This window comes from Cololabis saira, chromosome 9, assembly GCF_033807715.1.
Source record: "Cololabis saira isolate AMF1-May2022 chromosome 9, fColSai1.1, whole genome shotgun sequence".
Lineage (NCBI taxonomy): Eukaryota > Metazoa > Chordata > Actinopteri > Beloniformes > Belonidae > Cololabis > Cololabis saira.
The window spans coordinates 20,504,000-20,622,264 of NC_084595.1; the positions used below are offsets into that span (position 1 = coordinate 20,504,000).

The window sequence follows — 118,265 nt, forward strand, 5'->3', positions numbered from 1 at the left end:
GAAGGAAGGGAAAAAAGAAGGAAGGAAGGAAGGGAAAAAAGAAGGAAGTTAAAAAGATGGAGTTGAATTGGTATTTTTTTTTAATCGTCATTTTTTATCGTTATCGGGATAAATGCCAGAAATGATCGTGATACATTTTTTAGTCCATACCGCCCATCCCTAGTGTCTCCCAACTTAAAGCTCGGACCAACATCTTTTCAGTTTTAGGAGTGTGGCGTCAGGGATGCGTCATCGGTTTACAACACCATGAACTTCTGCGAGTCTCTTGTGTCCCGTGGTGAGTTTTTGGGGGTGGGGGTTCTTCCTCCTCCTCCTCCTCCTCCTCCTGCATGTGTCAAAATTTTACGTATTTTTAAATCCCAAACTTGACAGGTATGCCGTGGAGCAGTCCTCGGAGTTTGTTCCAGCTTTCCCCTCAGCTGTGGCTGTGCAGAGTCGTGGCCGACGGTCGTGGCGTCACACGTCTCCACAAACGTCCAAAGGCCTTCAGGAACAGGGACCCTTGTTCAGGTGGACGTGATGATAAACACGTTTCTGAGATTCTACCAGAATTGAAACTTCAGGCACAATTAATTGATCGGTGTGTTTTACAAAGTAGAAGAAGACCAAAAAAATGAGCCAGGAAACGGGTGTGTGTTGAAAACCTGTGATGTTTATTGGCCCTGGGCTATGAGATCCAACCACAAAGACACTGTGCAAAGAAAGCTTCGATAAGTCACACTTACGGAGTTGGCGAGCACGTTACACAAACAAAAGTGATGTTTGCATGTGAACGGTATACAGTCGTTAAAAGAGTTCATGCTAAAAACACGTAAACCTTTAAAAGAGGGTTCCAACTAACTCACACTGAACACAAACACTTGAATCCAAATGAACAAATCAATACACTGTTGATCAAACTGTGTAATCTGGTTCTTAGTCTCCGAACAGTTTCCTTTGTGCCAACTGTCTTCAATACTTCCTCAATACTTCCTCAATACTGCTGCTGGTTCCACTCTGCTGTCTGGACAGAGAGCTCAGAGACGGCGCTCTAAAGGACAGAGACGAGACTCTGAAGGACAGAGACGAGGCTCTGAAGGTCAGAGACGAGACTCTGAAGGTCAGAGACGAGGCTCTGAAGGACAGAGACGAGACTCTGAAGGACAGAGACGAGACTCTGAAGGTCAGAGACGAGGCTCTGAAGGACAGAGACGAGGCTCTGAAGGTCAGAGACGAGGCTCTGAAGGACAGAGACGAGACTCTGAAGGACAGAGACGAGACTCTGAAGGTCAGAGACGAGGCTCTGAAGGACAGAGACGAGGCTCTGAAGGTCAGAGACGAGACTCTGAAGGACAGATTATTAAAATAACAAATATTATAAGAAATCTCAGATAAACAACTTGTCAAAGTCTCAGAAGAAAGAAAACGTGATGATACGAGGCGTCACCTGGTTACCGTACGATAAGAGTTTTAGTAATAAAAGAAGTTAAAAACAAGCGTTCGGCCTGAAGAATTCATTTGTTAGTGACAAACGTACAAAAGTCAGAAATGTTCATGTTCATAATTGCTGGTGAACTGGACCCGGCAGAGTCTGGCAGATATTTCATATCTGGAGCTAAGAACTGGGAATTTCATGGCCGTGCTTCTTCCCGAGCAGCAACGCTCCAACTCTCCCCAGATCGGGTCTCTTACAGATCCCAGCGAGCTGACGGGACTACAGGAGGAGCGGCGCCTCGCGGTTCCTCGGCCTGCTAACACAGCAGGGGGCGGTTCCACTTCTGACCACACGGGGCGCCCGGTCCCGCCTCGTGAAGGCTCTTGGGATGTGCTGCCCCCTGGTGGCCAGAAGTGGTTCTGCTACGTAGAAACGGGCATCGCAGCTGCAGAGAAGAAATGATTATCTGAAGCAATGCATGCTGGATCTTCACCTGGCCGCTTAAAAACCAAGGAAGCAGCAGTGACCCGCCGGCTGAAGGTCACACGAGGGGTTAAACCTTTTTTTAGGGGTATTTTTCTTTTTTCATTTGGCACGACACAACGTTAAATAATAAAATCTAAGATTAAAAAGCTGATTGCCTCAAATTTACCTTCAGTGCTCTTCTGTTATTGTCGGGAACTTTCAGTCAGATTTGTTGGAGGGTCCAAGAAAGCAGGACCACGCCCAGAAAAGCGCGTGACAGCTGGGTTTTAAAAAAGAGCTTTTTTTTTGTGCCTCGTTCAAGCACATATTTAAAAAATATACTAGAAAACTGTCCTTAATACAGGAATATAAGCTGATTGGTATTGCTATGTGTTCATCAGTCATCACTCGTCTCAGAGCCGGCGGGAGAGACGACCCAGAGACGCTGATGAAGAAGAAGAAATGCAAAAACAGAAAATGGACCTGAACAGCAACAGAAGATATCGTCCTTTTGTAAGTGCAGTAAACAATATCTTCATCTTTGTTCTCGCCGCCACTCGCTGTCACTCGTCGTCACTCTTGCTCTTGTCCGACTGATCCTGCAAGGAAACACAAACAGACACAGCATTAAAGTCTGGCGGTGCAGCAACGTTGCCGGTGACCGGGGGGGGCAGCAGATCGGAGGGAGACCTGCTGGACCTGCTCCGCCCGTCACACCGGCGCCGCCAGCGGCTCCTTTCTCACCGCTGCAGATCAACACCAGGTGCTCGGAGGTGGTTCTCTCGCTTCATTGATGATTAAAGTACCGTATTTTCCGCACTATAAGGCGCACTTTCAATGAATGATGCATTTAAAAACTTTTTCCATATATAAGGCGCACTGCATTATAAGGCGCTACAGTACAGGCTGGGGTTACGTTATGCATCCATTAGACCAGGGGTCGGCAACCCAAAATGTTGAAAGAGCCGTATTGGACCAAAAACGCAAAAAACAAATGTGTCTGGAGCCACAAAAAATAAAAAGTCTTGTATCAGCCTTAGAATGAAGGCAACACATGCTGCATGTTTCTATATTAGTTAGAACTGGGGGGAGATTTTTTTTTTCATTATGCACTTCGAGAAAAAAGTCAAAATGTCGAGAAAAAAGTCGAAATGTCGAGAAAAAGTTGAAATGTTGAGAAAAAAGTCGAAATGTTGAGAAAAAAGTTGAAATGTTGAGAAAAAAGTTGAGAAAAAAGTCAAAATTTTGAGGAAAAAAAAATCAAAATTTCGAGAAAAAAGTCGAAATGTTGAGAAAAAAGTCAAAATTTCGAGAAAAAAGTTGAAATGTCGCGATTAAAAAGGAAAGGGAAAAAGGAAGAAAAAAAGGGAAAAAAGAAGAAAAAAAAAGGTCAAACATTTTTGAAAAAGCTCTAGGAGCCACTAGGGTGGCTCTAGAGCCGCGGGTTGCCGACCCCTGCATTAGACCAAGGGTCGGCAACCCGCGGCTCCGGAGCCGCATGCGGCTCTTTCATCCTTATACTGCGGCTCCGAGTGGCTTGGGAAAATAAATTACAAAAAAAAAACTAAGTATTTAATTGAATTGTATTTTATTTGTGTTAGTTCTTTAATATTTTAGTTCTAAATTGGAAGATTATTGTGATCTTGACATATTAGAATAAATATATTTAGTTTTTCGTTGCTCAAAATAAACGTCATACTCGCGAAAGCCGGTATACCCGCCAAAACGCCATCCATTCGTCGTGACTTTCAACTCCAGCAAAGCAAAGTATGGAGAAATGTAAGAAAAGAAAAATATTGACCGGATTATAAGGCGCATGGTCAGCTTTTGAAAAAATGTAAGGTTTTTAGGTGCGCCTTATAGTGCGGAAAATACGGTACTATTAAAACTTCCTCGCCGTTAACTTTTCATTATACAAAATGATCAAGTCATTTTTCCATTCAAACCACTGTGGAGGAGACGGCGGAGCGGAGGAGACTCTCCTCTGCCTCCTCCACTGAGTTAAAATCCTCGTTTTGATTTAGCTCAGCAGACGTTTAACTCCACGTCCAGCCTCCCTGGGAACCTGGAATCAGGAGCACGACTTCTCCACAACCATTGGTTCCCCGCTATACGAGGGGCGGGGCTTGCTGAATGGTCCATCATGATTTGTTTAGGTGGAATTGGTCCTCTAGGATTATAAATGAGCAAACATCATCATCAAAATGGGATTTAATGAGCTCCCAGGGGCCTTTGCTGGGAGGATGTTCATAAACACCAGTTTACGGCTCCTCGGAGGGATCAGAGTTGAACTTTCAGTCTCTCACATCGTCGTGTTGCAGCCAGATCTGCATTCCTGATGCAGCAATAGTTTCAAAAAGTCGTAGTTTCAAAGCCACTACATCTTCCACCTCTTTCTTCCTGTGAATCGTGAACTTTTGTTTTTGACTCTTGAAAGACGACGAGTGCAGGAACGCTCCGGTGCGGCTCCAGCGCCAGGGCTCTGGCGGTCTACGGAGATTTCCCCGAACCGCATCTGTATTTTTGTATTTACTTTATTTCGCCGGCGGGGATTACTGACGGAGGATGAAGAGGAGTCCTGCTGAGTCTCCAGAAACTCCCGGAGAGCATCTGCAGTTGTTTGGAGCAACTCTGCAGTGATGAGAGACGTCGTTTCTATAACAACGGAGCTGATTTCAACTTCTGACACCTCAACCCTGTAAAAACAACTCCATAAAAACAACTCCATCAACAGTCCAAAGACCACATCTCTCATAGAAAGCTTCAATTCAACAGATTACTAATTTAAATTAACTTGTTCTGCCAGAGACAGATAAATAACACTGTTTTACATTCACCTCAACACACTCTAGTATTGAGTGAGTGAGTGAGTGAGTGAGTGAGTGAGTGAGTGAGTGAGTGAGTGAGTGCATCTTGGAGAGCCGTTCAATTTTCGTTGTATCGTCTTCAGTTCATTCATTCATTCATTTACAAACCACAGCAACTGTCTTTGCTCCTTCAATGCTGATCTCATCATTTTAATTTGGTTTTATATCTTTATATTATTAAAGTCTTTTTTAGTTATCAGCAGCTGGAAAACAGTGACAGTGAACTCTCTCCAAAGCTGAAGTCCAGGGATGGACAGAGAAACCCTGCTGGGTACATACTGTCCTTTTGTTGTCGGGGCGTTCAAAGTTTCTACTTTTTCAGATTTGAAGTTGCAAGAAAAGAAAAGCTGAAAAAATATCAAATTGGAGTTGGACTAAATAATTCAAGAGAAGAAGAAAGTCCATCGGCCAGGTGGAGCTGGCGGCAGGAACAAAGCTCGCTCAAAGCCGTCCACAAGTCCAAGCGCTTCTGTTGAGTGTGTACAGGAGCAGCCCACGTGCACGGCTCTGGTAAAACCCACCTCCTCTACTTCACTGATTCAGACCCGACCACTGTTCACCCACCGGGCCTGTGCACATTAGCCGCCACATCGTGCAAACTGGAATTGCAAATAGAAAATGTGGCTAATGGAAATGTCACTTTCACACACATATACATATATTTATCACAGAACGAATGTTTTTATGTTTGAATGAGGTTTTTCTGGTGATTTAAAAAAGAAACCAGACTGTGTAATAAGAACTGGACAACCTATCTGTAATGTCACCCATAGTTCCCTCTTTGTCCTCGTCCACGTCCCAAATTATTATTATTTTTTTTTTAAACATTTTTTTGTGGCTCTAGTGGCCTTTTATTCAAGTTGCAGATAGGAAAGTGGTAGAGAGAGAGAATGGGGATGACATGCAGCAAAGGTGCGCAGGCCGGGATTCAAACCTGCAACCACTGCAGGATAGATGATTTCATTTTCTTCTCATCAAGCACCTTCTGCACCCTTATTTAGCTAATTTAAATTATTATCAATTTTTTCCATTAATAAGTTTCAAACATGCCTGTTTATGTTTAAGTTCATTAATTTCAAACAAGACATTCCAGGCACTTTTCATAATTTTTTTCTGTTATCATCAGATATTCATTCTTATTCAGTTAGAGGAGGGAAGAACTTTCATTTACCTCTTTGTCGTACCTGCAGTCACCAATCCTTTATCAAATTCCATGGCCCTCAACTCTGGAACTGTTTAGATAGATCTCTTAAGTTAGTGTCATCCTTAAAAATGTTTAGGACCAACTTAATGGGGTATCTTTTATATAGACAAAATTAACAGGCTATTCGTACTAAAATGAAATTGCCATTTCATGGATATTTTTGTTTGGGTGTTTATTGTATTTTTCTTTGTTTCTTTTACCTTTTCTTTTCCTTTCTATTCTTTTGCTATTGACTGATTTGTTTTGGTGATTTTGTAATGAGGGGAGGATTTTTTATAAGCCCTTCGGGCTTCTTTTCCTCTCCTGCACAAATTATTTGTCCTTGTATGATAAAAAAAACTTTACTGTTGTCATTGTGCAAATAAATAAATAAATAAATAAATAAAATAGATAGATAGATGATAGATTTATTATAGTACCCTTGGGTAAATTTGGTTCACAGTGAGTGCCTCCTCATACAATCTAAAACCATAAACTCAACAACACAGGATAACATAAAGTGACAACAGTGCTTTGGCTAAAAGAACAAAGAACAAGAAGGACGGCCCCAAGATAGGAATCAAAATAAGTTAAAACATCAGTAGATAAAAACACTAAAATATTAAAACCAAGCAAAAGGATAAAAGGATAAAAAATGTGCCTTTTCATAAAAACAAGATAAAGGAAACAATACAAAACATAAAGGAGGAGGACTGTAGCCTCAGTTTATAAGCCGCTTGCTTAACCCACTGCGCCACAGAGCGGCCCAAACACGTCCCGTAATTTTTACCCAAAAAGGTACAAAGAAGATTCCCTCGCCCACTTTTCATGGATGTGAAATCCAACTTTGGAGTCTTTCTTCAGTTCAGCGTCCACTGGTCCTTGAAGACACCCTGGAACATCCTCCCAGAAATCCCTGCTCTATAAGGGACTCGCCTCACGACAGTTTGTTGAAATAAATAACTCTGCAGGTTTATACTTGTGTTAAACATGTTTAAATGTGCTCAGTCTCATCTGGACGCGGCAGCAGACCTACGAGGATCATGTTCAGAGCTCAGACTTCGAGGCTGAAGGGCTTGGTCTCGGTGGGTGGAGGAGCACCACCGGGGGACGTATTCTCATTTCAGACTTCCAGGACGGATCAGAGTCCTGTCATCCCCGGTCTCGCTGGTGGAACGGAGGCTGGCCGCAGAGGACCAGAGGACAGCTTTGTGACGTGTTGCTAGAAGCTATTTTTACATCCGAGTAGACGGAGAAGCACCGGCTGTGAGCAGAACGAACAGTCCGACCACATTCCCCTCAGCTCCTGACACCCTTCCTCAGATTTAATAAGGTCCACTTCCTGTCAGACAAGTAAAGTGCCCTGAAGGTCGACTCGTTGGCCTCCCAGGTGTTAATGAGCTGCAGGACCGAGACCAGCACACGGCAGTCTCCACGTCTCTGTGAGTCCACTCGTTTGGTTTTATTCTTCAGGAGGATTTTTGGCATTAAGGGAACATGTGGATTGTTTTTGGAGAAAAAGGAAGAACATTTCAACCACAGAAGCATTTTACCTCAACTAAAATATATTATGATTAAATCCAGGTGTTGAATCCAGGTGTTTTGTTTGTGAACCCTGTAAGACCAAAATATAAAACTTCTTAGGTGAAATTAATATCCTTAAATTGATTTTTTTGCACTAGCGCCACCGTGTGGAGCACCTGCTGAGCTGCAGCTGTGTGTAAAAGGTCATATCTCAGGAACGGCTGGATGCATCTGGATGATTGACACCTCTACTGAATCTTTGCAGCCGATAAAAATCAACAGACTGTTTAAAATTAAAGCCCCAACATTCTCACTTCCTGGAATCAGGACAGGTTGCAGTTCCTCTACCGACCACCAGGGTCCGGATCCAGACCTGCAGTTCCTCTACCGACCACATAGTGTATTGGGGAGATACAGGAGCACATAGTTACCCGTTACGTGTCATGGGTGGAACTTGCATCGCTGTCAAGCTGCTGTTTGAACAACCAGATATTTTCACTCTGCCGCCGTCTTTCTTACTCCTGACACACATCACAGAGTTCAGGCTGACGTCCGACAGCGACCTGAGGAGATCGGGGACCTACGTTATCATCCTGGTCGTCGTCGTCGTCACTGTCGTCGTCGCTGACCACCGGCTTGGCCTTCCCCCGGCTCTGCCTCTTCTTTCCTTTGTCGTGACCGCGCGACTCTCTGCCCAGCTTGATCTTCACCCGCACCGACTTGGCTGAAGGAGACAGGACGTAAAAGATGAGCATGTTGTTGAACTTAAAAGAAAATAAAAACACTGATCTTGTTTCCCTGCACCAGGAACAATCCTGGTCCGTCTTAACCTGAACGTTCAGACCCCGATGATCCATCAGACCAACAAATACCATCTTGACTTAACTGTTTCTGCCTGTGTGTGTTTTGTTTTTGATTCCCCGTCTTGTACCCGACCGTCTCCATCACCTGCCTCGCGTCACCCCGCCCGCGCGGGAAGCTCCTGCTGCGTCTTGGGCCAATGATGTCTTAATATTTATGACTTGTATAGCGTTTGCATTTTTTATATGATATAAAAATGTGTTGTAATATTCATTTTCAAGGTGCAATAATTGTTCTAACCAGCCCGACCGAACTGACCCATCATGCATATTTTCCCAGTCATTTTATGCTTCTTCCTGCATTCATTTTTGAGATTCTTAACTTTCTAAAGCCGTCTTCAGGGCTGGTTCTGTGGACTGTCTGAATGATTTTACTTCTAATTCAGTTGCACTTTCTTATCCTTTAACTACGGATTACTGCGATTTGCTGTGACAACAGGAATATCGTTTACAAGAGGAGGGCTGAACTCTGTAATGATCCACTAACGTCTGGAAAAAGGCTCAAAGTCTAAGAGAAGAGGTGGATGGAAAGAGGAAATGGAGGTCCAGAAGGAACACGTTGACGTTTCCCGCGTTAATCACTGCTGGGAGTGAGATTATTACGATATTTATGACTTCACTGTCAGTTGATATTAAAACTTGTTTTGCATCCCTGAGTAGCTCGAGATGACCAAGATAACACAGCAACGCCCCCATCGACACGCCACCTGTACGAGCTTGTTCAGATTCTGTGATGAGCGCCCCCTAGTGGCCCGTTAGATAAAAGCACCGCCAGGGACCGGCACTCTGAACTAGAGTGGGAATGGGACACAAATCTCGCAGGAGCGGGTGGCTAAAAAAAAACACTGCGGGATCGGGATGTACTCTAGCGACAAGATGGAAATCAATGACGTGGAAAAGAACCTCAAACAAGGTCTTTACAAAACAAAGACAAAGCAAGTCAGATATCTGGAGAAATTTGGTTTAGTGTCTGTGGCACATCTTGGAAGAGACGCAGGGATTGGGAACGCAGTCTGTCAGCAACATTCTCTTCCTCCACAGCAATGTAATGGCCAAGTGATTCATTTGTTAAATTAATTTGTTTAATTCGTTAACTTTGTTTATTTTATGTTATTTATTAGTGTTATTTGAGCCACTACTCTCGTTGCTATAACCTCAATCACATAATTGATGCGGCGCAAAGGCGAAATAGCTTGTGCGATGATGACAATGATGGATTTGCATCTAACTTTCGGTCAGGTGGCCTATGAACTGTCAATCATCCATCAAGCTCCACAATGATCATGTTAACATTAAATCAGATTGATTTGTCTCGGACATTTCTCTTGTGGGACGGAAGAAGACACAAAATCAATGCATCTCTATTATTGTGCAGGCATGAATTCAGCGGGAACGGGATGAAGAAAACAGTTCTACTCTGAAGCTCCACAAAAACAGCCGGAAGTTAGTCACGGTTGATTCTGCCTCCCAGATCCTCGCAGTTTGATCCCCCACGTGAACTTCACTCCCCGAGCAGCACCGGCCGGGTTTTAATGACACGAGGCAAGGTTGATGGTGTGTGTGTGTGTGTGTGTGTGTGTGTGTGTGTGTGTGTGTGTGTGTGTGTGTGTGTGTGTGTGTGTGTGTGTGTGTGTGTGTGTGTGTGTGTGTGTGTCTCACCCTCAGCCTCTGACTCGTAGTCATCATCATCGTCCTCCTCGCTGTCATCCTCACTCTCTTCTTCCTTGGCAATCTTCTGTCTGGCGCTCTTGAACACCGACTGGAGGACGATGGAGTCCTCGTATATCTGTGGGTTCACAGATAAAGATCAGGGCGGTAAAAACAGGTTGTGTCCTGCCCCCCCAGGTCAGCGCGGTTTGGAGTAAGAACATGAGAGAGGGCTGAGATTCGCGAGCAGATTAAGCCGGCAGGTGAAGGCTGTAAACGATGTCCAACACGAAACACTAGACTTCGAACTTCGATCTTTTCCAATTGTAAATAGTAGTCGACACTGTGGTAAATTATTTTAATATTGTGTTTTTTTCCGTGTTACTACCATGTATAATTCTATACTTTATTGTTATTCTGTATGTTTGTATTATGTATATAATTGTGTCCTGTGTGAGGACCCCAGGAAGAATGGCCATTACTCCCACAGCGGAGTGATGGCTAATGGAGATCCTAATAAATAAACAAATAAGCTTCATTGCAGACGGTCAGACTTTAGTCTCCAGGTCGGAAAAATCTGCTTCAGGATGAACCTTTAAAATTAACCTTGAGGTCGTCGCTGCTCTTCTTCATCTCAGCCAAATGACAGGGGGCTGAGGACACGCAGGTTTCTACAACCAAAACCGCTAAACTGTGACAGCGTGAGCAGCAGGAGCCGAGGGGACGAGAGGCAGCGGGTCCCGGGATCTAGAGAGACGCGCTGCGTTGAAACAGCTGCATCTACCCAGGAGCAGTTACACGAGAAGAGGACGTTTCAACAGGTGGAAAAGTGAAAACCTGCAGCCTTCTGACTGGAGCTCAGACACAGAAGCAGGTTCAAGGATCAATTACAGGGAGCAACCCGAGCAGGTCGAGGTTTCTGACCTGAGAGCCCTCCAGGTTGAAGGTCTGTGCGTTTTGACAGAGCAGCATCACGTCCTTCTCCAGGTCCCCCACGTTCCTGTATTTGTGGCTTCTGACACGTTCCTGTTAACACAAACACATCCTCACGTGAGCTGAACATTTCTCTGGAGTGATCAATCACTTTCACTGAGCTGTTAGCTTGAGGAGCGGATCAATGAGCCTGACCAGTCAACCTGATCACTTCCTCTTCAGTCCAGAGAACCGGTGCGGTTCCTCTGGACTGGACTGTTCTCCCTCACGTCCCTCATTCACCACCGTTTCTGGAGGCATCTTGGCCAACAAACCTTGATCTTCTTGAAATCCACGGGTTTCCTGATCAGCTCATAATACTCCGGGAGTTCTTTCCTGGACGGGAGCTGGACGAAGACTTCACTCAGCTGTCTCGCTGACCTGCAAAGACAAGAGCGGGTCATGATAACCACATTCAGTCCGTGTCTGCGCTGCTCTCACATCTGATGGTGAACCGCCCTGCCGTTCTGGACTGGATCTACCACCAGAGATTTTTTAGTGCGTCCAAAACATTACAACGTACTCAATAGTAGCTCTATCCATACTCATTCCGGGGAAATTTATTAGTGTGGATTGATGGATACTAGCCGAGCAGAAACTTCCCACAATACAATGCAGCGGTGTTTGGTTGCTAAGTGATACGTATAAGTGTGATATCAAGTATAACAATATTATTATATAATATTATTATTATAATATACGTATATAATATTATATAATGTCATCTTGTTTCGGCCCATATAAATGGGAAATAGCGAAGCGCTGCTGCTGCTGTGACACATCACTTCCTCCCAACGGCAGGAAGTGACGTGTGCGCTCTTAATAGTACGTCCAAATGAATGCACACTACTGATATTTACTCAAAAGTGTGCCGAACTTAAGTATACTTTTTAGTACATACTGTTTAGCATGGCATTTTGGACGCACCGTGGATCTAAAACCAGCCCTGGACTGGATCTAGAACCTGAACTGGATCTAGAACAAGCCCTGAACCAGTTTCAAGTTGGTAGAAAAGTGTTAAATAAGGAGTCATGTGACCTGTAGATGTGAATATATATATATATATATATATATATTTTTATATATATATATATATATATATATATATATATATATATATATATATATATATATATATATATATATATATATGTGATATTTGGGAGTTTTACTGTGAAACTCACGTCCTTCTGTTTTGCTAGCTGCAATTATAATTTGCATAATTTGAGGTGATTAGAAACTAATGTTTGGGGAATCATTAAAGATCTTCATGAATGAACTGCATCTACAGTATATAAATGCATATTTATAAGATGCATTACTTATCACATTTACATCGGTCCTGAAATTCATCCTTGCTCCATGCAGGCCATAAAATTCACTTTTCCTGTAACTCTGAGAAGTGTTGGTGTGGTTCTGAAGTGCAGCGCGTCATGAGGAGATGGTCCTGTTAGCCAGGCCTCATGAATATATGTGGGATGAAAATAAATAGTTCATATTGTCATAATCGGTGCATATAGACACGGACGGTTACAAACGCGTAAGACTGTCAGCTCTGAATAATGCGGCAGCAGGGACGTGGAGAATTGAGATGCCGTTTTGTCAGATTAGTGGGAATTTATCAGCATTCGCAGGTGGAAAGACGGGCCGTTCACAGTGAACGATGCAGCTGAATTAATAATAGTGTTAACACCGAGGACGGTTGGCCGTTCTAAGATTAAGTAGGCGGAGAATAAGCAGTTTAACGCATAAAAAGAGCTTAAAAATGCAAACAGTCATCATTCAGAAATGAAAATAAAGACGAGATCGAGGATGAATCATGGGAGGAAGTATTAACTAACATTAAATCTTGCTCGATTAATGCTAGGCTCCAACTGATCCAGTACAAGATAGTCCACAGATTACATTATTCTAAAACCAGATTAAACACACTTTTCCCCAATCTCTCTCCACTGTGTAATAGATGTAATGCAGCAGAAGGTTCTCTTGCACATCTTTTCTGGATCTGCCCGAAATTACACAACTTTTGGTCTCTCATTTTCCAATGGTTTTCCTCTGCCTTTAACATAATTGTAACACCTGACCCTGAAGCTGCTTTGTTAGGACACTCCAATACTCTGAAAAACCTGGATTGTAACATACGTACTGCTTTGACTCATGGTATGATGATTGCTAAGAGATGTATCCTGAAACTGTGGAAGTCCAAGTTTGAGACTTGGCAGAGGGAACTCATAAGCATTCTGCATGTGGAAAGACTGAGATACGAACTCTCTGGTAATCCCCTGAAGTTCTCCAAGATATGGAGTCCAGCGCTAGAGCATATGAAAGACCACTGATGCTCTCTTTACCCACTTACCTTGCTTATGCGCCTCCCTGGTAGGTTCTCTTATTTGATGTAATGTAATCTGAACATTTCCATAAATAAAGTGTTAAAAAAAAAAGAAGAAAGAAATGAAAATAAAGCCCAGATGAGTAAGATGCAGAATATAAAGCTCCAAACTGGTCTTTCAACAAGACCCTGGACCAGTCCCTGGACCAGACCCTTGATGAGACCCAGGAAAGACCCAGGACATTTGTAGTTCCAGTACTGACCACCGGGGGAAATGTCCCATGATTCATGAGGACTGATGGAGGGTTTACACCAGGTGTTAAGAGTCAGGCTTTGAGGGGGAACCAAAGATCAGACTGTGGTTGAGTTTTTATTCTCTGACCTCAGAAGAACATGTGGACAGTTTGGTGGTGTGGAATCTGCATTTCTAAATTTCTAGATTTCTAGAATAGCTACTTCTGCTTCCTATTTGGCCCCATCTGCCCCTTTGTTTAAAAAATTACATTTATTATCCATCTATGATATCAACATACTCCAATCATGTGCTTTCATTTACAAATGCACTTATCTTGCAAATATGCTTCCAAGTACTTTCAAAGATTTTTTTAAGATCAATTCACAAATTCATAACTATAATACTAGACAATTTGCGGATCTCCATTCTTCATTCAGTCGTACCAATAGCAGTCAGTTCTCCATCAAAGACAGAGGTTCCTCACTCTGGAATTCTCATATACTTATTGCTAAATCTTCACTGTCTATTAGTAGTTTTAAACAGAGATTGAAGACCAGCCTTATGTGCATGCTCACACGCAAGCACACACACTCATCCAACCGAGAAATTGTTTGGAAATATCCATCTTATTTGAACGCTGTTTTTGTACTTGCTGATTTTATAATGTAATGTATTTTCTTGGTGAGAACTTTGAATAAGCCCATTCTCACCTGCACATATTTTCATGCTTTTATATTCATTCTAACTTTTGTACCGTTTTCATGTTGTGCAAATAAACAAATCAAATCAAATTAAATGTTTGTTTATTTACCTCATGAACAAATGTACTGGTCCTGCTGAATTAAATATTACTTTACTGACTAGTTAAAAAGCGACACTTTCTAAAAATCAGCTGAAATGTTCGGATAATCCAACCATAAATGCTTTCAGTCAAATGAGAAACAGCACAATGCTTTGGCTCGTTATCAGATGCTACACGACGACAACGAAGCTAAACCTTTTGGTTTGTGGTTTCTACAAACATGAAAACAAAAGCTATTTCCATGAGAAGCGGCACCAGCTTGGACACAATTAGCTGCAAATGAGGAAAAAGCTCATCAACAAAGAGGTAAAACAATGATTGCTAACGGACACGCCACTGGTTCTCGGGCTGTTTCACAGTAAAAGTGGTTGGAACAGCGTTTGTTGTGGATAAATACAGCTGCTTTTGGGTCAGACGTTGGAAAACGAAGAGCACAGGTCCGTGTCCTCTCTGATACGATTGACGAGCCGCCGTGGGGTCTCCAGATAAACTGAAAGCATTTCTGTCGTTGTTTAGCACCTGAGACAGGAACGCTCGCAGAACCAGGTGCTTTTCCAGCCTTTAACGGACCTGCCAGGTCTTTTACTGGGATACAAGGAGCTAACACACCGAGCAGCTTCTCCTCCTCCTTTCTACCGTCTGCTCCAACTTCCAGGAGTCTTCCCCGCTAGCCATTGGCTGTGCTGGCTGTCAATCAAAAAACCACACCCCCAACTATACATTATTTTAGTGCTTTATATCATTTTACCCGCTACAGAACAAGAACATACCCCCGTATAGGTGTCGTGTGAAACCGGACCACAGAGACCCAAACTGGTGTTTTTGTACCAGACTGGAAACATGTTTGTGTTTGATATCAAGCTGGACCTGGATCCAGACCCTAGTATGGGAACAGCAGGTCTGATCCAGACCCTAGTAGAGGAACCGCAGGTCTGGATCCAGACCCTAGTACGGGAACCGCAGGTCTGATCCAGACCCTAGTAGAGGAACCGCAGGTCTGGATCCAGACCCTAGTATACCCTTTTTTCCAGCAAACCGGTTGCAGAGCTGGTTCGGAGCCGGTGCTAGTTCACAACTCGTTCAACTTGCGAACCAGCGAAGAACAGGTTTGTTTTCCACAGCTCGGGTGCTAAGGGGAGCCACGTCATAACGTCACTGCAAACGGCAGTTACTTTGCTGCGATTGCGTTGGAAAGTTGAAGCAACAACAAGGTATTTGCTCTAACAGGACTTGGTCCATGTAGCTCCTCCGTGGACACATCTCTAAAAGACAGGTCCTCTCCTCCTCAGATCCATGATGCTTTGCTGCATCCAGATTTATTCTTATTTGAAAATGTCTCCGTCTCCCAGTCTTGCTATTGCCGTTGGTCTTATAACTCCGCCCCCTCCGCTTACGTAAGCGGTTCTTTCCTCTAGACCAGCAAAGAGGTACTGCTACCTTGGAACCGGTCTTTGTGGCCCAGAGCCAGTTCTTTGTCAGTGGAAACAAAAAGGCCAGTTCCAAACTCAGCACTGGCCAAGAACCAGAACCAGCCTGGAACCGGTTTGGTGGAAAAGGGATAGTAGAGGAACCGCAGATCTGGATCAAGACCTTAGTTCTTGGTAGAAAAACTGCTATTTTTCACATTTTCTAGCTGGCCTCAACCAGGAAGTCAGAACGTCACTAGCGACTGTGATTAAGTAACTTAAGGTAATGTTAGCGTTGTTAGCCCAGTTGCTTTGAAATAACTAATAAATGTAAAAAAACTAATAAATGTAAACATCCTTGTTGATCATCCATATGTAAAAAGTGTCTAGTTTAATACGAAGCAGACATTCACCCTTGTTTTCTGCATAAACACCATAACAGATGAGAATTCAGGATCCTGATAAGCAAAGGGGGGGTTCATGTCATGGACTGTGACAACGGTGAATGTAAAAGCCCCTTGTGTCCATGTGACATAACTCAGCCGGAGACGACAGAGCTCTGTTGTCATGAGAACATCACGGACGGACCCGAAATGTGCTGAACATAGGAAATTAAACCTACACCGTTTCCTGGATGCACTGAGGAGATAAGAGGTTATTAAGTTTCAAGAAGCTCAAGCATATATTTGAGATTAAAGTCCAGTTGCTGCACACAGTGTGAAGGTGTAGTTTGATTTATGGAGCTACTGCACTGCATGCTGGGATTCAGAAGTCCTGGAGTGGAAACTTCAAGATCTCCTCCAGTTCGATTAGTTTGCCAGAAGGATGATTGAGATGCTCTGGGAAGAACAACCAGCGAGTGAGAGAGAGGAAAGAATCTGGACTTCTGGAAAGCCCGTTTTCCTGGAGAGGTCCAGCACAATAATCAGCCATTGCACATTCGCAGAGGAATGCACGTGTTGTTCCGTGCATGTCGCAAAGAGACGCATACTTGAGCCTTCACAAAAAAACAAAGAGCCCAGACAGAACGGAGGAGACCACACACTTCTGCTAGCTGCAGCGTTGGGCTGCCGTTCATCAGACATGACTTCATGTCTGTTCACTTCTACACTGCTGACCTTGGACGAGTCCCGTCTTTCCACTGCATAAGCAAGGCGTGGCCTATTTGCACATTTAAAAACATATTTCACCATCATCCTGACAAGGACAGAGCCTCGTGAAGGCAGATGTATCCTGCAGATTTCATCTCCTATGTTTGAAACTAAGAAACTCCAGCTGGACTCCGACTCGCTGCAGAGATCTCCATCTCTGTCTTGCGAGTCTCACAATATAACAAAAAAGTTAATAAATAAGACTCTCATCCTCGCTGCATCACACTCAGCTGCAAATTACTCCAACAAATCAGACTTACCGTATTTTCCGCACTACAAGGCGCACCCAAAAGCCTTTAATTTTCTCAAAAACCGGCAGTGCACCTTATAATGCAGTCCGCCTTATATAGGATCATTATGGTCATTTCTGTTACTGTAGTCTGGGAGATTGTGGGTACTGTAGTTGGTGTCGCCAAAGTAACGGCGCTAAAACCGGCAGGAATCTCCACAGACGTTCAAGACAACAGCAGCGGCGCTGACTCGCATAATGGCGACTGTGAGGAGACGGAGCCGGGACCGTTGGATGCTGCACTCGCCCAGCTGTTCTATTCCAACACGGAAGAAGAAGATTTCAGAAGTTTTCAGAAAGCTGGTTTTTATTTTGTTAATAAAGTTTGACTTACAGTTCTTCTTGTTTTTTTTTTTGCATTTGCTGTAGCATTTCCTGTAGCGTAGCTCCATCAGGTAGATGCGTAACTCAACCGCAGCCACTATAGTACGTTATCTTACCGTATACTCTGTGCACCTTATACATGAAGAGGGTTTTAAAATAGACCGTTTATTGAAGGTGCGCCTTATAATACAATGCGCCTTATGGTGTGGAAAATACGGTACTAACGAGGACCAAACTCTCACTCCATCAGTGAAGGAACTGAATCGCCCCTAGCAACCAGGACTCAAAGCTGCCCGACCACCCGCCCTGAAGGAGCGCTGGACCCAGTTTGACACAAGAGGTAGAGAAGTCTTACCCGTCTCTGTAGTTGATCACCGTGTCTATGATGGTGTTCATCTGCTTGGTGAGCTTGGGGGGGTTGGGGGACAGCTTCTCCACCGGCGGTCGTCCGCGTCTCTTCCGGGCCTTGCTGCTGCTGCTCTCGTCTCGGCTCGATGAGTCTTTGTCGTGACGTCTCTTGCGTTTGCGCTTCTTCAGCCGGATCTCCTCCTCCATCTCCTCCAGATTCCCATCCTCAATGGCCTGCCGATGCAGAGAGAACCGGAGCAAAGACCAGTTTAAAGCTCCACTTCCAGAATGAAGCCGAGTCGTCGGTTCATTGCCGGTTCCTGAGCAATAGTGTCACTTTTGTCATCAGATTAACATTTCTGGGGCTTCTCTACATATGTTCCTCATTATTTTTTAGTCCGAATCACATTTGAACACAAAATGAGTTGTTTTTCTCTTTAAAGTGGGCGATTGTTTATAAATTTCCTGCACAAGCTGCACTTACTGTAAAATACTGCCATTCATTTCGTGGCTGTTGATATTCACGCTTCAAACCGTTAAACCAGAGAAGTTAATTGCTCCCCGACAGCCAAATTTCATGTTCAGTGTGCAAGTAGCCTTCTCATGGTGCCGTTCCTCCCCCGACAGTCCGTTAACACGCCTCCGCACATCATCCTCCATTAATGAGCTCATCTGAAGCGCAGCCAACACCCGTGGTTTCAACATACTGTCACCTTGGCCTCAAAACCTCTTTGTTCTATTTTTGATTCCCCTCCAACCTTTGAGCCACTCAATAAAATGGATCTGTCAGGCTTAAAATGTCTCAGAGGGGCGTATGTCAAGTCTACTTGGCGTGGGTGACCGAATGCCACCGGCGCCACACCGACTAACTCGGGCTTCCAATTATATTCAAGACTTGATAAGTGGACGGTGGATCATAAATGTTTGCAGCAATCAAATAGTCTTGTTAACAAGTCACAAGACTCAGAGGATGCACCACTGCCCGTCCTCCAAGCAAACATGGAACCTACATGGGGTCGCCATGACGACTACATGAGGTCTATGTGAGGACCACGTGAGGTCCACCCCAGGTCTACATGAGACTACAGTCTCTGCAAATGGTGCACCTGTTTAACTAAGTGACCTTTTCAGTGCCCCTTCAGTCCTCGTTTTAGATGTTTCCACAGAAACATCTGAAATGAGGATGAATGGAAGATGCTAACATTAGTTAACACATTAGGAACTGAAGAAAAGTTGGGGTGTTCCAATCGATTTCCAGACTTCTGTAACTATTCAGAAGTCTTTTGGTGATGTCATGGAACGTTTGTTCAGTTCTTTTTACACAGTCTGTACAGTATCTGCTCACATTTGCTTACGTTATCAAAAAAGGATCAATATTAATGGCGTCAGTCTTTACCCGTAGCCACTGTTTCTCGGTCAGGGCGTCGCTGTAGTCCACGTCGCGACGGCAGCGGGATCCTCTACCAAACATCTTCTCCTCTTCCTCCTCGTAGGTGAGCCTCTCCACCTCGGCGTCATCTTTGATGATCCAGGAGGGAAGCTCGTCCTCCTCCATCAGACGAGGCTTTCGCTTCGGGTTCCTGGCGTCTTCTCTGCGGCGGTCCATGTCCATGCGCTACACGACCAGGGGGAGGAAACAGCACATCGCATCAGGAAGTGGCTAAGGACGAAAATGGTTCAAAGATTTTCAACAATTTTTAACTAAAGTAACTGTGTATCTCGTTACCATGGCAGCAGTTTCCATTACTTTGTAAAATAAGACTTCTGTCAACTGTCAGAACAAATGATGACCTTTTTTCCAGAGGAACGTGATGTGTAAAACAGCTACCAGCCTCTTCTTTTATAAATAAAACTAATATTTTTACACATTTATGGAAATATGACAAAAGAATCTGGGTGCTTTTCTTACCATGAAGAGTTCAAACTCATCCTCGTTGCGGGCTATCATCTGGTTGAGGGTTTCGTCATCAGGTACCTCATCTTCCTCCTGAAAGTTGGACACGGTTAAACGGTCAACACATTTACGACGTAAACAATCCGTTCACTCCAAGTTCTTTAGTCAGAGTAAAGTACATCCAGAAATCCGCAAGGAAACTTATCGTTTGTTCGGACAACACTTTCTTAAAATGTAAAAAATATTTTCAACAGACGAGCAGAGATGCGCCTAGTTCATCCATACGTTGGCACAACTGTCCGCTCCAGACGTTGTTTCCATGACTACCCCACAATCCTCTGTGTGCCATTTACGTTCTTATGGTTGCTAAGCAACCGGCATCAGCTGACACCAGGGAGCAGAGACCAGTCAACCACCGATATCAAATAATATGCAGGAGATTTATTTACAGTAGAAAAGTAGGAAAAAACGCTGAGCTTAAAACTGTTAAAACTGTTTTAACTTAAAGGTGTTAAAAGGAACCCTGGTTATTAAGACTTGTAGTCCCTAATTAGCCACAATTGTTCTCTTATACTAAAATATGTTGTTAGAAACACATAAAATAATCTAATTGCTTTAAAAATCTACAATGTTTATCACATATTTTGACCTGCGGGAGGCGCCATGTTTTACCTGCGAAATGCATTCTGAGGGCGATGACGTAGTCCGGTGGCTCTGGGAAGATAAGCCACGTTAGTTTAACTGGGACAGGTATCTAAAACATAGATGAGCAGCACTCTCCCGGCCGTGGAGGCTGACGAGGGAGCCCATAAGAGCCTACGCCGTAGACGGCGTAGCCGTGGCTCTAAAGCCTGCAGCGCACCGCCATCCTCTCTCGCCGCCGCCGGGATGGAGACGCCGGTGGGCAGGATGCAGGTTTGGGTGGGCATAGCCCACCCCTGCCCCCCCTAAAACCGGCCTCGGTGCTGGTTTACCGTTTGATGACAGACCAGAGGCTGAGGGGACTGGCCCGGGACTTTGACGAAACGGGATGCGCAGACTTCGCGTCAAATAGGCAAGAACATCTTTATTTAATTTAATGAAGCCAGATCTGGCTGGGGTTTTTATTGTAGCATCGGCTATCTGCTAGTTGAAACGTGTGGTCTGTTAGTCTATCTGAGTTTTATGGTGTTTTTATAGTTCATGCTTTATGGTGCGGTACTTTTTTTTTTTTTTTTTTTACTTTTTTGTAGGTGCGCCGTCACCTTTATGTTTAGCTGTGTTTTGATCTGTGTTTCTGGTGCGCCGTCACCTGTTTAGCTGTGTTTTCATCTGTTTCTGGGTGTCAAAACAGTGTACGGGGGCTAGCAGGAGCCACCGTCTGACGTCATTACCCAGAATGTATTGCGGTGTAAACAACAATGGCGACCTACGAGTTAAATTATATTTTCAAATTTTATAAAAACGAAGACATCAATAAGGTTTTTTATATCACATTGTTATAATTGATACCAACATTTATCTTTTAAGACCTACATGTCTTAATAGCCAGGGTTCCTTTTAAAAGAATAAACCTAAAATCAGTTAAAATGTGTTTAAGGGAGGATTTGAAATCAGGATTCAACGAGTCCTGAGTTGTTCTGGAAGTTGGAAAAAAAAATAAAAAATAAAAAAAAAATCTGAATATGGGACCTTAAAGTATTGCACACTTTGACCGGAGACGAGCGAACTCTTCAGACGCCCTGGATTACCTCATTGTACAGACTAAAGTTCCCAACGTGCAGCTCGGCTGCAACGCTGGCAGGACACACAACCATGAAGGATAAGCCGCATAAGTACCTGGAAGCTGAGCCAGATATGTGGTGTCTGGACCGTTGGTTCGGTTCAGTTACAAAGAACTCAGCCCAGAATCTCAGCAGAGGACACGCGGCTCGTTCTCTCCAGAACCTCAGTCACTAACGGGACCTTTTAATCCTTCACGGCTGACTGAACCGTTGTTCTGTGATGTTTGCTTTTGCTTTAATAGAAGATCTGGAAGCTCTGACGTGCAAATAACAACCTGAAGTAACAACTACTGACTTAACAAGTGAAGGACAAATAACTTCCTGATCAATCAACCATCTTCACGCGACGCTTTGGCTCAAGGTCAAAAACATCAATTCAGTAAATTCTTCCCATTAAAAAGCTACAAAGGCTCAGAGAGCTCGTCTTTCTCTTCAGACACTTGAACTTGAAAGACGGATCATAAAACCAGTCACGTTAAACGGCAGCCCTTCCTCCACGTGCAGCTTCCCTGTAAATACCATTCGGCACACAACGCTCAAACCAGGAGCAACGGGTGGCGTGTTAACGACTTAGAGAAAGGGAGGGCTGCGTACCTTTGCGCATTTGAGTATCGGTAATGAATAAAATAAAATAAAACTATCATCTACCCCAATCAGACTTTATTTGTTACGTCCGAGGCAGACGTCGTCTTCAGGAGTGTTTCTGGATTCCCGACTGAGCAGAGGGAACATTTCAGGACCAGATTCCAAAGGTTTTGTCCAGAGTTACCGGAGGATGGAGGTCTGTCCAGCATTCACACTTCCTTCATCAATTCCAGAAATAAATTGATTCAGTGTTAAGTTAAACGTCATCTTGCTACGAAGTAAATACACAACCAGACTGGATCTGAGCCACATTCGGCTCCGTCCCCTCTCATCCACAGCAGGGTATATAGATATGATTGGTACGTCTGCAGATAAATAACTCCGTTTCATCCCCCGTTTCACTCGTCGGCTCAAAGAAGTGATTTCCATCCCTCACAGGAAAAAGATGCGCATGAATAGAGGCGCGTCAGGGGCCGTTTTTGACTGACAGGAGACGTTTAGATGTTTACATCAACTCCACACGTCCTGGACTGAACGTTGTCCACACATTCTTAATTTTACGTGTGTCTCTTTGATGTTGTAGCATGTGAAGCATGTCACAAACCTCGTTCTGCTCCTCGTGCTCCAGGATGGCCTGAAGGAAGGCCCGGCGCTCGTGGCTGGAGGACTTCTGGTCAAACATCCCTGCCTGGATGACCTTCTGGTCCACGTTCAGCTTGTACTTGGCGGCTGCTAGGATCTTCTCTTCCACGCTGTTGACGCTGCAGAGACGAAGCACGCGCACCTCGTTCTGCTGGCCGATGCGGTGAGCTCGGTCCTGGGCCTGGAGATCCTGGAGGCAGCAGAGGGGGGAAGACGCCCGTCACGCATCAGTGCGACGGAGGACACGCGTGCGTTTAACTAAATCTGGTACCAAAACAAACGTAACACACAAGGTATTCTAGCGTGAAATAAAACATGAGCAGAACCAAGTCAGATCTGTTTGGATTCATGTGTTTGAAACATGAACATCCAGTCAGGAACATCTCACCATCTACTGGTTCTGCAGTCACGGACCAGAGAGGAACGTTTAGACCAGGGGTCACCAATCCTGGTCCTCGGGGGCCGGTGTCCTGCGTGTTTTAGATGTTTCTCTGCTTTAACACACCTGATTCTAATTAGTCAATGTCATCAGCTTGTCATCAAGGCCTGCTGTTAACAACACAGTCACTTATATCATGGTTAAATGAAGCAGGGAAACATCTAAAACCTGTAGGACACCGGCCCTCAAGGACCAGGGTTGCCCACTCCTGGTTTAGACGGACCTTTGGTACGTGTAGTCACACCTGTTAAACTACAAAAATGTGTTTAGTTGACATGAAAGTCACACAATGTGTTGATTCCTGTCAAATGGAACTGTTCAGGCTTCGTTTAAGACCGTATCTCAGGATGAACGATCATTCTCATCGATTATCCAATCAGAACGATCGATTCCTTCACCTGGCTGTTGATGCATCTGGACCAGAACTCTACACTGGATGGAGTTTAGACCAAAGATCATTTTAAAACAATGGATAGTTGAGCCGCGAACACCGAGGAGCGGCAGCCGCTGACGGCTCTTGTGGTGATGCTCCAACCATCCGCATCCTGGAAATACTCTTAAAAGCCAGATTTGTGAAGCTTGAATGCTTTACCCCAGTGGTTCTAAGCGCTAACTTGAACTTTGCAAATTAATGAGCGTTCCCCCAACAGCTTCCTGAAAATATTTCACAATAAAAGCATTTCAAAGAAATGAATGGTGTATGCCCACTGAAACGCTTGGGGGTTCATAATTTAAAGGAGATTGAGTCAGGATTTATGAAAAAAATCAGTATATGTTTTAAGTTTTCTAGTAATAATGTCAGATGAAGCGTTCCAAACCAAAAAGAATGAGCCCTCTAGCGTATCTCTTCTTTGCCTTGAACAGGCTGTGTGCTGCAAAATGTGCTGCAATTCGGACTCCGAATTTCCCGCGCTGTCCTGCGGATGTGACGTCACATGACGCTGCATGCGCGTTCTCCCCGTTCTCCCGTGCCGGCTTCGCTGTTGGCTGCAGTACCCCCGACGGCCGTCGTGGCGAAGGGTGGCGCTAGAGAGTCTCATTTCTTAAAAGGAGCCTCATGCTCCTTTAAAAAGGATGCAGATTATGTTACGTTTGTATCAAAAGTGTCATGAAGTAACTTCAACAATCCAAACGAGGGCAAGATTTCTTATTAAAATAAAAACGAATTACACTTGTAAAGAGTAAAGAAGGTCATGTTACCCTCTGTAGTTTAGGTAGAATGGTCTCGGTCACATTTGAGTAAAATCATCTATTTCTATAAATGTCACAGGAATATTTTTTAAAAAATATATATTTTATTATCACGGACCCCTTTCAATTACTACTACTACTGTCATTTAGCAGACGCTTTTACCCAAAGCGACTTACATCTGAGATGTACACACACCATGGAGCAATTATGGTTAAAGGTCTGTGATCGTATTCAAAAACATGTATTGTTATACTGGGTGAAATGGTCCATCCATCCTGAGAGTAGCCAGTGAATAATGTGTTCAGAAAAAGGAAAGAAAAAAATCCGACCTCTCTGACAGCTTTAATCCTGTAAAAACTCTGACCAATCTGTTATTTGCGCTCCGAATGCCACGGATTGGTCAGAGGACCAGAGGATTGGCAGGGGGGAAAGAACCAATCAGATGCCTTCATTTTAAGTCCCGCCCACGCCCCCCTCCGTCCCATGCGCACACTCGTCACATCTCTCTACCTCCAGCCCCCGTGTCCGCTGCCCACGGGTCCTCCTCGGCTCAGAGTGTCCCAGTGTAAACCCCCACAACTTTTGCGGTATGCGTTCATTGTTGTATCTAAAAATGATGCGCAGTGCCCACCCAATCAGAAACGTACGGAAGAGTATTAGGGCCACTTAAAAAAAATAAAAAGAATTCTGAGAAAAAAGTCAGAATTCTACGCCACTAAAAAAAAAATAATAATTCTGAGAAAAAAGTCAGAATTCTGAGAAAAAAGTCAGAATTCTGACTTTTTTCTCAGAATTCTTTTTATTTTTTTTAAGTGGCCCTAATACTCGGTATAGATATTCTGTGATATTTTTTTATATTTATAAAAAAATAAAATTATAAAAAAATAAAGGATCCCCATAACTTTGATTGGGTGGGCAGGACTCACAGCCCACCCCTGCCCCCCCCTAAAACCGGCCTCGCTTACAGGTGAATGAGATAGAGTTTTGTTGAAAATGTGCTGTCCAAAATGTCCTGGAAAACTCGACTCCTGCAAATGCGCGTTCCCCAAAGTTTGTGGGGGCGTGGCTTTGGACGGAGCGCTGACGGGAGGGGGGGGAGGGGGTGGGGCTTAGAGGAGGTGCCACTTTCAAATCTTGCTAGCTCTCCAAAATCAAGGACTATACCTTTAAGGCCTTGCTCAGAGGCCCCAGGTGGTTCATCTTGGTTGCAGGGCTTCAACCTGGGTCCTCCAGACCCAAGCCCACCTCTGTAGCCACTAGACTACCACCCCCCCAATTACACCACGGACCGGTTGAGAATCACTGCTCTAGGCAGCAAGTTTCTGACTTCTGTGTCCTCGCCGGTTCTGGGGGCCTGGGCCGATGGATGTACCTGGTGGGGGTTCCAGTCGCTGTCGAAGATGACCACGGTGTCAGCAGCCTGCAGGTTGAGGCCGAGGCCGCCGGCTCTGGTGCTGAGGAGGAAGATGAAGTACTGAGACCCTTCCTCGTTAAACTTCTTCAACAGTGCAGCTCTGTCCTCTGACTTGGTGGTTCCTGAAACATCAGTTCTTCTCATTATTGGGAACGTACGAATCCATATGTCAAGTTACAAAACGTAACAATCAATACAGCAGTTAATGAGATGAACGTTAAAATGGACAGTGTGTGATTAGATGAAATATTCCTGCTGAAAATGACCATTACAACAACTATTATCAGATGGTTGAGAGGATAAACTTCAGTTGAAGGTCAGAACTAAATATACCGTAAAGCAAATAAAGGCCGGGTCAAACATTGTATTTCTGGTGGCCCAAAAATATTCTACCATATGCAAATACAGCCGACCTAAACACAAACAAATAACTTAAACTAATTAAAAAGTGTGACTATTTATTTAATTTCAGAGTGACCTCGCTGATGACGTGTTATGAAGTTGAGCAGCACGTGCGTCATATAAAAATGCAAAAAAAACAAAAGGAGAGAAAAAGAGGTGAGGTTGTGGCCTCTTTTTATTTTTTATTTTTATTTCACCTTCATTTAAATAGATAAAAAGACCCATTGAGGTCAAGACCTCTTTTCTAAGGGTGACCTGGCCAAGGAAGGCAGCAGCACATGTCCACACACAAATAACCGCAATCACGTAATAAACATTAAAATTAGAGTGCAAACTGTTTAGCAAATAAAGTGCAATAGTGGTGACTTCAATAATATGTAAAAAACAACAACTTCAGAAATAATTAAAAATTTAAGAACACAGGCACATGTAGTTTAAAAACACAGGCACTGCCGAAAGGATTCTCGTTGTCGGTTTTTAAGGAGTGAGCGAAAGGCTTCAAATGAAACAAGTTCAGGCATTTTCAGTTCAAGTTGGAGGTTATTCCACGCAGACGGTGCAGAGAAACTAAAAGCTTTTTTCCCCAAGTTAGTCTGAACACGAGGAACAGCCAGGTGCAAAGTGTCATTCGACCTTAAAGCATAATGGCTTTTAGTTCTCTGGAGAAATAAACATAAATAAACAGGAACCAAGCCAAGAAGAGCCTTATAAATCAGAATCATCCAGTGTGTAAATCGTCTAACACTCAGAGAAGGCAAGCCAGCTTTAGCGTACAATTCACAGTGGTGAGTGAGATGGCTGCAACCAGTTATGAACCGTAGAGCACAGTGGTAGACAGGAGTCAAGGACTGTAGACAGCTGGCTGACGCACACATGTACACAACATCGCCGTAATCAAGAGCAGGCAGAAAAGAAATCAGAAACTTTCGTGCTCTGAGGGAAAAACATGCCTTGTTTCTGTAATAAAAACCGAGTTTCACCCTTAGTTTAGAGACCAAATTTTTTATGTGTGCTTTAAAGGAGACCTATTATGGCATTTAATGTATATTTTAAACAGGCCTTGAATGTCTTAAAAACAATCTAAAGCTTGTTTTTTCTACATAAATCATAAATCCAGCCTGTGGGCCCTGTCACTAGTTTTACCGCTTCAAACCCTTTTTTCTGTGCCTCATTCTAAGGGAAGGGGGGGTATGATAATGAGGCTCTGCGCTGATTGGCTCCCTGAATGACGTGTAGCAGGGGAGGAGAATAAACCTCGCTCCGCCAGAGCAGCCCGAGCCTGTAAATAAATTACAACACTGAATTTTCACAAATGACAACTCCCTGTCGTGACGTCACGACGGGAGCAGATTCTAAACGGCAAAAAAAAAACCACGTGACACTGGGGGACTCTGTCCGGCGGGGGTCAGAGAGCTTGCAGAAATTCATGGTATTTTGTCTCCCCTGTGCTGGCAGGGTGAGGGGAGACCACTTTATATATGTTAAAACAAGAAAAAACATGTTTTTCATAATAGGTCCCCTTTAAATGTAAGCTCCCCATCAATAATTAATCCCAGGTATTTGTAGCAAGTGACCAGCTCAAGAGCTATACCATGGACAGTTTTAATTGATGGGGTATTCCCCGGGAAAACTGATGAATTTGAAAAAAACATAACTTTGGATTTTTCAGCATTTAAAACCAGTTTCAGTTTCTCCAAACGAGACTGCACTCTAGCTCTTCGCTCACCTCTTCTCCCCTCCTTTTTTTGCCTCTCTCCTTTCTCTTAGCTTGGATACTTCACAAGCGTGCCAGACACGAGCGTGAGTCGAGGAAGATTAAACGAGTGATGGGAAAAGAGTTTTATCGGACCATAGCTGTCAACGAGAAGCCGTTCGCGGCTAGCGCTGGCTAGATCGATTCCTGAAGAGGAACGGCTTCAGTGTCCGAAGACGCACAATAAGATTTGGGTTGAATGGAGACACACAATTATTAAACGCAGGTCCCTAAGAAACGGCTGTTGATTAGAGTGATTTAAGTAAATAAACACCCGGGCCTTTATTTGGTGTTTTACGGTATGTTTGAAGAAAAACGACACATCAACGTTAGCGCTTAGAGCAGCAGTCGTACACAAGCACACGTTGTCCTGCTTCCAGGGTGAAGACAACCAGGAGCTAAGAAAGCCTGCGCTCCTACGGCGACCGCTGGGGTCTGGATCCAGACCTGCAGTTCCTCTAAAGACCACTAGGGTCTGCATCCAGACCTGCAGTTCCTCTAAAGACCACTAGGGTCTGGATCCAGACCTGCAGTTCCTCTAAAGACCACTAGGGTCTGCATCCAGACCTGCAGTTCCTCTACTGTCCACTATGTCCCTGCAGGGTTCTTTCTGAACTGACTGAATCCAAAACTTTCCTCTGGGAGCCCCAAGTGGTTTTAGTGAGAACAGAACCCTGCAGTAGAGGGCTGCATTGGGATTGGGTCCCGCCGGGTCCCGCGGCCCAACGCAAATCTCCCGGGATCGGGCGGTTTGAATTTTGCTGCGGGCAGGAGCGGGCGGACAAAAAAAACCCCTGCGGGATCGGGATGTAGTCTAGCAACCAGATGGAAATAAATGACGTGAAAAAGAACCTAAAATAAGGTCTTTACAAAGCAAAGACAAAGCAAGGCCAGTCAGATATTTGGGGAAACTGCATTTAGTGTCTGTGGGCGCATGTTGGAATAGAGACGCACGGGATTGGGACCGCAGTCGGTCAGCAGCGTTCTCTTCCTCCACAGCAATGTAATGGCCAAGCGATTCATTTGTTAAATTACAGTAATTCGTTTCATTCATTAACATTGTTTATTTTATGTTATTTATTAGTCTTATTTGAGCCACTGACAACCTACTCTCATTGCTGTAACCACAATCACATAATTGATGCGTGCGCAAAAGGCGAGTTTTGCGGGAGCGGAACACACACGTTGCGGGTGCGGGCGGTAATGGTCAGAAATGCAGCGGTAGCTGGATTAAAAAAAACAGTCTCGCGCAGGGCTCTACCCTGCAGGTACCTGTGCACTTCAGCAGCGGGATGCCCAGCGGAGGTAAAGGAGACTCACCGTCCAGACGTAAATACTGAAAGTTGCGATAGCCGAAGTAATCCTCCATGATGGTCATCAGAGTGGTCATCTGGCAGAAGAGCAGCACTCTGTGGTTGGTGGCGTGCAGCTTCGGCAGGATACGATCCAGGAGCTCAAACTTCCCAGAAGCTCGATACAGATCCGGCCTGAGTGGAGATGATGACATTAGCTTCAATCATCAATCTGTGCGCAGCGTTAAAGAGCCTGAAGGAAACGCGCTTCCTCGCTTACTTTTAGGTTTATTTCAGAAAACAGAACCTTCAGAGACCAGGCTGGGACTTATTTACTCCTCTAATTTTTGTGCAAATACCCGTTCTCCATTTCATAGTAGTGATGGTAACTACGTCAGACACCAGCTGTCCGTTAAATCACATCCTTGTATGAAACGCAGTGAAAACCGGCCGGCGGGCGTAATTGAGGCTCACAGATCTGATCCACACTGACGCATCATGAAACAACGTTCAGAATGACTTTGACGTTACTCTCACCCGCTGATGATGCCGTTCGGGTAACCCAGGTGTTCAGCAAAGGATTCCTGGATCAGAGAAGATTCGTTCACGTGAAACGAGGAAAGACTGAAGTCTAAAGTTTCATCAACTGGGAACAGAAGTAACAACAGCTACATCCTCATCAACACCAACAACAATAACAACAATGTTGGGCGGTTCTGACCTCGATGTGCGAGAACATGTACGGATGGTTGCATATCTTCTTCAGCTGCATGATGGTGTTCATCAGGGTCTTGGCTCCTCCTTTACCCTGCAGGAAATGATGACAGGATAGAGGATAAAAAAAACTGATTCATAAAAAAATAGTGATTCATTTCTTACCTGGCGTCACGTTTAATACAGGTGTTACAATAAAAGTAGTTAAAGAGCCAAAACACAACCTTAAAACCTGCACATTCATCCTTCTCTGTGTCCATCACCTGTTTCCATTTTCTTCCTCAGGTTTCACTAAAGTTTATTGAATAGAATTATCCGAAACAGCGGTTCAACAAGAACTAAGCTGAAGTGCTGCATTACAGGAGCGGTGAGTCAGCTGCTCGGACCAAGCGCCAACATGCCGTCTTCTGGGTTGAAGCTAATATGCAAATTGGAAAAGTTGCAGTTGTTTGATCGACCACTCTGGTTTTGCTCCAAAAGTGAGTGGATCTCCAGACCTCCACGTTAAAATGTCCAACTTCATAGAAAAAATTAACATATTTACAGTCTCGTAATTCTGAGCAGTGAACAAAGACCCAACAGAAACTAGCTGTTAGCATAAGCTAATGGCACTTTTCCACTAGTACCTACTCGGCTCGGCTCCACTCGGTTTGGTTCGTTTAGGGGTCTAACGTGCCAAGTAGATACTTTTTCTGTATCTACTCTACCGAGGTTCTAAGCGGCTGAGTTGGGCTGTATCTGACGTCATCACACTACAGGCCACCGATTGGTCGGGGGGTTGGAGTCAGACGTCTGAGTCAGGATGTGACATCAGCGAAAGAGTGACTGACGGCGGCTTCTGTTCATTTTATTCAACAGGCAATGGCAGCGCAGTAGTCTGTTTCATGATCCAACTCTGAGGTGCAGATGTTCATAAACCTGGTGACTGAGGAGAGAATTAAAAAGGGATCTAGACGGGCGATAAGGAACGACGAGATCTACCAGCAGCTCTGTCACTTCATAGCTGCTCGCGGCTCCCAGCTGACTTTTCAGCAGCGCAAAGACAAACTAAAAAAAATTAAAAAGCGTTGCCGCTTGAAGCTTCTCTCTCTCTCTCTCATTTTTTAACTTCATTTCGAACACAAGCCACAAACCCAGCAGGACATAATCCATCTCTTCCAGGTTCTACATCTTTAGTGTCTTCTTCGTTTAGATCACACAATCAAATACGTCACAGCAGCCTCGCTCCAACCCTCCTACTTTTGCTCCAGATGCTGAATTGTTATGGAAAAGAAACCAGGCCAAGTTGAGCCGAGCTGAGATGAGTAGAGCCGAGTTGGTACTAGTGGAAAAGTGCCATAAGAGGTTTTACCCCAGATCCCCGCTAATGGAAATGCCGTAGCTTTACCAACTGAAACAACACATTTGCATAACAAGACGACAGTCTGATAAATATGTGAACACCACTGGCCACCGGGGGCAGTATTTACCTTCTTGTCTTTCTCTGATCCGTCCGTCAAGAGGATGCCTTTCTGCATGTGGCGGTACAGGACCTTCTGTATGGCAGACATATCACACTTTACGACGTACTCCACCTACGTGAATGGATATAAGAAGAAAAAGAAAGAAAAGGTTTCAGCGGACAGTCATTTATAAAAAGCAGAGATTGTTTCAGCCTTTATATCACAAAAAAAAACCAGCATTACATGAGGTTGCAACTTCAGAGTAAGATTAATCTAATTTGAAAAGAAGACTTTATAATATAAGTACCGCCCATCTGATCAAACGTTACTTAACATTAATATCTTCAGTCCAGGAAAACATTACATAGAAATCCTTTGAATAAAACTCTACTCATTTCTGTGTAGGGCTGAACGATTAATTGCATTTGCGATAATATCATGATGTGATAAAACAAGATTTTCTAACTGCAAAGGCTGCGATTTGACCAGTCACGTGGTCTGGTCACGTAATGTGCGAGTGAGCAGAGCCGGCAGGGAAAAAAAGGCAACATTTACCATGGCCTCAGTGTTAGGACTCGGCCAGGCGGGGCTTTCCTCCGCAGCTCGCGCTGGGTGCGGGCTGCAGAGGAAATATATGAGCGCGGAGTCGGCCGCGCGAGCAGCTCCTCGCGCGGTGACAAGCACAAGCCGGGCGCGGGCCGGCGGACAGCGAGTCGCGCTCTGAGCCACACCTGCAGCTCGTCAATTTATCAGGAGGAGAGGTTAAAGAGCGGGGCTGCCAGTTGTTCATTGCTGGTTCGTTTTGTTAACTCTGTGAGCTTTGTTTGTTAGTTTGCTGGTGTTTTTTTTCTCCCTGTGATTTTTGAGTTACTTGTGAAGAAGTTCTGACTTCCCTGTGAGGACGTTTTTTTTGTTCCCTGTGGGATTTTTTTGTGTGTTTTTTTTTTATTAAACTACACCTTGTTTTGGCTAAAGTTTAACCCGGTTTGGTGTCGTGCGATTGGGTTCAGAGAGAACGACCCATAACACTTGTGTGTACAGACGTGTGTAGACGTGTTAAAGAGGTAAAGCCACAGATTTGTTTTCTTTATTGTTGTAGTCTGTGCTTTAAATAAATCTGACATTGTTCATTATAAAACAGACTGATTAATTGCTTGTGTAGTTGAAAAATACATGAGAACAGGACCTTGAAAAAAATAATTGCATATTAAATCGCAATATTGAGGAAAAAAATCGCAATTAGATTGTTTTCAAAAATTGTTCAGCCCTATTTCTGTATAACAGCTGAACATCATCTTTTTGAAGTTATTATGCAACTGTGCAGCTCTGACACGGCGACCCCATCACCATTTATAAACCTCTACAGTGGCTGCAAATACTCTTTAGAACAGGTTAGCAGCATCCACGGTCAGAACACTGAAACCCTTCGAATGTGAGGCTGAGATAACTCCAAACTGACGAATGACGAATAAAAGCACTGAACTACTAATAAAAGTGAGACACTACTCTGAATTTTGTTCAAGAATCATTTAAAACAATAAACTAAGGAAACTGGTCTTTAAAAGCTAAGTTGGCTCCTCAACTTAGCTTTTCAAGACGGGTGTTCTGGTCCTCATGGACAAGCGTCTCCAGGTGTCTCAGGTCTGGAGGTTTCTTCTCCAGACTGCAGGTCCCAGATGTTTCCCCAGATGTTCACCAGGATGTAGATCAGGAGGACAACAGTCCAGTGTTCGGTTCTGAGTGGTTCTCGACTGGTTCTAGTTGTGTGTTTTGGGTGTTTATCCTGTCGGAGACCAAACTGTCTGACTCTGGACAGAACATCTGTCTCCAAAACGTCTTGATGGTCTTCAGATTTATCCGTCTAGCACTTTCCTGCTGAAGATGCTGCTCCGCTTTATGGACCTCTGATTGTAAAATTTTGCCATGACAACGGAAGCTGTTTACATGTTGGAGCAGCTGATTACCAGCTAATGACAATCCTCGTATACCAAAGCAGGACTTTATCTCATCACTGAGATGAGGACGTTTCTCCGAGGTGACTTACCAGACTCACCTCAACCTGACTTACTCAGAATGAGGCAGGTCGGATAACAGCAATCAGATGATATGTCAGTGTATAGTAACGCGACACATTTCACTGTCAGTAACGGTAACGGCGTTATAACGTTTGAAATAGTAATTAGTTAGATTACCCGTTACTGGGAAAAAATAACGGTGTTAGTAACGCCGCTATTTTTAACGCTGTTATTCCTAACACTGACGATGACAAATAAAGAATCTTGAAACTTCAACAACATTCCCACCTTCTCTGGCAGCTGAGACTCCACCTCCTTCTTCAGTCGGCGAAGCAGGAAGGGGCGGAGCACCTTGTGCAAGCGGCGGATGATCAGGATGGTCTCCTCCTCGTTGAGATCGACCTAAACAAGAGAGGAAGTTCATGAGACTGTGATCCCTTAGAGACTGGTGTTCAGAGGTGTGTAGTAATGAGTTACATTTACTCCGTTACATTTACTTGAGTAAGTTTTGGGAAATTTTGTACTTTTAGGAGTAGTTTTGAATCACTATACTTTTTACTTTTACTTGAGTAGATTTGTGAAGAAGAAACTGTTACTCTTACTCCGCTACATTAGACTACATTGAGCTCGTTACTTTTCTTTTATCCCTTTTATCCGCGTACGTGTCAATCTCATGACATCACTGAGTGATTCTTTGGGGAAAATGTTTGTTTTTGCATGTTTTGTCACATTTACACAGACTCAAACACACACAGAGTTTCTATGAGTTCATGGGCTTGTTCTAGTTCTGCCTGGTTAAAAAAGAAAAGTACAAAGGCTTGAAATTTTGTGCTACTTGTGCCTAATTAATTTTTTTATTCTGTTATTTTATTTATTGTATTATTTATTAAAGTACTTGAATTTACTTTAAGCTTATTTTAATGTAAGCAATTTTTTATTTTTTATTAATCTTATTATTTTATTGATTTAATTTGCCTGAAGATGATTATTTTGTACTTTTGTCTGTTCGAATGGTTGTGTTAAAAAAATAAATCAGACGTTACTCAACAGTTACTCAGTACTTGAGTAGTTTTTTCACCAAGTACATTTTTACTTTTACTCAAGTAATTATTTGGATGACTACTTTTTACTTCTACTTGAGTCATATTATTCTGAAGTAACAGTACTTTTACTTGAGTACAATTTTTGGCTACTCTACCCACCTCTGCTGGTGTTGATTATTGATTAAACAAACAAAGGTCGTTACCCGCTCTCCCGTCATGGCGAATGGCGCGTTAAACCACTGCTCGAAGGTGCTGCAGCTCTTGAAGATGGTTGGCAGCAGGAAGTTGAGCAGCGCCCACAGCTCGGGCAGCTTGTTCTGCAGCGGCGTGCCGGTCAGCAGGAGGCGGCGGGGGGCCACGTAGTGGGTGTTCAGCACCTGGGTCAGCTTGCAGTGGTGGTTCTTCATGCGATGGCCCTCGTCCACGATCATGTACTTCCAACGAATCTGTGGACGGATTCAAAAACTGCATCAACCCTCAGAGTCAGAGCTGGACGTCAACTATTCTGGATGACAAAAAGCTGCAAACATTGTTGTATTTGTTTTGGACCCTTCGGGTAGGAGCTAACGCGGGGCACCAATGGGAGGTCTGGGAGTCTGGAAACGGTCCCGACCAGATGTCGGAGCCACCTGAAGTGGCTCCTTTCACTGTGGAGGAGGCGCTTGAGGTGGTTCCAGCGGCTGGTCAGGCTCTTCCCAGATGTCTGAACCACCTCAAGTGGCTCCTTGTGACGTGGATGAGTTCCAGCTGTCCTCTCAGCTGTTCCTGGAGGCCGGTAGCCCCGTCCCCCGTCCCCCTGCTGGAGCCCAGAGGGACACAACCAGTATTTGTACTCCAGGGCTGGAGAGTTTTCCTGTCCGTTGTGATCTCACGAGTGCTCGGGACGGAGGACTAGACGGAAGTGGAGATTAGAGGCAATCTGTCCTCAGCAGCTATCTCGCTCTCAGATCCGCCATGTTTGTTACACAAAAACGTCATCAACGGGAATTTAGCTTTCTTTCTTTCTTTCTTTCTTTCTTTCTTTCTTTCTTTCTTTCTTTCTTTCTTTCTTTCTTTCTTTCTTTCTTTCTTTCTTTCTTTCTTTCTTTCTTTCTTTCTTTCTTTCTTTCTTTCTTTCTTTCTTTCTTTCTTTCTTTCTTTCTTTCTTTCTTTCTTATTTCCTTGTTTTCTCCCTTCCTTCTCTCCTTTCCTTGTTTTCTCCCTTCCTTCCCTCCCTCCCTCCCTCCCCTCCCTCCCTCCCTCCCTCCCTCCCTCCCTCCCTCCCTCCCTCCCTCCCTCCTCCCTCCCTCCCTCCCTCCCTCCCTTCCTTCCTTCCTTCCTTCCTTCCTTCCTTCCTTCCTTCCTTCCTTCCTTCCTTCCTTCCTTCCTTCCTTCCTTCCTTCCTTCCTTCCTTCCTTCCTTCCTTCCTTCCTTCCTTCCTTCCTTCCTTCCTTCCTTCCTTCCTTCCTTCCTTCCTTCCTTCCTTCCTTCCTTCCTTCTTCCTTCCTTCCTTCCTTCCTTCCTTCCTTCCTTCCTTCCTTCCTTCCTTCCTTCCTTCCTTCCTTCCTTCCTTCCTTCCTTCCTTCCTTCCTTCCTTCCTTCCTTCCTTTCCTTCCTTCCTTCCTTCCTTCCTTCCTTCCTTCCTTCCTTCCTTCCTTCCTTCCTTCCTTCCTTCCGTGGATTTAACACAGAACCATAAATCAGCTTCACACAAAAACGTCATCAACGGGAATTTATCGTTTTACCGCGAGATGACAAGTTCTTATTGTGAGGAATTTTTTTGACGGTATATCGTGAACGGTAAAATATCGCCCATTCCTAGTGGAAATCCTGAATTTGAACTGAATTCAAATCTCAAACTCGTACATTTACCAGTGCTATTAAATCTTAAATCTGCTGGTCACCACTAGGGTCTGGATCTGGACCTGCAGTTCCTTTACTGACCACTAGGGTCTGGATCCAACAGTGATTTCATCTCCACTGACTTCAAAGGTCCAACTTTACAGCAGAAATAAACATATTTATAGTCTGGTACAAAAACAGTTTTGGTCTCCATGGTTACCTTGTCACCCATGACACCTGGATGGGGGTGAATGTTTCTGCATCACATAAGGAGATATTATATAAAGTAATAACTGTATGTATAATTAGGGTCATCACGACTACGGATGATCATAAGTGAGAACTGGGAACACGAAGCGCTCGGGTAATTGACGGTTCTGTGTCTTAACCCTGCTGTCTTCTCCTGATGCCGGCCCGGAACAGAAGCTGCCCTATAAACCTGTCACTCCAATCTGCCCCAACCTGCGTTCAGAGACACTTAAACTAATCCACCTGGTTAGAACGCCTCCTGGACGCCGGCCCAGGGAGGCGTTCAGGAGGCGTCCAAACCAGATGTCCTCAATACCGGCTCCCGTGGAGTCACGGCAACTGGACCCCCGGGTCTGTCCTGGATGACTAAACAACCTCAACCCTGGTGTGAAAGACCAACCACCCTGTGGGACCCCATTTCAGCCGAGTGGATCCTTGACCCGGTTCTTCCAGTCCTCACCTACAGTTCCTGCAAGCCAGGAATTATGTCCATGAATGTTGTGAAGAGAACCTGTGACAGAAGGGGGTTCTGGACCCCAGAACTGAGTCTGGTCTCGTTAAAGTACAAAGTACTCTTCAAAGTTCAACTGTCTGTTTATGCTGCACATATTTTAAAGAAACTTTCGAGGTGCTCCAAGTTACTAGAAGTAGAACTGGCTCCTCAAGTCCTCTGCTTGAGACTTCCTGGCAATCAATAAATCAATTTCAGCTCGTAGCTGTCATTTGCAGCTGTCCTGAACTTGGAAAGTTCGGCGCTGGTGATTTTAATTCAATATGAACGTTTTTGTGCGCTTGAACGACACGTACTGCCATCTTGTGCTGAGTCGCGGCCAGTTGTGCAAAAGCACCTCAACATGCTCGCTGTGCTACCAAGTCGTGTCTCCTTCTGTCCCTTCACTTGTTTGGAAGCTCTTAAAACTTGTCGGGTTCATTAATCTGGTTGATCGGGTTCACCAGAGACTTCTCGGTAAGTGGACGGGTACGTAAAGGGGAAGGGCTGTTTTACTTCTAAAGAAAAGGGGCTAAACAATGACTGGACCTGGGAGGTGTGTGTGCTCTTTTGTGGAATCAAGTTCTCTCTGGGGCACGACTTTCATTACATTAACTCCTTTTATTTATTTGGGGGGGGGGGGGGGGGGGGGGGGGTACATTTTGTTATCACCAAAGTATCAACTATTTGTCCCAAACCTCACAAGAAACCCACGTTAATAGGTTTTTATTCAAGGTTTGGATGACCATGGCCATCTGCAGCAGAGTTTCACACCTCGTGTTCTCGGTTGACCCTCGGAGGTAAAAACTCAGATCAACCATGTGTGACTGAAAATGCATTTCCACCCTCCCATTTCTATGCACATTACAGGGGAGAGATGGGAGGGGAAAAAAACTAAACATTGTGGAACCATGAAGAAAAGAAAAAAAGGCTAAATGTTTGTACATGTGGAAGGAAAAAAAGAAAAACTACAAAAGAAACAATAAAACATGATGCATGACAGAGAATCTTTTCAAACAAACGCGCTCCCTGGAGGCTGTTTGAGGAGATAAAACTCAGGGATTTGCATCGTCAAGGCCGCAGCGTCCACCAGCCAGGAAAGCTCCAGTTGTGTGTGGTGTGGTGCTCCATGTTTCTGCCTAGCAGCCGATGAGCGACGTCGTGCAGAACATCAAAGCAGCCAGGGGGGTCGTGTTAAGACCGTTTGTGCAGAACTCTGGCGACTGCAGACGAGGCATCGCGGTCGTGTATCCGTCTCACAGTTGAGCATCAAAACAAGCTTCCAAACTCCTTTGTCAGAGAAATAAAAAATGCTGCACCAAACACAGACTGGAGGACAGCGTCTCCAACAAGACAGTCCTTCATCCCACCACACGACCCCACGGGCGACGGCCGACCGGCTCCCCCACCTGCATTAGTGGAATGTGTGGAATCCTACAAATATCTTGGGACTATTATTGATTTTAAACTGAACTTTCAAAAGAATTGTGAAACTGTGTGTAAAAAAGGACAAACAGCGTCTGCACTGTCTGAGAAAACTGTCTTACTGGAATGTTGACAGAACCATGATGATTTTTTTTTATCGTGCCTTTATTGAGTCTATTTATCTTTTTCTTTGGTGTCATGGTTTGGAAGCCTTTCTATTAAAAACAAGAACGCATTGAATCAAATTGTGAAATGGTCAAGTAAGCTGATAGATAGGTGAGCCACAGCTGAACCCTTCTTCCCTGTACACCAGGCAGTTACAGCGGATAGCCACGACCATTTTAAATGATAGTTTACACCCTTTGCACAGAGAATTTCAGTTTCTCCCCTCTGGACGGAGGTTGTCAGTCCCATTTTGTAAAACAAAACGTTATAAAAAACAGCTTTGTTCCAGCTGCAGTAACACTGGTGAACAAGCTGTAGTTTTCACAAAAGTTGCACAAGTCACTTTTCGGAGCACGATGTATTTTACAATGTTTTTATCTTATTGCTCTTATCCATTCCTAACTTGGAGGAAATTTTGCTCTTGGTGTTTTAATTCTTTTTTAGCCTCATGTCTTTTATTTTCTTATATTTATTTCATGAACTGCGGCACTTTCTGTCGAGCCGAAGCTGCTCTCTTGTTTTATGTGTATGTGTTCTTCTTAAATGTCTTGTTCCTGAACTGATTGTCTGTTTTCTGCTGCTTGTTTAACTCTCGACTGCAAAACCAGTTTACCCTTGGGTATCAACAAAGTAACCTGAACCTGAACCTGAACCTGCAACACCTGCAGATGAGTTACAGCCACCGGTTTGATGGACAACGTTGGACAACAAGCGCCCCCCAGTGGAGGAGCTGCTGAGCTGTGGGTGTCTCTTGCTCCTTCTCCACCAAACCAGTTCCAGGCTGGTTCTGGTTCTGGTTCTGGGCCAGTGCTGAGTTTGGAACCGGGCTTTCTGTTTCCACTGACAAAGAACTGGCTCCAGGCCAGAAGAACCGGTTCCAAGGTAGCACCAACTCTTTGCTGGACTAGAGGAAAGAACTGCTTACGTAAGCGGAGGGGGCGGAGTTATTAAGACCAACGGTTATAGCAAGACTGGGAGACGGAGACATTTTCAAATAAGCGGTGAATTCATCTGGATTAGGGATGCAAATTATCGATTATTTCATTAATTGACAGTTGATAACCTTATCGATCGATCATCGATTAGTTGATAAGCAGCGTTTTTCCCCCATCTGAGATACAAACATAATTTTTTTTGCTTATATAAAATACAAAGGACATTTTAATGTATTCCTTAATCAAATATTTATTTGATACAAAAGTAACAAAAAGACATTTTACATAAACAGATGTTTAGAGAAACCTATGTATGTACCGGGTGAAGGCTGATTTATGGTTCCGCGGTACAACAACGCAGAGCCTACGCCGTAGCCTACGGCGGCGGCTCTGCGTCGATTTAAGGCGGAACAATAATTCAGGCTTTATGGGAGCATGTCGGAGAACAACCAGAAGAATATAGAGTGGATTAAAAATAAAAGTTAAGCACTGAGCTACATGTGTCTCCCGTCTGGGCCATTGCAGACTCATTGCCTGAGCATGATATTACTAAAACCAAACATATCCGCCGTCTCTTTCTTCTAACTTTATGTGCGCGGCGCAGCGCGTTGTGTCGCATTAAATGTGGTCCGGGCATAATACACACAGAAAAGAGAAAACCACCTCACGGTCCGCACCGTGACGAAATTGTCAATTAATTGTAATCGTTAATTTTAATCGGGTAATTTCATAACGGCAATTAATGGAAAATCGATTACCGTATTGGCCCGAATATAAGACGGGGTTTTTTGCATTGAAATAAGACTGAAAAAGTGGGCGTCGTCTTACATTCGGGGTCTAGACGTTATACTCATTCACAACGCTAGATGGCGCCAGATATCTTTAAAGCGAATGCTGAACTTAACTTCCCAGGGCAAAGCAAACCCCTGTCACGAAGAAGAAAAATAAAAATAGCAGTAGCATGAAGAAGAAAAATAAAAAATAGCGGTAAGAAAGAAAAGACAAGGAAATAACAGAAGAGATAACAGAAAATGGTGAAACGTAGCGACAATCTGGAGAAAAGTGGGTCGAAGAAGTTATGATGCAAACTTCAAGATCATGATTTGAATGAGGCAAAATAACATGCTTTTTCTCTCAAATATATTGTTATAATCATTTGTTTCAGATGTTGTAATTATTTTCTGTATAAAAATTTAATTTGGTGTTAAAAAAGTCTTTTTTCAAATTTAAGTCTTGAAAAAGAGGGGGTCGTCTTACAGTCAGGGTCGTCTTATATTCGGGTCAATACGGTAATTGTTAACATCCCTAATCTGGATGCAGCAAAGCAGCAGGGGTCTAGAGGAGACAACCTGTCTTTTAGCGATGTGGTCCACGGAGGAAGTCCAGGCGAAACTGCAGGGTGCTACGCGGACCAAGCCCACATTAAATTTTCGCGCCAACGCAAACGCAGCGACGTAACTGACGTTTACAGCGACGTAATGGCGTGGCTCCCCTTAGCACCCGAGCTATGGAAAATCAAACCGGTTCTCAGCTGGTTCGCAAGTTGAACAAGTTGTGAACCAGCACCAGCACCGGCCCAGAAGCAGACCTGGAACTGGTTTGGTGGAAAAGGGGTATAGCAGAATTGAAACCAGGACTCAACACGGCACCTCAGGCATTTTCCCAAATATTATATGTTTGCTAAAGAATATTGTCAGCAGACTGACTTCTGCTGGGTTCTTCTAAAAAGGAGATGTGGGATCGCCTGACGGGAGGGGGGTTGTTTTTACTGGGACATGATTTATGATCCTGAAACCCCACAGACGAGTCGGGGAGCTCCTTTCTTTCTTCTTTCCATTTAGCGGCAGAGTGATCGTTTTCATACCGCCGTAATTGCTTTCACGTAACAAAAGACAAGTGTTTGTATCATATAGAAGCCGGCTCTTGTTTGGGTTTTCTGCTGCACGCCACATTCTTGTGTTTATTGCTGGTGGAATTTGTTTTTGTTTGGGTTGAAATGGTCTTTGTAGCATTTGTTTCTAGTGCCGCACGTCTGTACTTTATCGTATTTGTGGGATTAAAACTGGCCTCATTGATCTCCGCATCATTTCCCTCCGATTCCGGGCTGCTTGTTAGGAAGTGGTTTGAGTAAGTCTGCAGGAACTGTTGGGGATGTTCGCACTACTAGAGGGTATTATATGCAAAAAACTTGCAGAAAAGCCTAATTAAAGAGGGTATTTGTAAAGACAGAGATGTTGCAACAGGGTGCAACTAAGGCAGTGTATTACATGAAGGACAGAACTTTGATCTTCTTTACCTTCGCAAGTATGTGCTTGTCCTTAATGATGTATTCATAGGTTGTCAGCAGGACGTTGAACTTCCCACTGCGGAGCTGGGGGACGAGCCCGCGGCGCAGAGCAGGTGTGCCCTTGTTTTAGGAGGGACAAAGGATAGAAAACTCTGTCAGAAGTCAGCAAAAAAATAGCCAAATAAGACCATCTCAGATACGATGAACGTAGGAAAAACTTCAAAAGGAGGCTTTCTTACCTTGTATTGAATTTTAACCACAGAGGGCGCCCATTTGTCGAGTTCGTAGACCCAGTTCGACAAAGTTCTGGAAACAAACAAGAAATAAATCTGGAGTAAGCTTTGCAAAAGCAGGAGGTTTCATCTGAGAGAAGCGGTTTGAGGTTCCTCTCAAAGGAAATACCACTTCAGAAGCGCTGCATACTAATACACCAAGGGAAAAGGAAGCAAGCACAGGGAGGTCAAGCTCCTCACGGCCATGTCTTTTATCAGGGTGGAGACGTATCTGAGAGGAGCCCTTTTCCTCCTGAGGGGCAGCGTATTTAAAGAGAGCTTTAAGAGAAGTCCGGGACCTCCTTCAGATGTTAACATCGCGACTGGGAACGAACCCCTTTACTTACGAGATAAGGCTTTTATCTGACATGTTAGGAGTATAAACCAGAGAGGAGCCGACGGGCAACTGGAGCCCAGTCCACAAAGGGAACGTGACAGGAAAACTTTCAGCTCGCAGCTGTTGGATGTGAAGGGTTCTGACATCACAGACCCGATCAGAGCAGGATTATCAAGCTTTTCCATGTCTATCTTATCGACTCCAATGAAAAGAACTGGACAAACGCTCTGTGTGGGCGGAACAAGCGGGCCTGGGACACGCCCACCTTATGTCAATCACGGTTAGCTGTGGCTTCCAGTTTGTGTTGGTTTATGACCCAGGGGCATAATGTGCCTCCTTGAACTCGTTCAGACCTTTTCTCTTTCTAAAGAAATTAAGAATCAATCTGAGCGATTGAAACTTCCGCTTTCTTTGTGAATGACTGTGTGCACATACACACACACACACACATATATATATATACATATATATATATATATATATATGCTACGAGCCGACCGGATTAAAGATGCCCACCCCCTGCCCGAAGGTGCGTCTGACGGTGTTTGAAGGAGCAGAAAGCATTAAAGGTGTGAAAACTCTGAGCGTAATCACAATCCTGTCATTTGAATTTCAGTGAATGAATGCTTTCAAGTTGTTTTTTTTCGCTGATGGAGAATTGCTTTGCAACAGCAGAACAATTTAAACCTGGAAGCGTTTCCTTTGAGCTTCATTGTGAGAGAAAAGCTCCAGAAATCACTCCCTAAGAGAGACGCACGCTAAACCTTTGACCTTTCACGCGTAAAAACTTGCTTACAGTTCGCACGTGGTTTGAATTTTGGTTGGTTAGAAGAAAAAAAACAGTGAAATGTAAATGTGGTATCGGACAAGTGCTCGGTGTCAGCTGATACCTAAAGCGCAGGTATCGGGATCAGAACATACGACAGCCATGCCAGATGAAAGGGGGGTGAGGAATACTGACGAGAGAGGGACGATGATGAGGTAGGGTCCGTTGAGCCTCTTGAGCTCCATCAGGTAGGTGATGAGAGCGATGGTTTGGATGGTTTTGCCCAGACCCATTTCATCAGCCAGGATACCATTGAGATTGTTGTTGTACAGAGACACCATCCACTCCAGGCCCTGGATCTGCAAAACACAGAGACATAAAAGTATGATACCGGAGGAGACACCACTCTGATTCAGGTAAAACAGAAATGATAAGGTGGAGACACTCAAGGCGGGGTCATGGATTATCAAGGTCAGACTGAGGTCAGACTGAGCATCAAAGACTAATAATTTCACGTGGAAAACAATTACTTGAACTGCAAACGTGAAAATCAAAATATAAGAAAGAAACATGGAGAATATTTGAAATAAAATCACTCGTTATCTCACTGGCTAAACTCGAAAACAAAAACACAATGTTTACTGGTTTAATTGCTTCAGTCTCATCGCAGCCTCCCAGCTCCGATCTGACTTGGCCTCCTCAATTCAGGGTTCAGCACTCGCTATAAAAACATGTCTTTCGTTATAAACTGACAACACCGTGTCACTTTTCATTTCTAACATTAAAAACGATTCACAACTCAGCAGGAAATATCAGACTGTCGACTGTAAAGGTTGCTGATGGTGACACCTCAGAGCATCATCCTCCGGCGCCCTCCAACAGAGGAGAAAGTCACAGAGCTGTTGGTGCCCTCTGTTATTTTTAATCTGTCATGACAAGCATCAAGTCATAAAATGTCTTACTTTTCTTGGTTTAATAATTTGCCTCAAGCAAAGACAGAAAACCTGTCTTTCCTTGTTTCTTCTTCCAGTATCGGCCTGATACGAGTTTTCACCTTTTATAACGTTACATGTGACGATGATCTGAAGCAGGGCAAAAGAGGTTCTTTCATGCCAAGATTGGTTACACTTCGTTTTGAAGGAATAATTGATTATATTTAGGAGGTGTCCCCCCAAACACAAAAAAACTACTCAAAGTAACTTTGGACTCCCATCCCGCTACGTCCCTCGACGTCGCACACGAGCGACGATGAAACCAGCTCACGGTGCGGCTGCAGCGATTACGAAGGTCCAGAACATTGTGACGGTAGAGAAAACTAAAATGTATCCGAGGAAGAGCCTGTCCACAATTCCTCACTCGTTTCCTCTTCAAACAAAGGAGGATTCTGGTTCTGGTGGACCAGACTTCCAGGGGTTGGTACCAACGGACGTAGAAGAAACGGTCTCTGGACGCTAGGGCTGTTCGATTAATCGATTTTAAATCGTAATCGCGATTATGTAATTAGAACGATGTTAAAATGCGAAACTCGTAAAATCAATTTTTCACTTTTTTTTTTAACCATGTCTGCACACATATTAATGATTGATGGAAATACCTGCGACAAGTGCCCCATCAGAGAGGCTCTTTAGTGTAGGAGGGGGCGTTGTAACATGCCACCGGGTAGACCGGCTCGTGTTCCTTGCAAAAAATTGCAAATGTGAACAGCAAATGTAATGACTAACATTACACACCTTTACCTCCTTCATGGGTTGCATTATTATTTAGCATGCAAAGACCCAGTTTAGTTTAATTAGAAAATGTCTTGTTTTATTTAATTGGAAATATAACTTACTGTATGTTTGCAAGTGCTGATTTGCTGATTTTCTTTTTCAGAGATAAAACTTTATATTTTATTATATTTTTTAAAACTTTTTTTCAACTTATTGCACATTATTTTGCACTTTATTCATTCATTTTTGGTTTAATAAGACCAAAGTTTGCACTTAAAGCCCAATGGGGCAAATGTTCAATAAAAAAACAGCATATTTGAAATCATTTCTTTGCCTTTTGTCAATTCACAAAATAATCGTAATCGAAAATCGGATTTTGAGAGAAAAAAAAAATCGAGATTTTATTTTTGGGCAAAATCGAACAGCCCTACTGGATGCCGTAGAAACAATCAGAGATGAAGCATGTGACGTAGGCGGAACAGGAATCAGACTGGTGTCGACAAAAGACATCCAGCACCACCTCTACAGCTACACCACCTCTGCAGTTACACCACCAGTCTGTATTCTCCGTCGTACTGCAGTAAGATACGATCACAACGTATCTGCTCATCGATGCTAAAGCACGGCTACGATTGGTGACCTGGGCTCGTCTGCAGGGCTCGTCTCCACACAGTCACCGAAGTTTCGATTAAAGTCGACATTTATTAGGACGTAGCTTCGTGACTTTAAAGCAATTTAAAATTGCTCCAATTAACATTGTTTTGGTCCCGACTAAAGGTTTGCGCTCATTCTCGTGTCGTAATAGACCTGGGGACGTTTCACCTTCCTTTAAACGCTTCTCAATTAAAATCGATTGTGCGACTGCTGGGAGCTCAAATTGAAATGGAGATAACATCAGATTAATTACACAGCCCCGGGAACACGGGCTTGGGGGAAACGTTGTACCTTTATTTCCGTGGCGTCGTCTCAGGTTGTCCCCTGTGACAACCATAATTATAATAGTTTAGATATAGTTTTAGATATAACTACATGTAGACATGTTGAGATAGCAAAGGTCAAACCTTTTTGGAAAGTTTAAATTAAACGTAGCCTGGGAGTTCTTCTGAAACTGTCTACAAGGACCACAACTGACAGGAACTGTGAAACCTGAAGTATCTGAGTGAGTCGGGCTCGCCTGCGCCGTTGGATCCTACTGCCACAGGGAATAAAGTACGCTCTAAAAATCCCCGTTATGAACCAAACTTTGTAAAATAAATCCTGAAAAGCGTGGAAACGGAGGAGGACAGGAGAACAAGACAGCAGAGACGGCGAGCAATTATGAGCGGCGTGTTACTCATCGACGTGTGTGTCATCCGTCGGGGCTACTCGATCAGACAAAGCCGGGCTGCGGCCAAATTAAACTGACACGCATAAATGTGGGGCTTCGCTGATTTCTTCTTTACAATTCAAGCTCGCTCCGCAGATTGATGATGAAAGTGCGGACGAGGGATCCAATTACTGCACGGCTGAAACCTGCCTGGTGCTCCGAAGGGGGGGGGCAGGACCATGTCTCATTTAAAGTCTGGCACACGATAACTCAGGAGCTTTGCTCGGACAGCATCCCGTCTGGAGCAGGAGGAGAAAACGCCAGCAACTGTCTCTCTTATTCATACCGTCTCAGAGCATCTGCACCTGATAAAGACACGACGATGGTCTCGCTGGAACACAGAGAGGTTGTGTCATGATGGGAAGACGGCTGTATTTCAGCATGACAGACACGAGAAGCTGAGGGAGCGCCATGAGCCCTGTGATACCGAGAAACACTGAGAAATACGAAAGATCAACAAGTGTCAGAGGGTGAGAACAGCGGAGAACGCCGTCGGAGGAGGCTGGAATCAGAGGAACAAAGGGTGGAGGTGAGGAGGACCAGTGAGGTGAGACGAGCTTGATCATGAGCACGAGGTTGTGGAGGAACGTGGCGACGTGGTTGCAGGAGCGAGTTGTGGACATGCTGACGTTTACTCAGGACTGTGGACGGCGAGGCGATGAAAATGTGGGTCAGTGATGGAGACAGGGGGTGTTTTGGGGGAAAAGGGCAGCGCGGGTCGGCTGAAGGAGCCGGTGGCCACGGCAAACTTTGATTGACATCAGGTGGTTCCAGCCAGGGTCCGGGCCCGTTTGATCCGTCCAGTAACAACGTGGCACCAGCCAATCCACTTCAATCGTGTCACAAATCCAGTCAAACATCATGTCCGGGCTTCCAGATTTTAGGACTGAGGTGATTATTTGAAACAGCCGCCGGCTCTGTTCAGACGTCGTCGCCGAGACCGGAGCGAGGTTTCCTTCTGGCGTCGGACGCATGACAGCTGGACTGCAGCAGACCACCTCTGAGCTGCTGCTGGAGTTAGAGTCACTGCGCCATCTGGTGGTGACAACCCGCAACTGCATGGATGGAAGACACCCAGGAGAGGACGGGGGGGCGGCCGCCGGCTGGACACGAGCTCAGAAACGGTTAATCATATGAGAAGGCTTTCAAAGCTGCAGGACAAGAGCAATACGTCGTTGTCACCTGGGTGTGGTTTTTCTGAACATCCGTCACGCTGACTGATTACTTCAGAGCCAATTCATGAATCAAAACGTTTGTTCTTCTTTCAAAAGAGAAGAAAAAAAAATCTAACTTCAAAAAGAATAAGTGAAAGTAAGTGAAATGCAAATCAAGTCAAAGTGGGAAGTGTCTGGTCTGAAACTACAAGTGCAGCTCGGAGTTGAATCAATCGAATTTAAATTCACCTTCAACCTTTAGACAACTTTCTCATGCGTCACAAAAAGGAAATGAGAAATTTGATAAAACATATTTGGACTTGGCCAAACAACAGAACCCAAACTTGTATCCATGGCAACAATCGTTATAATCACAGGTGGCGTCCAGGAGTAGTGCTAAAGTCACGGGGGCGCTGATTTCTTAGGGTGCTTTCACACCTGTACCGTTTCAAGCAGTTGTACCGGAACAGGGAGCGTTTCCCCCTAAAGATCGGAACGTTTTGGTATATGTGAACACAGCGATCGCGCTCTGAAACGGCACAAAATAGCGATCCGAGATCGCCTAGGAGAGGTGGTCTCGGCCCGATTCCATTCGAGACCTGAAACGGTTCATTTTTTTAATTTGTAGTGAGAACATAATCCAGCAACCGATACAACGCCATTCATTGTGTATGTGCGACCGCGACGCAAGGAGAGGAGTCGGTGCAGCCTCCACCACCTTCTCTCCGAGATGTCGTCCCAGCGCGGCACGGTGAAATTAAAAAATGTTCAATTCGGGCAGGGTTTGCGCCCTCTCGCCCGCCGCTGAGCTCCGCTCTGTGCCGGTAGCACAAAAATGAATGGGTAAAGGCTGATTTATGGTTCTGCGTTAAATCGACGCAGAGTCTCTCGTACCCTACGCCGTAGGCTCTGCGTTGGTGTAACGCGGAACCATAAATCACCCTAAAGCCGCGGCTGCGGTCTGTGCTGCGCTGAAAGGGGCGTGTTGTTTATCCCGGGGTACAGAAGAGGAAACTCCTTCCGCGTTCATTTGACCAATCAGAGAGCAGCTGGTTCGCGCATGGCATTTGTTAACAGCTTTGAAACGGTACAGACGTTTGCCTTGTGAACACAAACGCCACAGACGAGAAACGGAACAACTGTATCGATTCAGCCCCTGCATCGGAACAAAACAAACGGGCCACAGGTGTGAAAGCACCCTTAAATTATGGTCACAGCAGTGAAGAACGACAGTAAACAACAACAATCGAGTGTTTCCGATACCGGTATCAAAACTGGTACCGGCTCAACTCGATGATGGTACCGGTTTGTACCTACTGGGCCGAGGGAACTGAGCAGAATCGGGCTGAAATACCGTCACCAGGCTGAAGGCCACTGATAGGCCAGAGAGTAACGTCTCACAACTCCGTCACACCCGGCATATTTAAAACCTGGCAACCTTTACTTTACAGCTAAACTTTGGTGCAAGCAAACCCACTCCGTGGTGCAACGAGGAGGTCCACACATTTCTGACGCTTCCAGACGGAGCGTGACAGGGCAACGCAGAGTGAGAACGAGGCCCCACCCACATTGAGGTGGTACTGAACTGTAATGGAAAGCGACCGCCCGCGTCTGAGCGGCTGAAAGCCTTGACAGAACCTGAAGGACCCGTAATACCTCGGGGATGTCACAGTACGGTTTTTGAAGAGTGACGGTTTCTGTGCTGCGCAGCGCCACGTTGGAAATGGAGCTCGGCTGCAAAACACTCGCCTCAGTTCAGTAGCTTATGATGATAATTAAGATGCTTTCTAATTATTTTGGACGACTGTCCGGGGACACCATCAGAAACCAGGACTAGCGTGTGTGTGTCCCCCGACCCCCCTCCCCCTCAGAGGCCGTACCTGGTAATGCTTGAGCATGCCGTTGATCAGCAGGGACGACTGCTTCTCCACCCTCTCGATGACGGCGTGAGCCACTCCGTAGTAGGACGCAGAGCTGGGCTCCCCGGTGGGAACGCTGTACTCATCGTCCACGTCCTGTTTGGCCGACCTGGACGAACACAAGCAGAGCAGGAAGCCTGACTTAACGGCACTTTAACTCAAACTGATTGTAAAGACGCTCGGCGTCCTGGCTGCTGCCGGTGCAGCACAGCTGGAGGTGGAAGTCTGGAAACCACCGGGACCTTTTTATTTCCTCTCTCAATGAAACGTCTGGGACACTGCGGGAGAATCCTCCTAACTTTGACTGTCCACCATCCTTCCATGTGCTGTAAAACCAACCGTAAAAACGAATCCCTGCCCAGTGAAGCGGTGAGATAATGAAAACAACTTTACTCGATGATGTGCTTGGCAGCCCGCTCATACACTTCGTCTCCGTTGGCGTCGAGCAGCTTCTTCTCCTCCGCTTCCGTCCTGGTCGTCTCATCTTCTTCCTGAAAAGCAACGTTGAGAAGACGGCTGAGAGAATTGTTTTCCTCCACGGTGTATAAAACGGCTTACAGGGATCTTTAAGGATGAAGACCTCTTCCTCAAACTCGGAGCCGCTTTCCTCACTGTCCGACCGCGGAGCAACTTCGTACCTGTTCAAAACAAAAGCAGCAGAGTCGCAGGAGCGTTAATATACTTTAGGATTCTGCTACAGACGCTAAATATGAAGTTGAGGGTCCATCACTTTTCTTGGAAGCCAGTTTTATGGGTTTATCCTTTTCAATGAGTCTCTTGAACCCCAATTTAAAAGCACTTTCTGCTTCCAAGAGTCAATTTTAATTAAAAACGAATATTTCTTTTTTACTTTAGTCAGTTTTTAGTTATTTCTGTGACCGCTGTGGAGGTTTGTGTCTCTTTTAGGGTAGACCTAGACACCTAACAACCATACAAAGGACGAGATCTCAGCGACTGGAAGGTGTACTTGAATAAATATGGCGTCAGCTGAGGGTCGGCAGGTTTCAGCTCGGCGTAAAGACGGCCTCCTCACCCGGGGTTCATCTCGAGCCAGGCCTCCAGCTGGCTGGACTTGGGAGCGTCCGTTCCCTGCAACACTTTTCCAGTCTCCGTCTGGATGACTTTGACTGGCAGCTCGCTCATCTGGCTGCTCTCATCCATGGGCTGCATGACACACGAAACACAGGGAGCATCATGGGAAAGGCCCAACACGTCGTCCAGGCTTCAGCACCAACAAGCTGGGAAATAATTTGACGCCACGGTCCAGTCTGATGTAGAAATATAAACTTTGAAGTTCTTAAAAAAAAAAAAAAACAGTCTTAAAAACACAGAAAGAGGGAAGAACACCTATCATCCCTTCCTTCATTTGAATTCAACATTTAAGACCATTTATGGCACTTTTTAAGATAAACGCCTGCGAGAACAAACAAAAAGGCTTCAGTTGTCTTTTCATTATCAGAACTGCCCATCAAAGCTTCTTTCCGGCAGGAGCCCGCGGCTAAGGATGCCGTTTAAAAGCACAGGAGGAACCGGTGAACTGAAACAAACACTTGTGATGTGCACTGGCTCTGCTGCATTATTTACAGGCCGCCCGCTCATCATCCAGGGTGAAGGAACTCAGACTGCTGCTTGTTTGATCTGATGTTTATATTCATTTATACCACTGGTGGAGCGCAGGTTTGACTCTGCAGGACTAAATGTTATTTTACCAAGCTCGCTTGACCGTTAAATATTCTCCTAGGACACAAAAAACAAGCAGCTTGAGATGGAGAGGCTTATTTATATCCTGACAGCCACCTGACGAACTAAATGCAGTATTTTCTGTTTTTTGTCTCAAGCCGCGACTGATATTGACCAGGAAGCAGCGGGACGGGCTGTCGAGGCCAGGAGATCTTCTTAAATGGCCGAAACGAGGGGAAAGAAAACGCTAGAAAAACAAAAACGATGACCAAAAAGAAGTCACCAAAAACAAATAAGCATTCATGAACAACAGGTTTAGAATCTACACGTGGATCTGCAGGTGAAACCGGGGCTGCGGGTGACACAGGATCGTGAGCGACGCCCCCGACAACGTTTTAGATCACCATCCAAAAATCAAATCACTCAGGTAGACGGCTGTCGGAAGACTGTTACAATCTCAAGAAAGAAAATGCAAACAGCAGCTTACCTCCCCATCGGGTCCGATGGCGCTGGTTCCTTCACCGTCTCCGTCCACCTTCTAGGAACAAAACACAGAAAGACCATCACATGACGCTTCATCCTGAAGCTACTGAAATGTATCTACGCTGTCAAAAACATCTGTGAAATGTGTCCTCTCACTCACAGCAGCCTCCTCCGGTACAGAACGTACCGAACCAACTGCAACGGGACGGGGGTTAATACTGTGACTCACAAGTCACGAATGTGAAACATTAATCCAAACAAAGTGATTTAATATTTGGCTTATTTATTTTGAGGTTTCACACTGGAAGACGTAAAGTACTTCTAAAACAAAAGAACAGCTGATTTTACATGTGCCTTTTTGTTTGACGTCAGGCAATTCTGGGCTGTCAGATGCAGGACTTTGGAACTGAAAGGGACTTTTTTTTGTTTGTTTAAATACATAAAAAGATTTGCTAGGCTCAATTTTCTGAACGGTAGTATTCTTTATTCATGATGAAGAACAGAAGTCAAGTATTTGTCTTTTTTTTCCTCCTGCATCAAATATAAACCAAACCGTGACCCTAAAACTGAGGTTGGTATGGAAGTTGAAAAAACTGAGCTAAATACAAATCTGTCCTCCGCCAGAACTAAGGAAACATGTAACAAATGAACAGCCCTGCTCGTTCCTCTTCCTACCTTCTTTTTCTTCTTCTTTCTCTTCTTTTCCTTGGCAGCCTGAGCAGCTTTGTGTTCGTACACCAGAGCAGTGAGGTTGGCCACGTATTCATCTGTCTGCTGCAGCAAGTACGCCAGCCGCTTGTCCTTCTTTTGATCGATGAGTTTTCGGTAACCCTCCTCATCTTCCGCCTGGATGAAGAACAAATCAGGTGGGAGTTGGAAGAAGAAAACAGTTCAGTGTACAGACAACCACCTTCACTTCCCACAGTTAGTACCAATCACAGAATAAAGTGATAATATTAGCCAGATTTTGCCGTTCAACACGACCGGTTGAGGCTTTGAAACCTCCCACTTCCACCTGTGGCTATCAGACACCAAAAACACCTACATAGACCTGCGCGCGTGCTGAGGAAGGCATCCGCCTTCGCAGGAGCGCCCAGCTCGAAGTACCAGTCAGCTTGACGGTGCAAAACTCTTCTTCCTACTTTATTCCTACTGCATGGTGGAGTTTAACCTAATTGGAAAGCAGCTTCAAAGTGCTCAAGTGGACGGTGAACATCTAACGGGCGACCACAGGAACGAGGTCTGAAGCACAACTTCAGAAGACAGTTTTTGTACTTTTAAGTGCACGTCTGAAGTATTTCAAAGTGCACAGTTCAAACTTACAGTTTACGGGACTTAGCGGGACTCTTAGCAAGGTGAGATGTAGTGAATTTCATTGATCGGTATTGTCGTCCCGCTATCAATCCGGATGTGGGGTGTTTTTCCCCGGAATCTTAATATTTTAATTGCAAATCTGCATCTTTGATAGCTAACGTGACCATGCTTCTGGTTGTAAACGCTCACACTAGAGCAACCGGTACCATCGGGTCCTCACCATGAGTCTCCTCATCCTCTCCTTTTCGATTCTCTCCGTCTCCTTCTTCTGCTCCCTCTCCGTGTTGGTGTGCCAGGTGGCAATGGCGCGGGTGAGTTTCTGCATTTTGCCGGACACTGAGCGGTGGTACTCCTTGAAGTCTTTCGCATGCTGAAGAATGCTGTTGAGATATTCCTGGAAAACAAGTCGGGAGTCAGCTGAAGCAGAGAAACATCTGTTACAGTTCACCACCAACATTTTAACTTCAGGGCTCAAGTTGACGGGGAAGTTGAAACAACTACCATCCCTCAGTTTGTTCAATCATTAATCATGTTGTTTGTGCTGTTAACTTCACAACCAGACCCCCGTGACTGTCTGCAGGTTGGTCTGAAGGGGTCCAAGGAGGAAGCTTAGCTAACACGAGTCTGTGGTGAGTCACCTGATGTTTCTGTCTGCGTTTCTTTTCCTGCTCGAGCTTCTGCTGCTTCTCCAGCTTCTCCGTCATGCGCGCCTCCCTCAGAGTCTGCCGTTTGCTGCGTCTGTAAGCCTTGGAGTTGAGGGCTGTCTCCAGGGTCGTGTCTCGCCTCATACACGCCACCACGTCCTGCCTCAGCTGGTCACATGATTGACAAGAGAACAACAACATATGGACCCGTGCACCACAGAGGTTTGATTGTGGAGGTCGTTCTTCCAACTATTAGGGTTTACAGTCACACATGATCATGAACAGGTCAAATAACTGTAACTGTAACTGCTCATTCCCAGCATTCATCAGGGCCCAGAGCTGGGAAGCATCTAAAACACCCAGTGGACCCTGAGGACTGGGCCTGCTCTAGACCAGGGGTTCTTAACCTTTCTGACCTTGGGGCCCAATTTTTTCAGTACAGAGTGGCCCGGGGCCCATTAAATATAAACACTGTATAGCAACTAAAACTTTAAGAGGTCCATTTAGAGATTTACTCAAGCGAAGGTCCAGAACATCATAATATATATATATATATATATATATATATATATATATATATATATATATATATATATATATATATATATATATATATGTGTGTGTGTGTGTGTGTGTGTGTGTGTGTGTGTGTGTGTATATATATTCAAGTAGCCTCATAGTTGTATCAACATCTGCATCTGACTGTTATATTAAAAAAAGTACATATTTGCCAATTAACATGTTTAACTTGAATTAAACATATTTTTTTCTCTTAAAAATAAAGTAGATTTTATTTTATTTTTCAAATGCTATCTTATTTTATTTCTCTACCAGCAGTTTGAATTTCCCCTTTTCTTTGTTAATTGTCTCAACACATTTTTATACTAAATTAATATAAACACATCTTAACAATTTAACAGTTTTGCCGTTTCTCTTTCTTCCCCTATTATAATCTAATGCCCCCACTTTCTGTTGTTCAGTGAGAGAACTGAGCTCTAACTTCTCCTGTCAGGACTTTAAATCTGGGCTGGATGGTGTCAGGTTCTCATATGCATGTAGAGGTGTTCATTGTTGAGCCTGAAACGATATTTAGTTTTAATTATGTTCATTGTGGAGAAAGCTGCTTCACAGCTGTATCTGGACCCAAACATGGGTGTTTTAAGATGGTCAGTTTATTTTTCTGTGACTTCAGTTCAGACTTGAGTGGATATGTTTGATGAAAAACTTTGTGTTTTGTTTCAGTGGCGTTTCACTTTCGCACTTTGAACGCCACGGTCTCTGAACGTATGAGACACTGGTTTTGTCCCAGTGGGAAGACTGAACAGGATGAATTTGTCCATTCCGGGTTGCATATTTAAAAATACAGCGAGGACAAAACTTAGTTTGATTTTACTTTAAGCTATTTACATTAATAAGTTGTCAGGACTCAGTGCGTCGGGTTTCATCGGAGCCTGATCAGCTGCGACGGGCACAGCCCGCACCGCAGCTCTCTGGTCGCGCTGCAGCAGTCACTTTCTGATGCTTTTTCGAAAGCCCGAACAGTCCAGTCCAGCAGACACGACAGCCCACGCATCTACATCTACCATCCTTCAGCAGTAACAACGGAGCCGCCGCCAGAGCGGCAGCCTCAGCCGTCCTCCCCGGCCGCGGGGACGCGTCGGGATAAATGATCAGGCCGCGCTCGCTCGCTCTGGGCGCAGACCCAATTAAACGATCCCTTATCCTGGCGGATCTAAACCTACTCTGTGCAAAATGAAGGATTTACTCTGTAAATACACACCATTTCTCTTACTATTACACGTACAGCTAGCTGAGTGTCTTCTTCTCTTCATTTGGTTGGGAGTTGCTATGCAGTCCCGCGGCCCTCGCGGCCCACATGTACAAAACTGAATTTTTTTTGGCGGCCCAAGTGTGGGCCGCGGCCCTATGGTTAAGAATCACTGCTCTAGACAGTGCATCTGTAGACGAAAACTTGGCAATGGCATTTACCTGCCGCTGGAAGTTGAGTAGACGCAGCGCTTTGAGCTCCACCGTAGCTTTAGTCCTCAGGTCAGGAGTCAAGGAGCCCGGCAGACTCTCCAGTTCCTGGATTCGATGAGCAATCCGAGCCTGCAATCTGACAGACGTGAAGAAGCAGCTCTGTTAAACTGTCTGAAACACTTAAAGTGAAAGGTTCAGATAAAAAACACGATGGAAGTATGGGAACCAACACTTTAGCAGCTAAAAACACAATGAAAGTATGGGAACAAACACTTTAGCAGCTAAAAACACAATGGAAGTATGGGAACAAACACTTTAGCAGCTAAAAACACAATGGAAGTGGGCAACCAACATGTTAGCAGCTAAAAACACAATGGAAGTATGGGAACCAATACGTTAAACCAACCAACAGGCGCTAAAACTCTGAGGTTCTCAATGGGACTGAGATCTGGACTCCGGGGCCCCTTTAAAATCACCTACACTCCCTAATCATAATGACAGTCAGCACAACAGTCGTTTCCTCTTTGACCCCAACTCTCCCTCAGCTGTTGGTTACCTTCCTAAACCAATCAGGAACCTTACTGGCAATCACGTTGCCATGGCAACAGAGGCAACTGGATGCTTCTTTTTAGACGACCGGCGGCAGATTTCTCCTCGTAATATCAATATAACAGTCATTTTCATGACCTCCCGCATCCATATGTTGTTCCCTGCAATAGCCCCATGGCACTATACTCCCGCCACCGTGTTTCACTGTGGAGGGCTGCGTCTTTGTCTGCGTCCCTCCCGTCCTTCACTAAACATAAGCAGCACCCATGTGTCCTAACAGCTCCAGTCTGGTTTTATCAGCCCAAAGGACAGACTTCCAGAAGTCATCGCTGTGTTTCAGGTGCTCAGACTTCCGTCTGGTTTTGATGTTTCGCTGTGTGATCGGCAGAGTTTGTCTCGTACGATGATCTCAAAGCCCTCCAGCAGGCTTCATGAAACATCGAGTTCAGTGTCAATCATCTCTGCAGACATCCAGGGATTCTTGAAATCAAACTTTCCTCGTCTACTTGTACTTTGAAACGATCCAATATCCAGCTGGTCCAGACTCACTTAAACTCTTCCCTCCTTCCTCCTGTTTGAGTTCCAGGATGATTTCTTTTCTTTCTGGCTGATGTCAGTTCTTCTCAATCAAGCGATGGAGTGGCACGAGTTCTCCCCGTCTTTAAATTAAGGTTCAAATGCAGATTTATTGATCAGGTGAGGTTTAAGGGTAAAAGTCACGTGGAAGGTAATCATTTTGATCACATCTACTTTCACTACATTTTGTAGGAAGAACATTTTTATATTTTTTGTGCATTCAGAAGTGAAAAGCTTCCTTCTTCCATGTACGGTGAGAGCAGAACTTGATGAGTGATAAATACCTGTATTCTCTCTCCTGCAAGATGCCCATTGGGTCCAAGCCCTGGGGCTTCTGGACCGGTGTAATGCGGTTCTGCTTCTGCTGCATCTGGAGCATGGGCGACACCTGCTGCCCTGGGGGCTGAGCTGCTGCCGAGCCGCCGGAGATGGGCCCGGGAGGAACCGCCGAGGTCTGAGGCGGTGCCGGAGACGGGCGGCCACTGGGGACAGACGGGAGGTGCTTCTGAGCACTGGCCTGATTCTCGCCGCTCTGACCTGCAGAAGAGAAATAGATCACGTTACATCTAGCACACACTTTTATCCAAAGCGACCTCAAAGTAGGTGCCGATTAATCAGCATTCAAATACGCGCAGCTAAGACGACATTTAAGTTCAGTTCAGGAGGTTCGGGGGGGACACAGGAGGTGTTCTTGGAAGAAGACAGTTTTCAAAACCATATGAACGTAGAGAAGGACGACTCTTCTCTCATCTCCACCGGTGACTTGTTCCATCATTGAGGAACCACCCGAGAGAAGAGTCTGGACTCCTTGTGCGACAGGAGGACAAGGCCAGTCAGTGCTCGTGTGCCAGTGCAGTGAACGTGAACACGATCGAGTTCTTACAGGCAGCTCTGGAACCTGAGATCACCTCGTAGGCAAGGCTCCGAGACTTGCAGCCACAGGTAGCCAGGTGAGACCAACGATCAGAGGTGGGATCTTCGGGGTTGATTAAAGACCAGACGTACGTTGTAGTTCGCCTGAGGCATACCTCCCCCACAAACTCCAGCACGTACGAAGCAGTGAGGAGGTTTTCCCGCCAAATATTTCACACTGACTGCGTTTACATGCAGTCAATAACCGTTTTAAAACCCGAATATTGGCAATAACCCGAATTTGCACGGCCATGTAAACACCAATAACCCCTTTGAATAACCCGAATTTGCTTATATTCGGGTTTTTAAAAACCCGAATATGACCACTGGGTTACTCCTTTTAAAACCCGAATATCCGGTCATGTAAACGCCAAACGGAATATCCCGATCAAACGGAACATGAATTTGTTTTCTGCGCATGCTCTGCAAGGAATCCTGGTCTTTTGAGTCCAGGACGTACTTCTAAACATGGAGAAACGCAAGACCACGCCACACTTTTGGAGTGAGGAGGAGACTAATCACTTCATAAATGTAATGAAGGATATGAACATTTTGGCATTTGTAAACGGTAGAAAGTACGGGGATAGCGAGATTTACAAGAAGGTGAGCAAAAAGTTGCGGGAAGCAGCATTTGTTTTGAATTTGGATACAGGAAGAAGAAGCGGAAATGACGGGAATTGCGTCATGATGTTCTCAGCGCGACGCTGGTTTGATCGAGATATCCCGAATGATTAAGGCCGCGTTCAGACTGCCAGCCAATATCCGATTTTTAGCCCATCCAGATTGAAACTGGATGACTCTTTTGAAGTCTGAACAGTCCCAAACCGCATGAGATCCGATTTTTGCAAGCCAGATCGCAAACCACCTCCGGGAGGTAGTTTCATATCGCATTCATATCGCATTTGGGCAGATGGTCAGTCTGAACAGCTCCAAACACTCAGATCGGATATGACTGTCCCAGACGCTCCAAACCACCCGCCCATTTCCAGTTGTGGAGCTACTCATCCTTTCACAGAGAGCATGTACAATCTCTGATGTCACGTCAAAAACTATTATTTGTAGTTTAAGTGTTGCAAATTCACATTACAAATCATGTTTTAATAGCAGAAAAAAAGGCTGCATTTCCACGTACGGTGCGGGTCGTGTACCCTACGCCGTAGGTCTGCGTTGGTGTAACACGGAAGCATAAATCAGCCTTCAGTCACGCTGTGAGCCTGAACCTGTAGCCCGTCAGCTCATCAGGAGGAGGTTAAAGAGCGGGGCTGCCAGTTGTTCATTGCTGGTTTGGTTTGTTAACTCTGAGCTTTGTTGGTTGGTTTGTTAGTTTGCTGGTGGTTTTGTTCTCAACACTTTTCTCTGTTTCTCATTTTGCTGGGACGCCGGGTCCCTCCGCCGAGACACAACTTTTGCGGTATGCGTTCATTGTTATGTCTAAAAATGATGCGCAGTGCCGACCCAATCAGAAACGGTACAGATATTTTGGGATTTTTTTATATATATAAAAAAATAAAATTATAAAAAAATAAAGGATCCCCATAACCTTTGATCGGGTGGGCAGGACGCACGTTTGGGCACAGCCCCAAAACCAGCCTCGAGTTCCAGTACACAGATTTAAAATATTGCACAGTGTATGCCCAGCTTTACAGGTATGGAACAGCATGTGAGCTGGCTCCATATTGTTATTGTTTTTGATGTCGCAATTACATGACTTCACACAAAACACGCGCTGGGTGACGCCTCCGCTCCGACGTTGTTGCTACGGCAACCCGTCAGATCAGTCAATGATGTGGCCCAGTCTGAACAGAGCCAGATCCGATATGGACACTTGCTAAAAACAGTGTGGACAGTCAGCCCTGAAAATCGGATATGAGAAGGAATCAGATCTGAATCAGATTTCCCTGCAGTCTGAACGCGGCCTAATTACCATGTAAACGGAATATTCCAAATGTTTCAGTAACCGGAATATTAGCAATAAGCCGAATTTTGACTTCATGTAAACGTAGTCACCGTTTCATCTTTCTGACCTTTTCACGTTAACAACCGTCTGTGGAGGATAATAGCTGGAATATTATATTACATTTGGGTGTTTTTAAAGATATGCTAATTATATTTCTAAGACCTCACTACATGTATTTAAGACTTAGCAAACCATTTCCTCCCGTTTTTAGGACTTAAACAACCTTTAAAAGTACGCTTCCTCACCACATGGGGGCACCTGCTGTGTGGTGACTTCGTCCCACTGGAGATGCTCTTTTTTTGTCTCTTAGGTCAAAGCTGGCGCCACAGAGCAACATGTGGTTTTTGGAGGAGTGAAATCCTGATTTGATTTCGGTTCAGAAGTGAGAAACGCAGTCTGCAGTACTGATCTATGACAGCTGACCATCAGTGTCAGTGGCTGTCAATCCCACAGGGACCAGAACTGGGACATCTACAGCTTTCAGCTCCCCAGAAAAACACTGCAAGATCCTGAACTCTTATCTGTTCTATGGAGTTTAAGACAAAAAGAAAAGTTTAAAATGACTAAGGTACCTTCTGAGAGGAAGGATAATGGAGTTTATTTAATCCCATTTCCTAAATTTAAACAAAACAGATTTAAATGTCTGCTTGTCTGATGAAGGTGTACATCCCTTCAATGATATGACAGTCGTGGCAGTAAACACATTTTCTGTAGGAAACCCCGAAGACTTACCTTCGGTCCACGGCCTGGGTGCTGTGCTTTGATTGTGTCCTTGCATGGCGGGGGTTGGGCAGGGGCTTGACTGGGGACCACCCATGGGTGCCATTGGCATAGCTTTGAAGAAAAGAACCCGTTAGATTTTATTAGTTCATCTGCTGAATGTGCAGCTTTAAAAATAGAAAGCAAGCATGTGACTGGATGGTAGCTCAAGTGTCTTTGTTGGTGATTATTCTTAAAAGGAAAAATGCTCCATATTTACTTTATTAAAAGTACTTAATAATATTCACTGGTGATTCAAAAGTAGAAACTGGACTCAGATGAAACGTTTCAACATGTGTTTCTGTACAATACTACTTACAACACTTCTCTAACTTCTGATAACTATTTTTTTTCATTTAACTCTAAAAATATTGATGCAAAGTTGTGCAAAAGCTTTTTTTTTTAAAAACAACCTTTTTTTATACCGTCATTATTTGCTTAAAAGTAAATCCACCTTCAGTAGCAGCCCGTTGAATGTCTCATCCCATATATCGAATTCCAAAGCCTTCTCCAGACTGATGAGAATACAGGATTGCTTCTCTAAGACCACGACTGATCTCTGTCCCTCGTGGTATTGTGTTAACACATCCCTGAAAGTTCCAGACTAACAAACTGGCAAAACATCTGCTTTTACAGAGGTCTGCACATCTGCTGATGATCAGGTCAAAAGCTCCTGGCTGCTACTTTCCCTCTTAAATCCTATACATCCTATGGAAGCATTAAGGGGGTACTTAGCATTGCCCAAGTCTTCTCTTACTTTCTTTTTGGCTTTATTTTTGTTAAATAAATAATGACACAGTGGGGTAACGGGTGGTATGTTGTCATTTGTGCAAGTTTTTATTTGTTTAATGCCAAGACCGACAATGAAAACATGTTTTTATTATGTTTTACCACTAAAACAACCATGAGAAAGGGGTAGTGGTTAGGGTTATGGGTTTAATAATATTTATGGGTTAGGATTAGGAGTAAGGGTATAGGGGTTACCAAAGGTAAATCTGCAGCTACCTACCTGAAGGCCGGTAAGGGCTTGCATTAGACACCTGCTGTTGCTGTTGTTGCGGCGGCTGTTGTTGCTGCTGTTGTTGTTGTTGTTGTTGCTGCTGCTGCTGTTGTTGCTGTTGCTGCTGTTGCATTGTGGGAAGGCTTCTCTTGCCCTGAATAGCCAGCTGGAGGTTTTCAGGCAGCGGCTGTCCGCGGGCCAGAATCTTGTAGGCAAGGATCTGAGCTCTGAGCTGCTGCAGCTGGACCGGGCTGAAGGCGGACGGCCCTCGTCCCTGCTGGCCCATGCTGGACATGTTGGCCATGCCTCCTTGAGGATCCATGGGCATCAAGGGGCCCGACTGAGAGGGAGGCATGTGGGGGGGAGTGGGTCCACCTCCACCTCCTGACATGGGACTAGACGCATGCTCGTGGACTCCCATGGGGGATGGGTGCGGAGACATGTATCCTAAAACCAAGAGGAGGGAATTCTAGTGAATTTACAAACCACATTTTCCATTTTTACTTAAGATGAAGTAGTTGACAACATTTCAGCTCGACAAAAGTGTGGAGGGATCTCATCCACACAAATGGTGCTTTTCCACTAGTACCTACTCAGCCCGGCTCGGCTCCACTCGGTTTGGTTCTTTCCCACTAGGGGTCTAACATACCGAGTAGATACTTTTTCTGTATCTACACTGTCAAGGTTCTAAGCGGCTGAGTCGGCTGTATCTGACGTCATCACACTACAGGCCCTCGATTGGTCAAGGGGTTGGGAGTCAGACGTCTGAGTCAGGATGTGACATCAGTGAAAGAGCAACTCTGACGGCAGCTTCTGGTTAATTTTACTTCAAAGGCTATGGCAGCGCAAAAGTCTGTTTGGTGATCCAACTCTGAGGTGCAGATGTTCATAAACCTGGTGGCTGAGGAGAGAATTAAAAAGGGATCTAGACGGGCGATAAGGAACGACAAGATCTACCAGGAGCTCTGTCACTTCATAGCTGCTCGCGGCTACCAACGGACTTTTCAGTAGCGCCGAGACAAACTAAAAAACATTAAAAAGCATCACCGCTTGAAGCTTCTCTCACTCTCATTTTTTAAACTTGATATCAAACACAAGCCACAGACCCAGCACCACATCTATCATCTCCTCCAGGTTCTAAATCTTTACTGTTGTCTTCTTCGTTTAGATCACACAATCAAATACGTCACAGCAGCTTCGCTCCAACCCTCCTACTTCTGCTCCATGTGCTGAATTGTTAAGGAAAACAATCCAGGCTAGGCCAAGTCAAGCCGAGCTGAGATGAGTAGAGCTGGGTAGGTACTAGTGGAAAAGCGCCAAAAATGAACAACTGCCTTGAGAGAAGAAGGAGACCAGATACCTTGGCTGTGCTGGTCCATTGGACTCTGAGGAGGTCCCATCCCACTGTGGAGGGATCTCATCCCAACACCTTTCATGTGGCCAAAATGCATGGCCTCTGCCATCGCCTTGTCGTTCATGCCCTCCATGGGCTGAAAAAAGAAAGGAAAGCAATTTATAAAACCCCATAATATAAAAGCAAGAGATTCTATTTAAGGTTATTTCGAAAGCATCATAGTTTGACAAAGCCAATCTCTTGCCATTTTGTTAAAACTGTACTAAAGATTCTTTCAACAGGAAAGCACGTAAATCTATCCCCGATCTCGTTTCAAATATTTTTATTGAACAAATAATTTTCACTTGTAACATTTTTAGACATATAATCATTTTTTGCTGTTTTTTTTTTTACACAAAAAAAAGAATAGATAGCAGTAGATGAAATAAAAATAATCGTTAAAAAAAAAAAAAAAAAAAAAAGGGGGGGAGCAAAGCACAGTTGGGCTCGATTGTGAGTAAAGGAAAAAGAAAATCTACAAATCTCCGAACCGAGCTGTGAGAGTAACTCCTGAGGAAACAAAACATGAAAAAATGAAGGGAAAAAAAAAAAAAAAAAAAAAAAAACAACAGCCAAGGCACACAAAATACCCACCCACATCCACCCACAGACTGCACAGGTCAATTTCCTTTAAGAAAAGATATTAAAGGATGCCAAATCTTTTCAAACTCTGGTAATTTGTCATTAACAGTGTATCTTATTTTTTCCAGGTGGAGTGTATCTGTCAGTTCAGTTATCCATAACTTCACTGAGGGAATATCTTTACCTTTCCAGAATTGCAGGATAAGTTTTTTTGCCGTTATCAAAGAGTATGATATAAGCCTGAGTTTTGCGGGATCTATATTTCCCATCTGATGAGGAATTCCAAATCTATCCCCGATCTCGACCATTTTGTCCTTCGTCTTGTCTGGAACGATAAAGTGCAGCATTGCTGTGTTTTCAACTTAGCGCTCAAACCAGCCAGCTGATCCTTCAGTATTTGATTCCAGTTTTGTGAAACCATAGAGACCCTGCAGGACTCGAGCTTTCCCAAGAATATCCTAAAGACAAGTGGTCCAAGTGTTTAACTTGGTCGAGCACCAAACACGCTGCCCTAAAGTGAAATGTTTGCTAATTGAAAAACAAATGAATCAAAAAGGATCGGAGTGTCTGTGAGCATTTAGTTAAGAAGTTAAATTAACCCTCGGAGACATAAACGTTCACCAGGGACCAAAACAAAAACCAAACGGTGTATAAAAGGACCACTTATTCTGGCGACGGCTGGTTGTCTGCTGGACTAACACCCTCAAACATACGCCCACCAGCCACGTTATGAGGTAACCCAGGTGAGGGTTTACTCTGTTCTACAGCACCGTCATCCTGGTCCCATATGGACTTTTAACAATCCTGTTAATCATGTTCATTTGAACTTACATCCCAGTTTTGTTCAGGGACTTCTGGCCGGTGAAGAAAAGCACTGCTCTCATCTCCACATCACAGCAGACTAAGGAGAATTTATGGCACGTGTTTAGTTCACATGTCCTTTAGCATTTTATTTCATAGTGTTTCGTGACTTTGGCTCTGCCTTCTTTTTGTTACTCACTTATTTGGGTCAGGTTTTGGTGGTTGTAGGAACACACTCATAGAGAAAATAGACTATAAAGACTTCTGATTCGCTGACGTGTCAGAACTGCCGCCACCTCAAGGTTATACAGTTCAAGTGAACACAAAATAATTATCGTGTTCATAGATATTCAAATCTTTTTTTATTTTATTTATCTCTTAAATTGGCAAATATTTTCATTCAGGAGCAAGCACATGTGGCCCTCAGCCAAGTTGACCAGCGACTGAAAAAGCTGGATATTAAGCTACTTTTGCTGCATATTTCCACATTTTCATTCACCTGGGTCGACATCAACCGTCCCCGGGCAGAGTGAGGAACGTACCTTGTGCAGAGGATACATGCCATCCTGAGAGTACTCGCTCTGTCCCGGGCCCTGCATGCCGTGAGGAGTGTTGGGTGTTCCAGGTCCCGGGCTGGGCCCCATCATGCTGTGAACGGACCCCGGTGAAGGGTCTGGACCTGGGCTGGGGCCCAAGATGGGCCCCGGAGACAGACCCGCCCCAGGAGACGGGCCAGGATGGGACATGCCTCCTGATGTGTCTGAGGGGGTGGACATCTACCGACCAACTGAGAGGACACAGGGCCACTACAGAAACACAAAACAAAACCGAAATAACCACATTAAGATTACACAGATTAGTGTGTTAACTTGTCTTAAATAGTCTCCTTCAGGAATCTGATTCATGTGAAACACTTTTTTTTTTTGGCATCTGTTTCTAAACAACAACTATTAACTCTAAAATGCTCTTTCCATGGCAGAATGATACATCATCCATTTGTCTACTTTGGTGGCGTTCGTCTTTAACTCCATATTTACGTCTCAAGCACAGAGATGAAAGATTATTTGTGGTGTTAAGTGACACATGCGTGAAAATTTTATAAATGATGTGTTTTGTAATGGATTGTAATTATATAAATGTTTACTTTATTCTTGATATTGAAATAAGTGTTGTAGCAAATATTCTTCATTTAACTTTTAATCAAAGGCTAAAAATATAATGTTTCATGGGCAGGTCCTCATGTTGACCCAGCGAACATCTTGTGAGGCATTGTAAATTTATAAGAATCTCTAGAAACCAGAAAGATCCATAATAAAGTTTCACAGCCCCTCTAGAAAGAAAAAAGGATCAATAATACATTTTCACAGCCTCTCTAGAAACCAGAAAGATCAATAATAAAGTTTCAAATCTTCTCTAGAAACCAGTAGGATCAATAATAACGTTTCAAATCCTCTCTATAAACCAGAAAGATAAAGTTTCACAACCTCTCCAAAAACCAGAAGGATCAATAATAAAGTTTCAAAGCCTCTCTTTAGAAACCAGAAAGACTAATAATAAAGTTTCACAGCCTCTATATAAACCAGAAAGATCAATAATAAAGTTTCACAGCCTCTCTATAAACCAGAAAGATCAATAATAAAGTTCCAAAACTTCTCTAGAAACCAGAAAGATCAATAATAAAGTTTCACAGCCTCTCTAGAAACCAGAAAGATCAATAATAAAGTTTCACAGCCTCTCCAAAAACCAAAAGGATCAATAATAAAGTTTGACAGCCTCTCTAGAAACCAGAAAGATCAATAATAAAGTTTCACAGCCTCTCTAGAAACCAGAAAGACTAATAATAAAGTTTCAAAGCTTCTCTAGAAACCAGAAAGATCAATAATAACGTTTCAAATCCTCTCTAAAAACCAGAATGATAAAGTTTCACAGCCTATACAAAAACCAGAAAGATCAATAATAAAGTTTCACAGGCTATACAAAAACCAGAAAGATCAATAATAAAGTTTCACAGCCTATACAAAAACCAGAAAGATCAATAATAAAGTTTCACAGCCGCTCTATAAACCAGAAAGATCAATAATAAAGTTTCACAGCCTCTCTAGAAACCAGAAAGATCAATAATAAAGTTTCAAAACTTCTCTAGAAACCAGAAAGATCAATAATATAGTTTAACAGCCTCTCTATAAACCAGAAAGATCAATAATACATTTTCACAGCCTCTCTATAAACCACAAAGATCAATAATAAAGTTTTACAGCCTCTAGAAACCAGCAGGATCAATAATATTGGATCAATAACAACCTCGGATTGGATCATGGCTTCCCTAAAAACTGGGGGCCGGGGATGTTTCCACACAATCAGAGTTGGCATGGAGGTGCTGCTCGCCCCCAGCTCGTGTCAGTCCTGTCATCAGCAGGGGGAACTACAGTCAAGCTTCCATCTCATCCCGGGTGTTTGCAGAGACACCAACTCCATGTTTGAGGAACTTTAGCCGACGGCTAATTAGCTCCGGCGGCTAACGCAGCATGCTAGTTAGCGGGCGGCTCGGCTCCGACTCCGCGTCAGAAAGTTTTGACAGTTAGCGACAAGCAGAGCAGTCACGAGTTAGTGTATGTCGAATACGAAGCCCCGTGGATACGTTTACCTCTCGGTCGACGTGGAACTGCACAGTTAGATTGGTTTATTGTGATGTTTCTGTTGGAAGTGTGACTGCTGTCTGCAGGTTCACGCCCACGTCGTGTTGTTTTGCTGTCATATTTAGTTGGTTTGTGTCGCCGTCGCTGATTGGTCAAAGTCACCGGAAGTCCCGCCTCCCCTGGCAAGAGATTGGCCCGATCGCTGTCCATCACCGTATCTTATTTTGGGGGCGTAACACCAAATCCGTTATAAAATATATATTATATGCTGGAACTGACATGCTCTTATTTATTAATCTTCTTTTATTTTATATATATATATATATATATATATATATATATATATATATATATATATATATATATATATATATATATATATATATATATATATATATATATATATATATATATATATATATATATATATATATATATATATATATAATACATCTTTTTATCTTTTATGGTGTTGGTTTTTGGGGTAATAAATGGAACTGAAACCCAATGCTTTTTTTTTTACTTAAAGGAGCATGAGGCAAGAATAAGAAATGAGACTCATTAGCGCCACGACGACCGTCTGGGTTCCTGCAGCCAACAGCGAAGCCGGCATGGGAGCGCCGTTCAAATCAAGCTCTAAATATGACTTACAATGTTACCTGGTCAGTAGGAAATGAGCCATGTCAGCATCGGTTTTCAGTCCCAATTCAAGTTGAAGCTGCCTCCATGACTCAAACGCGTATCCAATGTTTACTCGTGCGCCGCCGAGAACGCACATGCAGCGTCATTTGACGTCACATCCGCAGGACAGCGCGGGAAATTCCGGTCACAATTGCAGCACATTTTGCAGCACACAGCCTGTTCAAGGCGACGGAGAGATACGCTAGAGGGCTCATTCTTTTTGGTTTGGAACGCTTCATCTGACATTATTACTAGAAAACTTAAAACGTATACACATTTTTTTCATAAATCCTGCCTCAATCCTGCCTCAAGCTCATTTAATCCCCCTCTTCTCAATGCTAAAACATGATATTATGTATTAATCTTTTATTATTAAAATTATTATATATTGTATATATTGTAGGCGTTTGGGAACAAAAGAGCAGAGAAACGCTTTTTGTGGACGAAGAAAAAACTTGAAGAAAAAAAAGGTGTCATACTTGTCAGCTGCCGGTGGATTTTCAATGAGACTCACCACCCTCGCCGCAGTTGAGTTGGAAAGAGCTGCTACTACATAGTAGTATTTGGTGCTGTCCGCCGTAATTTCTCACAGTGCAAACTGCGCCTCTGCCTGAGCAAACCAAGCGTTAGCATTCTGCTCCCAAAACTCGGGTAATTTGAGAGAAACTGCATTTGTTGCCATGTTGCTGTCTGTCCAGTTAACTCTGGAAACGTCCAAAGAAAATCGGGGTCACCAATGTAGGAGTTTGGGAACAAAAGAGCAGAGAAACGCTTTTTGTAGACGAAGAAAAAACTTGTGTTTGTTCCAGTCTCTCGTTTTTAACAGACCGTTACCAACGGTAACAAAACACTAACAGAAAACACATCGTCATCATTAACGGCTAGATTCTTGTGAATTCTAACCTACTGAAACTAAACAGTGTCCTGCTCGTGAGTGGCCACTACACACGTCCGCCCAGAGTTCACAAGCACTGGACTTAAATAATGACTTGGGGCCCTTATGACCCGTCCAAAACGATTCCGCGGCTCTCCAGCAGGCACCAGAGGGCAGGAAGGGACGTCAGCAGGAGTCTGGTTTGACGATGGCCTACCAGGGGGCCGACCACGGCGAGGAGGCTGGGCCACCACAACGGGGCGGTCCAAGTCAAGGTGAGCAGGCTTAAGGCGGTCCACTGAGATGCGTTCTGCCTCACCACCCAGGTCAATTAAAAAGTTCTTGTCGACCGGCTCCAGAACCCGGTACGGCCCATCATAGGGAGGTCGCAGAGGGCCCCGATGGGCGTCGTGACGGACAAACACATACTCCGCCGCCCATAGATCAGTAGGGACCCGCACCTGAGGAGCACCATGGTATGAGGTTGGGACCGGCAAAAATGACCTGGTCCTGTGCAGCAGAGCACCTCGCTGCTCCGGTGCCGACCAGGGGACTGTGGTACAGGGAAGGAAATCCCCTGGGATTCAGAAGGGCTGGCCGTAAACCAGTTCAGCAGAGGATGAGAGCAGGTCCTCTTTAGGTGCGGTACGGAGCCCCAGCATCACCCAAGGGAGCCTGTCGACCCAGCCATCATCCCAGAGACTAGCTCTTAGGGCAGCCTTCATGGATCGGTGAAAGCATTCACAGAGGCCATTGGCTTGTGGGTGATAAGCCGTAGTGCGGTGGACGGAGACCCCTAACTGCTGGGTAATGGAAGTCCATAGCTCAGAAGTAAATTGGGCCCCCCGATCAGAGGAAAGGTCAGAGGGGACTCCAAACCTGGCCACCCAGGTGCTGATGAGGGCCCGAGCTACATCAGCTGTAGTTGTCGCAGGCAGCGGGACCGCCTCCGGCCACCGAGTTGTCCTGTCCACCATCGTCAGGAGATGAGTGTAGCCCCTGGAGGGGGGAGGGGGCCCAACCAGGTCCAGGTTGACATGGTCGAAACGCCTTTCAGGGACAGTGAAACGCTCCAGTGGGGCTCTAATGTGATGGTGGACTTTGGCATGCTGGAATGCCACACAGTTCTTCACCCAACTCGCCACGTCCGTCTTCATACCGTGCCAGACGAACTTTGAGGCCAACAGGCGCTGGGAGGGTTTCCTGCCCGGATGCGACAGGCTATGTACCGCATCAAAAACCTGCTTTCTCCATGCACGCGGAACCACGGGGCGTGGCTGTGCCATAGACACGTCATCAGTCGTCAAGGCCACGGGAGCCCCATGATGCCAAGCTTTTCCATGGAGGCAAACTCCTCCTTTGCAATGGCGAGCTTGTGTGGATTGAGGCAGCGGGCCCTCCATGGAGATGTGATGCTCCACGCCGTGTTTCGTGGCAGTGGACGAAAAGGTAGGTGTAGTGATGTCAGAGAACTCTAACAGTAGGGGGGAGAAAACGTCAGCTGGTGAGACGGCGCTGGACAGCTTCATTGCGGCCATATCACTGCACTTACATGTCAATGAGCCAAACGTTTTAACATTTATGAGACGGCGGTTCCCCACATCCACCAGGAGGCCGTTGGCACAAAGAAAGTCAGCACCTATGAGGGGAGTGGACACCTTGGCCAGAACAAAATCCCAGGTGAAATGCTGGTCAGCAAAACACAACGTCACAGTGCGGTTGCCAAACGTAGGGATAGCAGTACCGTTAGCAGCCTCTTGAGGGGGGCCTTGTTTTGCCTGACGTATATCCAAAACTGATGCCGGCAGCACGCTCACCTGAGCGCCTGTGTTGCACAAGAACTTGCGACCGGAGATGGAGTCTGTGATATAAAGCAAGCCTGCAGGTCTGCCGACACCCACGGCTCCTACCGAGTGCCGGCCAGTGCGTTTCCCGACGCACCAAATCTGCATGGAGGTAAGCATTTCTTGGCTTTGCTGCCGAACTTGGCGTGGTTAAAACACATCCCTGATGGCTTTACCCGGCTGGCCACAGCCTTGGCGGAGACAGAGAGCGGTTGGAGCACATAGTCATCCACGGAGGCAGTCGGGACGGAGGTGGGCGTCGCCGCAAAACACTTCTTCCCAGCTAAGAAAAATGTGTCTGCCTCCATGGCCAACTGGCGAAAGTCTGTCTTGACAGAGTTAGTCACGACTAAATGGACATAGTCAGGGAGCTGTTGCAGGAAAAGCTCCTTAAAAAGGAAACATGGCTGGTGGTTGCCAAGCAGAGCCAGCATGTGATCCATCAGTTCAGAGGGCTTCGAGTTACCAAGTCCAGGCAGGGAAAGCAGTTGGCGAGCACGCTCAGACTCAGACAGGCCAAACATCTCCTTCAGATGCGCTTTCAAGGTGTCATACTTGTCAGCTGCCGGTGGATTTTCAATGAGACTGTTTTCAATGAGAGAGTTGGAAAGAGCTGCTACTACATAGTAGTATTTGGTACTGTCCGCCGTAATTTCTCTCAGTGCAAACTGCACCTCTGCCTGAGCAAACCGAGCGTTAGCATTCTGCTCCCAAAACTCGGGTAATTTCAGAGAAACTGCATTTGTTGCCACGTTGCTGTCTGTCCAGTTAACTCTGGAAACGTCCAAAGAAAATCGGGGTCACCAATGTAGGAGTTTGGGAACAAAAGAGCAGAGAAACGCTTTTTGTGGACGAAGAAAAAACTTGTGTTGTTTATTCCAGTCTCTCATTTTTAACAGACCGTTACCAACGGTAACAGAACACTAATAGAAAAAATCATTAATAACGGCTAGATTCTTGTGAATTCTAACATATGCTGCGTCCGAAATCACATACTTCCACCCTAATGAGTATGCAAAATGAGTGTGCGAGATTTTTTAGTGCGTCCAAAACATTAGAACGTACTCAATAGTATGCTCTATCCATACTCATTCCGGAGAAATGTATTAGTGTGGATTGATGGACACTAGCCGAGCAGAAACTTCCCACAATGCAATGCAGCGGCGTTTGGTTGCTAAGTGATACGTATATGTCAGTCATAAGTATAATATTAAGTATAATAATATTATTACAGTATTTTCTGGACTATAAGCCGCTACTTTTTTCATAGGTTTTGAACCATGCGGCTTATACAAAGGTGCGGCTATTCTGTGGATTTTTCTTCCACCGCTAGGGGGAGAGCTAACCGGAACTAGAATCAAAACTAAGACAAAATAAATGCAAAGAAGAATACGGTACTTCTTCTTTAGCAGATAGAAGTAGGTAGAAGCAGAATTCAAACAGATAAAAAGATAAATAAATACCAGTTATTTTCTTTTGGTCCTGTCCCGTTTTAATCAGAAAAGTTGCTGCCGTGTTAAAAGATACTGTTAGGAAAGAATCTATTTAGGTACAAACATGTACATCATTTACAGTTCAAAATCCTTCTGTACATGTAGTAAATATCTAATCTAACAACATAAATATCTGCGGCTTGCATATCTTTTTTTTTTTAAATAGAGCGGATGCGGCTTATATACAGGTGCGGCTTGTATATCTTTTTTATAATTTTTTTTAAAATAGAGCAGATGCGGCTTATATACAGGTGCGGCTTATAGTCCAGAAAATACGGTATATAATATTAATATAATATTCGTATTTAATAATATTATATAATGTCATCTTGTTTCGGCCAGAATAAACGGGAAAGAGCGGAGCGGTGCTATGCTGCTACCGCTGCTGTGACAGGTTACCATGGTAACAACTCCCCCCCCCTCCCTACGGCAGGAAGTGCTGTGTGCGCTCTTAATAGTACGTCCGAATTAATGCACACTACTAATATTTATTCAAAAGTGTGGCGAATTTAAGTATGCTTTTTAGTATATACTTTTTAGTATGGCATTTCGGACGCACCGCTACTGAAACTAAACAGTGTCCTGCTCGTGAGTGGCCACTACAATATCATATATATATTACTACTTTCATGTATACATACATACATATTCTATATATATATATATATATGTATATGTTATATTTTACATGTTTCCGGTACATGCACACCCGTATACACAGGAACCCTCAGTAGATGTTTCCTTCAGCAGGAACTCTCAGTAGATGTTTCCTTCAGCAGGAACTCTCAGTAGATGTTTCCTTCAGCAGGAACCATCAGTAGATGTTTCCATCAGCTGGAACCCTCAGTAGATGTTTCCTTCTTCAGCAGGAACCCTCAGTAGATGTTTCCTTCTTCAGCAGGAACCCTCAGTAGATGTTTCCATCAGCAGGAACCCTCAGTAGATGTTTCCTTCTTCAGCAGGAACCCTCAGTAGATGTTTCCTTCTTCAGCAGGAACCCTCAGTAGATGTTTCCTTCAGGAGGATCAAGTTTATTTGACGAGCAGCATCTGGTCATCTCAGTCCCTTTCGCTGAATCAGACCCGGGACCCGTCACCTGTTCCTCCAGGCTTTTAATCAGACGGGGATGTAATTTCTTCTTCACGTGAGTGGTTCATGTTGCTCCAGTCTGTTCCCTGGAGCCTCAAGCCTCTGCTCATCCAGGGAACAGTTTGGAGGACGTGTCAGAGGCCGGGCTGCCCGGACCCAGCAGCACTCCTCGGGTCAGTCTGCTCAGCGACCACCAGGGGGAGGCAGCGACCAGCAGTTGCCCCGGTAACCACCGCTCTCAGCCTCGGATTGGTGCGCGCGGAGTCACTTGTACATCTCGTGCACGCGAGCGCTAAACAAACAGGTCGAGCGCAGAGTGATGGAGTGACATGTCCCATATTTACATACTAACTTAATAAGTCCGATGATTGCTTTGTGGACTTTAAACGCAAAGCATGCAAATAGTGCACAGGTTTAGCAAAGCTCCCTTTGCATCAGTCTGACATCAGAAACTGTGCTTTGTTTTCATTATGACAAGATGAAGCTGTTTGAACTAGATATTTGTTTGTTTAACCTCAGTGGAGAGATTATTCTTTTCTGTACTTGGCGCAGCACGTAATTTGTCTGTATTTACATCAAATGTATCACATCTAAAAAAAAAGATTAAGATGCTAATTTTAATTCACGTATTGTAAGTATTATAAGTATTGGATATGTTCCTCTGTCATTTTTCCAGAAATTATTTCCATATAAATCTAAACCATCGCTGGGACTGCCATGCAAGACAAATGAATATTTGAATAATAATAATAAAGTCCTCTAATGATCTTCCATCATGAAACCACGGGTCACGCAGGCTGTCTCGTGTTGCCTCACGCGTGTGATGTGCTATAATCGCTGGGGTTGTTGCTGTGGAACCGTGTAGTCGGACTCTGTTGGTTATTTTCCAAATATGTTCATTTAAAACTACTAATGTCAAGGTATTTAATGTTTCCTTTTCCAGGAAAAAAAAGCACGTCAGCATTCTCTTCTCTGTGAATTTAATCAATCAATTAATCCAAAGCTTAACTAAGGACACATAACTGGTTGACTGCATTAAATAGACAAATTAACTCATGCAGAGAGTTAAAAACAAACGAATAAATTGCCTGGCAATCTTCTTTTTTTTTTATTTCATGTAATAAAGAGGAATGATAAGTCTCCTAACGAGAGGTCGTCCAGCTCCCTGAGGTCACTCAGCAACCAAAAGAGCAGGAATCAGCTGCCGAAACCTCTGCAGGATTTCCTGAATCTAGTTTCAGTACTTGCTGTTTCTCACGCTGGACTGCAGTAGATCATCTGCTCCGGTGGGGGAAATAAAGTCTCCTCTTTGTCAACCGAGTAATTAAAAATAAAACTGCTAACTGTTCTCAATTTGATGCACTCAGAAGGGATGAGCCCGGGTGCGTGCTGTCTGTAGGGACGCTCCAACCCCAAACCCCTCATCATTTGAATGGTGCGTACCTCACAGAGCAGGAAACAAAGCTGCTCACGTCAGCTTTGATCTTAACCTGTCTGTCCTTTCTCCCACATCTTCAGAAAGGATGTCCTCACGGTTCCTGAATGGAAATTTTACCCAAATAAACAAATGTAATTAACTCTGCGGTTGGAACCGCCGCCCCCTTGGGATGCAGCGAGCCAGGAAAGAGCTTGGCCGCAGACATTTGTCAGTGAAAGGACTAGTGGTTGTGGCTTCCACTCACCTTGAAACCCAGAGGCCCTGGAGAGGTCTCCCGCTCTGGACACGGATGGGCGGAACAATGGCACATTTACACAAGAGGGTTCTTGCACTCATCTTTCCTCAGCATTTTCTATGAAAACGATGTTTTGTTTATTTAAAGGGAGTTGTGCTACACTAGCCTTTGTTTTCTACTTTTATTTTACTTTTCTCATTCATTTAACATCGAAGTTGGGACAAGCTCCAGCAGGGCCCTGTGGCCCCGAATGAAGGATGGATGGATGGATGGATGGATGGATGGATGGATGGATGGATGGATGGATGGATGGATGGATGGATGGATGGATGGATGAATTCAGGGATGGATTCAGGGATGGATGTCTTACCTGGGTCCCACTTGGGCTGCTCACCCCGTCTGCAGCCCGTAGATGGACTCCTCGTACCAATGTCGGGATCTTGAATAAAAACAAACGTGGGATGAAGTTAACTTTATCTAATCATCACTTTGCTGCACCTGTGTATGAAAAGATTCATATATGACACAAAAATAGAAGAAAAACTCAGAGCTAAGGGCATCATTGATCCTGTCTCCGTGAGCTCATGGAGTTTATTCTTCACATTTGCATTCGTATTCGATCACATTTCCAGCTGAATCATTATTCAGATGCGCTGTGATATTATAGTCTGGTATTCTAATGTCAGCCCCGAACACAAGCAGATCCTGAAGCGAGCGCTGTTTTGTTATCGGCAGGTGTGCACAAACAAAAGCTGGGTTATAATTAGTTTACACGAGCCACATTTGGCAGCGGCCTGTTTGCTTTAGTCAGATTTGTCTGAGAGTGCTATTTGAATAACCAACGCTGACTCTGCGGCGGACTCGTTTTATTTCTGCGTTGTGACGGAGCGAGAGAGGCAGGCGTGTTTGTCATCAGCGGCGAACGTGCTTGTTTAACGTTTTACATTCGATTTGTCTCCACTTGTGGTTCCGAGTGTCACGCTGTCCTCATCAACAGCCGGGAGCATAAACACGGATTGTTCTTCTGTACCTGGTTTCCTGCTTTTTGATTGTTTCAATCAGGTTGTTTGTGCAAGCGTTTGAAAGTCATGTCGGTTGTGAGCTATAAGACGTGTCACTACGCAGGTTTTTCTGGGCCTCACTCGGCTGTGACTGACGGCATGGACTCATACCCACCAGTCATGGACCAGCACTGCAGGTTCTGTGGGCCGTCACTCATATTCACGTATTGCTTTATATAAACTCTGCTGGCGAGGTACAGAAACATCCATCCCCTCCGAGTCGTCATGGATGTGAAATCACACGACCGAGACCAGAACGGGTCTTTGAACCAGACTGATGTTTATTTTCTGCCCTAAAGTTTGACATTTTAACGCGGATGTCCGTGGCGATTCAGCAGGACATCCCATAGCAAATATCGTTATTTGGTGGCTCGGTCGCTGCAGGTTACCTGCCTTCAGCTGAGCTAAAGTGGTCTGTAAAGTTAGGGCAGATAAAGTTAGCATGGCTGAAGTTAGCATGGCTGAAGTTAGCATGGCTGAAGTTAGCATGGCTGGGGCTCCCGGTCGGGCAACTGGAGTCTGGTGGGGGCCTCCTGCTCGCTTCCCTGACGCCCCGGTCTGACCTCACCCCTCATTGCAATATATAAATTACCAATTTTAATTCTAATAATTATTCTTGGCATTATCATGATGTATTGTTTCATAGTTTATTATTATATTAAGTTATGAAATCTCATGGGATGTTAAACTATAGTATTATTATATTGTTATATATAATAGTATGCTGATACAATTTGGTTATATGTTATAATATTTTATAAAAATTATGTTATATTAGGATATTACTATATTATTATTCTATATTATATCATGCTACACCACTCTATATGATAATTATTTATTTGTTTAACTTATTTACTCTCGAATTAATATTGTCAATTTATGTATCTACTTCTCTTATCTACATCAACTTATCTACACACACACACACGCACACACACAAAACTGATGTCGTCTTTTACAGTTTGCACTGTATGTTAATAAATAAATTAAAAAAAAAAAAAAAAAAAAAGCATGGCTGAAGTTAGCGCGGCTAAATGTAATCCCTTACAAATGAGAATCACGATGTTCCGTCACGTCTTTATTCACAGCTCAGAAATCGATACAGCGCTAAAGTAGAAACAGCTGTGGTCCCCACCAATCAGAGGGCCACGCCCCTAATCATAGTGTCTTTGTAATTGCGCTTAACGTACGTGGAGTAAAGCTGCTGGATCCAGACCCTAGTGGTCAGTAGAGGAACTGCAGGTCCGGATCCCTGACTCGCTCCGACCCCGTCCCTGACTCCGTCCCTGACTCCGTCCCTGACCCCCTCTCTGCCCAGGTTGTCTCTTTCTTCATGAAAGGAAAACTCCGACCAGATTTACGGGCAGGTGCTCTCTGCCCTCCTCTGTCCTCCACCCTCAGATTCTGCCGCTCCTTGGTTTTGCGAGAGCAGTGTTTGAGAACTCTCAGGGGACCGGCATCTGGTCAGGAGCAGCGGCGCTGAGATCTCTTTCCAAGATGGTGCGGGGGCCACGCCGGAGGCCGTGAAGAGGGGAAGCGCTGTCAGAGGAAGCTCCTTTGTAGTCGTCCTCGTTGCAGGTGTTCTGCCAGTCTTTGTTAAAGCGTGCTGTTTAATATTACAACCTACGTGACATCTGGCAGGCCCGACCCGAGAACCCTGCCTGAAGTAGCCCCTGACAGATGAGCACAGATGTTCATTATCAGAGGTGTCGCCTCATCTACTTCATCGTTTCACTCCTTTTTTGACCCTCAACAGAGAGAAGAAGCTTCTACCGGGGGGTTGAGGTCAGACCCGACCCGGTCCGTTATGTATCAGACCCACAGACGTTGCTCAAAGCCATGTTCAAGACAAAAGTATTTGGAGGTTCTGACTTTTCTGTTCTGTAACGTGCACAAGCCTCCTGCACGTTAACAAGAAAAACAAAATTTTCACATTTGTGGAGTAAAAAACATAGAAATTACGACCGTAGAAGTGTGACGAATGTGCAACAGAAACTTTAGCATTTCTGACTCCATAAACTTTATGTTTGTTTTCAAAAAACCTGACAATTTTTAACTTTTTTGCTTAAAAAAGAAAGATCAGAATTTCAGGATTTATTAACTTTACAACCGCTAACTCACAGTCATTTTGAAGAATATTGACGACATCTCAGTTATTCATTTATTTATTTATTTATTTGTGGTCTCAGTGGCATAAATATCAGACTGTTTGAGAAACCCGTCGGAGCCAGGCGTGAAGGCAGCGCACCAAGGATAAAAAAACCTACAAGAGGAAGTAGAAGACGGCTCAGCAGCCAAAAGCCAAAGCTTGAACCATTTTACTGTAACTTTGGGACGTCCAGATAAAAAGAAACAGCTCCTGTAATTGAGTTGTGTCCTCTGCTTTCGGCGGCCGCTGGACTCGGATGAAACACGCCTCCACCTGAACTTCCAGCTCTTTCAACTTGTAGCAGAAGCGAATCCTGCGGCGGAGGGCCGTCATGTGTTTCCAGCTTGTCACAGTGGATGGATGTGGCGCGGCGGGGGTGAATACCTGCCCACCGGCGGCGCCTGGCAAGCATCTGCGAGCTGTTAGGACCTCTTCATCTCTATCACATGCACCGGAGTGGGGAGTTAGTGGCGTTGAGGTGTCAGGGAAGCTCGACGCGTCACGGCATCTGCAGAGGAACCGGTCTTGTTGGTCAGCGATTACTCGGCCCTGAAGGAAGCAAGACGATGCCTGCAGCTTCATTTCATCCAACCGTTTCATCCTGGGGGACATTCATGGACCTGCAGTTCCTCTACTGACCACTAGGGTCCGGATCCAAACCTGCAGTTCCTCTACGGACCGCCAGGGTCTGGATCCAGACCTGCAGTTCCTCTATTGACCACTAGGGTCCGGATCCAGACCTGCAGTTCCTCTACGGACCACTAGGGTCTGGATCCAGACCTGCAGTTCCTCTATTGACCACTAGGGTCCGGATCCAGACCTGCAGTTCCTCTACTGACCACCATGAGGATGGATGGACTGATGTTACGTCAGTTAGCATCACAGACTAGCACAGGCTAAAACAGCTAAGCTGTGATGACTGAGTTGAAGTGGGCGTGTCCACATAACCACACAGAACCACATCATACTAGCCTGAAACAGACCCTGGACTTGGACCCTCCTCCTCGTTCCGGGTCAACTGGGAGCCAATGGAGACGTGAACCTTCTAAATGCAAACCTGCGTAGGACTCATTTAGGCCGCTGGCGTGGGGCGACGCCCCTAGTGGACCTGGTGGACAGTTCTGCAGAACCGCTCTGGCGAGCGTTCCTCCCCACCCGGGCCGCAGGCCCCTGCAGGCCATCACTCGCTGTAATGCACACCATTCTTTGCAGTGTGTGTAAACAGAAGATGATGAATGTTTGGTCGGCCTTGCAGAGTTTGACAGGTTTCCAGTCTTAAGCTATTACCGGAGTGAGGACAGATGTGTTTCTAACAAGCTGGATCGGGCGCCGCCCTCGAGATGCTTCCTCCTCAGCAGAAAGGGCGCTCACCGGGTCCAAGTGTGAACCCTCCCACCGCCGCTCCCTGGGACGACTTGCTCACAAACAGGCGCGATCGTCGTTCAGAGGACGGTCCGAGACGATGTCTTCAAAGCTCGAGCCGGCGCTCCTCTGGGACGAGCTCTCCTCGGTTCACCGCACAGTGGAAGAACCGAGTGTTGTTGTCGTGTTTTCATTCTCATATGAAGAATTTAGAGGTAAATGTTTGCGCTTGAGTTATATTTAACTATTCTCATTATAATTAGTTTTTTTTTTGAATGACCAGATGCCTGAAGACTTTATTGAAAATGTCAAGAACAAGACATCCCTTACTGTGAAGCATGGCGGCGGGAGTGTCATGGTTTCATACAATGATCCAGGAAAGTCTTTCAAAGCTCTTGTTTCATATTAGAAAACACTGCAGGTGTGTAAAAGGAGGGCGAGAAGATGCACAGTCCCTCCTCGCCAACGCCACGCCTGGACCCAAAACCTAAAGGCTGAGTTATGGTTCTGCGTCAAATCGACGCCGTGCCTACGCCGTGCCTACGCCGTGCCTACGCCGTGCCTACGCCGTGCCTACGCCGTGCCTACGCCGTGCCTAAGCCGTGCCTACGCCGTGCCTACGCCGTGCCTAAGCCGTGCCTACGCCGTGCCTACGCCGTGCCTACGCCGTGCCTACGCCGTGCCTACGCCGTGCCTACGCCGTGCCTACGCCGTGCCTACGCCGTCACCGTGACGCCGTCGTGAACCCTTCGGACTTCTCCGTCACTCCTTTTCGCCGCGGTGCAGTACCCCCCGCGACCGCTAGTTCACAATCTTTTCCTGAATGGTTTATCCAACTTTTCCGGTCACAGTGAATGAAAGAGATAAGGAAAACTATTGTGCAAAAAACCAAAACAAAAAGTTCATGACTGCTTCAAACCGGAAACCGGTGCGTCGTTTTGACGCAGAACCATAACTCAACCTTAAGAATCAAAACCCAGTCCGATCATTTTCCTCAGTCACACTTCTCTTTTCTCTCCATCGCTTCTAAAACCATCTTTCGCAGTTACGTTTTTTTTGTTTTTTGTATCAACGGTTGTAATTCTGAAATGAGTCAAATCAGTGCCGCGTTAATCAGTTGCAGGGAGGCGGGACGTAGTGGAGATCAATACAAATGTTCCGATCCAAAAGAAACGGTACCGCGGTTCTGCTTGGTTGTGGTGTCGTCCCCCGAGACCTTTGGGGGGGGGGGTTCCTACATGACTGACAGCAAGTCCAAGTACGCCCACAAGGCTGCCATGTTGCTCGCCACCGCCACACGTGGCAGGAAGTGGTATTACGGCACCAGGCGGGCCGAAGTTAGTTGTTTAGCACGATAACTCGTCATGGTTGTGACATGACTGCACGTCTTTCTTCTCGCTCTTTCTGTTTTTAGGATATTTTGGCGGGTTTAATCCTTAAGTGTTGCTACTTTGTCTAAGTTTCACAGCTTTAATGAAGCATGTTGTAAACGACAACGGGCTGAGTGCACGACGTGGTTTTACTACCTTTAACTGCAACGTTGACAAAAGTGCAGCATCATATTCATAGGTTGTCATGTGACACGCCTCGGACCTCGGACCTCGGACCTCAGCTCAACCTTCTGGCCACTGATCTGTGATATTTAAATCTGTAAAGCCCGTATCGCCGCGCTCATCCTCCTCTGGCGAGCTTCTGCTCCCGCCGGCCAGGGCCGTGTTCGAGAGGTGCACCAACATGAGTCTATTTTTATTTTGACTCAAATAACACGAGCTGCAGGAAGGAAAGTCTCTGAAAATCCATCTAAGAGGTCAAACATCCCTCAACCGCGGCGGTGATGCGTTTCCCAGAGCCGGAGCCGAGCAGCTGGGACGAGTTTGTCCGGCTGAGTTGCTGGACGAGCAGTGAAATGTAGACGGCGTTGGCCGGCCGCCGCCATCTGGATGGATCGGATGTGAGGTCTCGCAGGTAGATGATGTGACCAGAAGTTGCGTTAATTAGTCAGGATCGCCACCCGCCTCCTGCCGCTGCAGCCGGGCGGGGCGGAGCATCACAAGGAAGTGGTTTCATGATGTTCAGCGTGTTAAACGCTCATCCACTGACCACTAGGGGCAGCGTTGAGTCGACCCCCACGACAGTTGTACCAGGTGTGTTCGTCCGTACCTCATCAGATCAGATCATCGGCCAATGACTATCGGTCATTGCCCTTCGTACTTAGCTGTTAGCCCCGTATTGACCTCAGAGCTGTGAATAAAGACCCAATAGAACAGAATCATCCATATTTTAAGGAGAATATGTTGAGAATGGTTCTGGGTCGGTCTGGAAGCGTCTGAGGACGGAGTTTAGCTAAAAACAGCGGCCATCTCTCTGATTTTGTCACAGAAACATTTGCAAAAGGACGTCATGATGCAAACGTTCTCGCCGCCGGCGGGAGAGCTGAAGAAACTGGGAGCATCATGGATCACTTCAGGACCGGTTCACCCAGGTCCTGAAGTGGGCCCCGCTGGGCCCTGCTGCACGGTGGCGGTAGCTGCAGGGGGCGAGTGACCGCGGGCCATGACATCACCAGTGTGAAATTACATCATTATTTCGGAGCGTGATATGTAAATAATGAAAACATCCGTCCGGACCGGCCCCTGATCGTCGGTATGGCCGCGCCCCAGCATCCGTGATGCATCAGCACCTGTCTTTGGCTTCACGATGACATTAAAGAAAATAAAAACACGATCAGCTCCTGTGACTTCAGCTGAGCATGACGGAGTCGGTGTTTTCTTCCTGACCCGATAGATTTACCGGGTAAAACCAGAAGCCGACACCTGAGGATGAGCGTTGGGGGACGCCGGCCGGTTATCAGGTGTCCGTCTCCCTCCACCGCCTGCTTGCTTCCGCCCCCGAGCTCCGACTCCACCAGACCAAACGTTCAGCCTTTAAGCCTGATTTTAGGTTCTGCGTTAAACCAACGCAGAGCCTACGCCGTTGCCTTGACGCCGTCGTGAACCCTTCGGACTTCTCCGTCACTCCATTTCGCCGCAGTGCAATACCCCCCCAGAAAGCTAGGTGATACTTTGTTTTGGCTTTTCCGGTCAGAGCGAATCAAAGAGATAAGGACAACTATTGTTCAAAAAACCAAAACAACCCAAAAAAAAAAAATCACACACACACGAAGACAAGAGCGTTGAAAAGTTCACGATTGCTTCACGAACCGGAACCGGAAATGCGTTGCTACCAAGCAAACCAATCACAGCCCTCTCGGTCTGCATTGGGTCTTCGTCGCCTCAACGTGTAGTTTTTTGGGATGTGCATGTCAGGCTACAGCGTAGGCTACGGAGAGCCTCCCGCGTAGACGCATACCCTACGGGGTAGGCTCTACGTTGATTTAACGCAGAACCATAATTAGGCCTTTAGACTCAACACAGCTGTGGCAGCGGCAGCAGGCGGGGCTCAGCAGACGCTCAGGAACGTTCTCAGCAACTCCATACCTGCACCTAAAACACAAAGACAGGAGTTGTCCAGGTGTGGTCCATTCCCTCGTTACGGCAAGACGAAGGAAGCAGGTGGAAGTAAATTTGGGACATCGGATTTTGAAAGAAAAAAGTGATTGGAGTTATAGCAACGAATATTTACGCATTGAAATTATGTATCTGAATGTTTTTTAGCGTTAAAATCTTCAACTGTAAAAAATTCAACCTCAAAAAATTCAACCATAACATCCGGGAGCCCAACGAAGAGCCATCGATTCTAGATTCAAGATCAAGATTGTCTCAAGATTCTCGGCTACCATGGTGACCGGATTTTAGCCATAAAAAACGGGGCTTCGGTGTGTTTCAACTCTTTATGCCGTCAGTGTGGTTTGTGTGTCTGTAAGATTCAGTAACAGACAGCAGACATTTGTACATTAACAGATTGTATTAGACGTGAACAAAGCGGAATTAAACGAGATGACGTTCGGTTGTTTGTACGATGTCATATATTATATATAGGGATGCCCCGATACCGATACTGGTATCTGTATCGGGGCCGATACTGCCCTCATATACTCGTACTCGTACTCGCAGAAAGTCTCCGATACCACACACCGATACTTCATTGTTGTTGTAGTTAATGGTTAGCGCCGCTAGGGGGAGATGTTGAGCCGCCCCGCGGCTCCCCGCGTGAGTGCAGCCACAGAGCTGCTGCTCAGCCAGCTGTTCCGTGTTTCAGTAAATTCTATCTTCCTTATTATACAAACTGGACGGTTGAGTATTACCTTTACTCACAGGGAACATTATTAAACACTCCACGTAACTCACTCATGGGTATCACTCTATATAACTGGACTGTAAGAATGGGACTGTAATGGAATTGTTTATGTTCTTCTTCTTCTCTGTTTTATTGGCGGATCGCAACCAACTTTAAGGTGCATACCGCCACATACTGTACAAGAGTGTGTAACATCATTTCATTTAGCCTGTTTTTTAAATTATATTTGATTGTTTATGTTGTTTCACACGGGCGGCTTCAGGTGAAGCACCGCACATGCTCAGTTGATGTACCTGCGATGAGACTAAAGCGCGGAGGAAAGCCCCGCTGGCCGAGTTTTGTTTAAAATTGAATTTCTGTTGCAAATAAAACCTGTCTTCCAATTCATTGCATTTTTCATTGCATTTTTAGCCTAGTTATTTTTGTGGTAGAAGTATCGGATCGGTACTCGGTATCGGCGAGTACACAACTTAAAATACTCGTAATCGTACTTGGTGTGAAAAAAATGGTATCGGGGCATCCCTAATTATATATTATCATAAAAAAAACACCAAAAACACAAAAATATAATAATAATAAATGTCGCCTGTCTATTACTGAAGCAGCTGTTTGAGAGGAGCGACCAAGACGCCGAACGGACGGAGGAAAGGATGAGGACACCTCTGGCGAGTCCAGCAACATTAGAGGTCCTGGAAGACTTGTGGGTGATCACAGAACTGGTTCATCGGAGAAGGTTGTGTCCAAAGAGCTGTAAAACGCCAGAGACGGGTCAGGGCCGACTGATGGACCCAACCGAGAGGGGCAGGAACAGGGACAGGCCTCGGACCGGGGGAGCTACCTGGACCGAGGACGAGCCCGCAGCAGAGAAATGAGACGTCCTTCAGCGGCCGAGTCGGGATCTGAGGCCCGAAAGACGCACCAAGCTGACGTCTGTGGACTCCAGACCGAGTCCGGGTTCAGGCCTCAGACTCTGGAGCAGTTTGTGTGTTAACGTCAGAACTCCTCATCATTTCAAAGTTCTCCTCAAAGCCTTTTACTTTTTATTTTTATTGTCTTTTAGTCCCGGTTGAGCAACGTGATGCGGACAATGTTGTCTTTTAAGTGTCTTTACTGGATATATTTCATCAAGTTTTATTATTCTCAGTTTAGCTTTTTTATTATTGTTTTGTTTTATCCGTTTCTGGGTCACGTCGCTCGACGATTGTTGCCTGAAGCCGCGTAAATAAACGCAGACGTGACTAAACGGCGTGTAAAATGCTGTTTTGATGTCAAACCTCTTAAAGCGGAAAGTTTCCACTTTGATAACATAACAGTTGTCTCATTTCACATCTATTGTGGTGGTTTATGGAAGCAAAGCCATAAAAAGTGTCTGGTCCAAAGACTTCTGGACCCGACCGCCCCACTTTGATTCCACTTGGACGAACGTCCGCGTAAAATCGTTGGCTAGTTGTGTCTGCTGCCTCCGAGCTGACGGAGCCCCCCCTCCCCGCCGCCCACTCGCTGACAGCCCCGATTTTAACATTTCTTGGTGTTACTTCTCAAATATTCCAGCGAACAGTAAAAAAAGGGTGACTTAAGAGCAAACAGGTGGACCTCCTTAAGCCGTAAGAAAATAGCAAAAGCATAACAAGGCCCCTGTGGCTTCCTAAGTGTGCCCTCATTTACAATCTGGACCCGCATATATCAGGGTTATAATCATTAACTACCAGGTCAGCGGGAGTTCAGCGCTCGCTGCCAGCCTGTGGAAGCCTGTCCTGGACGGGATATTTTGGTTTTCCCTGAAACCACACGAGAGAGACTGACCAAATGTTATGGTTTAGTTGTTTCACAGAGCTCAATGGGAACGATTTCCTTTCACTGCAGCGGGAACTCAAACAGGATAGAGTTGCAAATAATGGCTCACTCCGCAGCCGGCTCTCTCGCAGCCAAAGCCGGCTGCTGAAAAACTTCCCCTCAGTTGCAGAGATTTAACGTGCATGACGCATTATTTGAGTTTTAATGCAAACACAAAGGGGGGAAAAAAAGTAGGAACTCAATATGACGATACTCCTTCAGGCGCCATTGTCCCGCTTTGCACCAAAATAACGATTAAGGCTTCTATCAAATATCACCGGGGATATTAAGCGGCTCTGGGGCGTCATTCTGTCTTCTGCACACCTCACCTCAGCTCAGAAATGTGATCACAGCTGGGAAGAAAGGCGCACATGCCGGAATCAAATACTCTGAAAAGGTAACCATTAGACTTTCTAAAACAATAACCTCCTCTTGAAGGAGATCTCAGAGTTAAAAGCAAAGGCCCACAAACTCGGGAGTTCTACAGCCGTCCATTTTAAAGGAGGACAACAGTTTTTTACAACAAAAATAAATCCAGACAAACTCTTGGAGGCATGCTGGGTAACGGACCGCTCCGGGAAAAGATGAGGGCACCGCATCAGAGAAAGTTCATGGAGGTTATCTCTACTTCTGGACTCTGACACCGATGCAGGAGGAGAAAAGAAGGTGCAGGTCCCCTACTGACCACTAGGGTCCAGATCCGGACCTGCTGTTCCTCCACCGACCACTAGGGGTCGTTTGCACTGCAGCGGCACTATGGCGACGGTACAAGTTAAACAAGGCTTCAAAGGCATCCTTCAGCAAAACCTTGGGTCACAAAGTCCGGTTTGAACGGCGTCGTCCTCGGTGCAGTCGCTGCTGTTGTTAGTCATCGTCAGTGCGGACAGAGCGCCTTGTTTCTACGCAAACCTGCTTGAAAAGGAGAGCTGAAAAGCATGGTGACCCCGAGCTTTGTACGTTGTTTGTTTTGGACCAGTATAAGCCCACGGGAACATGCCCACCGCACTAAAGTTGCTTTTGTCAACGAAAATTATGACTAGATATCGTCGTCAACGAACCTTTATCACATGAGGAAAACGAGACGAGACCCAATGAAAATGCTGGTCATGTGACGATAACGATAATTAAATATATAATGCCATATCGTAGAGGAATAAAAACGAGACTAAAAATGTAGATTACATAATTAAAACTCTGCTAAAATGTGTCTTCATTTTCGTTGACCAAAACGAGACGAAACGTTTTAACAAAAATCCTTAATATCCATGTTTTCAGTAGTTTCCTCTGGTTTAGTTCTGCTGCTGGGTTACGTCACGTCCTCAATCCCAGTCACGGGGAATCAGATCCAGAAGATGCAGCTGCAGGTTAGAGGCTGATGCCGTTAACGCAGAGCTCTAGGTTCACGTCAATTAAACACAAAGTTACATAGAGAAAGAGGCCGGCCACGCGGGGATCTTCTCTGGGGCTGGTAGAAGAGGAAGAGACTTCTTATCAGAAGAAGAGATCTTTGGATACACTTTCCTACATAGACATGGAAAAGAAAACCGAATGTGTCGAAAAAGAAAAACATGGAGAGAAATGCGGAAAAATAAATATTTTGTAAAATCAAATTAGAGTCTTCTGTATCTGGATTGAATGTATTCTTTAGTCTATAAGGTAACAATAATATAATAATATGATAACCTTGTTTGAATTGTAAAATGGGTTTGGCTAAATATAATCTAGGAATAAAATAAGACTAAAATGCTCAGACTTTTAGTCGACTTAAACTTGACACGACTAAAAGGAGTATGAACGTGACTAAAACTAATAAAAACTAAAATGATAGCTTGACCCGAAGACTAGACTAAAACTAAAACTGAAACAGGCTGACAGAAACAACACTAGATGGCACGTCAGTCAAACTTAGCTGTGCTCCCAGAGCTGCTATCAGACGACGACAGCGAGATAAACCACTTAACATGTTTTTGAACCGGACTGTAAACATGTTTGTTTCTGCTCTAAAGTTGGACATTTGAACGCGGAGGTCAGTGGTTTGTTAATATACCCACAATGCACTGCTCAGCTGTTTACAGAGTGTCTTTGGGCCGACCCGAGCAGGGCCTTGGTGAAGCAAGTCAGCGAAACATCAATTTTAAGAAAAAAAAAGGTTAAGGAGTGTTATTTTTTTCCGTCCATCCATCCATCATCCGTTCCCGCTTTTCCTACTCAGGGCCTCGGGGGTCTGCTGGATTCTTCTCCGGCCCTCTCGGTGAAAGGCGGCGGGACATCCTGGACGGGTCTTTTAGTTTCTTAGATACTTACATCCACTTTTAAACATACTGACGTGTTCTTGAACCCGGCAGCTGTAAAAAGCAGAGCGTGCATGGCTTCAGGCGCAGTTAAGGAGCCCTGCTTGTGCAACAATTACCTACTTCAGGATTGGCTAATCCTGAAATATGGTCCTGTGACTAATGTCGGAATCTAGCAAGAAATCAGCTCCAGTTTCAGCGGGCTTTATTGCTTTAATGCACGATGCAGATACCTTGGGCTGTGATGAATGAGCGTGGGGATGCTGTCAGTGTCGCCCCTCCTCCTCCTCGTCTTTCACCGCCGCTTTTGTGCAGGTGATAATGAAAAGTGTCAGAGAGGCATGTAGCAGGCCTTCTCACCTGCCTGGCACGAGAAGGGAGCCGTCACGTCGACAATGCTGCTGAATGGGCACTCTTTAGCTGTTTTACCTCTTGTTGTTTTACGGGGCGAGGCGCCTCGGGGGGGAAGTCTCCCGCTTCATTCGCTCCGTCTTTGATAAACTGCGATGTTGTATCCTATTTTTGAGCCTGTGCCAGCCTGCTGACATTTTGCTACAGGGGGATTGAGCATAAAGCAACGAGGACGGGCTTTAGTGTGCTTTGCTGCACAAACAAAGTATCAGTCACGCTCTGAACGGGGCGGCCTCTGAGGCATCGAGAGTATGAGAGATATTTGAAGGTCTCCGGACAATCCTGCAGAGTCCTCAGGAGCTGGAGGACTTGTTTTGAGAGGACTGAAATCAATATTTGCACGGTTGCAGCTGCGAAATGACGACCGAGCATAATTATCATGTCTTGCAACACAAGCTCAGAGTTCAGTGCAGCTCCTCCAATGAAGCTGTGTTGAACAGCTTCAGTTTATTGATTTTAGTGAACCAGAAAAAAGCAAAACAAACACCCAAAGTGAGAATAATAGCAGAAGTGTCAGAGTCAGCGAGGCTCTACTGTACACATCTGTTCTCCTCTGCACTTGTGTGACAACTGGAGTTACTGGTTTCTTTGCAGTTTATTACAGATTCTGGCACGCAGGAGGATGAAACATCAGTTTCCAGTCATCTCGTACATCCAAACATAAGCCTTACCAGTCAACCCAAACCTGATCTCACGTCCCAGCTCGGCTCTAAACACACATAAGAAGAGCTGGACAAAACCTCTGCAGCGCTGCCTACAGGGCCCACATTAGCTGAAACGTTGAGCCACTGAAAAAGCGTCAGAAACCAGTGCCGTCAGAGTTGAACGCTCCCCCGGGAACTGCCACCGCTTCGACCTGTTGCGTTTACTGCACGATTCAGCGGGCAAAGACATAATTTCAGCACCCGTGTCCAGGGTCGTTTCAGCAGCGACACTTGAAAGAGGGCGTTTGGACAGATTTAATCAGAATGACCGTAAAGTAACTAAGTAATTAATTAGCACCCCACAGTCTAAGTCAGCCAGCTGACATAGCCAACTCGCAGTAACTGAAATAAGGTGCTTGTTCCAGCTGGTTTCCAGGCCTGGTTGTTTGCACCAAGGGGGGGTTGTTCAGTTCTTTTTACACTAACAGACAAATATTTACCCATCTGCAGAAAATCTTACATCTGAAAAACACCAAAACATCAAAAGAGAGAAATGCCAGTGAAAATGATGAATGATAAAATACCATTACATTGTAATTTCATCTGTGCAACATGTGACTACAGCACAGAAATAATGGATGGATGTAAAACATGTGGCTGAAACCAGTCGGAGAGCAGAATAAGATCATCATGTAAATATAAGTCCATGACCAGATCTTTAATATTTCTGTAGCACGGCTGTTAGCTGAGATGAGACTTGACGTCCAGCAGCAGCAGGAGGATCATCTCACACACTCCTGAAATGTTTGAGTGCATATTTACATCAAAACATGCACATCTTCTGACCGCTTCAGACCCTGCCGCTTGTTTGGTGTCAAATAGTAACTCCTGATGGACGATACGGCGTCTTTATGAAGAACTGTTGCATAAATAACACCCTCTGCTCATTTCATCTTGATGAGGAACAGGTGCTGGTTGCGTTTTAGCAAAAAAGAAAGGTGGAATTAAAGCGCCGGAGGAGGCAGTCGTGCGGGAGGAACCTCCCAAGAACCTGAACTTGAAAGTGCACCAAAGGCATTCAACCAGGAACCAATGGCTCAGTTTATTTTTTCCCTGCAGAAGATATTTTACGGCTGCTTGCAGATGTGCTCCCTGCAGAGAGGACAGATGACTCCATCTTGGCAGCTTTAAACCCAACAGGCCGACGTGATGGATCACAACAGACGATCTCATCAACCCGGAAGGCGAATGTGACCTGGCGTTATTTCAGAAGCGACGCAAATTAAAATCAGAGTCATACAAGATGAGGGACGGGCGTTTGGTAGAGAAACGTTTCTTTGCCTCAGGCAGTTGTTTTGATTTGTGGGCAAAGAAGCATCTGATTTAAACGGCAAGAACCTGCCGGAGCCGGTGCCGCGCCCCCGCCGCCCGTCCTGTCAGCAGCCTCTCCAGAAACAGTCAAGTGTCAGCAGCGCTGCTCATTGACACTGGATCTGCCTTTATTGGTAATGTTAAGTACCAATATGAAGTCAGGAGCCCAGTAATGACCCCCCGGGGAGACGAGCACTTTGCTCGGCGCTGGAGATCATAAAGTGCAGCGTTAAAGGCTGCAGCAGCTGCGGCGCTCTGCTGATATAAGTGAGCTCGAGCAGCTCCAGAGCAGCCCGCCTCATTAGACTGTAGCTCCACTTTAAATATGATGAGTCATTTCTGCTGTCATTCATGGCCATACAACCTGGATGAAGAGCTGATTTTATCAATACGTACGTGTGCACGTTACTGTGCGTGACTGACGGGCCTGGATGGAGGGTGAACCAAACTCCGGGGTCGCTTCCTCATCAGTGTTCATTCAGATATAACATCTGTAGCATTAAACGCTAACTTTGATTGACAGCCATGTATTTGCTATATGAGGTGCAGACTTTTGTTTGACAGCTGGCTCGTTGTCCCGTTACTAGGGGTGGGAGTGAATTATTATTTTCTAAAATAACTAATCGGGATATTATTTTATCCATTATCCGATTATTTTAGTCGACTAATCTAAAGAGTAGTTGGACAATTATTATAACGATTATTTTTTTGTTGTTCAATAAATAAAAACCATAATGTATCAAACAAATATCAAAAATCCTTGATAATTTAAACAACACAGTTTTGCACAGCAAAAAATATAGAATAAAATTATACAAAATAAAAAGGCCAGCCTGTTTACTCTTACACAGACCCATTTAAAGAAATGCAGTGCAATGCAAAACACTGTGCCACATGTGTTAAAAATAACATATTTGGATAAAACAGGGCAGTGTTTCACACTAAATTACATATTTTTAGTACATAAAAAAAATGTATGCACGAAAGGAACCTTTCTATGACGGATGGAGCTAAAAAAAAGAAATTGTTTTCAGTAGGAATCATTTTCCGGTGGCACTTTAGCTTCTGCTAACCAATAAAAAAACGTTTTTCATGCCGGTAAACGGACTTATGACCAGAAAACATCAAATGTAGGAGCTGATGCAGACCATAATTTGATCATGTGATGTTCATTTTTGCTGTTATTTTGCTTAATATTTGCCATTATTATTGTCCACGCTGGTCTGGTATCAACTCCAAAAGGCGTTTGAGACTAAATTTAAAGTATCCACATAAATTTGATGAGTTTTTTCAGGTTTTGTTGGGCTCCTGTGACAAGGTCGCAGTTTCAGTCTCCATTCTGCAAAGTGGGAACTGTTTGTTTGGGAGACCCACGTGTGCGTGGTGTCATGGACACCATTAAGCATCTATACAAAATTAAGGAGACCACGCAGATATTGATGGATTAAAGAAACAAAATGTATTTAACCCAACTAAATTATATGCAAAAGTAAAGGGAAATATGTTCATCAGTAATAGCAGTCATGTAGTGAGTGTATGGGCATGATGGAGTGTTGGAATGTGTAAAGTAAAATAGCGCTAACTAAACCCAAAACACAACAAAAAACAACATCCTGTTGCCTGGGAGGAGAGAGAGAGACAGAACTGCCTTCTCTAACTTCTTTTATAGCCCAGGCTGTAGGGAGAGTAAACAGGGGGAGTGAAATCAGGTGTGGCTTACTCTCCTCAGGTGTGGAACCGGAAAATAAAAAGTTAGTAACAACCACAGTGTCACCAACAGCAGGGGAGGGGTTGTCACAGTGGTGATACGTCAATGACAAAATATGACGTCGACGATATTTTGAAGTCGACGCGTCGATTGCGAAGCTTAATGGATCAATCTGTAGCTTGTATTAACCCAACGCCGTGTAAACTCTGCTCCTACGGGGCCCACTGGGGGCCCGTAGCACCCTATAATGTAATAATTTCCTGAAAATGTAATAAAAGATGCACTTAACTCAATCAAAAATGTAATAAAACCCAATAATGTAATAACTTGACCAATAATGTAATAAAATATCCTGACTGATATTGTAATAACATTGTTACCAATAATGTAATACCTTATTATATTATTGAGAATTTATTACATGGTACTCAAAGTCTGCAATTTAAGCCAATAGTCATTCTGGTGTTTCAAATCCAGTGTATATAACATTCTTACATACTTAAAACACAAAATGTAGAACTCTGGACTGAAAATTAACATATATATTACATTATTTGTCAAGTATTACATTATCAGTTTTGAAAAAAAAAAAAAGAGATCCACCTGAAAATGTAATAAATTCCCAATAATGTAATAAGTTATTACATTATCGGTAAAAATGTTATTACAATATCAGTCAGGATATTTTATTACATTATTGGTAAAGTTATTACATTATTGGATTTTATTACATTTTCGATTGAGTTAAGAGCAAATTTTATTACATTTTCAGGCGTTATTACATTTTCAGGAAATTATTACATTATAGGGTGCTACAGGCCCGCTGGGGGCCACAGCTATCTTTGACTGTCAGGTGTTGGGCGTGCCCGGGAAACATGGCGGCGTGTAGTACGAGGATAAATAGGCTTTAAAACTGCTCTCCTGGGGGGCCAGGGCCTAGTCCGAGTCAGGGACACGGAGCTCTCCATTACCAGTCTGGCCCGCCCCCCCAGGACCACGCCGGGGAGGTTAGAGTTCTCCACCGGCCTGGGAACGTCCCCCTGAAAGAGCTGGACCCGAACACAGAGAAGTGGAGGTTTGTGGGTGGATCCTCTCATCCGGGGGGAGATGCTCCCCTCTGCTAAGACGGCTTCAGTCTCACGTCTCGTGACAGCTTTGATTAATTAGCAGCTGAACACAACTCATTCACAGTTTCGTTTTCCTCGGCAGGTCTCTTGCGGGTGATTTTTTTTCTCTTTTTCCCACGGGTTTATTTTGATCGAGGCGCTCCATCGTCGCTGCTGTTGATGGACAGCCAATGGAGCATAGCCAAACAACATGGACGCAGGTGTGAGCGCTCCACCAGCGAGATCTGAGCAGCCATCTTCCTGATGAAAGCCAGAAACCCTGACTGGGGGGGGGACTTTCCCATCTGCAAGCCAACGAGCCGCTTTAACGTTCATGCTAAAATTGATAGGATGATGGCGTTTAGATAGATTACAGCTCAGATAAAGATCGCAGTCGTCCATCAAACGTTAAAACAGTTCTACTCGCATAAGCGTGCAAAATAAAGCAAAGCGTCTCCCGCCAGAGCGGCTAGAACGGCTCCGCCTCCGCTATCTGCTCCATCAGATCCAGGCTTGTGTTCGGTCCTGTTACAGCCGGGCCACAGTCAGCCATTCTTCTCCTCACCTCACTCATATCTACCCCGGTGGTGGTTCACGATCATTGTTTCTCACATGCAGTCCAAATACCTGCATACCCGTAGCGGGGAGTACAGCGACACAGAGATCCTGACTTCTTCGGTCCGTTCTACGGGTTCAGTAAGGACCGGGTCGTCGGTGAGTGCATCTTTTCAAGCATGAAACCTAAAGTAAAGATGTCATCTCCGAAGAATTCCTGGAGAAATAAAAGTGGTCACAGAGGAGTTGTCAAAGAGAGTCTACGTTTGACTTTTATGGTTGCGGCAGCTGATGCCAGCGTACTTGTGGTGATTTACAGTACGTCTGAAAGTGCATCGAGGACACGGATGTCTTGTTTTTTTGCCCTGAATGTGGCTACACTCGGAGAAATGAAGGTCTAGGAATGAACAATGGAATATAAAGGTCTAGTATCAAGTTTGAAACAGAAGGTCCTGCAGGTCCTCGGGCGTGGCGACACGGTGGACCACTTCAGGACCCTTCCAGCCAGCAACATCATATAGGCTTGTCCAGCGGGTCGATCCGACCGCTGGTTGCTGCTTGGACCTACTGGACCCAGCGGAGCTCTGGTGGTCCTGGTTCCAGCTGTTTAGATACAAACGAGTTGGTTAAACACGATCTGCACAAACAGCCTTTCCAACCAGAAGAAGATAAGAAAGGGAGGCATACAGTTTTACTGATGTGTTGATGGCGCCACGTGCACCTTGGACCTTGAACTTCCCTCATACGGCCTCCAAAAGAGACTAAATACAAGTCAGCAGCTTGTACATCAACCCAGCCATATATTTCCATCCTGCCACGGACTGTATAAAAAAAACTGGACAAACCAACTTGTGACATCACACACCCATTTCTTAAGAGTCAGTTTAGGGCTCTGGAGGATGCCATTATGGCAGGATCTGAGTCCCCTGGCAAGCCAGTAGCTCAACCTGGAATAGCTCATGCTAAGTTATCAATCAATCAATCAATCAACCAACCAACCAACCAACCAATCAACCAATCAATCAATCAATCAATCAATCAACCAATCAATCAATCTTTGATTATGTACCTAGCAAGGAAAACTTTAAGCGTTAAAAGCGTTAAGTCCATATAGACTGGATATTTCACTGGGTAAAGCCCCCAAACTGGCTTTGTGTTGGAGGCAGTGGTCTTCAAAATGTCCCTCTACTAGATCAGCACACCGACACCAATAACTGCGCGACAGAACATGCATTCTTATGACAGGCACTTAAATCAGGCCGTCGTCGCAAATAAAGACGGAAGAGAAGAGGCTCCAAAACGGAACCCTGCGGAACGCCACACGAGAGGGGGACATAACCACCGAGGCTAGCAAAACAGTTCAAGCTCTCTGGCTGTGGGGTCCAAATCTGGTTTCTGTGGACCTTTATGGGCTTTTTTTTAAAAAATGGGACAATCCCTAAAGTTCATGCACTCTCTGGTTCATCTAGTACCCCCCTCAAAAGACATCTTGTTCCAGGACTTTCCGCCGCGAGGTTGCTGCTGCGGTATTGAGACGCCTCTCTGAGGTCTGCACAGTTTAACTGGGGTGAAAGGTCACACAGAAGGAGAGGTCGGCTCATGGTCTCGAGAAAGCCTGGCGGTGCACCCTCAAGTGTGAATGCATCTATCTTACTGAGTTACATGATCTGGTGATGAGGGAGGGGGGGGAGTGAGGAGTGGGGGGGGCGACACCTGCTTCATCCCTCCATCCAACCGAGATCAGTTCAAGTGTAAAGCCACCATAAACCTGGACACGGCCACGCAGGCCCTAATTGACCTGATCCTGAGGTGTCCTGTTGTGGAAGAGGAGTCCTTCTCTGGTCCAGAACCTCGGCTGGACCTCCACCCCCTGTTGAGCATAGACCTGTTGACGTCTCGGCCCCGTATCCTCAGGACAGGAGGCTTTAAAGAGGGTTTTATGTAACGTGCGTTGCTCATTTCGTAGCCCGTGCATGTTTGCGGGTGATGAACAAGATCTCCTCTTACCAGAGCGATCGTTGAAATTTCAATGACATGACGAGAGGCTGTCGGGGCACATCGGTCCGTGGAAAGAAAAGGCCGCCGCTCCTCGGGTAGAGAGAAGAGCAACTCTCTCCGGGGAGCCATCCATCTTGCTCTGGACCTCTTGTGAAGTGCTTTTTAGTATCAGGTGCATCATCTTGAGAACACATCTCACATTCCTGGCTGAATTACTCCAAAAATTCCCACATGAAAAGTTAAGAGAGAGAGAGGAAAAAAAAAAAGGAAAACAAGCAGCGGGGCCAGGTGGCTGACCGTGATGTGCACACGCTGCGTAGAACTAAAACGTTTCACATGTCTCCGCAGGATGAATGCTCGGGTCGTTTTTAAAGCACGGACGTTTTTTATTCCCTGACACAAACGTGGGTCATCTGGTTGAGACGTTTTTCATACACCGGCCGACCGGAGGACTAATTACCAACTTCATTAATGACACGAAGTGGCCAAGATCGGCCGCTCCAGCTTCTGGGTCGACGTTAACGCGACAAGACAAGAGTGGCAGTTCTCCTACTGACCACTAGGGGGCGGACCCCAAGACAAACAAACCACCGTGATTGGCTGAGAGTCGGCCTGGAAGGGTCGGAGGACAAAGCAGCGGGCCTAGCGGGGTCTGCTAGCCCTCGTTTCAGCTCGCTTTAGGTGTTTGATTTGAACCACGGTTGTGATTGACACCAGGTGGGCGTGTCCCAGGCTGCCTGTAAGCCTTTTCACCGCTCTAGACTACAAGTGTTGCTGTAATCTTGACCTCCGAGATGCTTCCTGCGTCCTGGGTGGAGTTGTTCTGGACTGAACTGACATCTACGTCTCTGTCTTTGAATATCTGCTGTTATATTAGTACCATATATGGTTGTCGGCCAGCGTCAGCCGTCTGCGCTCTGCTCTCTACCCTCGTAAACTACTTTAAAACGCATCCGACAGCCCGATAAAGTCGTTGTCATTAACACATGTTTCATTTCTTTCATCAGACAGCAGTGAGCCTGCAGGCCAGATCCCCGGAGCCGACATCTGTGCTTCCCCTTCAGCTCTATTTACGTGCAAAAGGATCCCTCAGTGACAAAGTCGCTTCACGTCCTCCATTCCCACGTTCTCGCCGCTGCCAGGTCAGCTGACGCCGCTGCTACCGGTCGCTCCCGTAGGTAGGCTGAGTAAATATGACATGTAATCTGGCCGCTCCAGCCAAAAAGGATGCACTAAAACATGGGTTTGACTTTAATGCAGAACATTAAATATCCTATTTTTTAACTTGTGTCTTTAAAGCACACCTTTGTTCAAAGGTTGACGCAGTTCCCGAAGCTTTAAGGACATTTCCGCGATGTGTTTTGGTTAAGATAAGACGGGTTATGTTACAACCGTCCACCTTTCAACTGGATCATCACAGCTCTGGCTTTAGGGACGGAGGCACTGACGAGTTTCTTACTCCAGCCCCTAATCCCACAGACCATAGACTGGCCCAGTCGCCTGTGATGTCACTGATAGTTTATCTCCCACCACAAAAGTGCTGCCGGAGCTTAAACATGGACCAGCAGGGCTCCTCTGGGACCTCCATGGGTTGAACCCATTCTAGTCGGACCAGCCTACCGGCACTGCTGATAGACTGCAGGTTCCTGCAGGTTTCTGCTAGTGATGTTCCATACCACCGATTTCCTTTCCGATCCGATATTGAGTAAAATTCAGGGTGGTATTGGCGATACCAGAAAAATCCTGGAAAAATCAACAAAAATTTGTGTATTTTAGACAGCTTAAGAATACAAGACATTAGAGTCACTTATTAAGCTATTTATTTAAATTCGGAAGTACACTGAGGTAGCGGCTAAGATAGCTAGATAGATAAAGATAGCTAAAAAGATCGCTAAAAAAGCACAAAAAAAAGATCCTGCGTAAAATAATAAACCATTAAAATAAATAAGAGAATAATAAACAAAAATAAGAACTAATATAAAAATAAAAATAAATAAAAGTAGTTCCTACCAGCAGCGTGTCATTTAGACAAAATCTGAATAGTTTAGTTACTTTCCACCGTATTCCTGTTAATGATATACATTACCACAAATGACTGAAGTATCAAAAGTATCTATTTTAGTTTGAGAATCGATTTTAGAGCATACAGATCTGGTATTGGAAGTATTGATATTTCAGTATTTATCCGCACATCACTAGTTTCTGCATCCTCTCCCATGGCTCCCATCCTCTCCAGTCGATCCACGCTGGAGAGGTTGAACCTGGACCCTGGTGGACGGTGGAGGAACGGTTCTTGATTCCGCGTTGACTTTAATGTGGAAGTTGAAACTTTCGACTGGTTGTTGCAGCTGGTTTTAGGGGGCGGAGTCAGCCACTTCTTTCTGCTCCTCCCCTTATGTGTACTTCTGAAGTGCAAATGTTTGGACCCCCCCCCCCCGCAAATCGTTAGTTTATAAACCTTATTAGAGTTTTTCTTGCAGATTTGCAAGTTTATAAATTCACAATTTTCAGGGCTTTAATTTTTTTTTTTATTCAATTAGTTTATAAAATCAAAGATTCTGAAGTGTTGTGTCACCACTTTCCAGTTTATAAAACTTGCATTTGTGAGTTGTTGTTTACATTTATTACCACTTTTTAATTGGTTATTTCTCTTTTGTGCGTTAAAGGAGCTTGAGGCCGGATTGAGGCAGGATTTATGAAAGAAATTCGTATACGTTTTAAGTTTTCTAGTAATAATGTCAGATGAAGCGTTCCAAACCCAAACGAATGAGCCCTCTAGTGTATCTCTCCTTTGCCTTGAACAGGCTGTGTGCTGCAAAATGTGCTGCAATTCGGGCCCAAATTTCCTGCGCTGTCCTGCGGATGTGACGTCACATGACGCTGCATGTGCGTTCTCCCCGTTCTCCCGTGCCGGCTTCACTGTTGGCTGCAGTACCCCCGACGGCCGTCGTGGCGAAGGGTGGCGCTAGAGAGTCTCATTTCTTAAAAGGAGCCTCAAGCTCCTTTAAGTGGTTTTAACTCCCAATCCTAACCAATCCAGCCTTCGATTCTGAAATGGCTCAAATGCGTTGCCGTAAGGAGGTTCTGAACTGGACCGCTGAATATGGCACATGACCTGCAAGAAGTTGATCCCAGACACGAACTGCCTTCTGTTGCAGTTGTTGGACAAAGATGCTGATTGTTTTCATGTCATGAATTAGGCAGAACACGTACTGGACCCTGGTCCTGGTCTCCAGACGGGTCTCTGGGCTGGTCTCCGGGCTGGTCTCTAGGCTGGTCTCTAGGCTGGTTTCTAGGCTGGTCTCCAGGCTGGTCTCCAGGCTGGTTTCCATTCATCCCTGTAAAACCAGCTCTCTCTGCTTTTTGTTTTCCACCTCCGGGACGGTAATTGTCCACATGCTGCTGACCTCTGACGTATTTCAACATGACTTATGGCTCGATCCGGAGATGGGATGCCTCATGTTGGGCCGTGCACTCCATCCGCCTCCTCGTTCCATCTGGTTCGACTTGGTTACAGCGTGAATGTGGTAAGATACTTGTTAAAATGTGGTATGTGGCAGCTGCACTTGCTGATACTCTTCCTTTTACTGCCTGATGTTTTGTTCTTCACTTCAGGGAGTGTGACACCTTCCACATGCACGCCTTCGCTGCACGGACGCCCTGAAAAAAAGCCAGCTGAATGAAACAAAAAATAAATAAATTTTAAAAATATCACTGGGGGATACAAGTAATGTGAAAGTTATATTTATTCCTCCACTTGAACTTTTATGAAGTTAAAGAACAAGTTGAGCTTATTGTTGGAGGGGGGAAGGAGGGAAAACTCCCGGGTCGGGGTGGAGCATGCAGACCTGGACCTGGTTCACTTTCAGAGGGGAAACTTTCTGGCTCTGGTTCGGGGAGGATTAATTCTGGACTGACAGGACGAGAGGACTCCAAAATGTTCGAGACCGACAATAAAACCACGTCAGTTTTTCTTGAGTGTATCAAAACTTTGCAGCATAAAAATGTGCTGGCAAGAAATTAGTCAGGGTTGTCAGCCGGGTCCGAAAGTGGGAAACTGGCTGAAATCGACTCGTCTCCTACTGAGGGAGGGCTGCAAATTTATTACAACACAGTGCCAAGAGGGAAGGACATCAGCAACGGTGTTAGAAGAGGAACTGTTACCCCACATCCGTCTGGAAGGAGTTTTAAAACCATGTCGAAAAACGATGTGAGGCTCGTTGTTCTCCAGTGAGGAGAGACGAGTGGAAAACATTCAGCACAGCTGTTAGTCTCCTCAGGAGGGGACGTCCTCCAGGAGCAAGAACAGCATCTAACTTCTGGGCTGAGAAGAAAAAGTCTGGCTCCTCTACCGACCACTAGGGTCCGGATCCAGACCTGCAGTTCCTCTACAGACCACTAGGGTCTGGATCCAGACCTGCAGTTCCTCTACAGACCACTAGGGTCTGGATCCAGACATGCAAGTCCTCTACTGACCACTAGGGGTCTGGATCCAACACAACCAGCACTGCTCACAGTAGACCACATACAACCTGACAATAAATGTACATAAGGGAAATAATGTGCAATATCTTTCACTCACTGCAACGTGCAATTATGTAAATATCCATCTGTAAATATCCGTCAGTTATCTTTTTTATATACTAATATTTCTTATTATTTATGTTTCTTATTATTATTATTATTATTATTATTATTATTATTATTGTATACCAGTTTATTGTTTATAGTGTGTTATTATTACTGTGTTATTACTTTTACTTTTTCTATTGATGCCTCTTGTTTTTGCACTATCCCCTTTGCTGCTGTAAACTGCAAATTTCCCCTCTGTGGGACTATTAAAGGTTTATCTTATCTTATCTTATCCAGACACAAAAGTCCTCTACAGACCGCTAGATTCTGGATCCAGACCTGCAGTTCCTCTACCGACCACTAGGGTCCGGATCCAAACCTGCAGTTCCTCTACTGACCACTAGGGTCCAGATCCAGACCTTTTTCCCGAAGGCCACTGCGTTCAGCCGACGCTGAGTTAGCACAAGCTGCCGGCTGCTTTGCGGAGCTTGACGAAGACCTCCAGCAAACGACGAAGCCGGCGCCCGATCGAGGTCCTCACGAAGAACGCGTTCAGGAGGAGCCGGCGTCAAAGGTCGGCGGGTGAAGCTTTACCCTGATATCGTTATCCTGGAAGAGAAAAGTACACGTGCGGAGAGACACGAAGCCGGCGTGCGACCGCGTCTCGCCCAGAAAGGAAATAGCTCTATTTAAGAACGGCGCGTTTTTTCCATGAGTAATATTTAATAAAAGTGTATTTCTGCGTTTGTTGCCTCTCTGGGATCGATTTGCTCCGCCTCTCGTGGTCTAATTACTTCCCGCTAGATACCGTTAGCCGTTGTGGGGACGCGAGGGATTCTTTTATAGAGTCCGACTCCTTCCCAGACAGAGATGCATGCACTTCTTAACCAGATCCATAAATGAGTCAATCTGGTTTGACATTTGCTCCACGGGAACATCTGACTTTCTCATCTTGCGAGGGGCCGTGGCGTGATGCAGCTGCAGCGGCCCGTGGAGACTAATTGTTTCGGCTTACTGTCCTTCTTCATCTCACTTTTATATCATCTGGAGCACAAACAGCCCGAGGAAACCTGCTGGCTCTGCTCCGTCCGATCGGCTAAGGAGAGCTGACACCCACATCAAATCGCATTGTTCCGTAAAAAGTGTAATTTATGATCCATTACCAGTGTTTTCTTTCTCCCCCCCCTCCTCTTCCTCCCCGTCGGCTCATAATAACCTAACAAAGTCATTCTTTGATGGTGGCGTTTCTCATGATTCCTGTAAAGTAGCTGCACAGCCAGGGAGGGAAAGGGAGCGTGAAGGCCAAATGCGAGGAGGCTGAGACGGAAACTAAAGAGCTCATCAAGCTCATTCATCTTCGCGGGTCTGAAGGCCGAGAACGGCGAGCGCAGGAAGTTTCACACACTCGTCTTTCTCAGCGCTCTCCGAGTCGGATCAGATGACGGCCTGCGTTTTTACAGTCACTGACACTTTACAGATTTGGGATGTTTGGGTAATTATATTCCCTCTTCTTTTTACTCTTTGACTGGAAGTTGTGATTGTTATTTTTGCCCCCCCCTCCCATCAAACCTTTACTTCGGGAGATTTATGCCTCCGTGTCGCCCTTCAGCTTAAATTGAAGAAGTAAGAAGAGAGCGAACGCCAACGCCTCAATGAAAACACCGTCATGCAGAAACACGCCGAGCAAAGTCAGTAAAGTCAGCGATCAGCTCGGGGGGGGGGGCGTCAAACCCATCCAGACCACCAGGGTCTGGATCCAGACCTGCAGTTCCTCTACTGGCCACCAGGGTCTGAATCCAGACCTGCAGTTCCTCTACTGACCACCAGGGTCTGGATCCAGACCTGCAGTTCCTCTACCGGCCACCAGGGTCCGGATCCAGACCTGCAGGTTAAAACGTACAAACTTTACAGCAGAAATAAACACATTTACAGTCTGGTACAAAAATGTTTTTAAAAATTATACTTAAGATCTTCTGCAATGTTTTAACATTCAATTTAAAAATACTAATTTATTAATCTCTGAATGGAATTAATTGTTGCAGTAGTCATGATTTAAGTATTTTTAAAGATTTGTTTTACAGGTTTATTGCTGTGGACAGGAAGGGTCTCCTGTAGCGTCCTGAAGGGTCTCCTGTAGAGGTCTAAGCCGGAGTCTCCTGTCTGAAGGGTCTGTAATTGACATTATGTAAACACGCCCCCAGGCTCTGATTGGAGGAGCTGCAACGGCAGCAGAGGAAACTTAACTGCACCAAAGGAGCATTATTGTTTCTCAAACTACTAAGTTTATGCAATATTATCAGAAAATAGCAGCAATTTCAGCAAAAAAATCTGGTAAAATTAGATAAAGCAATAAATGCATGCATGGTTGGGGGCGTGGTCATTTGACACCTGCATTGCAGTCGATGGTGTGAAACAGCTTGCTATCACTGTAGCCACTTAGCACTTGAATGAGTTACTACCAGAACACAATCTTCCTATTTTCAAGGTATTTTTAAGGTCCTATATTTAAAGCCGTACTAACAGACTGCTGTACCTTCTGGGTTCCCCCCCCAATAAGTCCCAGTCCGAAGTTGAGCAGAGCAGCAGGAAGCAGAGTCGACTCTTTGCAAATAAAGAAATGATATATGATGCAGTACTTTGGTAAGTAGGTTTAACTGTTATTGCTAATAGTTAACATCCATGTGTTGCAGAATACGGTTTGTGGGGCAGCATCTGGGTCCGGTTACTCCCACAGACCCACCCAGCCCCGAACACCATCCATGCAGGAGCGGACTCCGCCCATTACAGGTGAGGGGGGTCCGCCTGGACTCAAAGCCCGGCAGCCACCTGATCCTTCAAGGCCAGAACCGCGGCGGTGGCCAGTTTGCACAATTAACGTTGTTGTTGTCTCTAAACGAGAACGATTATGGTCTCGTTGGTCTCTTTGATCTTGATTCTCAGGTCGTAATTTCCTTCAGGGAGATTGTCATATGTCAAATGGAGGATCCTATAAAGTTCTTCCAGTTTTCCCCGAATCCACTTTCTTACGTCCAAACTCATTTTTCACATATATGATGATAATCCATCTGATGAAAACAAGGAAAATGTGGCCTCCTCCAGGAGAGTGATGTTCAGCAAATACGGCATTTAAGGGAAAGTTGAGATAAATTGGTTCAAAAGCAAAATGGGAGGTTCGGGCCTGTGGTCCTCCACCCTGGCATCTCTTGGGGCTCGTCGGAGCGGCCCGTCGAAAATCAATCCACTGCTGTCACTTTGAGGATCCACCGTGGAGGGGCTCGGCGGTGTGAAGCGCCACCTTGAGCGGGGGGGCAACAAAGGGAGGCTCTCAGCCCTCTGATGTGTTTCACCTCCCTCACAGCAGTTGTTCGGAGGTCTCAAACAGCCCCCCGCCGTGCCCCCTCCCGTGACCACATCACGACCTCATTCCAGTCACCTGCTGCTGAGGCCGCCACCGCCGACCTGCCCTCCGATCCCTGGAGCTGCGGGTCGGAGGAGAACCTCACATCCTGACGTGTTTGTGCGCCAAAACCGCCGCCGTAAAATCACCAATGCAGCACGGAAACAAATACACGATGTTGCACCGAGGCGCTGGTCCGGGTCGGAGCAGGACCTGAATGAAAACCAGCTTGTAGACTCACATCTGTACAACGCACCCCCCCCCCCCTCTCCGGGGACCCACCGGCCACTCTTAAACACTTATTTTATTTATTCATCGTCTTACATCTTTCCCTTGATATTTGGACGGTGGAAGGAATTTAGTTTGACAGAACCGTCCAGCCGTCAGCTGTGAAGACGCTTAACGAACACGTGCTGCGTTTTTCGGTGGCGTATTGGGTTTCTAGATGCTGTTTATTGCAGACTTGAGCAGGGACATGCGGACCAGGTCTCAGTGACGCGGGGACGATTTGTTAAAGCAAATGTTGTGTTTCCATGTGGCGAGGACGGTTCTGGAGGGGAGGGGACTGATTCTCCAGATGCCAGCTTGTTTTTTCAGCGGCTGACGGCAGAGCCGGGCAGCCCGGGCCGCGCTGGCAATTCCCATGAAATCTCCCGATATTTCTTTCATTTGTTCTCCGTCCGCCATTAGTCGTGGTCAGGCTGATCAAAGGCGGCGGCCGCGCGGCTGCATGTGAACCGGCGTCCGCTTGCAATGACATCCACAAAACAGAATGAAATATGAAATATCGAGTTTCCACGGATGTGTGGACTTGTAAAAGAGAATCTGAGGGATCGGAGGGTTTTCACACTGGGTAATGTGAAACATTCGGTGCGGATTGTTGGCCTCAGCACAGGCGAAGGCGAGAGCCAAAATCTGTCAGGCAGTAAAACCAGAAGCAGGCAGAAGTTGAAGCGACGGCAGTCGCTGAGTCCTCCTGATTTAGACGTCTTTATGCTCCTCGGTTCACGGCATAAAATACTGCTTTTATAAACTCACTGCAGATATCTTTATACCTTTTTTTTTTTCCGTGATGAATCCGACACAAATGCAGCAGGCACGGCCCTGGCGCGGTCCGAAGCACCCTGCACGGCCCAGCAGGGGGCTCCTGAGGACAGAACCGGCCGTTATTCGGGGTTGGAGCCTCAGGGGAAAACACCCTCACACGAATAATGACCTCATGTTTTTCAGTGCAAAATGTAAAAACACAAAGCCAAGAGGGAAAGACATCAGCAGTTATCTTAGAGAGGCAACTGCATCTGCAACTGTGTCCAAACAAGTCGGTGCTCAAAGTTCTGCAGTTAAAAGATTTATTAGTGATGCACCGATTCGGTAACCGAAATTGTTCGGCCGAAAATGGCAAAAAAACACTTTCGGTGTTCGGTGGAATAAGTGGGGAAAAAAACCGAACAATTAATAACGGTGTTGTAAAATAAGGAAATAGACTGGCCGCTCCGTCCCGTAACGTTGCGCACTACATAAATCGTTGGCCAACCAAAAACTAACCCCATAAGAATTTTACCCAACATTCACCAGGAGGTGGAACCAAAACAACATAATGCTGGGAAATTAAAAAATGTTCATTTCTTTACGTTCAATAAATATTTTCTGCCTTGTAATTTTGTAAAAGATTTTTTTCTTTGAAAAGCATGCCTAAATCAAATGTATTTGATTTATGCAATGGTGAAAAAATTGGCAAAATAAATGAAAAACTACTGAAGAACCATGTTCGGTATTGTTCGGTATTCGGCCAAGTGTTTATTATTATTTTCGGTTTCGGTCACAAATTTTCATTTCGGTGCATCACTAAGATTTATTTATTAGTGGAAACATCCAAGTTCACTCACGAGTGGAAGTGCCGGCAGGTTCGCCTCAATGTGAGACCGTGAAATCCCCAAAACCGAAACGTTCCACTTCAGAGCCCACGGACCTCACTGAGCATGTTCAGTGTTAAACTCTGTGACGCACAACCAGAAGAAGACTGGGCCAGGTCGGAAAAAAACCTCCTCTGGACACGTGAGACCAAGGTGGTGATGTTTGGTCTTCATGTCCAGAACCATGTTTGGAGGAAACCAGCCGAGCCACCTCAGACCAACTGTCAAGCACGGTGGTGGAGGGATGCTGGTCTGGACCTGGACACCTGTCAGTCACCGAAGGGACCATGAACTCCTCTGTAGAGTCCTCTAGAGACACAGGACGTCTGTCTGACAGATGAAAACAGGCTGAAACTGGCTCATGTGACAGGAAATACCCAAACACAGCAGCAGGTTTACATCAGGACCATGAAACATCAAAGAATCAAGGTTCTTGAACGACCCGGTGAGTTAATGTCCGAAAACCTGAAAGAAGTGAAGCAACCATGTAAAGAAGAACGGACCAGAAGTCGTCCAGAACCAGTGAGACGCTGATGAAGCCAGACAGGACCTTTGCACACGTCTGTATGCAATAAATATGATTTTAAAAGAAACAACCTCCAATGTGGGTGGTTTCAGTCCAGAAATGTCATCGTGAGCGTGTCACTGCGTCCGTGTGGCGGCGGCGTGACGGATCCGCAGGCTGACAGAACAAAGCCCGACTCTGAGAAAACTGAATCTAAACCAAATGGGCCACTTCAGCTTTGCACCGCGACTGGTTGTAAAAGTGGTGTCGGGTTCCCGCGTGTCCACCCTCCTCATCTCGCCATAAATACTGCACAAAAGCAGACAGGTTGCGCGTGCATGTGTGTGCATGTGTGTGTGTGTGTGTGCGTGTGTGCATGTGTGTGTGCGTGTGCGGGTGAAGTAATTGCGGTCTCCAAACGGAGGAACAGACTTTGTTCCAATTAGTGCCGACTGAGACAGGTGTGGCGCGGTTGTTGACCTTTAGAGGTTCAGTGAAACATTTTGAAAGCTGTGTAAGCAAATGTGTTTGCTGGGCGCGGAGCTCCGGGGGTCCCCGGGGGTCCTGGTGTCAGGGGTTGGAGAGGGTTTATCTGTTTAGCAGGCATCTTCCTGCTCCCGGAGTGGCGGGGCAAGTCCCTCCGTGACGGACGACCTTAAGCTTTTTAATTGCTTCCTGTGCTTTTCATATCTGCAGGGTTCCCACTCAGGAAAGTAAAAGTCCAGCGAAGGAAACGTCTGATCTGCATGGCCTTGTATTATAATTTAGACTTTAATTAGATCTCGATCATGTATTTTTGGTTTGCTTGCTGAACTGACTTGATCCCGGAGCATCCTGAGCGATGAACAAGGTGGGCTCTGCAGGCTGGGTGGAAAACACACCACAACAGCTGGATCGTCATGTTAACGGTGGGAGGAACATCCTCAACTTTATCTGGCACATAAGTCCCTCTGGATGAAAACTTAAACCTAACCCTGTATGCGTTTCACACCATTTCACTTTTGATATCATTTCAACTGTCGTATGATTGAGCTCCTGTGGTTTGATCTTAGGAGAACAACGGACCTTCGCTTCCTGGATCCTGGACCGCGTAAAGACGGAACAATGACAACGTTGGTCTGAAGAGAAAACCAATCAGGGAGAGGCAAAGAATCGGTTAAAAAAGGCCACACGAGCCCCGACTCTGCAGAAGAAACGCGTTTAATGACTTGAAACCGCGGTAACCTCAATGCGAGGACGCCTTTTGATGGCCGCTGATGTCATTTTTGCAGGAAGTAGTTACGGCAACGTTTCTTCGAGCTGAGAATAAAACTCAAGATTAGCAGAAGTCCTTTCATTCAGAGTCGGAGCTTATAAAGATTCTGGTGGTTCAGCTGAGATGTGAAGCCGGTGCTGAAACCAGAACTGATACGCACATGGAGGTAGAAATCAGCTAATGGGTCAACTGTAATAGTTTAAGGAGGCTATAAAATGTTTCCATGGGGATTTTAATACATTTGGATTTGACATTAAACATTACTTAGAAACAATTTGGTCTGAAACAGTTGCTAGCAGATGGAGTTTGAGAATCGCAGCAGAGGCCGTCCTTGGTACCCCGGCGGGCTGACGTGGTACCTTTGGACTTCGGGAGGAGGACGCTGCTGACTCCGTCCGAACAGGAACCATCTTTACTTTTAGAGGCTCTTTTCACTGGTGTCAGGTCTAATAACCGTGGGGAGGCGTTTCCTCTTTAACCTGCAGCAGGTGAAGCCCGTTTTCCTCCCGGAGCCGGTACTGCTGCGGTTCCAGCTGTTCGCTGCCACCGCGGGACTCTTATTGACCCTGACACTGCTTTTGAACGAGTATGCACACACACACACGCTTCCAGTTATCGCTCATTTCCTCACATCATTTAACGCCTCTGTTGCACCTGGGTTTACCGGACAAGCCCGTCTCAGTTACCTCCGAGCACGCCGGGCCGCTCCGCTCCGCTGTGCTCTGGAACCACAGAGCCGCTTTATGTCCTCCTGCTCAGGATTATGTTATACGACTGCTGTCAGCATTTCTGATTCGCCGGTGGGACCCCGAGGAAGTCAACACGAATGATTTCAGCATGTGTTAACGGGTCCGAACGCTTACTTCATAATTACGTCTTAAAACCAGTCGGCTACCGTGAGTTGGACTTTTGCTCGGACGAGTTCTCAGAATCGGAGGGAAATCGTGAAGTCTTCAGCAAATCGGAGACACAAACGTCATCAAACATTTGATTAAAAGCAACGACAGCTGTGAAACTAATGAATTTGGTCACCATGAAACCTTTTTAACGACTTTTCCAAAAGGTTAATGAAAAAAAAAAAAATTTTCGGTGACATCGATTACTGACGACGTGGTCGGTGGCAGCTCATCATTTATATCTGTATTTAAAATTATAAATAAATAGGGGTTATAATAGAAGTTATAAATAAATAAGAGTTATAATTTAAGTTATAAATAAATAGGAGTTATAATAGAAGTTATAAATAAATAGGAGTTATAATAGAAGTTATAAATAAATAGGCGTTATAATAGAAGTTATACATAAATAAGAGTTATAATAGAAGTTATAAATAAATAGGAGTTATAATAGAAGTTATAAATAAGAGTTATAATAGAAGTTATAAATAAATAAGATTTATAATAGAAGTTATAAATAAATAAGAGTTAGAATTGAAGTTATAAATAAATGGGAGTTATAATAGAAGTTATGAATAAATAGGAGTTACAAAAAAGAACTGCAACTGTTCTTCCTTCCTGGTTGGCTTCAGCCTGAAAGCTGGAATATTGGTGAAAAATCAATATCGAAATCAATAAGATCTGCTGTGGAAACCTGCAAAAGGCCAACAGATGCTGCTCTTGGAGCTGAGTTCTAGTTGAAGTGAGTTGAGTTGACCCTCACGTACGTTTAAGGTTGTATTTCTGGTAGTTTGCAACTGAGAGTTATATATGAAACCATCATCCTGTATGTGTTTAGTCGCCATAATTTAGTCTGCAGGTGGAGAATAAAGTTCACGGGTGTTTTTTAGTTACCTTTTCTCTTCCAGCCCTGCAGCTGAGGCTGTTTTGGAAATAAACATGAATGAGCAATCGGCCTCCGCTCCGCCACCTGCGGCACGGTGAGCGTAGCGGCCTCGGCCAATATGACACATGCTGTTTGATGTGCCAACATGCCTTGTCAGTCTTTCCACCACAACAAAACGCTCGTCTCATGGAAACAAGACAAAGTAGCCAAATTCATGGAAAGTTCCCCGCAGACCGGCTCTGATCCGGCTCTGATCGAGCTCTGATCGAGCTCTGATCCGGCTCTGATCCACCTGTTAACTTGATCGGCAGTTGAACGATGACTTCTAGTCGCTGGCTCCACCAGGCGTCAATCAAACGTCCCATCCATCCATCCATCCATTGTCCGCCGCTTATCCGTTCCCCGGTCGCGGGGGCAGCAGCCTCAACAGAGATGCCCAGACTTCCTTCACCCCAGACACTTCCTCCAGCTCCTCCGGGGGGAGTCCGAGGCGTTCCCAGGCCAGCCGAGAGACATAGTCTCTCCAGCGTGTCCTGGGTCTTCCCCGGGGTCTCCTCCTGGTGGGACATGCCTGGAACACCTCCCTAGGGAGGCGTCCAGGAGGATCCGATACAGATGCCCAAGCCACCTCAGCTGACTCCTCTCAATGTGAAGGAGCAGCGGCTCGACTCCGAGCTCCTCCCGGGTGACCGAACTCCTCACCCTATCTCTAAGGGAGCGTCCAGCCACCCTGTGGAGGAAACTCATCTCGGCCGCTTGTATTCGCGATCTTGTCCTTTCGGTCACTACCCAAAGTTCATGACCATAGGTGAGGGTGGGAGCGTAGATTGACCGGTAAATCGAGAGCTTCGCCTTTCGACTCAGCCCCCTTTTCACCACGACGGTCCGGTACATCGACCGCATAACTGCGGACGCTGCACCAATCCGTCTGTCAATCTCACGCTCCATCGTCCCCTCACTCGTGAACAAGATCCCGAGATACTTGAACTCCTCCACCTGAGGCAGGACTTCTCCACCCACCCGGAGGAGGCACGCCACCCTTTCCCGATGGAGAACCATGGCCTCGGTCTGGGAGGTGCTGATTCTCATCCCTGCCGCGTCGCACTCGGCCGCAAACCGCCCCAGCACATGCGGAAGGTCCCGGTCCGATGAAGCCAACAGGACAACATCATCTGCAAAAAGCAGAGATGAAATCCTGTGGTTCCCAAACCGGATTCCCTCTGGCCCCTGGCTGTGCCTAGAAATCCTGTCCATAAAAATTATGAACATCAAACGTCCCAATTAGAGTTAAAAGTGTTGCTTTCTATAATTTTATCTGATGTGGTACAAAAAGACTAATCACCCGTGTACAGACGTCATAGATGTGAAATGTAACCATGGAGACCAAAACTGACCAAGACTGTAAACATGTTAATTTCTGCTATAAAGTTGAATATTTAAACCTGGAGGTCTGGATCCAGACCCTGGTGGTCTGTAGAGGAACTGCAGGTCTGGATCTGGACCCTAGTGGTCAGTAGAGGAACTGCAGGTCTGGATCTGGACCCTAGTGGTCTGTAGAGGAACTGCAGGTCTGGATCCAGACCCTGGTGGTCAGTGGAGGATTTGCATAACGCCGTAGTTTGATACTTTGAGGTGTCGGTTTTATAAATCACTAAGTTAGTATCTGGATTTGGGCCTCTGAAGTTCCTCCCATCCCAGACGAGTCCCTGGATTTGATCCGACTCCCGTCTCCACGCAGGCCGAGAGAACCTCAGGTCCGGAGAACAGATTTAGAGGTTTCTCCTCACGATGAAGAGGTGCTGGAACAGAGAGGCATATTTATCTCTGGGCCCTGGCAGAGAGTCAGAGTGACCCGCGGGTCGCTCCAGCTCGCTTTGAGCTCCGTGATTTACAGGTAAATACGGCAGTTCTGCAGCATCATCTCCAGCGTCTTTGATGTGCTCAGAGATGAAATGACGGAAAACTCACACACCATCCAATGTTTCAAAGGTTACGTCTTATTCTTTTGTGCTTTTGGCCTTAAATCTCCCTCTATTATGAGCGGATTTAACAGAAAGCAAAAGCAAGCTGTGAGACGGGTTGATTCATGCTTCAGCCTCGGCCTTTCTGTGTTCTCTAGTGAACCGGACCGAAACTCTGTGCGAGTGAGTTTAATCTCATTTCTTGCAACTTTCTGACAGCTGCGGTGTTTGTTGTCCTCGTGGGACGGCGCCGGACTGACCTCATCGTGAAACTGCTCGTCTATAAATGAACTGATCAGCAGAAAGCTTTTCATAATTAAGCCGGAGGGTTTTATAAGTCTGTTTTTTTCGAAGATGCTCAAGAACAAACCAGATTTAAACCGTATAAGAAGAACTGAACAAGTTTTTCTGTCTTTTATGACCTTGGCTATGCAAGATCTAAAAAAAAAAGAAGAAAAGTCCTCATTTCCAGCGTTGCTCCTACTTTTACCATCATAAACTTTAAGATTCAGCACGCTGACCGAGGGGCCGAGACGTCCGTTACATTTGGAAGTCGAGGCTTCGAGCTGAAAGAGGGTGGTCTTTAATTCCCACATGTGAAGCCGTTGTGACACATGGCAATAAGATGTTCGCTTGTTTGAAGTGCTTTTTTCTTTTCTTTTTTCCCTCACTTGGTGTTTTTAACTTAGATTACAGCTTCTGGAGCTGGAAGTCGCCGCCGCACATGTGTACGCCGGCGGAAATACCAGGATCTGGCGTGCCTCTTTGATTGCTACATTCAAGGTATGATGATGTGCGCAACCGGCCCTGCTGCTGCAAACCATTAGGCCCGCTAACTCGTGGCTTGTAAAGCCTTGGAAGTCCTGGAGACGAGGTGGAGGGGATGAGATGGGGATTCCACATGGTTATCCTGCAGAGGGAGAAGGTGATACACTCCCGGTGATATATGGAGAACATGTGGGATCTCGGAACAAAAGACAGGACTGGAAACTGACTTCAGAGAGGGGGCCGGCCTTCGGTGATTTATCCTTTTCTTAGTTTCGGGGCCCGTGTATCTGAGAACAATAAGAGTTCAGGGGATCATATAACCCGCCGGCCGCTGTGATCCCGTAACAGGAAGCAGCGAAGTACGATCACTCGGGTTACTTGTACTTCCGTTCTTCTTCCGCTCGGGGCTTTCACGTCCTTTATGAACCTCATTTTGGAGAGCGAGGTTCAGCCTGGAGGCGTCCAGGAACAACCGAAGGACGGCCTCCAGCCAGCCTGCTCAGGGGAGTGGCCTTGTGATTGGCAGCCGGCAGAGCCAATGGTTAGCTGTCATCACTTAGTGCCGTATTGACCGGCTGTGGGTCGGTCTGGAAGGGTCCGATGGACGAAGCTCAGTTGGGCAGAGGTCGTGTCCGATGTTACCGCCAAAATAAAAGTCTCTTCCAAGATGATGTCTGGTAGGAACTGCAGGCGGATGCTGGAGGAGCCCGACTGTGGCGCCCCGCGGAACTCTGCTAGCACTCGTTTAAGGCCGCGTTTACACAGGGCAAAAACTGAGGCGTTTTCATGCGTTTTGGCCGTTCGTTTACACGAAAACGGAGGTCAAAGCCCCCAAAAACGATCATTTCTGAAAACTCCGGCCAAAGTGGAGTGGATTTTCAAAAACTCCATTTTCACGTTTGCGTCTAAACAGAGAAAACAGAGGAAAACGGAGATTTACGTCACATTATGCAACACAAACGTCACCAGCAGCGTCATGAGTGCAACCTGTGTTTACAATTTGTTTGGCCACCGTCAATATTTTCTTTTATTTTACCTGTTTTAAATTCTCTCAGACTCTCATTCCGTCTTGGAAGTAAAGCCTGAATTATGGTCCTGCGTTAAATCGACGCAGAGCCTACGGCGTAAAGTACGCGGCGATGCGCGCCGTACAATGTGCGTCTCCGCGTACCCTACGCCGTAGGTTCTGCGTTGGTGTAACGCGGAACCATAAATCAGCCTTAACTGGAAGTTACACGTGTCATTTGTTGATGTTTTTTCCAGGATTCTGATTGGCTGGCATGACGTTAACAGCGTTTTCATGCGGGTTCGTGTAAACGAGGATATTTTTGAAAACGTAGAGGGGAAAATATCCGTTTTTGTAAATACCCGGCTGCGTGTAAACGTGGCCTAAGATTTCGTTTCAGTAACGACACTTGAAATGAGGATTTCATTTAAAGAAACATTAACCCTTTATGACCGACTGGCTATGACCATGCTCCCGTTTGCATATTGATTTTCAAAATGTATGTACAATTACAATCAAATAAAACAGAGTAATAATTCTTTCTGCATGTTAAACAGGAAGAGTTTCACTTACATATCCTGCATTTAGTGTCCCAGAGTTTTAATCCATTAAATCGTTTGGAAAAATCACATAATAATCCAGTAAAATTGTGCACACGGAAATCTTCATAATTGACATCATGGGTTATTTATAGATCCGGTACGTGTTCACAGCTCGTCCTACGTTGACATACGTTGACACGTACATCATCACATTGTCAGCGTGTCATCAGGTTGAATTTTTTCACAGTATTTTTTCACGCCACTTCCCCCTAAAAGGGAAGTGACGTCATTCCCCTGGGAAACTAGTTGGTTTGAATTTGCACTCTTGAAGACACGCCACATGAAGACGCGATATCTAAACGCGATATATAAAATGATTTATCTCAAAAACTAAAGCATGAATTCAAATGAATTTCCTGTGGTTTGAAAGGCTTCTGTGTTACTTTTTTCCATTGACAGTTTGACAGAGGGATCTAGCTATGGGATTTCTGTATTTAGAAAAATATGTGTTAAATTAAAAAAACGATTTACATTTTTTTGGTAGTTTTTTGCACTTTTTGGCAATTTATTTAGTTAGCATGGACTTGTAACATTATTAAAGATTGGGTTATATGGGTTGTTTTGATGCATAGCAAATAAAAATACTCTCTAGCGCCACCCTTCACCACGACGGCCGTTGGGGGTACTGCAGCCAACAGCGAAGCCGATACGGGAGAACGGGGAGAACGCGCTTGCAGCGTCATGTGACGTCACATCCGCAGCCCAGCGCGGGAAATTTGGGCCCGAATTGCAGCACATTTTGCAGCACACAGTCTGTTCAAGGCAACAGACAGATACACTAGAGGACTCATTCTTTTGGGTTTGGAACGCTTCATCTGACATTATTACTAGAAAACTTAAAACGTATACAAATTTTTTTCATAAATCCTGCCTCAATCCGGCCTCAAGCTCCTTTAAATAGCAGTATAGCATGCAGAAATGTAAAAATATGCTTAGGTGGACATGTTCTATGGTAGGTCAGAAAGGGTTAATTACCATCATTGGTTAGCATAAGCTCAATCAGCTCCACTAAAATAGCTAATTGTGATTGATTAAGGTGGGCATGTTAGAGAGTTGTCCAGTTCTTCTTATACAGTCTCTACAGAAGGACAAGACTCCAGAACCGTCCACTTGTGCCTGCTGGACGCCAGTTGGACACTAATTAACTACTAATTAACCACCGAGGTGTAAGTTTGTCGGATATAAGGAGACGATTTGCAGCGTCACATTTAGTTTTAATCAGCTACACAGAAATTAGAAGTTACTTCAGTGATGTTTCCATCCAGGTTTTAATGTCCCGTTATGGACTTTTGTCACGTCTCAGATGATTCATCTGTTTCACCACATGTGCAATAAAACACATTATAAGGGAAAAAAAATTTAAACACAAACAATATGTTTGAGGGTTTTATTGGTGTTTTAACGTGAGTGAACAGGCTAAATGGTTCTCAATCACGCCCAGAGAGTCAACCAGAGGAGTCAGGAGGTCAAAGTTGCTGGTAAAACCTCCTGTTGGACGGATGAAGAGGTCATCGCCGAACGTCGGAGGAGGAAAAAACCGATCCAGAGGTCCGAGGGGAAAAACCTCCAGCAGAGATTAATGCACTGCTTCATACGTCCCAATCTAGTTTCCAGATCCCGCCGTGCCGTCTTTACGGCCCCGCGAGCATTCCTCTTCCTATTGTAACCCGCTTGCACGGAAACGGCTGCGTCATCCTTGCCGAGGCCACTGATTTGAAGTAGCCGAAGGAGCAGCTGGCCTCGGCGGGAGGAGCAGATCTGGGCAGGTCATCAGCGAGCCCACATCAGGTCCTCCGTTAACTTTCATGTCAAGTGTTTATGCGAGGTCATGCGCATTGACTTACTCCCCCTTTAATGCAGGGCCGGGAGGGGGGGCGTGTGTCAGAGGGAAATGTATCTTATTTGTCCACTTTCAGGCAGATTTTTCTCCTGTGCTCAAATCGCTGCATAATTTATTGTTTTATCCTTCATTATCTCGTCCGTCCAGCAGCATAAATGTTTAGAATAAACTGTCGTCTGTCATCTGCAAACGTCAGGGAGCACAAAACATCTCGTATTTGTGACGAGCAAAAGCAAAGTTCATGTGCAAGATGTATATTTTCGGTTCCTGCTGGAGGTCAGAGGTCAGGTGGGTTTGCCGACGTGAGCGACCGCAGGCCGCGCTAGACGACCAATCAAACATTCAGGAAATATTCCTTCAGATCAAACCCAAACAGATACTTTAACATGAAAAGGAAACTCTCCCGGTGTTGCTTTAACCCTCTTAACCTCCACACAGAAGGACGTGAGGCGGCGGGCCTCGCCTGTGATTTGCGGGCGGTTTCCCATCAGCCCCCGAGTGATTCAGTGACCTGCCAGGACTTCTGGTCGGTTGCGTTTACGCAGCAGCTCATGGACACAAACCGATCAGCAGGGGAGGGAGGACGTCGGACAGGACAGATGGTGAGTGATACACAACACCGCTAAAGCTGAGGGAGCTGGGTAAAAGCAATATGGGGGGGGGGGGGGGGTCAGTTACTGTTCTTGTTTGTTTGGTCTCTAAGAAGAAAGATGGGTAAACATCCTGGATCCTGGCGGACCAGGTCTTGGAGCACGCTTCAGGACTCAAGTGTTGCAGTTTTACTACCATAAAGTGACATCAACACAACAACAACAACAGTGACCAGAGTGGGTTGTTCACAGTTTATCATCAACAAGCAAAACAGCTCAATTTCTACACGTTTGGTATCAGAATCAGCGCAAAAGTAATAAACCTGCAGGTCCTCTACTGACCACTAGGGCATACCTGTCAAGTTTTGATTTTAAAAATACGAGAAATGTTCCGCCGCTGTCCCACCAGCGCAACCGAGGTCCAGTATCACATTTTAAGACAGATTTACAACAAATCTGAAATATCTACATGTCAATCACTTACAAACTACAATTATGTGCTCAGAATCTGATAGTTCTACCTTTGTTGACACTGAAATGCTGTCAGTGGTGGACAGTAACGGAGTAAATTTACTTGAGTACTGTACTTAAGTACATATCCAGAGGATTTGTACTTTACTTGAGTATTAGATTTCTTTGGTACTTATTACTCTTACTTGTCAAAGGAGGAGACCTATCACAGTGCACGCTCTCCACTGGGATGTACGTAAAGCGGAAATACGTCAAGCCTCCTCAAAACGACACCGCCAAAGTAGCCTGCGTTTGTCAAGACAGAGCTGCAACAATGGCTACGCCTGCGTCAGGAAAAGAAAGACAATCCGCTGAGTCGTCTGAGTCTGATAATGAGCCGGACTCGGAGCAGGGACTTTCACAAAATCCTTTGCCGTATCTTAACTCAATGTTTGAGTTCCACCGAGTAAAAAACGAGGGCACAGACAAACCACAGACATTTATTTCCAAATGTTTATTGTGTCTGCCGAAGCAGAACTACCTCTCTGCTTTCAACAACTCAACAGCTGGTTTCAAAGAGTTAATTCTCAGAAACAAGAGTTAAAAGATCCTTAAATTAATTTAGAAAAAAATATAGTAATTTACTGATGTGGAAAATTAGAAATTTACTCTTACTCTTACTTTTACTTAAAGTAAATTTAAAAGAATTTACTTTTGGATACTTAAGTATCTTTAAAAGCAAGTACTTTTATACTGTTACTCGAGTAATATTTTGATTGAGCTACTTTTACTTGTAACGGAGTAAATTTTGACCAGTAGTATTTGTACTCTTACTCAAGTACTGGGGTCAAGTACTCTGTCCACCTCTGAATGCTGTGGACATTCTTATGTTTGCAATTCCTATAATAAAGCCTAAATGAAAACACGAAGGGGAATTAAAGTACATTTATTTATTTAAAATATTTTCAGTTTATATACACATTGATTGTCTTCAAGTGAAACATTTACATTTTCTTTTAATTTGTAATTTTCCCTCATGTGGCTCTGCTGACGGACATCGGTCCTTCCCCCATGAGAGACACTAAATCACAGTTACACATCTTACTGAACACGTAACTGTAACATCCTGCTCCTCTTTAGTTTTATTAGGAAAGTAAATTTAATATCCTATTTTTAGAGATAGCTACACAAAGTCTTCACTTTTTTAGCAGAAATGTCTTCTCTCTCATTATATCCATCCATCTCTGATCTGTTCTGAGTTTGTTCCCGTTGTCGCCACTAACCTCGCGAGAACTGCCACTCAGGCTACAGCAGGTGGCAGTTCTCGTGAGTTAGTGACGGTTCAGTTTGGAGAGACATAAGAAATGCTTTTTAAAAATTATTATATTATAAAACAGGACATTTACGGGAAAATACTAATACCGGGGGACGGCGGGAAAGAAGTAAAATACGGTAGTTTCCCGGTCAAAACGGGAGAATGGACAGGTATGCCCTAGGGTCCGGATCTTGACCTGCAGCTCCTCTACTGACCACCAGTGTCCAATGGTCCAACGGTGAGTCCACCATTGTGTTGAAACTTTACAGCAGGAATAAACATTTCTACAGATTCTCACATTCATATGAATGGATCACCACCATGTGTCATCGAGGTCCGGTTCATGGAGCCTGCAGGCCTCGAGGACCAGAGACGGGGAGCGCTGCTCCACGTTCTCCACCCACAAGGAAGGTGGACCATGCCGGCGCGAGTGGCGCTGCCAACCGTGACAGGAATGGCATTGCCACGGGTTAGCGTTATTTTTTTTTTCTTTTTAAGCTCTAGCAAAAAGGTTTTATTTCTTCTTCTTTTAATTTAATTCAGTTTGATTCAGCCTGACACAAAATTTAAAGGGGACCTATTATGATATCTAATACCTATTTTAAACAGGCCTTGAATGTCTTAAAAACAAGCTTTTCGATTGTTTAGCTTTTGATTTGCTAAATAAATTAGATATTCAGCCTCTGAGCCATGTCTTTCTCTTCCCATTCTCTAACCTCATTATATATGAGGGATTCTGAGTGGGCGGGGCTATGATAATGAGGACTGTGCTGATTGGCTGCGTGAATGAGGCGATACACCGCTACGAAAAAATGGCGGAAGCTCCGGCCGGCGGAGTTAGTTGTGGGCGTAGTTTCACGCATCGGACGCCAACCTATGTAAATTGCATTTTGGTTACGTAACGATGGGAGCAGAATCTGAATGGCTGGTAGATCCACATCACACTGGATGGATCATCCGGGCGGCTGTACAGACACTGCAGAATTTGGTTGCTTTCCTCTTTCTCTGAGTTGGCAGGCTGAGTGGAGGCCACTTTATTTTTGTTAAAGCAAGAAAAAACTTGTTTTTCATAATAGGTCCCCTGAAGTAAACTAAACTGGACCTTTTTCGGAGTGCCCTGGTGCCCTAGTGGCCACTCCAGGAACTGCAGGTTCTGGACTGGGACAGGGGTTCACTAGTAAACCTGTGCAGCTAGTGACCCCTCGTTGTTACCATAGCAACATAGTCACTCACCAAACAGCTGTCCTCCCGGTTCGAAATAAAGACACAAACTAGATCTGCAGTCCGAGCGAAGCCTGACTTAGAAAGAAATAAGGAGTATCTGGAGTGGTAACTAAACACCTTGCTTGTAGTTAAACTT

At 45.2% G+C, this 118,265-nt stretch overlaps 1 protein-coding gene across 3 annotated transcripts; it reads right to left on the reverse strand.

Annotated features, from left to right (window-relative positions):
* Positions 1-640: 640 nt before the first annotated feature.
* smarca2 (SWI/SNF related, matrix associated, actin dependent regulator of chromatin, subfamily a, member 2) lies at positions 641-66,705 on the reverse strand. 3 transcript variants are annotated; one of them, XM_061730725.1, is made up of 35 exons: positions 66,576-66,705; positions 64,474-64,737; positions 62,516-62,645; positions 61,165-61,602; positions 60,129-60,230; positions 56,812-57,064; positions 55,412-55,538; positions 53,417-53,590; positions 52,999-53,172; positions 52,140-52,310; positions 51,469-51,519; positions 50,335-50,465; positions 49,882-49,939; positions 49,695-49,792; positions 49,263-49,410; positions 43,349-43,512; positions 42,018-42,084; positions 41,788-41,898; positions 34,610-34,852; positions 33,652-33,765; positions 31,376-31,480; positions 29,914-30,000; positions 29,730-29,776; positions 29,221-29,387; positions 25,704-25,867; positions 22,663-22,890; positions 20,383-20,424; positions 19,726-19,803; positions 19,213-19,431; positions 17,824-18,050; positions 11,208-11,313; positions 10,885-10,986; positions 9,973-10,099; positions 8,038-8,177; positions 641-2,478 (listed from the first exon to the last, which is right to left on the reverse strand). In XM_061730725.1, the coding sequence occupies exons 2-35, from the start codon at positions 64,705-64,707 to the stop codon at positions 2,443-2,445; spliced, it is 4,863 nt and encodes a 1,620-aa protein (XP_061586709.1). In that variant the 5' UTR covers positions 64,708-64,737; positions 66,576-66,705; the 3' UTR covers positions 641-2,442. The 3 variants fall into 3 exon arrangements, with proteins under 3 accessions (XP_061586709.1, XP_061586710.1, XP_061586711.1); XM_061730726.1 differs by lacking the exon at positions 20,383-20,424; XM_061730727.1 differs by lacking the exons at positions 56,812-57,064; positions 60,129-60,230; positions 61,165-61,602; ... (1 more) ...; positions 64,474-64,737; positions 66,576-66,705 and adding an exon at positions 56,501-56,596.
* Positions 66,706-118,265: the final 51,560 nt, after the last annotated feature.

Coding starts and splice junctions, on each gene's coding strand:
- smarca2 (XM_061730725.1), bottom strand. CDS start 64,707: ATGTCCACCCCCTCAGACACATCAGGAGGCATGTCCCATCCTGGCCCG. Junction 29,388..29,729: donor CCGAACGGCATCATCAGCGG/GTGAGAGTAACG, acceptor ATCTCCACTCAG/GCCGGATCTGTATCGAGCTT. Junction 25,868..29,220: donor TCAGTATTTACGTCTGGACG/GTGAGTCTCCTT, acceptor CTGATGTTTCAG/GAACCACCAAGTCAGAGGAC.